At 52.8% G+C, this 121,896-nt stretch overlaps 1 protein-coding gene and 1 long non-coding RNA gene across 2 annotated transcripts; one reads left to right on the forward strand and one right to left on the reverse strand.

Moving 5' to 3' along the window:
* Positions 1-31,121: 31,121 nt before the first annotated feature.
* Positions 31,122-63,399, reverse strand: LOC138432735 (uncharacterized). The gene is made up of 3 exons (XR_011253964.1): positions 63,204-63,399; positions 33,782-34,499; positions 31,122-31,699 (listed from the first exon to the last, which is right to left on the reverse strand). It is a non-coding gene; the product is annotated as an uncharacterized lncRNA (long non-coding RNA).
* Positions 63,400-79,931: 16,532 nt separating this feature from the next.
* HS6ST1 (heparan sulfate 6-O-sulfotransferase 1) lies at positions 79,932-119,788 on the forward strand. The gene is made up of 2 exons (XM_069574236.1): positions 79,932-80,765; positions 116,528-119,788. Exons 1-2 carry the CDS (start codon positions 80,239-80,241, stop codon positions 117,234-117,236), a joined length of 1,236 nt encoding a protein of 411 aa, XP_069430337.1. The 5' UTR covers positions 79,932-80,238; the 3' UTR covers positions 117,237-119,788.
* Positions 119,789-121,896: the final 2,108 nt, after the last annotated feature.

Raw genomic sequence — 121,896 nt, forward strand, 5'->3', positions numbered from 1 at the left:
AGTAGGGAAGGATAAAGGGACTTGAAAGGAAGAAAGTTTGATACATTTCATTAAAAATAATAAAATGTTGATACAGTATGCTGAAATCTGTAGCACTAAATGTTACAAAAGAGTCAAATCAATAAAATAAGCTCCCACCTCTAGAAACTAGAAAAAAATTTAAAAACACAAAATTAATCCAAGCAAGCAAAAGGAAGGAAATACCAAAGGTAAGAGCAAAAGTCAACGAAATTGAAAACAATAATGCAAATCAATGAGACAAAAAGCCAGTTCTTTGAAAAGATCAGTAAAATTGACAAAGCTTTACCAAGGCTGACCAAAAACAAACAAACAAAAAAAAAAGCTGACCACTGTAAGGTATGTTACAGGAGCTATCACCACAGCAGCTAGAAACTTTAGCCACCAAAAGTGTAATAAAGGATTACAGTGGGCAACTCTCCACAGATAAATACACAATGTAGGTGACACGACGGAGAAGGCAATGGCACCGCACTCCAGTACTCTTGCCTGGAAAATCCCATGGAGGGAGGAGCCTGGTAGGCTGCCGTCCATGGGGTCGCTAAGAGTCGGACATGACTGAGTGGCTTCACTTTCACTTTCCACTTTCATGCATTGGAGAAGGAAATGGCAACCCACTCCAGTGTTCTTGCCTGGAGAATCCCAGGGACGGGGGAGCCTGGTGGGCTGCCGTCTGTGGGGTCGCAGAGTTGGACACGACTGAAGCAACTTAGCAGCAGCAGCTGCAGCAGGTGACATGAACCACTTCCTCAAAAAGGACAAAGTGCCACAACTCATTTAATATGAAATAGATCGTTTGAATAAATGTGTAATCCTCAAATAAATTTTTAAGTTAAAATTCCAAAAAATAGTAATCTCCAAGCTCAGATGGTCTCACTGAAGAATTCTACCAAACACTTAAAGAATTAACATCAATTCCACACAATCTCGTCTAGAAAACAGAAGAGGAAGAAATACTTCCCAATGAATTTTGAGACCAGTAGTAGCAAAATGAGACAAAAAGAGTACAAAGAAAACTATGGTCCAACATCTCACATGAACGTAGATACAAAATCCCTAACATAGTATTGATTAACGAAAACTGTAAATAAACACAGCAGAAAAGAATTATACACCATAATCGAGTGGGGTTTATTTCAGGTACGCAAGTGTGGTTCAGTATTTGAAAACCAAACAGTATCAATTCACCATATTAACAGACTAAAAAGGAAAAATCACATGATCACATATCAACTGATACAGAAAAGGTGCTTGTCAAAATCCAATACCATTTATGGTAAAAAAAAAACACTTTTAAAAAAACAGGAACAAGGGAATTTCCTCAACTTGAAAAAAATTGTCTACAAAAACCCTGTAGCTGACATTAGACTTATGATGAAAGGCTAAACATTTTCCCCCTGAGATTGGAACAAAGCAAGCACTTATCACTCCCATTCAACATCATACTGGAATTTCTAGCTAATGCAACAAAAGAAGGGAGGGGAGGAGGGGAGGAGAGGGAAGGGAAACAGGTTATTTTCTCTTTGATGTTGTGTGTGTGTGTGTGCCTGTGCGTGTGTGTGTGTGTGTGCACGCACCCTCATACACATATCATCTTGTATCCAGTGAACTTGCTGAACTCTATTAGCAGTTCTAACAGCTTGTAGATTCTTTTAGATTCTTCTATGTAGACAACCATAGTATCTGCAAATAATAAATATTGGTTTCTTCTTGTCTAAACCTTACATAAATGTTTTTAAAGTTTTATTGTACTGGCACAGTGATGAGTGAAGCAATTATAATAAGTGCTTTTGTTTTCTTTGTTATTGTTGTTGTTCAGTCACTAAGTCGTGTCTGACTCTTTGTCTTATACCTGACTTTAAATAAAGTATGCTAATCAGTATGACTGGAGAAGGGAATGGCACCCCACTCCAGTGCTCTTGCCTGGAAAGTCCCATGGATGGGGAGCCTGGTGGGCTGCAGTCCATGGGGTCACTAAGGGTCGGACACGACTGAGCGACTTCACTTTCACTTTTTGCTTTCATGCACTGGAGAAGGAAATGACAACCCACTCCAGTGTTCTTGCCTGGAGAATCCCAGGGACGGGGGAGCCTGGTGGGCTGCTGTCTATGGGGCTGCACAGAGTCGGACACGACTGAAGTGACTTAGCAGCAGCAATCAGTATGATGTTTGCCCTCGATTTATAAAGATAGACTTCATCAAGCTAAGAAAGTTACCTCCTATTTCTAGTATATAAAGAAGTGTTTTTCATTGATTTTTTAAAAATCCATCCATAGTGAAATTATAATTTCGCCTCCCTTTTCAATCTTTTAATGTGAATTATACTGATATACTTTCTAATATTAAATCAAACTTACTTTTCTGGGGGCAAATTGGTCATGATATGCTGCTGTTTTATTCAGTACTGGATTTGGATCCTAATATTCTGTTTATGATATTGATATCTATGTTCTTAACTGCCCTATAATTTTTTCCTATTCGTATTATCTTTGTTTGGTTTTTATATCAAGGTTGCACTAGCCTCATAAAATGAGCTGAGGACCATTTCTTCCATCCATTTGAATAGTTGGTATAATATTGGGGTTGTCTGTTCCTCAAAGAAGTAAGCTACTTTCAGGTGGCATAACAGTCTCGGCAGAAAATCCCAGGGAATATATAGAACCACTGCTGCTGCTGCGAAGTCGCCTCAGTCGTGTCCGACTCTGTGCGACCCCATAAACGGCAGCCCACCAGGCTCCCCCGTCCCTGGGATTCTCAGGCAAGAACACTGGAGTGGGTTGCCATTTCCTTCTCCAATGCAGGAAAGTGAAAAGTGAAAGTGAAGTCACTCAGTCATGTCCGACTCTTCACGACCCCATGGACTGCAGCCCACCAGGCTCCTCCGTTCATGGGAGTTTCCAGGCAAGAGCACTGGAGTGGGTCATCAGTGCCTTCTCCTAGTAGAACTCATAAGTGATTTCTGCAAGGTTGCAGGATAGAAGCTCAACCTACAAAAACCAACTACATTTCTAGATGCTAATAATGAACACATGGAAGTCAAAACTAAAAATACAATACTGTTTACAACTATGCAAAAAATGAAATACATGCCAAAGTATAAAACATGTACCTGGGGACTTCCTTGGTGGTCCAATGATTGGGAGTCCTCCTTTCAATGCAAGGGACATGGGTTCAACCCCTGATAAGGGTCTAGCATCCCACTCGCGGCTGGGTTACTAAGCCCGCATGCCACAACTACTGAAGCCTGCACTCTAGAGCTCAGGCAACGCAACGAATAGCCTGTGTCCACAATGAAAGATCCCATGTGCTGCAACTGGGACCCGATGCAGCCAAGTAAATAAATAAATATATATATATATTTAAATTGTAATTGACTGGCAGATGAAAACTATAAAATGCTGATGAAAGAAATCAAAATATAAAATGTTCCCCCATGGCCGGGGGGTGGTGATCAGACTGACCCTGAGGCCCAGAGCCACCCCAGGGGGAGCCTGGTGGGAGAAGATATCTGAGCCCAGTTCCCGGCAGACACACTTCATTACCATGTGGCCTAGGGGCCCCTCCTCCCTTCCTGGGAAGCAGCAACAAACCCCTGGCTTAGAGCACCACCACCACCCCCCCACCCCACCACCCCTGCACCAAGCATGCTGGAGGTGTTCATGGGCAGGCAGTGAGAACTTCCTGGAATGTGCTCCTGCATTCCTTATGTCCAACAGCATTTGTCAGGCACTGAGGCGCCCCCTCTGTCTGGTATTTTAATCCCATGGTTTTAAAGATGAGAATACGGAGGGCTGAGAGCACAGCCCACCAGCTTATCCCAGGGCTGGAGAAGGCAGAACTGGGAATGGATCCTGAGCCTCCCAAAGCCTATCCAGTGGCCTTGGCCTTGTGAAAAAGAGCAGGAAAGGAGGGATAGAGTCAGGACCCACCCACTCCTAGGGCCTGCAAAATGCCTCCAGCACTTTCCCCTCTACAAGAACTCTTACCAACTTCATCCTTTGTGGGGACCCATTTAAGAATATTCAAAAGATAAAAATATGCACTTTCCAACCAAAACCTTTAATGAAGTCACTGGCAGCATAAAAGGGTTCTCGGCTTTCAAAATTCTTTTTGTAACAAAGGTGTTCCTCTAATCCACTTAAACTTTGAACCAAAGTCCTGAATTCTTATTTCTTTGCCAAGCTCTCCAAAAGCTTATATGAACCAAGTTGTAGCTCCTACAAGGAGCTCTGCCCAGAGGCCCACCTCCTGAGGTCCTGGGGTGGAAGACTCCCAGGGGGATCAGAAGGCTGCACTGGTGCTGTGACAACTCATTGTTCAGTCACTAAGTTGTCTCCAACTCTTTGTGACCCCATGGACTGCAGCCCACCAGGCTTCCCTGTCCTTCAGTATCTCCCAGTGCTTGCTGAAATTCATGTGTATTGAGTTGATGATGCCATTCAATCATCTCATCCTCTGTTGCCCTCTTCTCCTCCTGCCTTCAATCTTTCCCAGCAGCAGGTTCTTTTCCAGTGAGTTAGCTCTTTGCATTAAGTGGCCAAAATACTGGAGCTTCAGCTTCAGCATCAGTTGAGTTGATTTCCAGGGTTGATTTCCTTCAGGATTGAATGGTTTGATGTCCTTATTGTCCAAGGCTCTCTCAAGAGTCTTCTCCAACACCACAATTCGAAAGCCTCAGTTCTTCAGTGCTCACCTTTCTTTATAGTCCAACTCTCACATCTATACATGACTACTGGAAAAATCATAGATTTAACTAGATGGACCTTTGTCAGCAAAATGACATCTCTGCTTTCCAATACACTGCCTAGGCTTGTCATAGCTTTCCTTCCAAGGAGCAAGCATCTTTTAATTTCATGGTTTCAGTCACCATCTGCACTAATTTTGGAGCCCAAAAACATAAAATCTGTCACTGTTTCCACTTTTTCCCCTTCTGTCTGCCATGAAGTGATGGGACCGGATGCCACGGTCTTAGTTTTTTGCATGTTGGATATCAAGTTGGCTTTACACGCTCCTCTTTCACCCTCATCAAAAGGCCCTTTAGTTGGGTTGGGTTTGACTGCCCAGGAAGTTCCAGTTTCTCTAGGGGTAGCAGCAATCCCAAAGAAGGGCAATGTCAAAGAAAGTTTAAACTACTGTACAATTGTGATCTTTAGTTCCTCTCAATTTCTGCCATTAGAGTGGTATTATGGTCATATCAAACACCCTCTTCCAACAACACAAGAGAAGACTCTACACATGGACATCACCAGATGGTCAACACCAAAATCAGATTGATTATATTCTTTGAAGCCAAAGATGGAGAAGCTCTATACAGTCAACAAAAATGAGACCAGGAGCTGACTGTGGCTCAGATCATGAACTCCCTATTGCCAAATTCAGACTCAAATTGAAGAAAGTAGGGAAAACCACTAGACCATTCAGGTATGACCTAAATCAAATCCCTTTTGATTATACAGTGGAACTGAGAAATAGATTTAAGGGCCTAGATCTGATAGATAGAGTGCCTGATGAACTATGGACTGAGGTTCATGACATTGTACAGAAGACAGGGATCAAGACCATCCCCATGGAAAAGAAATGCAAAAAAGCAAAATGGCTGTCTGGGGAGGCCTTACAAATAGCTGTGAAAAGAAGAGAAGTGAAAAGCCAAGGAGAAAAGGAAAGATACAAGCATCCGAATGCAGAGTTCCAAAGAATAGCAAGAAGAGATAAGAAAGCCTTCTTCAGCGATCAATGCAAAGAAATAGAGGAAAACAACAGAATGGGAAAGACTAGAGATCTCTTCAAGAAAATTAGAGATCCCAAGGGAATATTTCATGCAAAGATGGGCTCTATAAAGGACAGAGATGGTATGGACCTAACAGAAGCAGAAGATATTAAGAAGAGGTGGCAAGAATACACAGAAGAACTGTACAAAAAAGATCTTCACGACCCAGATAATCATGATGATGCGATCACTCACCTGGAGCCAGACATCCTGGAATGTGAAGTCAAGTGGGCCTTAGAAAGCATCACTATGAACAAAGCTAGTGGAGGTGATGGAATTCCAGTTGAGCTATTTCAAACCCTGAAAGATGATGCTGTGTAAGTGCTGCACTCAATATGCCAGCACATTTGGAAAACTCAGCAGTGGCCACAGGACTGGAAAAGGTCAGTTTTCATTCCAATCCCAAAGAAAGGCAATGCCAAAGAATGCTCAAACTACCACACAATTGCACTCATCTTACACGCTAGTAAAGTAATGCTCAAAATTCTCCAAGCCAGGCTTCAGCAATACATGAATCGTGAACTTCCAGATATTCAAGCTGGTTTTAGAAAAGGCAGAGGAACCAGAGATCAAATTGCCAACATCCACTGGATCATGGAAAAAGCAAGAGAGTTCCAGAAAAACATCTATTTCTGCTTTATTGACTATGCCAAAGTCTTTGACTGTGTGCATCACAATAAACTGTGGAAAATTCTGAAAGAGATGGGAATACCAGACCACCTGACCTGCCTCTTGAGAAATCTGTATGCAGGTCAGGAAGCAACAGTTAGAACTGGACATGGAAGAACAGACTGGTTCCAAATAGGAAAAGGAGTATGTCCAGGCTATATATTGTCACCCTGCTCATTTAACTTATATGCAGAGTACATCATGAGAAACGCTGGGCTGGAAGAAGCACAAGCTGGAATCAAGATTGCTGGGAGAAACATCAATAACCTCAGATATGCAGATGACACCACCCTTATGACAGAAAGTGAAGAGGAACTAAAAAGCTTCTTGATGAAAGTGAAAGATGAGAGTGAAAAAGTTGGCTTAAAGCTCACCATTCAGAAAATGAAGATCATGGCATCCGGTCCCATCCCTTCATGGGAAATAGATGGAGAAACAGTAGAAACAGTGTCAGACTTTATTTTGGGGGGGGGGGCTCCAAAATCACTGCAGATGGTGATTGCAGCCATGAAATTAAAAGACACTTACTCGTTGGAAGAAAAGTTATGACCAATCTAGATAGCATATTCAAAAGCAGAGACGTTACTTTGCCGACTAAGGTCCGTCTAGTCAAGGCTATGGTTTTTCCAGTGGTCATGTATGGATGTGAGAGTTGGACTGTGAAGAAGGCTGAGTGCCGAAGAATTGATGCTTTTGAACTGTGGTGCTGGAGAAGACTCTTGAGAGTCCAAGAGCACACAACAAAGTAGCAGTCTGGGACCGATGTCTGCCCCCATGCCGTGCTGGTCCCACCCCCACAGGCCAGCCTCTACCCGGCTCCTGAACACCCTGCCCTCAGAACCAGCTGCTTTCTTTCTGAGATGGCTACTGGTGGGCCAACATTTCAGTTCAGTTATAATAGGTAAGGAAGCCCTGACAGTACTTTGGCCACCTCATGCGAAGAGTTGACTCATTGGAAAAGACTCTGATGCTGGGAGGGACTGGGGGAAGGAGGAGAAGGGGATGACAGAGGATGAGATGGCTGGATGGCATCACTGACTTGATGGACGTGAGTCTGAGTGAACTCCAGGAGTTGGTGATGGACAGGGAGGCCTGGCATGCTGTGATTCATGGGGTCGCAAAGAGTTGGACACGACTGAGCGACTGAACTGAACTGAACTGAACTGATCTGCATATCTGAGGTTGTTGATATTTCTCCTGACAATCTGGATTTCAGCTTTGATTCATCCAACCTGGCATTTCATGTGTTGTACTCTAAGTAGAAGTTAAATGAACCGGGTGACAGTACACAGCCTTGACATACTCTTTTCCCAATTTTGAACCAGTCCATTGCCCCATGTACGGTTCTAACTGTTGCTTCTTGTGCGTTATACAGGTTTCTCAGGAGACAGGTAAGGTGATCTAGTATTCCTGTTTCCTAAAGAATTTTCCACAGTTGGTTGTGATCTACACAGTCAAAGGCTTTAGCATAGTCAATGAAATGGAAGCAAATGTTTCTCTGGAATTATCTTGCTTTCTTTATGATCCAAGAAATATTGGTAATTTGATTTGTTTCCTCTGCCTTTTCTAAATCCAGCTTGTATATCTGGAATTCCTGGGTTCACATACTGCTGAAACCTAGGCTGAAGCCTCGCTTGAAGGATTTTGAACATTATCTTGCTAGCATGTGAAATGAGCACAAGTGTACAGTGGTTTGAACATTCTTGGCATTACCTTTCTTTGGTATTGCTGTTACCCCAAGAGAAACACTCACTTCCTGGGTAGGTGAACCCAGCCCAGCTTCCTAAAGCCTCTTGCCTGCAGGCGACAATGTCAGCCACAGAGAGAACAAAAATTAAATCTAAACTACAATGGAAAAGAATAATTTTTTAAAAAAAGATTGTATACATAGGAAGAGCCATATGTATACCTATGGCTGATTCATATTGAAATTTGATAGGAAACAATAAAAGTCTGTAAAGCAATTATTCTTCAATTAAGAAATAAATAAAACAAAAATAGAATGTATATATATATAAAACAAAAAAACTATATATATATGTACATATGTACAACTGAATCACTTTGTTATACCTCAGAAATTAATGCTATATTGTAAATCAACTATTTTGTTATTGTTTTTGTTCAATCACTGAGTCATGATGGACTCTTTGCGATCCCATGGACTACAGCACCCCAGGCTTCCCTGTCCATCACCAATTCCCAGAGCTTTCTCAAACTCATGTCCGTCAAGTCAGTGATGCCATCCAACCATATCATTCTCTGTCATCCCCTTCTCCTTTTGCCTTCAATCTTTCCCAGAACCAGGGCCTTTCCAAAGAGTTGGCTCTTTGTATCGGGTGGCAAAAGCATTGGAGCTTCAGCTTCAGAACCAGTCCTTCCAATGAATATGCAGGGTTGATCTCCTTTAGGACTGACTGGTTTGATCTTCTTGCAGTCCAAGAGACTCTCAAGAGTCTTCTCCAGCATCACAATTCAAAAGCATCAGTTCTTCAGCCTTCAGTCTTCTTTATGGTCCAACTCTCACATCTATGCATTACTACGGGGAAAACCATAGCTTTGACTATATGGATCTTTACTTCAATTTAAAAAAATTAATTGTTTTAAAAAGCTAAACTAACTAAATGTTGTATTTCAGGCTCCCAAATTCTAGGCTGTAAAGGGCAAAGGAGAGATTCATTGACAAGGTCCAATCCTCTCTTCTGATTGTCTCATTAGAATGCTGACAGCTTATCAAAAAAGGCCCTCAGGTAATTTTCTTTTTTTTTTTTTTAACTTTTTTACTTTATATTGGAGTATAGCCGATCAACAATGTTGTGATGGTTTCAGATGGACAGTAAGGGAATTCGGTCATACATATACACATATCCATTGTCCCTCAAACTTCCCTCCCATCCAGGTTGTCACATATAAATCTCATTTCTAATTGCTTCTCTGGCATGAACTCTTCCTGGGGAGCCACTGCAGCTATCCTTTTCAGGTAAGCAATACCCAACAGGTATCCAGGAAATCGAGGTAGCAGGTATAGCAAAGACCAGATCAGAAAAATAGAGAGAGGCTGACACAGAAGGCTTCAAACACCAGCAAGAGAAGGCTTTGGGGTCTCAGAGGGAAATGGCAATCACCCTGTGGGAAGATTGGGGTGAACATCACACACTGCCAGGCCCAGAGGGAAAATATCAGGGATGTCTCTAGCTCCCAATTCACAGGGAGAGAAAGCCTCATGGTAGGGTGCTTGCCTTTTGTCTGAGTCCAGGTTTCAAGTCTGAGGCTCATTAAGATTGCACATCTCCTTGGGAAAGTAACCTTCTGTAAGGTCATGGAGGACACCAGAATGCTGCCCATCACCGTCTGTCCATGGTCACCTCCGGCACAAACAGCAGCAACATCCACAGATGCAGAAGGGCCAGGGAACCAGAGAGCCCTGCTGCCCTGGGAGGGGGGCCTTAGCAGCCCTCAACAAGCCTCTGCTGAGTGAGGCAAGAGCACCCCGGGGCACAGTCCCTGAGCTACCCAGAAAAAGGCCAGCACTACACACACAATTTCGTTTCCCCACAGACCTTTCTTACAGTTTTTTATTTTCTTTTCATAGTCTAGGAAAGAAAATATTATGCATTTTTTCTCATTAATTTGCACTTGTATCATTAAAAACAGGTTTTATAAGAATTTTTAGCATCCACAAAGCTCTGTTTTTAACCCCTTCTCGTACTCCTTTCTCAAGGAAGAGGCAAATGAATTTTTGCCAAGAATAAACTCCTCGATTTCATTTCAGTTCAACACTGAGTCTCAGGCTCACATACTCCCAACAAGGCTCTCAACAAGATTGAGAAAGGAAATTCCTCCCCAGCCTCAAAGCTTCAAATAATAGCCCAAGTTTGTAACCAGCAGGACTTTCACACACAGACACACGGAGACACAGAGCCAAACAAAACAGCAGAATAAAGCCTGGACAGACTTCTGCAAGCTTGGCGTCCAATCACATCCAGTATCCCCTCTCCCCAACAGAGCCATCCTTGGGAATCTAGATGGAGTTTTTCAGCTGAGGCACTTCACACCCTGGACAGCTGCAAGCCCTCCATGGGAGATGCAGTCTTGAGCAATACCCTGTGCATGGAAGATGCACAGTCAAGCCATCCTGCTCACTGGGACCTGAGCTCTCTGAGTCCTTTAAGAGGTGGCAGCAACATGGCGCCAGGCAGGCACCAAAGGAAGACTATGCATGTGTGGAGGAAGGAGAACTCTATCTGTGCCCAGACGAGAGGGCTTGGCCGCGCAGTGAATCACACACGGGGAGAGGCAGCACCAAAAGACAGATGAAGGGCAGGTGGAAGAAAGGAGGGCAATTTTGCTGGTGCAGTCGGGTGTCACAACTGCAGTGATTACTGAACTGAAATTGTCCCTGACAATTCAGGGACACTTAGTGTTACGAACTGAATGTTTGAGTCCCCCTAAAATTCACATGGTGAATCCCCAACCTCCAGTGTCTGGTATTTGGAGATGGGGCCTCGGTGAGGTAATTGGGGTTAGATGAGGTCATAGGGGCGGGACCCTCATAGCGGGATTAGTGCCCTTATGAGGAGAGACTCCGAGAGCTCACTTAGTCTCTCTCCAAGCACACCCAGACAAAGGGCCATTGTGAGCACAGAGTGAGAAGGCACTTAGCTGTCTGCAGGCCTGGAGGGGGGCCATCGCCACAACCCCACCATTGCTGGCACCCTGATCTCAAATTTCCAGCCTCCAGACTGTGAGAAAGTAAATCTCTGTTTCTTAAGCCACCCCAGTCTGTGGTATCTTGTTAAGGCAGCCCAAGCAGATAAGACATTTAGTCTGAGTTTTACTGCCTACAAGGGTGCCCCAAAGTCCTAGAGTTTGCAAGCAAGCTGCCAGAACACCCAAGAATGAAATCTACCAACTGTGTTGGGCAGAAGGCTGCCAAGTGGACAGGTGAGTTGCCATATGCTTGTTGTCCTGCCTTCATCACTGATTCAGTGAACATGTGTTCCCACTCCCCAGCTCAGCCTATCCGGAACCCAAGGCCACAGTACCTCCACTCAGCATCTCCCAGGAACCCCAGCCACTTGATCTCTTTTTAGAACGACAGACGGCTTCCCAGACTATACCTGGAGACTCCTTTAGAACATTCTCTGGATCCCCAACAGCACAAGGCCTGAGCCTAACCCCCAAAGGCTGATCCTGTAGCTCTGCATTTGGGGCAAAGTCCACAGAGGCTTCTGGTGAGGAACTGCTGAGGGGATGGAGGTTCTAAAGCCATTAGAACCACAAAGGCCTGACTTTAAGTCCCAGCCCTGACACTTAGGAGCCGTGAAATCTTAGGCAGATTATGCAAATTTCCTGAGCCTCAGTTTGAGCCTCACACCTGTGTTGCACTAGGAGAAAGGCAATCTTGGATTCACTCTTCTTGCTGGAAGTAATCCTTTACTAATTCTCCCAGAGAGGCACTGTGTACAATAGATTTCTTGAGTCCTTCTGTATTCAGAATATCCTTACTCTGCTTTCACACAAAATTGATATATATTAGCTGGGTAGAAAATCTTAGACTCAGCATTATTATTTTATTCCTGTTATTTTCGAAGGCTTTGGTCCATTTCTTATACAAATTTTGTTAATGAGAAGACTGATGTCATCTGGTTCTCATCCCTTTGTAGACAAAAAGTTTATTTTTTTTTCTTTGCTTTAATTTTGGTTTTGATTTTTTAGAAGCTCTTATTAATCTTTTCTGAAATTTTTATATTGGTGACCAGCTATGGAAATTTCTTAGCTGTCCCACAGTGCCTCCCCTTATTTCTCTCTATTCTTTCCCTCTGGAACATCTGTGTAGAGGAATGTTTGTATTTCAGAACATATTTTATGTGTCAACTTTTCTTTAATTTTTCCATCTCATTATCCCTTTGTGTTCTAGTCCAGTGCTTCTTAAACTGTAATAGCCAAACACATTGCCTAGAATCTTATTCAGTGCAGATTCTGATTCTGAGACCAGCTGCATCTCTAACAAGCTTCCAAGTGATGGTAATGCTGCCAGCCTGTGGACCACACTTTGAGCAGTAAGGTTCTAGCACATTCTAGAACTGCCTTATGACGCATACACACCGAGGAAACCAGAATTGAAAGAGACACGTGTACCCCAATGTTCATTCCAGCACTGTTTATAATAGCCAGGACATGGAAGCAACCTAGATGTCCATCAGCAGACGAATGGATAAGAAAGCTGTGGTACATATACACAATGGAGTATTACTCAGCCATTAAAAAGAATACATTTGAATCAGTTCTAATGAGGTGGATGAAACTGGAGCCTATTATACAGAGTGAAGTAAGCCAGAAAGAAAAACACCAATACAGTATACTAACACATATATATGGAATTTAGAAAGATGGCAATGATAATCCTATATGCAAGACAGCAAAAGAGACACAGATGTATAGAACAGTTTTCTGGACTCTGTGGGAGAGGGAGGGTGGGATGATTGGGGAGAATGGCATTGAAACATGTGTAATGTCATATATGAAACAAATCGCCAGTCCAGGTTCAATGCATGATACAGGATGCTCAGGGCTGGTGCACTGGGATGACCGAGAGGGATGGTATGGGGAGGGAGGTGGGAGGGGGCTTCAGGATGGGGAACACATGTATACCCGTGGCAGATTCATGTTGATGTATGGCAAAACCAATACAATATTGTAAAGTAATTAACCTCCAATTAAAATAAATAAATTTATATTTTTTAAAAAAAGAATTTTCCACAGTTTGTTGTGATCCACACAGTCAAAGGCTTTGGCATAGTCAATCAAGCAGAAGTAGATGTTTTTCTGGAACTCTCTTGCCTTTTCTATGATCCAGCGGATGTTGGCAATTTGATCTCTGGTTCCTCTGCCTTTTCTAAAACCAGCTTGAACATCTGGAATGTCTCGATCCACATACTGCTGAAGCTTGGCTTGGAGGATTCGAGCATCCCTTTACCCGCGTGTGAGATGAGTGTTCTGTGCTCCCAGTTCCCTGGAGGTCGCACTGACCCCTGTCCCCCTTCATGTGTACCTGTGATCACAAGCCCTCAGTCCTGACTGCACACTGGAACCACCAGCCCACAAACTCATGGATCCTACTCAATCTGGTCCTGTCTGCTTCCTCTTTGCACAGATTCCTCACAATTTCTTTTCCCCTGAGAGTTCTCATTCTTTTTTAACAGAGCTACACATTTAGTTAGTCTCCTTTCAAAATATCTTTTTCTATACTTTCTAGAAGGCAAAGCTCATGTCTAGTCCACCATTTTGAAACACAAGTTGGAAATTCTTTTCCCAGGGAGACTTAGCCCAAGGCAGACTAAATTTAGACATAAGATATATGTGAACATCCTATAAAATGCATAGGTGTTATCCCTAGTTGATCCCAAGTACTGTCATATGCATGGTACTGTATTAAATGCAAAATATTTCTCTTGTCCACGGTAGCATGTGGGCTGGAGGAAGTGGGTTTGGAAGATGAGGCTCTACGCTTGAGGCTTGTCCTCAGACAGGGTGTGGAGGACTGCCCTGGGCCATCCTATCCCTGCTCTCCACATGCCTGGGGGACAGGTATGATGTCTGATAGTCTGGTCCCAGCAAGATACCCACTGACCCTCACCCGGGCCTTCTGTGACCTAGATTCTTTGGAAATGAACTTCACCAGAATCCACCACCCTATCCAGGAGCAACTGAGGACAGAGCCTTGTTTCCTCTGCCCTTAGATACCCTGGGCCCAAGAGCATGACCTCAGTACATGTATGAGCGTGGGTGGGCACACCACACACACACACACACACGCACGCACGCGCGCGCGCAAATATACACACACATCAGTACTTCCCAGTATCAGTCAGTACAACCAAATAGCTGACATTTAACTAATTTTACTTCATCATCTTACACCCTAAAGGGTTTAAGTCAATTTACAAAGAGACATAAAATAATATGAAATCACATGCAGACAAAGTGGGAATAGATCAAAAGTGGGGGACACTGCTAGAGCTCGGAATGAGGCAGCCTGGCCGGGCGGCCCTGCAGATCCAGACCTTCCCATCAGGGAAAAAGGAGCCTCAAGGACCCCACTGCTCAATGGGACCATGACATCCAAACACGTGTCTGTTGTTTTTGTTATTGTTATTACATTTCGGCCGTATCATGAGGCATGTGGGATCTTTTTTCCCCAACAAGGGATCAAACCCATGCTTTCTGTGATGAAAGAGTGAAATCCTAACCGCTGGACCTCCAGGGAAGCCCACTGGTGCTGTTGCTGCTGTTTTTAGTAGATCAGGAAAAGGATGAGTGAGTAATCCTGGGAAGACACCTCAGAACATGGGGGAGCCACAGTGTGGGGACAGGTGTCAGGACGCCCGCCCACAGCCCCTTCTCCCAGGACTGCCCCTCCTGACAGCTGCATCTGCCTCTGCAATGGACACCCAGGCCCGCTGCTCCATCCCCTTCCCCCATGTCCTGAGCCCCAGTGAGGGGATTTCTCACCACAGGCTGAGTGGAGCCAAACCTCCCTGCTCAGAGCTGCAGGGACCTTCCTCTGCAACCGAAGCTGATCCAAGCCCCCTCTGTGGCCTCTCCTGGCTCCCAGATAGGCCCTCTTTGTACCCTTGGGGCTCCAGGGACTCCGACTTCCTTGCTTCATTTCCCACAAGGAGCTTCTCTTTCCTGCTGGCTGGCCCTCAGGATTTGCAAAGGCCTCCCCACATAGCCCTGCCCTGGCCAACCCAGTCATTGATGATGCCTGTCATCCAACATGCACTCAATCGATACCCACCCAAGGAGTTCGCTGTTTCCCAGAACCCAGCATAGCCCTAATACAGTAAACACTCGACAAGTTCAGCTGGATGCGCTAAAACACCTTCCACCCAAGGTGCTTCAGGCACTAAGGAGGGCACCCCTGGTTCTCTAAGGGAAGTGCACGGGGATGTGGGGAGCGTGACCCAAGCCTGCCTCCCATGGAGGCAGCCTGGAAGCCGGGCCGCAAGGGCTGCTGCACAAGTGTGGGAGGCATTCCCGGCAGAGAGAACAGGGAGGACAAAGACTGGAGGACACAGCCTGCTCATGGGCAGCTCCCACCTGCACCTGCTTGTTGCTGTCTTATCCTCATTTTACAGTGATGAAAGCCAGCAGTTTATTGGTGATGTTAAATATTCAGGAATCTTGTAAGCCTGTTGTTAAACCTTTGGTTGCTTGAAATCAGTCATGGTTGAATTCAGAAACTGCGAAAAGCTGCAAATTATACAGCAGACAGCTTCCCACCCCCAGCCCCACCCCATCATGCTGCGTCTTCCCCACGCTTTGGCTTTTCTGGGAGAATTAAACATTTGAGAAGAACAGCCCTGCGCAAAGGGTTGAAAGTAAAGATATGTTAGTCACTCAGTCGTGTCCGGCTCTCTGCAACCCCACAGACTGTAGCCTGCCAGGCTCCTCTGTCCATGGCATTCTCCAGGCAAGAATGTTGGAGTGGGTTGCCATTTCCTTCTCCAGGGGATCTTCCTGACCCAGGGATCAAACCTGGGTCTCCTGCATTGCAGGTAGATTCTTCACCATCTGAGCCATCAAGGAAGCCTGCCCAAATGGATGGTTCCTGAGTAAAATGAATAATGGTTTTGTTTCGGTCACTAAGGTTTGAAATGGGCTGTTAAGTAGCAAGATATGAAGAATTTTCCTCATCGGGAAATTGGGGAGAAATAATAGTACCTTCCTCATAAGGCTGCTGTGAGGGTCCGTGAGGTAAGGTAGGCCAGTGCCAAGCCCAGCAGCTGGCTCCTGGCAAGTGCTCAGCAAACATGAGTTCCCCCCCAACCCCTCCACCCCAGGACTCCCACGCACTGCCATCCCTGTGTTCCATCAGGCTTGACTGAAATAATGATTTTGTCCCAGGACATGATTCAGACTCTTCCACCCTGGTCTGATTAATAATAAACCCTTGTTTTTCAGAGACAGAAAGATCTCAGGGATCTCCACGTGGTTCAGCAGACCATCTGCCTCAGAATACAGATTCTCCTGCCCAGATCTCAGAATCAGAACCATAGAAGGGCCCAGGAATCTGGATTTTCCACAGGATTCCTGGGCAAGCCCATACGCATATGCACAGACACCCTGGGTGAGCACATACACACACATGCACAGACACACACACACAGACATACACACTTAAATACACACACACAAACATACACACACATAGACACACACACCTACATACACACACACACATAGAGACATACACACCTAAATACACACACACAGAGACACATACACAGCTACATATACACACAAACACACACATAGAGACATACACGCACACAGAAACATACACAGCTACATACACACACACACACATAGAGATATACACACCTAAATACACACACACACAGAGACATACACACACACACACAGAGACATACACACCTACATACACAGACAGACACACACACATAGAGACATACACACACACACAGAAACATACACAGCTACATACACACACACACATAGAGATATACACACCTAAATACACACACACAGAGAGACATACACACACAGAGAGAGAGACATACACACCTACATACACAGACACACACACATAGATACATACACACAAAGACACACACAGACACACACACATAGAGAGACACACACCTAAATACACACACACACAGAGATATACACACCTACAGACACACACAGACACACACACATAGAGACATACACACATACACACAGACATACAGAGCTACATACACACACAGCCACATACACACACAGACACACATACATACACACACACACATAGAGACATACACACCTAAATACACACACACAGACATACACAGCTATATACATACACAGACACACACATAGAGATATACACACCTAAATACACACACACACAGAGACATACACAGCTACATACACACAGAGACACACACAGACACACACACAAAGACACACACACATAGAGACATACATACCTAAATACACACACAGAGACACATATGCACACACACAGACATACAGAGCCACATACACAGACAGCTACATACACACAGAGACACACACATACATACACACAGAGACATACACACAGAGAGAGACATACACAGCTACATACACACAGAGACACACACAGACACACACACAAAGACACACACACATAGAGACATACACACCTAAATACACACACAGAGAGGCATATGCACACACAGACATACGCACACACACAGGCATACATGCCTACATACATACACAGACACACACACATAGAAACACACAAAAACATACACACACAGAGAGACATACACACACATAGAGACATATACACCTAAATACACACACATAGAGACATACACACACACACACAGAGACATACACACATACACGCACAAAGACATACACACAGAGAGACATACACACAGACACACACAGAGAGACATACACACACACAGAGACATACACACCTAAATACACACAGAGAGAAACATACACACACAGACATACACACCTAAACACATACAAACAGAGACATACACACACACACACACACAGACATAACTACATACACACACAGACACACACAGACAGGCACACAAAGACATACACACACAGAGATATACACACACACACACAGACATACACACACTGACTCGGACACACAATCTCCAGTCTACCCTTTCACCCAAAGCCAGGTGGGCTCAGCTGTGTCAGAATCCCACGGCACCAGAGCCACCTGCAATACAGCCAAATCCCAGACCAAAGAGTCCACCTAGAACAGGTCGGCGCGGTGATGGCCCAACGCTGAAGTCAGGCCAGCTTAAGTTCAAGACCAGCCTGTATGTCCTTAGGCTTCTTGGACCTCAGTCTCCTCAGTCTGTACACTGGGACGATCCTCTCAGGGTGCCCATCACAGGAGATGATGTACACACTTCCTGGCATGGAGAGAATGCCTGGCAGCTATCCGGAGCCCCTCCCCCTCTTGCAGGCCCCTGTGGGTTTTCAGTGGCCTTGCCACTATGACAGTCACTGTCACCCACTTTGACATGGAGCTGCTGGTAGTCACCTCTCTTCCTAGAGTGGTCCCCAGCCTGGGCCCATGTTAGGATCATCAGGGCTCCTAGAGGTTCCTAGAAAAATGCCAGCACCTAGGCCCACCCAGATCAAAAGAGTCAACATGTCTAAAGGAGTGTTTAAAAAACACCCAGGTGATTTTACTACACCCCTAGAGTGGCCCTAAGGTATGCACCTGTGGAGTACCAGTACCTATTTTATTCACCCTCAGGGCCTCTACACCTAGGCAAGAGCTTTGCACCATGTGTAAAAAGAGTTGAGATGAGGTCAGGGCAGAGCAGAGAGAGGCAGAATGGACCTTCTACCTCCCCTCTGTTGGGGGCACACCCTGGTTTCTCATGGATCAGGCACTGCTTAGAACTAGGCTTCCCAGGCCCTTTGATGTCCGTGTACCTACCCTCAGACCCCAGCAACTCCCACAGCAGAGGGATGCAGGCATGCCGGCTCAGACCCACACCATGGCCTAAAAAACATGACAGCAACATATTTTTGTGAAGTTGGGGAGTTCCCATCTTACTCCGTAGTTGATGGACGTGAGTCTGAATGAACTCTGGGAGTTGGTGATGGACAGGGAGGCCTGGCGTGCTGCGATTCATGGGGTCGCAAAGAGTCGGACATGTCTGAGCGACTGAACTGAACTGAACATCTTACTCCGCAGCTTTGGTTTCAGAGAAAAGAACAAGAACCACTGGTTGGAGAGATAGCTGATCCCCAAACACCTTTCTCTTTGCTCTGAGCATGGAACCAGATTCAAGTCTGCCTCTTGGCAGATAGCAAACCCTGGCAGGACCATGTGGGCAGCCCCAAAACACCCCTGTGCTGACCCTCCCAACTCTGTCCCCCCAAGACTCTGTGGAAGCTGCCGCGTGGGCACGCTGGCAGAGCACTGGTGGAGGCCCCAAGAGCCTCCCTCGGAGAGGAGCCGAGTGAAAGTGAAAGTGTTAGTCGCTCAGTCGTGTCCTACTTTCTCCAATCCCATGGGTGGTAGCCTGCCAGGCTCTTCTGTCCATGGGATTCTCCAGGCAAGAATACTCGAGTAGGTAGCCATTCCCTCCTTTGGGGCATCTTCCCACCCAGGGACCGAACCTGAGTCTCCTGCGCTGGAGGCAGATCCTTCACCATCTGAGCCAGGAGCCAACAGCTGATCTAATCGCTGTTTGGGACTCTCAGTGACTGAAAAATACCAGCCCCTGTATTAGGCCACTGTGATTTGGGATGTATCTTTACCATCATGTTTCCTTACTGTTGCTGCTCAGTCACTAAGTTGTGTCTGACTCTGCAACCCCATGGACTGCGGCAAGCCGAGGTTCCCAGTCCTTCACTCTCTCCTAGAGTTTGCTCAGACTCATGTTCATTGAATCAGAGATGCTATCCTTAACTACTCATCGACCCAAACACCGTTGTGAAGGGCAGGCAAGTCGAATTATACGGTCATGTCAACACTGGGAAGCTGGCAGCCACTACAATGGGAATCGTTCCTTGGGTGCTTATCTGCGTCTGTCCCCACGATCTATTGACTGGTGAAAGGAGCGAGGTGCAGCCCCTCGCACATGGCAGATGGGGAAGAAGAACATGTCGGATTACATAGGAACAGAACACTTCTGGAAGAGCGCAGAAGGTGGCAACAGTGATGCCTCAGACGGGAGGGGCTGCCAGTCAGGGCGAGAGGGAGACTTTCCATCTTCTGACTGTCACGCAATTGTTTTCACAACATCTGCTGCTGCTAAGTCACTTCAGTCATGTCTGACTCTGCGACCCCATAGACGGCAGCCCACCAGGCTCCCGCGTCCCTGGGATTCTCCAGGCAAGAACACTGGAGTGGGTTGCCATTTCCGTCTCCAATGCATGAAAGTGAAAAGTGAAAGTGAAGTCGCTCAGTCGTGTCCGACTCTTGGCGACCCCATGGACTGCAGCCTACCAGGCTCCTCCGTCCATGGGATTTTCCAGGCAAGAGTACTGGAGTGGCCTTCTCCATCTAAGTATTCCCTATTCAAAATAGAACAAACAAATTTTTAAAAACAATACTTTTAAACCAAAAAATGTAATATAAAATGTATAAGAAATATTTATCAACAGAATTTTTTCCAATAAGAAAATTTACCATATGAGAAAACTGTACAACATATTGTTCAGTAAAGCCAATCAAACATTTTAAAAATTAAAGGGCAACTGAAGAGAAGGCGTCCCCACATCTGGCCCTCCTGGCAGACATCTGGAAGAGCCTCTACCCAGACACTCCCCCACCAGCCCACCAGGACGCTGCACCTAGACCTCCACGTGTGATCAGCTACTCACAGAGCACACCTGTTACCCAGCTATGCCCACCTGTTTGTTCAACGCAAACCATCAGGGGCTCCATTAGTATAGCCAGAAGCCCTTTTGCTTGTAGAAAAAACATCGTAAGTTTCTGGAGCTAAAGGATAACCATAGGAAGGACTCGTATTAACCATGGCTTTTCATGTGCCAGGCCCTCTCGTAAGCTCTTCACATGTATTAAGTCCCGTAAACCCTGGTGGAGGAAACTGAGACACAGAAAGGTTTACCACGTACCCACAGCCAGTGTCAGGATGACCCAGCTCCAAACCCGGGTCCAGCCCCGGGCCCACACTGAAGGCGGCCTGTCACTGATGACACCACGATGGCCTCATGATGACATAGTTCACAGATGTGTACGTAAATGAAATACAGGCTGGACATGCCCTGGGAGCCCCTAAGAAGCTCCAGAATCTCACCATGGAGCACCCTGGTCAACAGCAGCCAGCTCTGTGTAAATCTCATCCCCACCTGTGAGTAGCTGTGCAGCCTTGGGCAGGTCCCTCAACCTCTCTGGACTTGGGTTTTCTCATCCACGAAATGGGGAGGATAATAGGGACCTGGTCAAATCATTGCGGGCACTAAGTCAGACAAGGCCACGCTTTAAATTAGACAGCTGGTGCTGCACACCACGGTGTTCATGAAGGAAGGGTTGTCTAGAGTGTCGCTTGCGTGCATGCATGCTAACTCACTTCAGTCGTGTCCAACTCTTTGGGACCCTATGGACTGTAGCTGCCCAGTTTCCTCTGTCCATGGGATTTTTCAGACAAGGACACTACAGTGGGTTGTCGTTTCCTCCTCCAGGGGATCTTCCTGACCCAGGGATAGAATCTGAGTCTCTTACATCTCATGTATTGGCAAGCGGGTATTTACCACTAGTGCCACCTGGGAAGCCTTACCTTAGAGGGTCCTTACCATTTTCAAACAAGATCTACCATCTGTGTGTAAGAGGTTTCACCCCCTACCCAGAGAGGCCTACACGCTCAGAGCCATGAGGAAGCTCAGCCTCTGCAGAATGGGACAGCAGCATCGTGAGAGCCCTAGGTACCAGGAAGGGGAAACGGACCGGGGGTGGGGGGCACACTGCCAGGACCCAGAGTATCACCAGAGGGAGGAGAGGGGGAGTCACACTTGTCCCTTGCTTTTTAATCCTCCTGTGAATCTCTTACCCGTTTTACAGCTAAGAAGCTGAACTGCTGCGCTCTCAAGGCCAGCGTGAGAAGCGCTGTGCAGGCAGGGGCTCGCCAGGCTGGCTGGGCTGTGGCCACATCCTCAGCATGAGGACGCCAGCTGTCACGACTCTGGAGCTCACAGAGCCCCCTCCCCAGGACGGCTGTGCCCCAGAGGCACGATGTCTCTCCTATGTGACCAAGTAGCTGGGAGCAGGGGAGTTTGCTGATGGCGCCCACGCTCCAGGGTCTACAGTTCACCAAGGTCCACAGTTCCACACAGCCTGTGCCAGCAGCAGTCGTGTGAGAAGGACCGGACTAGGACCTGCACACGTACACAAGAGCTCCCCAGTGGCTCCTGTTGGTGGGGAGGTGCAGAAGGGGAGGCTGGAGATGGGGCCCTGCAGCCACAGTGGAGAGCGCAAAGCCAGGGCGTGAGGCTGCACAGGGGACACACAGGGAGTGACCACCGTGTCCACCTCCAGCAAGGACTTTGCCTGAGAGGTGACAAGATGGGGCACTAAAACACCCAGAACTCCCGACAACAGAGGTTGGTCTGTGTGTTATGGTGCATCCCCAGGGGAAATACCACACAGCTTTAAAATACTTCAAGAATTCTAGTCATTTATTTTTTTTTAATGTTTATTTATTTGGCTGCACTGAGTCTCAGCTGCAGCATGGGGAATCTTCAGATGCAGTAATGTTCTGTTAGTCACTCACTGTGTCCAACTCTTCTGTGACACCATGGACTGGAGCCCTCCAGGCTCCTCTGTCCATGAGATTCCAGGCAGGAAGACTGGAGTGGGTTGCCATTTCCTATTCTGTACTTCGTTGCGGTGCGTAGGATCTAGTTCCCTGATCAGGGATCAAACCCAGGACCCCTATGTTGGGAGTGCAGAGTCTTAGCCACTAGACCACCAGGGACATCTCTAATGTATCTGAAGAATTTTAACACTAGTGCAGTGCTCCCCACTAAGCGTGCCCCTCCTCCACACTTCAAGCTCTACTTCACATGGCTACCGGATATTTGGGCACAAGGCCTGAGAATGTGGAGGAGGAGAGCAGAGAAGCTGCCTGAGCCCCCAGCGAGTCCTTCCGGCCAGATCGCCACCCTTCCCTGGGCCCCTGGGCTGTGAACTTCAGGGCACCTTCCACGGAGTTCCAGCAGGGATGAGAAGAGGAAGGCTCTCCGGGGCTCCACAGAGCCCTCAGTCCAGCCCCTGAAGTTGAGCCTCTACCCAGGATGTGCTGTGCAGGCTCCAATCCAGTCAGGGACAGTCCGCAGATCTCAGTGTCAAGGCTTTGAACCAAGCTGTGGGTCATGGTGGAGACAGCCAGGCCTTGTCCACCACCAAAGCCTTCAAAGGCTGGCGGGAAGTGTCCTCTGTTGATTCCAACCACATGGCCAATTAAGTTCTATTTAGCCTCTTGCAAAAATGTTTTCCTCTCTTGATTTAATAAAAGCTGGAGCAGTGCCATCCCTGGTAGACAGGCTGGGACCCAGCTCCGTGAAGGGAGAGTGAGCTCCCACAAACTAGGCCATGGATCCTCAGTCATCCCCTCCACAGACAGCATCTCTCCGAGGACTCTGAGGAAACTTACACCGAGCTCTCCCTCGGCACTGTGATTTCCTCCTCCTTTTTTCCTCTCTGACCTTCTCGGAGCATGTTGGCATGGACAGAAAGGAGCACAGAGATGAAAGGGAACAGCTGTCATGTCTCCTGAAGCCCAGGCTCAAAGAAAGGCCCTGCTAAGGCACAGTGGACGCCCCACCACCAGACTTCCCGCCTCCCTTTGGTCCCGGGAGCTCTCCCAGGGCCTGTGATGGCTACTCCCAGACTCCAAGGAGGTTTTTACTCAAAAGGCAAGTCTTCACTCCTCCCCACTAGGGAGCCTGTTCCCACCACTCCGCTACAAGAGACAGATCCCTGTCCACATTGTCGCTTGGCCCTCAGCAGCATTAAACCAAACAGACCCCTGCCTCCTTCTGGAAGCTCACAACTCTCCCGGCATCTGGAGAGCAGAGCTCCTCCCCAGAGCCAGCATGCCCAGACAGCTGCTGGGAGGAAGGGCTCGGAGCTGCCTCCCCACCAGACCCTGCTCCCAGCAGCAGAGAGCTGCCTCACCCAGAGGGTGAGATGAGGCCTCCTGCAGCCAGGTCACTGCCCACGCCCCCTCCTACACCCATCTCTGCCTGTGCTCCCCTGCCAGGGGGAGTCTGCTGGGTGCCCGCATCGCCTGGATGGTTTGGGTACGTGACCCATGACAGAGAAGGCCTGGGATGCAAGTGGCCAGGACCACGGAGGAACTAAGAGCGGGCTGTCCATGCAGGCTGACAGCAGGAGGGGCTGCCGCAGAATCAGGCTCCCTGGGAGCCGCAGATCAACAGGAGTCCACCCGACAGAGGCCGTGAGTCAGCACCCAGCATCAGAAGCCAGGAGTGCACATTGGTGCCACAAGATCCAAGCGGTGGCCCACAGCACCCAAAGCAGAGTTACGGAGACAGTTAAAGCGCACAGAGTTCCCAGGGGCCAGAGAGACAGGCCTAGAGACAGCTCAGTTTATACAATCAGAATAAGCCAGGGTTGGAAGATCAAAGGCTGAGGACAGAGGCTGTGCTAAGAAGCTCCAATCCCAGGTCTGATGTCAGGTCTAAACCAGCGTTAATCCAGAACCACTGCCTGGAGGAGAGCACACACCTCTGGGAGGAAGGCTCCTGAAGGCCACAGCAAGGACAGTCAGTGGTCTCCCTCTGTCCTTCCCCAGGGGACCTACAGACACTCATTGTGAACTGGGGAGATGAGAAGGCCAGGCCCTCTGGGACTGTTAGACATTGATTCTAGGAATGTGTCCCACTGCCCGAGTGGGCTGCATGGGACCAGCTATCAGCAGAGTCCCATCCCAGCACGGCTCACAGTGGGTCCACAGGGTCCCTGCACTGGCCTATTGGTCTTCACCACCAAGCGTTGAGGCCCCAGGATATACTCCACACCCTTGTCTTTCTCTCCAAACGCTCCCTGCTGCCAGCCAGGCCTCTCTATGTGATGATTCTCAAATACATCCGCAACCCAGGCCTCTCTCCAGACTCTCCACCCCACTGGGCCTCTCTGCACCTCCCAGAGGTAACGCACAAACCCTTCCTTCCTCCACCCAGGCCACACACACTGCCCACTCGTTCACCTCATCTCAGCCCCACCTGCCTGCCTTCATCAGGCTCTCCTGGCCAGGACAGACCCAGAGGCTCTCTACATCCACCCAGACCCCTCCCTCCACCCACCACAACCAAGGCCGTTGTCTTAAAGCACAGGCCAGACCTTATCTTTCCCTGGGCCCCCATCCTTATGGAATGAGATCCAAAGGCAGGGTATGGCTCTCAAAGTTCTGCCTGGCTTGCATCCTGCCTGGCTTCCCAGTCCAGAAAGTTATGAGTGCTAAATAAAGATTCTGTGAACTCTCCTTGCTAACGGCCAGTTCTCTTCCATGTCCCAGCCTGCCCTGGGCCTCTCTGCTTCCTCTGTTTCTAAGGAAAGCCATTAGGATATGGGTATTACTAGTCATCCCCTGAACTGTAAAAGACACACAAGGAAGGCAACATTCTAGTTCAAGAAAAGACTTTCTAATGGTCAATTTCAGGCAAAAAGACCAAGCCACGAGGGAGTCAAGTGCTGCTGAGCAAAGAATTGCTTCCATATTTCTTCCAGTGAGCACCAAATCAACATTCGGGAAGGAAAGAAAAACTTCTGCCTTACACTTTTCCGACACCCGGAGCATATTTCTAGCACCATGTTATTTAAAAGTATCTGACTGGGCTAGTGAGCAGCCCCAGCAGTGCTGAGGAGCTCACTGCTGGCTGTCCCCGCAGGCCTAACAGTAGGAGATGCTTTTGCAGAATCAGGCTCCCTGAGAGCAGTGGGAAAGCCAATGTTGCCTGTTTGCTTTCTTGCTCCCCTTCCTAACTGGGAGCTTGCTGCCAGCAGCTGACTGATTATTCCCTAAATCTTTAACCTCCAACCAGGCGCTAAGCAGGGGCTTACCCAGTGGCTCAAGTGGTAAAGAATCCACCTGCAGTGCAGGAGACACAGGAGACATGGGTTCAGTCCCTGGGCTGGGAAGATCCCCTGGAGGAAATGGCAACCCACTCCAGTATTCTTGCCTGGAGAATCCCATGGACAGAGGAGCCTGATGCACTATAGTCCATGAGGTCACAAAGAGTTGGTCACAACTACACACACACACGCATGCAGGCACTGAACAAGCACCCCAGAATTGGAAGAAGGGATAGAAATAGCAGGCAGAGTCCAGCGCCTCTGGGCCTCCTTCCCAGCCCCATATACACAGTGGAATCACTGGGCAAGGTTACCACAGCCCACCTCTGTCTTCCACGCCTGGGTCTGTGGGCTGGGAGCTCTGGGTGGCGGGCATGCCCAGGCCAGCCTGGCTCCTGTGCCAACACCAGCCCCGGTCCTGGCACCCAGAAAGTGCTGGTGAAACCTACTGGCTGGGCTCCTCCAAATGAGTAAGGAATTACTCCCTTTCCGGAGGCTTCATTTTGAAAATATATTTAGTAAGTTCTAAACAAAGCATACCAACCCACCCCGTTTTATTTGTTTAGTTAAATTAATTCTATGTTAATATTTCCATTAGCCATTTAATTTATTCTAAAACCTGGCAACTGCAAAGTAATAAAACCTCTCAAATATTGACAGACAGTAAAGTAAATGTCGCCCAGCTACAACCATCTGTTTTTCCTCCAAATTCCTCAAGATGGAGGGTGTGCTGCCATCGTTTATTTATGAGGTTTCCCAGCGCCCACGGCATCTGCTCTCAGCCCTCTCCCATCCCCTGAGCTAGGGCTGCTGAGGCGACACTCTGTAGCCGGTCACAGGGTGAGAGGCAAAGGAGGAAATGGTCTGGAGTGAAAATGAGAGAATCTGCTTAACAGAGAGAAATAGGCTGAGCCTGGCTCAAGTGTACAAGCCCACTGTTCCCCGCTCCCTGGCCCCACACCAGCAGTCCTCTGACGTCCTTGATGTGCTGAGCCCTGCTCCCCATCCCCCGCCCCACTCCCCCCAGCCCTCCTGCCTGGCTAGGCTTAAAGAGGAGGGGCAGTACCAGTGCACCGCTGGCCCTGGAGGTCTTCACAGAGGCAGGGTCCAGCTGGGCCCACAGCTCAGAGCCCTGACTCACCTTCCTCTCAAGGGTTTGCGTTAGCACTGGGGGTGCGGCTGGAACCCCAGCTCTGAGGGCTTCTCCCCATGAGACAGATAAAGCGCCACCAGAACTCAAGGCCTCGGGCAGGACAAAGACGTGCTCTGGCTTCAAACCTCCATCCCACCAAAGCTGTGGAGCCTAGCCCCTCCCCATCAGCTGAGTGAGAGATGGCCTTCCCTGTGGGTTCAAACTATGTCCGTCTGGCCAGTACAGGGGCCCAGGAGGCCAGGGCAAGGTTGCCCCACCTGCCAGACGCCCAGTGTCTCTGGGGAGGAAGCCTGTCACCTGAGCCACCGATACAGGTTAGACATTTCACCCCAGGCTGAGGGGCCAGAGAGGGAGGCCGTGCCACCCCTGGGCTCTTGCACACCCGACATGTGCTTAAATGTAGCTGGTGTGTACGAGGCTCACGTGCTTACAGTTCTTCCCACACCGCCACTCAGAGCCCAGGGAGCCCCAACCCTCCCCATGCCCGTGTCCGGATGTGTGGCCTCAGCCCCCTCAGTCCTCTGCCCACCTGCTCCTCCTGGCTCCCCTCCCCGCAGGCTCCAGCAGCGTGGTGACCCCTTAGCATCCTCCATTGAAGACCCAGCTGGAAAGGGGTGGGGGCACCATCTAGGAGCTCAGTCCTGAGAAGAGTCCAGAGGGACGGAAGTCCAGGCCGTTCCTTTGTCTAGCAAGCAGGCCTGTCAGCCCCACGACTTGCTCCAGGGATGCCAGACACCTCGAGGTACCCGGAGCCCCATGGGGACAGAGACCAGCAAGTGATGAGATGTGGCTCTGTGTCCCAGAGTCTGTGCTCAGGACAGCCTCATGAGAGGACAAGGGAGGAACCTGCAGGTTAGATGGCATCCAGGAGGAGAGGATGGTGTAAGGAAAGAGTCAGAGGCCACACGGCTCACCTGACTGGACAGAAGGTATGAGAAGGAGCAAACGTGGGAAGCCAAGAGCTGCAACAGGGAAGAAAGTACAGACATTAGCCTGAGGGCAGTGTGGAGCCGAGGCTGGCTTTAGCCTGGGGGAGGAACATGCTTCGGTTTGAATCTGAGACACATCCCTGTAGGGGACATGGAGAGTTGGAGGAACCCAGGCTAGGAGATGCGAAAGAGAGTGGGAAAGAGCAGACCGAGGAAGGGTCTGAAAGACTGTCTCCAAACAAAGGCCTGCCATGCACCTTCAGTCTGTGTGGCCCCACAAGACGGCCTCAAGCAGGCAGAGTTAGCCAGCCAGCGTCGTGCAGACTGGCAGGGGGGAAGGGAGCGCTCTGACTCAGCAGGGGACCCAGACAACACTGTCGGTGAGGACCTGGGTCTGACATCCTAGCCAGCCAGGGCAGGAACTGTTCACTGGGCAGCTACCGTGCGCAGGCACGTAGAGAGAGAACTACCATTCTGCCCACTGGCCAGAGCTCCCCCTCACACAGGAGTGGGAGCATGACACAACTCCAGCTCAGGGTGTGCAGCCAAAGAGAGCCATGGCGCCTTGAGGATACAGGGGGTGTGAGTGACTCAGAGGGGCAGAGAGGAGGGGGTGGGTCCTGATCCTTGCATCATCACCAAGCGGCTCTCCCAGCCCTGCCCCAGACAACAAGCATCCTGCCCAGATGCTGTCACCAGTTTCGAGACAGCCTTGCATGTGAGGAGTGCACAGGGGAGGGGAGACGCCCAGAGAGGTGGGGCCCGTGTAGGAGGACACACAGCTGGGGACGTCAGGGTCCAGCTGGGTGCACCCATCTGCGCCCCACTCTGCCCTGCAGCTCCACAAGCCTGCTCTGCCCAGGGCTCCCCTGCAACATGTGCAGCAAAAGTGTCCCCAGGCCTGTCGTACCCTCCCCTCCCCACACACTGCCTGCCAGAGAAAGGCCACCAAACAGCCCTTGGCAACAGTCCCCCCATTTTTTATCTACATGTTGGGGTCTTCAGTTATCTCGACAGGTTCTGCTGACGTCATCCCAGGAATTCACCTAGCCCAGTGCGGCCCATCACACTCACAGCTCAAAAGGAGAAAAGAAGTTGCATATTCACAGCCAAAAGAGGAGTTCATAAATTTCCCTCCGATTACCAGATGTGTGTAATTTATGGCCAAGGCAAGATGCGTCAAGCCCATGAGGAGCTGAGAGGCGGCTGCGAGGAGGCGCCACCTGGTGAGGAGGCGTCACCTGGTGAGGAGGCGGCCACGCAGCCACAGGCTCTGAAGGAGAGTGGGGGGCGGCCAGTGATGGGGACATGGGGCCAGGGGCAGAGTCAGGAGAGACGGGCAGGTCTGTGAACGTCACACACGCGCATCTGCACAGGTGGGGGCCTGGGGACATCGAGCAGCCCCCGGGCCCACCAAGTGAGGGACAGCGTCCAGCACAAGGAGCCCCTGGGATTCAGCAAGACCCTTCTTGCTGCAGCAGACACCTAAGGGCCCCAAGGCAGGGGTGTCACCAAGGCTGGACTGATGGCCAGGGCAGCTGCAGACACCTGGGTGACCAGCTCCCCCTCGTGCTGCACGGTAGGGCTCGCTGCCAGAGTCTGCAGGTCAGACTCCAGGAATCCACAGTCAGCCTTGGCACAGGAAGCTGGAGGAAAAGTCAAGCCAAAGGTCTGCAGGCATCTCAGGAAAGGGTCCTCCAGGACCCTGGCCCTCTGCCTCCCCATTTTCAGCTGAACACGCTGAGGTCTCAGCGGCTGTGACCTTCCCAAGGTCACACAAGTGGTAAGTGGTCAAGGTGAGTTCAAATCCATACCTGATTGTCTAACCCCCACACCCTCCACCAACTGCTCCTCCCTCCGCGGTGCCGATCAGGCAACGGTACTTGGCAACGTGTTGGTGTCACGGTCACACCTTGTATATTCTGTTGCACACACCAAATATTTTACTTTAAAAGATAATAAAGAAAAGGTCTGAGAGCCAGCAGAAAGCGGAGGGTTCCTCTCCATACACTTTTCACACATACAAGCAGACACACTCAGCCAGAGGTCTGAGAAGGAATCTCACCAGGGCAGGCTGTGAGCTTGCCCACGGCCCGTGGCCACCAGGGTTTGGGGAGTCCTTCCAGCACCTGCACTCAGATAGGCCTGGAGCTGGTGAGAAGTGGCCCCAGTCCCTGCCAGCAAGGACATTCGGGAGGAGGGAGAAGAAATGAGGACAGTGGTCTCGATCTAGAGCACCCACCCGGCAGCACGGCTGCTGGGCTGTCACCAGAGAAAGGCAGCAGGCAGCCAGTATCTGAGTGGGGAGAGGTTCTTCAGGGTCAGCCTGGAGGAGGTGGTCCCAGAGGTCGTGGAGGCCCAACTGGCCAGAGGCAGCTGCTGCTCTGAGCACAGGCAGGCTAGACCTGAAGGCAGAGAGGTAAGATTACATCATGAGGAGGCCGGAGGAGCCTTGAGTGACCAGACCCCAGTTCAAGACTGACCGTGGTATCTCGGGCAAGCTGCTCAACCCCTCCAAGACTGGCTCTCCCCATCCAGGTGGTGGAAATGAGAATCCCTATCCTGTAGAAACATTGGTGGGGGGAAGCCAGGTCCTGTGTTTGCACATGAGACTCAGATAATATCGCAGCTCTGGTTACTGAAGGCCTTCTCTGACGGCCTCCTGCATGCAGGCAGCATGACAGTTATTTCCATTTTACAGGTGAGAGAACTGAGGCTCAGAGAGGGAGGGCATCAGGCAAAGCCACAGGGCAGGAAAATGACAGGCCCACAAAGAGGGTCTCCTGGCTCCAAAGACAATGCTCTTTCCCTTATAGCAGCCCCTTCTTCAGCATAAGCCTATTCCTCAGATCTCCCCCTGCAGAGATAAAAGGTAGGGTCATTATTAATCTCCAAATTATCACTCCTTGAAATGCTAGGCAATTCTTCCACAACGGCAGCAGCACATACAGGAGGCCAGGGTGTGATGAAAAAGGGCGCTCATTCTTCTCAGACATGTACGGCAGGGGAGGGGGGGGGGTCCCTCGGGGGGTCCCTCCCTGCCCTGCCCCTTGACCTTCTCCACAGGGACGACTGCAAGAAGATAAATGTTTCATTATTCAGAGATGCTTCCCGCCAAGCAGATCCAGGGCAGGCTCTGGGCTCTGGCCACCCCTGACCTCCAGGGGACCTGTGACCCTAGATCCTCCACATTCCCCCCTCTCCAGATCAGGAATGTCACTGGTTCTGCAAGCGACGGCTTCAGATTCTCTGCAGGGGGACTTGAATCACCAGGGTCCCATGGCAGGGATGGCTGACACTCATGGAGTTCCCATCAATCTTCCCACAGACACTTCAGGCTCTGGCTGAGGAGGATTTACGGGCTGGGAGGGACACGGGACAATGCCATCCTGCCCAGGCCCCACCAGCAGCTTTTTCCCACGGTCAGCACTGCAGTCCCCGAGGAAAGGGCCAGAAAGGCCAGCACGGGCTCCTCAGGCTGGTGGGCTCACCAACCACTTCACTTGCTTTTTATTCTCTTCTGTATGTGTCCAAAGGCTCTGCCAAAAAAAAAAAAAAAAAGGTGCATTACCGTTCAAATCCAGTGAGGAGAGAAAACAATAAGGTTGTCTTGTTGTTTGGTTTTGTTTGTGAGTTGTTCTCAAGCGCTAAGACCGGACAGGCATCTCCTGCCAGCCTGCAGGGAACATGGACCCACGGCAGGGAGCCTCGATGTGTCTGAATTCCCAGGGAGCCCACATCAAAAGCCCCCTTCTCGTTAAGGGACAAATGCTGTGCTGAGAGCAGGCACAAACCTCCCCCAAAGAAGCCAAGCAGCGTTCTAATCACAGCCCTGAACGCAGGGCCCAGCCGGCTGCCCCATTCAGCCATCCTCCCACTGCCAACCCCCAACACCCAGAGCTGCACTCTCTTGCCATCTCCTCTGCCCCTCAAAGCTCCAGACAGTCTGGGCCTGGTCCCTGGGCTCTGGGCTAGGTGGATAGGCCAGCATCCACACCACTTCGCTCAAGAAAGTCTGGGTACTTAGGAGAGCCCTTGATGGCCTCAGAGGAGGCAAACCTTGCTGTGTCCACAACCACCAGTGTCCAAGCCCTCCTACCAATCAGCACAACCTTGGCAAGTTCCTGGCCTCAGTATCCCAGTCTCTAACTAATGTACCGAGAAAACCCCTCTCATAGAGAGGAATGAAGGAGAAAAGAGCTTAGGCAGCATCTGTCTCGTGGTCAGTGCCCATGCATTTGCTCTCAATATTCACATTTCATCCTGCCGCAAACCAGGATCAAGCCCCACCTGAGTCTTTGCTTGAAGCAGCTACCACGACGAGCATTTGCTGCTTCATTGCCACCTTAGATTCTGCCCACAATCTGGTGCAACAAGGCAAGAATCATCTTCGCCATGGGAAAGGTAAGAAACCTGACTGCATCCACCCACTCCGCCCCAGGTTATCGTTCACCAGAGCCTCTGCAGGGCCTCCCCCACTCCAAGAAGAGTACTAGCCCCTGCTCTGCCTTGAAAACCTCATTCTCTAACACAAGAGAAATACGTTGTTTTTAAGTCAGAGGCCACAGGCAGCTGGGTAATCAGAGCTACCTGAAGCACAGTGTTGAGGATTCCAAGGCTGCCTGTCAGTTCAGGTGGAAAGTGCTCTGCGGTGGGTTAGTGATGCGTCCTGGGCACACGAAGGGTCTCTAGCAGTGGGTCAGAAACAGGCGGTGGTTTACGATGGATCCGGAATCAGATCCCAGATCCTTACCTCAATGTAGTGATCACAGGCATGGCACCACCACAGTGTCTAGAAATTATCTGTAACACTTTCAATTCCTATTTTAATGAAAATGTTTCCATTTGCTATGGACTAAATTGGTTTCTCCCAAACTTCACATGTTGAAGTTTCATATGTATTTGACTGTGTTTGTGCATAGGGCTTATAAGGAGGTAATTTAGGTCAAATGAGGTCATTAGGATGGTGCCTTGGTCTGACAGGATTAGTGCCCTTATAAGAAGAGACATCCAAGAGCGCTTCCCTCTCTCCCTCTTCTTCTCCCTCGTTCCCTTCTTCTCCCCCCGTCTTCTGCTCTCTCCTGCTATGTGAGTACATAGTAAGAAGGCCACCATCTGCAGGCCGGGGAGACACACCTCCCAGAACCCCACTGTGCTGGCACCCTGAGCTCAGACTTTGCTACTCCAGAACTGTTAGAAAATAAACATCTGTCGTTTAAGACACCCAGTCTATGGTGTTTGATTAGCCCAAGCAGGGTACATGGGCATATATTACTGGGCAATCAGAACCAGGAATGGATGCCCTGTGTCCACAGCTCTGCTCCTCCTCCTCATTGTAACATCCTTGCAAATGTGAGCAGTCACTCCCTTTCTGGTAGCCAAGGGAAGTCCCAGCCTCCTACCACCCGATGCCTCTTCCTCCTGCCCATGCCCTTTCTCAGCAGGATGGACAACTTCATTCTTGAGAATCTATGAGGAGGTAAGAGATGCTCAGAGGCTTCAGAATAACCTCCAATTCATCTCTTCATTCTCAGAAAAGCCCTTGGGCTCCCAGACCCAGGCCCATCTCCCACCCCTCATGCCCAGTCCACAGAAGAGCCGTTAGTCCTGAAGGCACCCACCTCAGTCCCACCATGGGGGATGGAACTCCTGGTCTCCTGGGTGGGTGCAAAGATTAGGGGCACAGATGGGGGGCCCAGGCCTGCGTGAGTCCCTAGTGCGTCAACCATAGCCTATACAGTGCTGACTGTGAGCAGCAGCAGTCAACGAGGAGGGGTGACCAACACCAGCTCAGTGACTGCCGCTGTGCGCCTCTGGGTCCCTGTCCACTGCACCTCTCAGGGGCTCATTCCCGGTCTGGAGTGGGGCCAGAGGTGGTGGGCACAGAGGATATAAAAAGCACACGCGTAGGACAGATGGCTCTCCACAGTGTTAGCTGCTATTGTACTTGTCGTGTTGCTCCTGTACCAGCACTTTTCACATGTGGCCTCACCAAAGAGTCCTGTGATCCTGTCACCAAATGCGAAGTCTGTGAGCCCCGTGCACAGTAGGGCCAAGTAAACTGAAATGTGGGGGTTTGAAGCAAAGAAAGGGTCGTTGCAGGGCCAAGCAAGGAGTACAGGGGGCTTGTGCTCGATTCCCGATGGTTTCACGGAGAAGGTTTTAGAGGCAACATTTGGGGTGAGGGCTGCAGGGTATGTGACTTTTCTTCTGATCGGTTGGTGGTAAGATGATAGGGTGGTGCTTCCACGAATCTGTCACGGTAAATTGAGATTTCTGGCTGAAATCTGGGGTCTCGGCATACAGTTCCATCTTCCACCTGGTTAGGAGTCTTAGTTCCTGCAAAAGAACTCAAAGATATTGGTATGAATGTCTCTTGAGGGGGAACCAAGACTCTACTCCAAGGCTGCACTTGTGGTTTCTTGGCTGTTCCTCTTTCATTTCTGCATCCCCTCCTTTCCCCGATTAGCAACTCTTTGAACCTGACTATTGAGGAAGAACTAAAAAGCCTCTTAATGAAAGTGAAAGAGGAGAGTGAAAAAGTTAGCTTAAAGCTCAACATTCAGAAAACGAAGATCATGGCATCTGGTCCTATCACTTCATGGGAAATAGATGGGGAAACAGTGGAAACAGTGGCAGACTTTATTTTGGGGGGCTCCAAAATCACTGCAGATGGTGATTGCAGCCATGAAATTAAAAGACGCTTACTCCTTGGAAGGAAGCTTATGATCAACCTAGATAGCCTATTCAAAAGCAGAGACATTACTTTGCCAACAAAGGTCCATCTAGTCAAGGCTATGGTTTTTCCAGTGGTCATGTATGGGTGCGAAAGTTAGACTATAAAGAAGGCTGAGTGCTGAAGAATTGATGCTTTTGAACTGTGGTGTTGGAGAAGACTCTTGAGAGTCCCTTGGACTGCAAGGAGATCCAACCAGTCCATTCTGAAGGAGATCAGCCCTGGGATTTCTTTGGAAGGAATGATGCTGAAGCTGAAACTCCAGTACTTTGGCCACCTCATGTGAAGAGTTGACTCATTGGAAAAGACTCTGATGCTGGGAGGGATTGAGGGCAGGAGGAGAAGGGGACGACAGAGGATGAGATGGCTGGATGGCATCACCGACTCGATGGACGTGAGTCTGAGTGAACTGCGGGAGTTGGTGATGGACAGGGAGGCCTGGCGTGCTGCGATTCATGGGGTCACAAAGAGATGGATATGACTGAGCCGCTGAACTGAACTGAGCTGATTGGTACTCAGGAAAGGTCTAGGAGGTTGAAGCCTTTTTCCCACAAACAAGAAACAGGGTACATAGAAAGCATTTGTACCCAGGAGGGCCCCACACCATCGGCCTCAGTTTCAAACTCTGTGAAATGATATCATTAATCCAGGAAGTGAGGAAACGGGGGCTCCAGGAAGCCAAAGCCATCAGGCAATCCAAGAACCAAACATGAACCCCTATTTCCAGAGCCCAGTGGGCAGTGATCCCAGATGCTTACGGTGGGGGAGACAGAAGTGGAGCCCTGGCCACGGGACCCCCCTCCCTGTGCCCTGACAGTGAGTGTGTGCTACCCAGGGGCCCAGGGAAGGGAGCACAGCCAGCACCAAACAGGAGCAAAGGGGGGATGCAGTGACGACCAGGAGCAGGGAAGGTTACCTTGCAGGGGATCTGGGCACCTGGCTGAGGAGGGTGCTGGATTCCAGACCAGCCCTCACCACTCACCTGGATCCTCCAGGCAGTAGCACAGGGAAAGGAAAGAGAAGAGACAGGCTTGGTTATCAGGCTTTTTTCACGTTCTCCCCAACAAAGTTACCACATAGCCCTCCAACCAGAAACACAGCTGTTGGCTTCAAGACTAGACTCAGCCCACCCAGGGGCTCCTGCCCTCTTCTGTGAACACTGACCACCCACCTTCTAGGCCTTTCTGGAGAAGGGAGAGCCAGACCTCCCCAAGCAGCTGATGCCATGGTTCACAGATGATCAGCAGCTAACACCACGGTTCATGGATAAAGACAGCAGGGGAGTGGAAGAGCCCTGGCCTCCCACCCCAAGGGACATGCGGCCATCACTTCTATCTCCACACACCCTAGAGCTTCAGCTGCCCAGGTCTCTTCTCTCCCCAACGCCAACCTCAAGTCTCAGATCGTTGTCTGACCAGTCTGTGAACCATACATGAAGCACCATTTTGAACATAAAGTATAACATGTATATGCAAATTCTGAGAGTTCAAAGCAATTGCTCCTTTGAGGATTTTCTCATCCATTGTCTGCCTTTTCAACAGCCCTATAAGACGGTTTGGAGAAAGTACCATTCTATCCATTTTGCAGGTGGAAAAAGGAAGTCTCCATGTATGAGTCAGGGTTATTACAGCTGACTGCTATAATAACCAGAAAGTCTTGCTTAATACAAAAAAAAAAAAAAAAAACCACCTTATTTCTTATTCATTCAAACCTAGTGCAGATGCTCTTCTCTGTGGCCAGATCCAGCCATTTGGGGAGGGCACTGTCTTTGGGGGGGTCTTTGGGGTCCTCCCCAGGACTCCCTGCAAGCAGCCGGTCAATCCAGGAAAGTGTGGAGACCCACACAGGATGTGGTTCTTCAGGCCTGAAGGTTGGCATGCCCCTGGCTTCAGCCCAAGTGCTATTGACCAAACCATAGTCATATGACCCCAGCTTTACTGCCAGAGAGGCTGAAAGGTATAGTCCTAATGTGCCCAGGAAGAGGAACTGGGGCTGGGGCATCAAGCCAAGGTCCTGCCAGCCCCAGGTTAGATGCCTGGGCCCTCCTCCCCTCACCGCACCACCCATCCTCCCATAGGAGTTCCCCACACTTGTTCTCTCTGAGTCTACTTCTGGGACACAGGCTGAACCAAGACTGTTCAAACTGAACCCCCACATGTGGCTTCAGCTACAGGATTTGTGATCAATTAAAAACCAGAGAAGTATAAAGAGACAGGAAGACATTTCCATTCACCTAAGAGGAAATTGCAAGGAGGGAGATTAAAACCACATTTGAATTACAGAAAAAATAATTGGCAAAGTTCCTAGAATCCAAGTACATTCCTATAATGAGTAGAATTCGCCTCTCCTCCACTGCTAAGCTGTGAGCCTACAATTTCAGAAGACCCGACTTAATTACAGTCTAGTTGGATATTAAAGTTGCAGCTACTCAAGTTCATCAACAATTGCCTAATTACAAGGTCTCAGGAGGGGGGTCTATAATCAGTTTTTAAAAGAATATCTCCTACACGTAGCACCTTCCACAAGTGGCCCCTAGAATCTTTCCAAACGTGAGTTAACGTCCCTTTGGGACATTCCAGGCATGTGAACTTTGCCGTGTGTGCATGCCCCATCATGTCTGACTCTTTTGCAACCTCATGGACTGTTGCCCGCCAGGCTCTTCTGTCCATGGAATTTTCCAGGCAAGAATACTGGAGTGGTTGCCATTTCCTGTGAACTTTGGTGATGGACAAAATTTGGAGTCTCTGTCAGCAAGATAGGTGTGACTCAGATACGGAAGTATGCAGACACTGGTTCAAGGTCCAAACCACGGAAGGGAAGGTACAAAGTAAACATGTCAAGGGTAGAGAGGAGTTTGTCTTCCAGGTCTGGTGGGGAGGGAGTCAGGGGACCCAGAGGCCTATCTCAGTTCTGGCCAGCTTCCATTTCCAGAACACTGTGTTCATGCAAAGAAGGGCCTCAAAACGAGTCAGTGGTCAGCCCTCAGGTCAGGGGGTCTGCAGAGCAGAGGTAAGACAGCTGGATGCAGGGAAGAGGGCTGAGGAGGCCCCGGCCATGGCATCTCAGCACCAGCTGAGGTGCTGGGGGTTTGGAGGGAGGATTCAGCGATACAGGAGGAGGTGGAGATGCTGCCAGGCAGGGAGGAGTGGGGTGACATCCCCTCTGCCTCAGAAAGGAGGAGTCACTTGGACAGGGCACAGTAACAATTGGGAAAGGGACTCCCCAAGGAATGGAGAAGCATCCGCAAAGAGCCCCTGATTGCTCCAAGAACTGCAGGAGTTTCATGGTGACTGACACGCAGTGAGTGTTGGAGGCCGGGGAGAGGCTGGCACAGGGTTGGGAGTCAGGACCTCCTAGCCAAGCCTGGGGTCTGGGCTTCCCCTGACAGGGAGGAATTCCAGGAATGGCCTTCCTCCCACAGTGCCCCCACAGCAGGCAGCGCATCCTCTGGCCCATGAACAGGAGCTATAGCCCTGGCACCTCCTGCATCCTGTCTCACTCATGACTGCCTCTGACACAGTACCCAGGTCTGGCCGCCAAAACTCTCCAAAATCATCACCTCTACTGCACACCAGAAAATGTGCCTCCAGCTCTCACCAGCTGCTCCTCTGCTAAGGCAAAGTAGCTGCGGGGAAAATCTCAGCCACCTGCCTCAGCCAAGCAGTGAGTGGGGAGTCTTTTACCCTCCCCAAGACTGACTGTCCTCTCCCAACCTCCATGTACATCTGTACCTCCTTGCAGGCCCACCAAGACAACCCCACTTTCCTTCCAGGGACTTTCCCTGGGCAGGATTCTCCCTCAACCTTGCCTGATCCACACAGGATGCTCATCCGTCTGTCTCACTACCGGCCCTGGAGAAATGTGGGTTCGTTCCCAGCACTGCACAGCCAAGGGATGGTGCCCAGCAGATGTTGGGAGGATCATATGAACCAGGGAGTTGGTGGAGAGCCAGGAGCTTGGCAAAAACACCTCCTTCCTGATGCAGAAATCTTGTCACCAAAATATTGTTCTTCCTTCACTTTTCAAACAATTTTAAGCTGTTGTCAATCTGACCCATGGTTTATTTGGAGCCATGGGACAGGCATAATTTGTGTTATCTACTGCTGTGTAACAGATGACACAAAAACCAGTGTCTTAAATCAGAATACATTTCTTATCCCACAGTTTCTATGGGCCACAATCTGAACTTGCCTTAGCTTCTGATGAAGGGGTCTCTCATGTACCCACAGTCAGGCTCTCAGCTGGGGCTGCCATCTCATCTGAGGGCTTGACTGGGGGGCTCTGTTTTCAAGCTCTCTCACGCAGTTTTTTGACACACCCAGTCCCTTGCCACAGGGGCTTCTCCATGGAACTGCTTCATGACATGACAGCCCATATCCCTAGGATGAACGACCCAGCAGAGAGCAAGAGAAAGCACCCAAGATGAGCCTTTTGTAATCTGATCTCAGAAGTAACATCCCAGCACTTCTGCTGTGTCTTGTTCATTAGAAGTGAGTCGAGAAGACGTCCCCGGTGGTCCAGCAGTAAAGAATCCACCTGCTAAAGCAGGGGACATGGGTTCAGTCCCTGGTCCAGGAAGATTCCACATGGCACAGGGCAACTAAGCTCGTGCAACTATTGAAAATTGGCAAGCAGCAATGAAGACTCAGCACAGCCAAAAATAAGTAAATTAAGATTTTTTTGCAAACTTAAAGAAGTGAGCCAAAAAATTCAACCCACATCCAAGAGGAGATTCCACAAAGGCACAGATCCCAGGAGGAAGGAATCCATGGGGCCATCTGAGAGGCTGTCCACCACACTCTCATCCCTGCGGCAGGTCACAGCTTCCTACAGCAGCATCTCCCACCCCACGTGCTCTTCTAGACCTTGCTGTTCGCCTGCCATGAGGTGGAGTCAATGTCCTCTCTCCTGGCACCTGGGTGAAGCCTTGAGAATTTCAATCCATATCAAGTGGCAGAGGTGATAGCGTGTGACTTTTAAGGCTTCTACCCTGTTTTCTAGAAACACTCACTTTTGGAAACAAGCCGCCCTGCTTTAAAGAAGCCCAAGCAGCCTGTGGAGAGGCAGCAAGACCTCAGTTCCACAGTCCAAGCCAAGCTCCCAGCTCATAGCCAGCACCTACGTGCCATGTATGTATACCATCTTGGACAAGACCCCTCAGCTTGTGCCACGAGCACCCCAAATTGAAAATTTATGAAGAAGACAGATTATTGTTATTCTTAAACTACTTAATCTTCGGGTGACTTGTTGTCCAGTGATAGATAACCAATACAGTTCCCAAACGTCCCTTCCCAGTGGATGGGGTGAACCTGAGAGACCCCCAATCTACCACCCCCAGGCCAAAGCTGGCAGGAAGAACTCATGGACAAGGCCAGATAAGAGTGGCCATCTGGTATCCCACAGGTACCAGGCTGAGTCTAAGACAAGAGTATGGTGAGCCACCACCCAGAGTCTGGGAACCCCAGGACAAGTTGGGCAGGCTCACACAGGCAGAGTCTGGAGCCCAGTGGAGGGCCAGACAGCAGACCTGCCACTGTGCAGAACTCGGAACAGCTCCCTTGAAGATGTGTCCCTGGCCAGGAATGCAAGGTCGATTTCAGTCACAATCAGCCATTCCCAGATCCTCTGGTAGGGAGGGGGACGTCAGAGTTCCCACACAAGGGTGCTATCAGGAATGGCTGAGCTGGAGAGCAGCCTCATGAAGCTGGGGCTGGGCCAGGGAGACTCCACTCCCTGGCTGACCTGAGGGAGGAGAAGGAGGAGGGCTTGGGAGCAGCATTCAAGCCCAGGCACTAGCCTTGCCAGGCACAGAGGATGGAGATCATGGAATCCTGTAGGTCCCCAGCCCTCTTCATCCAAGTCTTCAGCCCCCACTTCCCCATAGGTGGTTGAGGAAGCCAAGATCAATTTCAGGGAAACTCTTGCACAAGACCCTTTTATATTTTTATTTTTTTAGGCCATGCCATGTAGCATGCGGGATGTTCATTCTCCAACCAGGAATCAAACCTGCACCCTCTACCTTGGGAGTGCAGAGACTTAACCACTGGACGGCCAGGGAAGTCCCTACAAGAGAATGCCTTCTGACGGAGTGCAGGTGCCTTCAGTCTTAACCCCCGTGTCTCAGTCATGCACACACCCTACAGAGACTTTGCAGATGAAAGTGGCACATCTTGCGAGAAAAAATGCATGTGTCTCAGTGGCTCAGTCATGTCCAACTCTTTGTGACCCCATGGACTGTAGCCCACCAGGCTCCTCTGTCCACGGGGATTCTCCAAGCAAGAATACTGGAGTGGGTTGCCATGCCCTCTCCCAGGGGATCTTCCCAGCCCAAGGATCAAAGCTGCCCCTCTCACATCTCCTGCATTGGCAGGCAGGTTCTCTACCCACTAAGCCACCTGGGGAGCCCAAGAAAAAGGCAGGATGTGGTAAAGTCAAGAGAAAAGCTGCTGTACTTACACAGCAAACTCTGGTAAAGAGGGATCAGCAGCGTGGACAGGGAAGCATCTGAAGAAAGAGAACCCCCTTCTCCAAAGCAATAAGTAGGGGCCCCAGACAATATCCAGCACCTAGCCAGCAAGATGCCCAAGGGAACTGGTGAGCTGGCAGTGTTTTCTTTCAAAAGTGACCCTTTCTGTGATCTTATCAGAGAGCCAGATATCCAGATATCAGTGACATCACACACACACACACATACACACATCATCTTTGTATAAGAGTAATCATAACCAAAATATAAGAATAAGATAAAATTGCACTTTTAAAAAATGTTTACATTAAATATCTCAGTGTGACGTCCCATGTAAACCTCTTTTTAAAACAATGGTATTTTGGTGCCTGAAACATGATAACATTTTCCATGGCCTTTTTCTAGTACCCCATGCCCTGGGGCCAGGTCCCGGGTGAACTAGCCTGCACCTGAGCAGAAGCTGCTGGATGGCCTGGGAAGGCCTGGCTGGGCAGGTTCCATTAGGCAACAGTGTGGAATGGCCACTCCCCCTTCCCCCGACCCTGGGGGTGGGACTAACCAGGAGCCGGAGCTAAGGCTTGCACAGCTCTCCACTTCCAGGCTGAGAGGGGCCTGGAAAGGAGCAGACATGCTTGGAATTCCAAAAATGTACCTCTGTCTCAGGCCTCTGCCTGCTCCCCAGGCCTCCTGGGACTCCAAGAGCAGGGAATGGGGCCTGGAAAATAAGCCCAATTACCAGTCCTCCCAGAGACAGGGTGGAATTCGTGCCCACCCCCCACCCCCACTGAGTTCAGGATTTCCCACGCTGACCCTCAAGCTGCCTGAGTGCCCAGTGGGCCACCTCCAAGGATGAGTGCTGGCCCTGCCACCCCTATAATGCAGTCTTCCGTGACCCCATCCACACAGAAATGTCCAGGAGGGGCCAAGGCGCAGACATAAGCGGGAAGGGGGGCACCCTAGTCACAGGCCTGCCCCTGACACCTGGCAAACTGTTTTCCCGCAAGACCTTCGAACTCAGCTCATGCAGAATGTCCTTCCTGACACTGGGGGCATTCTTAGAGGAGCCCACGTTGAAGAAAAGTTTGTGTCCCTGAGACCAGGTTGGACAACGTCCAGCAAGCAGGTGTGGGCTCACAACAGTAGAAGGGATGGCAGGCAGGTACAGCAGAGAGGACACAGCAGACGGGGGATAGCAGACGGGACACAGAAGACGGGACACAGCAGATGGGGGACAGCAGACGGGGGACAGCAGACAGGGGACAGTAGATGGGACAGAGCAGACGGGGGACAGCAGATGGGGGACCTCAGAGGGGAGACAGCAGACGGGGGACAGCAGATGGGATACAGCAGACGGGGGACAGCAGACGAGACACAGCAGACGGGGGACAGCAGATGGGATACAGCAGACGGGGGACAGCAGACGGGACACAGCAGACGGGGGACAGTAGATGGGACAGAGCAGACGGGGGACAGCAGATGGGGGACCTCAGAGGCGAGACAGCAGACGGGGGACAGTAGATGGGACAGAGCAGACGGGACACAGCAGATGGTGGACAGCAGACGGGACAGAGCAGACGGGACACAGCAGACGGGGGACAGCAGACGGGACACAGCAGACGGGACACAGCAGACGAGACACAGCAGACGGGACACAGCAGACGGGACACAGCAGACGGGGGACAGCAGACGGGACACAGCAGACGAGACACAGCAGACGGGACACAGCAGACGGGACACAGCAGACGGGGGACAGCAGACGGGACACAGCAGATGGGACACAGCAGACGGGACACAGCAGACGGGACACAGCAGACGGGACACAGCAGATGGGGGACAGCAGACGGGACACAGCAGACGGGACACAGCAGACGGGACACAGCAGACGGGACACAGCAGATGGGGGACAGCAGACAGGACACAGCAGACGGGACACAGCAGACGGGGGACAGCAGACGGGACACAGCAGACGGGACACAGCAGACGGGGGACAGCAGACGGGGGACAGCAGACGGGACACAGCAGACGGGGGACAGTAGATGGGACAGAGCAGATGGGGGACAGTAGATGGGACAGAGCAGACGGGGGACAGCAGATGAGGGACAGCAGATGGGGGACAGCAGACGGGGGACAGCAGAGGGAGGACAGCAGACGGGACACAGCAGACAGGACACAGCAGACGGGTGACAGCAGACAGGGGACAGCAGACGGGGGACAGCGGAGAGGAGATGGCTGATTGGACAACAGCCTTCTCTCTAGCACCCCCACCTGTACTAGAGACCCTCCTTACATTCTTTATCTGTGCTTGAACGTGTAGGTGGGTAAGTTCTTGCACTAAGCTGACCTATGAGTCTGATGTCAGTGGTTTTAGTACAGCTAGAATTCATTTCCCCTCCAATCACTACTTTCAGATATGTGTCAAACCTTCCTTTGGGCACATTCTAGTACCAAAAAATCCAATCTGAAAAAAAAAGTGTCTATGTATCTGGTCTCATTAAAACTCATCCTGCTAGCCATGCGCCCCTGACCCAGGCTGCTGGGAAGGTTAGAGCTGACGGAAAGGGCCTTCCTGGCACGGCGTCACCTCCCCTTCTGAGGAGGTACCCAGACAAGGTGCCTTGCTGGGATGTGTGGGTACTTCTCACGGGAGTGGTCCTACAGGCCCCTACCCACTTGTGCCCCAACTGTTCCTGCAGTCTCCCACACAGAGCCCAGCACTCCTGGCGGGAGTTCACAGCTGGGCTCAAAGCCACCGTGTCTGGTGGGGCACCGTGACTCACAAGATGCACAAACTCCAGGGGCTGGTCCTTCATCAGTCCTCTCCCTGTTCAGCAAAGCCCAGGCCAGAGCATGGTGTCAGCCTGCTCAGCCAAGGCCTGGAAGGCCCATCTTCCACATGCAGGGCCCTCTAAGTTCCAGGAAGGACCCTCTTTCTCTCCCAGGGCTCTCCTCTTGGGCAGCTCCAGTTCCTGTTATTGATGGCTATCTCGTCACTGTGTCCTCACATTGCTGAGTGGGATGGGAAGGGTGGTGTCGTCTTTCTCTTGCATCTTTTTATAAGGGCACTAATCCTGCTTGTGAGGGCTCCACCCTTATTCCCTAATCACCTCCCAACAACTCCATCTCCTAACAGCATCACACTGAAGGGTATGAATTTGGAGAAACACAAATATTCAATTCATAAAAGAGACATATTCATGATACTATAAAATTTATGATGCTCTCTAGGAACCCCTGGGCTAACCTTTCCAGGGGAGCTGAAATGTCAAATTATTTTCATAATAATACTGAGACATTATTTGCCTTTTTCACTGTCATTCTCTCACAAACACACCCAGGAGTTTTTCAGAGCCTGATGACATGTAAAACATCCCCACTCTGATACCTAGTGACATGTATATTGTGTATTTCTACGTTTTACAAATTCCCCAATTTTGAATTATGAGATGGTGAATGCAGGTAGATATAACTGCGTTGCTGATAAGTGGTAAACAACCAGGTATCCAAACAATAAAGCCCTGATATGTAGCATTTGCCATTTACATATTGTAAATATTCTCACCATGGCCCAAGCCACCAAAGTAATGTCATTGAACAGAGTTAGGAAAAGAAATTACAACCACCAGCCAGCTGGTCAGAGACAGCTCCATTACAGCACAGTCCTGGAAAAACACAATAAACAGGAGCTCTTTAGGGTCTTCAACAATTTTTAAGAGTGTAAAAGGATCCTGGGATCAAAAAGTTTGAGAACTACTGCTCTACATCACCCTGACCAAAAGATGTGCAAAGGACAGCCCTGGACACATTCAGAACACAGGAAATTGGGGAGCTGGTTCCCTGACATGCAAGCCTGCAAGGGGAGTGCCTGGTGGAGACTCAAGCAAGGGGGACTTCACTAGAGGGTCAGAGAAGGTGCAGCGGGAGGACTGAGGGGGAAGTGACCTCAGGTCTGGAAAGGCAGGAGGAGCAGGCCCTTGGCCAGGCGCTGGAGAGCCCAGCTGGAGAGCCTGAGCTCAATTGTCAGGGGGCCTGGTACCTCCAGAATCTGCTGTGCCCAGCCTGTTGGCCCAACCGCCCTGGTCTGCTCTGAGCCACTGTCCTCCACAGGACCCCTCAAATGGAGCAGCAGGAGGCTGGTACGTTGAAGAATGATTTCAACAGAGAAGACCTCTCTGGAAGGCAACAAACTAAGCCAGATAGGCTAGACATGAGCTTAGGCACTAACCCTGAGACCAACCAGGAGAAGTGAGAGCTGCCCGGCTGAAGCCCGGGCGCATGACCGCCCTGACCTGGTCAGCTCACCATGCTTTTACCCAGCTCCCCCACCAGCCCAGCTCTGCTCAAGGAACTAAGAACCCCAAGAAGAATAAGGCTGTCCTGCCCTCCCTGGTGGGGGACAGACAGGGAAAACTTGGGGGTGGAAGGACCACAGGATACAGACAGGATACAGGCCCAGGGGAGGCTTCAGCCAGTGCACTGATCAGTAAGGGTCGAAGGACCAGGTGCCAGGCCATGAAAGTGAAAGTGAAAGTCACTTAGTCATGTCCAACTCGCGACCCCATGGACTATACAGTCCATGGAATTCTCCAGGCCAGAATATTGGAGTGGGTAGGCTTTCCCTTCTCCAGGGGATCTTCCCAACCCAGGGATCAAACCCAGGTCTCCTGCATTACAGGTGGATTCTTTTACCAGCTGAGCCATAAGGGAAACCCAAGAATACTGGAGTGGGTAGCCATCCCTTCTCCAGGGGATCTTCCCGACCCAGGAATCGAACTGGGGTCTCCTGCACTGCAGGCAGATTCTTTACCAACTGAGCTATGAGGGAAGCCCCAGGACATGAAAGAGCCCTGCCTCCCAGTCCCAAGGCTGGTTCATACCCCAGGGCAATTTGAACCAGCCTTGGGACTGGGAGGCAGGGCCTTAGGGCCCCCAGAGCACAGAAAACACTGAGGGTGAAACCCTATGCAGGAAAGAATGGCCACAGAGCAAAAGTTCCTTTAGATCATCCGGCTAGAAACTCCAAACTGCCAGGGTTCCTGGGTCCCAAGGGGCCAGATGAACTGGTCCCTGTTTCATTCACATGCTCTGCCCAGAAAATTCCCCATCCCCCTTCTAGGATGGAAGATCCCCCACTCCAGACCCCTCTCCCCTGCCATCCTCTCCTCCCCCCAGCTTGGGTGCCCAGGTGAATGTCAGTAAATGCCCTTTCAGCCCAAGCCCTGTGAAGGTGGTTTGGTTTTAGTGACCTATAATTAAAAATCAGATTTTCATTTGCAGAAGCACAGTCAGCAGTGGGGAAATGAGGAATCAGATCATTGAACAGGAGGAATTAGCAGTGCTCAGGGCTAAGCATGGATGAACAAACAGCGCATGTTGGCCATAGCGTCACTACATCTTTGTCATCATTTCCCCACCTACTGACTTTAAAATGTGTCAAGTGCCTTTTTCACAAACCATCCCATTCAATTTTCCCAATCCCCACAAGATAAGCGGGACTCACCCCCCATTTGCTGTTGTTCAGTCGCTAAGTGGTGTCCCACTCTTTGTCACCCCATGGACTACAGCATGCCAGCCTCCCTGTCCTCCACTCTCTCATTTGCTCAAATTCATGTCCACTGAGTCAGTGATACTGTCTAACCATCTCACCCTCTGCTGCCCCCTTCTTTTGCCTTCAGTCTCTCCCAGCTTCAGATATATATAATAAATATATGTAAGTTTGAAAACAAAGTAAAAAAAATGTGCCCAAAGTCGCCAGCTGGTATCGTGGGGCCAGGATTCACCCCAGGCCTACCTGACCCCACAGCCCTCAGCCACCAAGATCTGCAGATCAAGATAACCTGTTAGCTTCAGACACACAACCAGAAACAACACTAATGCACCTTGAAAATGCTGAAGAAGGGGAAAATAGAATGGGATTTCCATTGCATTCCTTTCCATTTCCATCAAGTAAATACTTGATGTACATGCCAAACCATCGAGGCTGGCCTCATTCACAGTGAACCTTCCCCATCGTTGCCGAGCTGCAGGATGGCTCGGCTGTCAGAGGGATGGCCAGACCCCTGAATGGTGGAGGCAGAGGTGAGGGCCCACTGGGCAGCGCAGCAGAATGAACATAGCAGGACCTGCATCTTAGCTTGCCCGCAGCTCCAGGAGGTAACGTCTGTAACCTAGGCTGATCCCAACAGCACATTTCACCCACTGGGCCCCCGTGCTCAGTTCAGGTATGAGCAGGTGGCCCAAGTTCATCTGATTAGAAGGAGTAGCACATGGGCAGGAATTCTAAGACACGGGGCTAACTCTGGTTCTAGATCATGTAACTGTGCAGGAGTGGGGCCTGGAATTGAAACAGACATCTGCTACTGTGGCGGAAATCAGTCTGAGAGGAGACTAGCCATAGAATTGAGTACAGAGGAGAATCACAGAGAAATGAAGACAGAGGTCTTGAATTTTACTCATAGGAGACAATGGGGAAGGGACCCCTGGGTGCCCGCAAAAATATCCATTCCTTCCTCTATTTCTCTTAGAAACAGAAATGTGATTTTGTACAGCAATGTGCCCAAAAGAAAATTTACATTTCCCAGCCTCCCTTGCACCAGAGGAGACCATGTGACCAATTCTGTCCAATGGTACATTGGTAGAAGTTCTTGGACAGGGCTTCCAGAAAAGTTTCTTTCAAGAGGAAGCCCTTCCAATCAATAGTGTTCTGAAGGTTCTAGGCCAGGCAACTAAGCAAGAAAATGAAATGCAAGGTATCCAAATTGGAAAGGAAGAAGCAAAACTAGCTACTTAAAAATCACATGATTTTGTACATACCCTAAGGAATACACACTAAAACAAATGAACAAAAAAAGCTCTTTGAGCTAATTGAGGAAATTTGCAGGATACAAGGTAAATATACCTAAATTAGTTGTATTTCTATATACTAACAACAAATAACCCAAAAAGGAAAATAAGGAAACAATTCTATTGACAATAGCAGCAAAAATAAAATACTTAGGAATTAATTTAACAAAAATGTAAGAATTGTACACTGAGAATTACAAAACATTGTTGAAAAATTAGAGCTAGGCAAATAGAGAGATATTTGGCATTCATAGACTGGAAGACTTAATATCCCCAAATTGCGCTACAGAATTCAATACAATCCTTACCAAAATTCCAGCTATCTTTTTTCACAGAAATGGACAAGTTGATTCTAAAATTCATATGGAAATGCAAGGGACTTAGAATATCCAAAGCAATCCTGAAAAAAAGGACAAATTTGGGTAAACACAATTTCCAATTTCAAAACTTACCACAAAGCTACAGTAATCAGGACTGTATGGTATGGGCATAAGGCTCTATAGAGAGAGATAGATCAATATAACAGAATTGAGATTTCAGAAATAAACTCACACAAATATGATCAACGGAGTTTCAACAAGGTTGCCAAGACAGTTCCACAAATGGTGCTTGAACAACAGAATATCCACATGGAAAATGAATTAATATGGACCCTGGCACATATGCACGCTACGTTGCTTCAGCCATGTCCAACTCTTTGCCACCCTTTGGACTGTAGCCCACCAGTCTCTCCGGTCCATGGGATTCTCCAGGCAGGAATACTGGAGTAGGTTGCCACGCCCTCCTCCAGGAGATCTTCCCAACCCAGGGATCAAACCCATGGCTTCTGCACTGCAAGCAGATTCTTTACCGCTGAACCATTGGGAAGGTCCAATATGGACACTCACCTCACACAATATACAAACATTTACATGAAGTGGGTCAAAATCCTAAATGTTAGGGTTAAAATTATGAAAATCTTAGAAGTAAACAGGAGTAAATCTTCATGATCTTAGGCAAGATTTTCTTAGGTATGACACCCAAAGCATGTGACCAAGATTAGAAATAGCTTAATTGGATTTCATCAAAGTTAAAGCTTCTGTATATCAAAGAGCACTATCAAGAGTGTAAAAAGAAAACCCACAAAATAGGGAAAATATTTTAGTTCATATAACAGGCAAGAGTTTATATTCAGAACATTTTTTTAATGAATTTTAAAATTAGTAAATGATTTAAATAGATATTTATCTGAAGAAGATATACAAATGGCCAGTAAGTGTACATGACGATGCCCAGCATCACTAGGCAAACCCAAATCACCGTGAAATACCACTCCACGCCAACAAGGATGACTTCAATCAAACAGACAGAAAACAACAAGTATTGGTGAGGAGGTGATGAAATTGTAACCTGCATGAACTGCTGATGGAAACGTAAAATAGTTCAGCCACTCTAAAAAACAGTCTGACAGTTCCTCAAAAAGCTAAACACAGGGTCACCATTTGACCCAGAAATTCCACTCCGAGTATGCACATGTGAATAGAGAAATGAGAATTTGTCTACACAATCAGTTGTAGAAAAATGCTCACAGCAGCATTATTCATAATAGCTGAAAAGTGGAAATACCCCAAATGTCCACCAGCGATGGATGAATGAGCATAATGTGGCATATCTGCAGTGGAGTACTATTCAGCAATAAAAAGGAAGGAAGTACTGAGACACGCTATGACATGTATGAGCCTTGAAAATCTGATGCTAAGTGAATGAAGCCAGACACAGAAGTCCTCCCAGAAGGGGCAAATCCAAAGAAACAGAAGGTAAGTTCCTGCTTGCCAGGGTCTGGAGGAAGAAAGGAGTCAGAGAGGACTGACTGCTAATCAAGACAAGGTTTCTTTTGGGGGTAATGAAAATTTCTGCACTTAGCAGTGAGAATTGCACTTTTGTGAATATTCAAAAAACCTCTGAATTGTGTACTTTAAGATGGTGAATTTTATGGTATGTGAAATGCGTCTCAGTTTTTTTAAACAATCCTTATCATTTAAGCCAATTTGAGGTAGATTTTCTCTTTTTCTTGTGAACAAAAGTAAATGCCTCTTCTCTGATATTCAGTGGGGCTCCCCTGTCTGCTCTCTGTGTTGTTACCCTGCAGGGAGGGCAGTCTTCTTTCTCTTGGAACGTACCAGGGGATGAGGCCTGGCTGTGACCGCCTGGGCCACTGGAACCAGGGATGGCCTGAGAGAGCTGTCTCTAGGACCAGAGGTGCCCCCCAGCTCCTGAGAAGGGACAAAGTCTCAGGTGCCCCCCAGCTCCTGAGAAGGGACAAAGTCTCAGGTGCCCCCAACTCCCGAGAAGGGACAGAGTCTCGGGTGCCCCCAGCTCCCGAGAAGGGACAAAGTCTCAGGCTCTGGCCCGCGTACCCTGGGTTTTGCTAGCTCTCTTGAGGAGCAGAGGCCACAGAACAGCCTCCTCAGGTTGTCTCGTGAGCCACCACCCCTGCTTCTGCAGGCCCTTGGCCAGCCCACGCGGTCAGATGCCTGTATGGCACCACAGTGGCCTCCCCTGGGCCAGGGCAGCCTGCATGGCTTCCATGAACAGGACAGGGAGGTGACGGGAGTCATGACTGACAGTCACCTCAGCCCCTTCCATGCTCGCATCCTGAAGAAGGCCGGTTATTCTGCTAAGCACATGATATGAGGTGTCTGTGTGTGTGTGTGTGTGTGTGTGTGTTTACACGTGCTGAGAGGTCTCTCTGAGGCAGGTAGTAACTCTAGCTTTGGAGAGGTCCAGCCTAAATTCCCCACTGCTGCTGCTGCTGCTAAGTCGCTTCAGTCGTGTCCGACTCTGTATGACCCCATAAACGGCAGCCCACCAGGCTCCACCATCCCTGGGATTCTCCAGGCAAGAACACTGGAGTAAGTTGCCATTGCCTTCTCCAATGCATGAAAGTGAAAAGTGAAAATGAAGTCGCTCAGTCGGGTCCGACTTTTAGTGACCCCATGGACTGCAGCCTACCTGGCTCCAATCCCCCACAGCCATGCTCAATGATGGCAGGCTTTCAGGCCCCTGCCTAAAACCTGGGAACCTGCAGCCCGTCACCAGGGACACCCTGGGCAGCTTCCGTCACAGAAGATAAGTCATGTGGATTCAGATGAGAACAAGTGAGGCTCCCTGTCTCCTTGAGCTGATGTCCATTCCATTACCACAACACAGGTCAGCCACGCTGATGGGCGGCATGTCGGGACAGACCTCAAACCCTCTGCTCTCCAGCTTCAGTCAAAGGAGCATTATTGATGGAGGATTGCCCAGAGAACACACATTTCTTGGGCTCCTGGTGATCATATCCTTCAGAGAGCTGCAGGCCTGGCTGTTTGGTTTGGCCCATCAGCATTGTCTGCTAAGGGCTGTTAAGACAGGCCCAGGAGACTAGGATTCTGTTGTTATTATGCTGTTGATTTGTTGAGGGTTTTCAATCTTTATTAAAGTATGCATTCACACAAAAAAAGGCACAGAAAAAAAGTGTGCAGACAGTGAGGTAAACACCCATGTAACAACCACCCAGAGAAGGAAAGAATGCATTGCCAACTCCCCAGAAGTCTCTGAGGCCCTCGCCTCACCAAAGATAACTTCATTTAAGTGGAACTATACAATTTGTTGGAAGGACAGTTATGACCAACTTAGATAGCATATTCAAAAGCAGAGACATTACTTTGCCAACAAAGGTCCGTCTAGTCAAGGCTATGGTTTTTCCAGTGGTCATGTATGGATGTGAGAGTTGGACTGTGAAGAAAGCTGAGCACCAAAGAGCTGATGCTTTTGAACTGTGGTGTTGGAGAAAGACTCTTGAGGGTCCCTTGGACTGCAAGAAGGTCCAACCAGTCTATCCTAAAGGAGATCAGCCCTGGGTGTTCCTTGGAAGGACTGATGCTAAAGCTGAAACTCCAGTACTTTGGCCACCTCATGAGAAGAGTTGACTCATTGGAAAAGACCCTGATGCTGGGAGGGATTGGGGGCAGGAGGAGAAGGGGACGACAGAGGATGAGATGGCTGGATGACATCACTGACTCGATGGATGTGAGTCTGATTAAACTCCGGGAGTTGGTGATGGACAGGGAGGCCTGGCGTGCTGCGATTCATGGGGTCACAAAGAGTCGGACACGACTGAGTGACTGAATTGAACTGAACTGATACAATTCGTACTTTTATGTCAGGCTACTTTCACCCAAAGTTAAGCTTATGAGTTCTATTCATGTTACTGCATGCATCCATAATTCATGTTTTTTGATAGCTTAAGTATTCCACTGTGAGAATGAACTATGAATTGACTATTGGATCCTTTTCCCACTGGGGGCTCTTACAAAGAGTGCTGTCAGGAATGTTCTGGACATGCAGCCTGATGTGCATATATATATATATATACATTTTGTTGGGTATATTCCTATAAATGGAATTGCTAGGTCATTGAAAATGGTGGCCTTCAATTATGTGAAAATAATAGAAATAGAAATAATTCCAAAGTATTTTCCGAAATAGTTGCGCCCATTCACACTCCCATCAGCAGTGTGAGTTCCAGTTACTCCACGTTCTCACCAGGACTTGGTATTATCAGTCTTTTCAGTGTTAACTATTCTGGTGAGTGAAGGTGCTATATTAGTTAGCTACAGTCATATAACAAAGTACATTAAAACAGTGAGCATTTATGACCTCAAGGTTTCTCTGAGTCAGGGTGTCAGGAGTGGCTCATCTAGGTAGCTCTCGTTTAGAGTCTCTCAGGAGGCTGCAGTCAGAACATCAGCCAGGGCTGTGGTCATCAAAGGCTTGACTGGGCTGGAGGACCCGCATCTAAGACGTCCATTCGTGTCAGAGCAGGAGGACTTGGTTCCCCACCACCTTTACCTCAGTGCTGCCTGATGGTCCTCAGGACATGGCATCAGGCTTCCCCAGCAAGAGATCTGGGAGAGGGGGCCAGAGAGAGGCTACAGTGTCTTTCATGACGTGGTGTGGAAGGCAATATGCCATTACTTCGCCATATCCTATCATTAAAAGTGAGTCGCCATAATAGATAAGAATATGAACAACAATACACATGTGTATAACTGAATCCCTTGGCTGCGCCGCAGAAATGAAAACAACATTGTAAATCAACTATACTTCAATAAAATTTAAATAAATGAATTTTTTAATTAACTGCTATTGGCATATAATTGCTTTACAATATTGTGTTGTTAGTTTCTGCTATATAGCAAAGTGAATCAGCTGCACCTATACGTATATCCCTTTTTTTGGATTTCCTTCCCTTGTAGGCCACCACAGAGCACTGACTAGAGTCCCCTGTGCTGCACAGCAGGTTCTCATTAGTTATCTCTTTCATACACGTTGTTGTTGCTGTGCTGTGCTCAGCCGTGTCCAGCTGTTTGTGACCCCACGGACTGTAGCCTACCAGGCTCCTCTGTCCATGGGATTGTCCAGGCAAGAACAGGAGTGGGTTGAGCAAGAACCCAGGAACGGGTTGCCATTTCCCACTCCAGGGGATCTTCCAACCCAGGGATCAAACCCGTGTCTCCTGCACCGGCAGGTGGATTCTTTACCACCGAGCCATCTAGGTATCCATTTTAAACATAGTAATGTATTTCTTTTAAGTGAGTCACTTAGGTCCAGCCTACACTCAAGGGCAGAGGAATTAAGTTCTACCTATTGATAAGAGGAGTATTCAAGAATTTGCGGGCAGATTTTAAAACTACCAGAGGCATTTCATTGTGGTTTTAACCTGCATTTATCTGACTTAAAGAGGCTGAATACATTTTCATGTGCTTACTGGCCATAACGATTAACTCTTGTACAAAGAAACTATTCAAGTCCCTTTCCCAGTTTCCTATTATGGTGTTCATGTTTTCTTACTGATTTGTAAGAGTTCTTTGTATATGCTGGATATGAGCCCCGTTCAGCTATGTCCCACAATTGTATAAACTGTGTTTTAAGTCCACACAGTCCACACGTATATGACCCCTTACTGGTTCTGCTTCTCTGGCTGAGTCCTGACTGACACATCTGGATTATTTTGCCTTCCCCGTCAACATGTAAACCCACATAGAGTTGATTTTTGTATTTATGATACAAGATGGGAGTCAAGGATTTTTTTTGCTTGTTTGTTTGTTTTCCATTTAGACACTCAATGATCAGCACTGTTTATTTAAATAACCTTCCTCTCCTACTGCTTTCTAGCTTTGTCACAAATCAAGAATACATATACTCGCAGGTCTGTGTTTTCTAATCTGATCTGCTTTGACCAGCAAGAAATTCAGTTTCAAATTTGCTGCCCACTTTTAATAATGCATGAGACTTTATGACATGATTTCTGATACTAATTTACCACTGACTTCACCCTGTAATTCAGTCCTTATTTTCCTTCATGCTGGTGCAGTTAGATGCTTATTAAATCTTGGTTTCCTCCCTTTCCTCTGCTTAGGAAAACCAAGAGCCCAAGAACTGAGCTACAGGATGGCTGTTTTCATGAGGGACACAAAGGGTGAAAAGGGCCGTCAGCTGCGCTGACACTGATGGCAGACGGGCAGGTGTTGGAGCGAATGTCTGAGCGTGAAGAGACCTGGCCGAGAAGCCCAGCACGCAGACATAGGCATGTGGGCCCGGGCAGGGACAGCCCCCAGCCTACAGGGACAGAGCGGTCAAGAGGGTGGGCCACTACATTTGTAAATGCAATTTGTTAAAATTATAAACCTCCTGTGGAAACACTTCTGTGCCATTGATAACATTGCTCTTAAGAAAGTGGATAAGAGGATTTCCCCAGTTGCACAGTGGATAGGAGTTCATCCACTGACACAGGGGACACAGGTTCAATCCCTGGTCCAGGAAAATGCCACATGCCACAGAGCAACTGAGCCGCAGGGCAACAGCTACTGAGCGTGTGATCTACCGCCTGCGAGCAGCAACTACAAAGCGCACGAAACACAGCTGCCGAGCCCAGGCAACACAGCTGCTGAGGCCTGCACGCCTAGAGCCTGCGCTCTGCAGCAAAAGCCACTGCAGTGAGAAGCCCGGGCGGCACAACGAAGAGGAGCCCCCACTCTCAGCCTGCCCCCCATGCCCTCACCACAAGCGGAGAAAGTCTGCATGCAGCCACAAAGACTCAGTGTAAACAAAAATAAATAAATAACATTTTTAAAACAAAAATGGGTAAGAGCAACCCCCCACCTACCCCAGCATTGCTCCCCACCTTTCCTGTGCCCACGTGACCATGGGATCTTCCCCACACAGCATTCTCTCTTCTTCACAAAATGATATCACCAATGGCCTGTGGGCTCCCGCCTCCTTCTGGACCCACCACGGCAGCTGGGCTCACAGTGGGAGCTGCACACAGGCGTTTAGAAAACTAGGGACAAGCCTGTTTCAGTTCATCATGATTTCTCCACTCTGTGAACAAGGATGGAACTCCAAAAGTAATAAGGAGTCTCCACATTACGTCCTGACACACAGCAGGCTCCTCTATAAAAGCAACACAGAGGGCAGTGTGTGGACTGGCTGCCTTTTCTGCAAAAATTGGGAGAAACAAAAATGTACACAATGTTTGATTAAACATGCAAAGAACACCTCTGGGAGAAGACACAGAAATGTGTGATGTCAGTTCCGGTAGGGAGGGAGATGGTGTCGGAGGAACAAGGCCAGAGTGGCCCTTCACTGGAGCCTTCCACAGTGCCCGGCATTTCAGCTGATGAATACCCTGCTTGGTCACAGGCGAAACAATTGTCTTAAGAAAGAAGGGAAAGAAGGAATGAGGCACCTCAGGGTGCACCTCCCCCTGCTGAGTCAGGACTGTGGGGCCTAAGAAGTGGGCTTGCCCACCCTGGACGGAGGCTGTGTCCCACCAGCCCACCAGCCCCACCAGCCCCGGCTGCCATACCTGCCAGCTCCTCCCTTGCAGATGCTGCTCTGGCTGGAGCCCCCATCAGAGGCTGCAGAAGCCAGCCCTGCCAGGTTGCACAACCTCCCTGGTATTCCTCTGCCCTGCAGCTTCTGGCAAGATACCTCTTTTTCTTGGCACACTTTGTGAAAATGTGGTGGCCACAGGGCTGCATCTGCAGACAATGGCTTGGACACAGTTCGAATTGGGGAAAATCTCTCTTAATCCGTGCGCTTCCAATCCCCACTCCCTGACAAAGCCAAGCCGGGCACCAAGGGGCAGAGCAAGGAACAGGCTCTGGGGAAGGGCTCTGAGGCAACACCTGAGGCAGAGGTGGCAACTGGGAGTGAGCGCAGGTGCCCGGAGAACACAGCCCTGGAAGGCGGGTCAGGATGGGGAGTCCACGGGCATGCGTGAGAACAGACGGCCGAGTGAGTGTGAGTGCCAGTATGTGTACATCTGGGTACATGCACGTGTGCAGGCCAGGCCCAGTACACGTCAGAGAAGCCGAGTCTTGCAACAGGACACGCATCTGGGGGCCCTCCACTCGGGCTGAGGCAAGCGTGACATGATCCACCTGTGGAGTTCAACGCCTGCTTCACCACGTGCCTGCTGGGTCTCTGGAAAATTCTGCTAGTTCTTAACTCTAGTTCCTTTATCTGTAGTAAGGAGTGATGAGGACTCAAGAAATAACTTGTGTGAAGGGCCCCGCACAACTGATGGCCGCTGATGCAGGACGAGCAGTGCCTCTGTCCCCCGCCTCTTCACCAAGGCTGCCTCGGCTCGCCTGGACCCCGCCTCACATTCCACACCAGAAGGCCAGGGGGTCCAGGAGGCCAACCCTCCCAGCAGAACTGGCCTCAACACAGAGGCCAGAGGCAACCCAGATACACGGCATGTTCATGTTGAGATGTTCTTGGTGGAAAAGGAAAACAGAAAATGTCAAGAGGCAGCAATCTGGTGGCCACAGCCTGGCCTTGGGCCTTATTTTTAAGACTTTGACTCGAGAGCCCACTGATGGGCCTTTCTGGTCCTAAAAGCACACAGCCTTCCACCCAGGCCAGCCGAGGCCAGGGCTTGGAGTCCAGGGCCCAAGGCAGGGCCTGGTGTGGGGCAGGCAGAGACACCAAGGTGAGGGGTCAGCGGACTAAGTAATGCCTCCTGGATTTGCCCACACCTGCCAAGGATGACTGACCCCACAAAAGGCTCACTCTGTGAGAGGGGCCAAGGCTCCAGTTACTTCCTAAGATGCAGCAGGCTGGACAAATGGCTAGGACACCTGCCTCCTTCTGTATGTAAATACAGAAGCCAAGAGTCCAGCCTACGGGGCCCACACTGAGAGAAAACAAGTCTGGAAAGGACCCAAAGAGAAAGCAGACAAAAAGGAACAACAAGGGCTTGAGCCAGAGCCACAATTCCAGATGTGTCGCCAGTGTGCCAGCCTCCTCTGTCTGCCCTCCCGGCCACGCTCCTCCACCTACGGGACCGGCTTGGAGGGCGCCTTTCCCCTAGGCCCTCTGGCACCACTAGCAGACCAGGCAGAGAGAGGCCTGGCACTGATTCCAGCAGCCTTTTCCCTGCTGGACCACAGCAGACAAGGTCCAGTGATAAGTGCGTTACACCCAGACAGCTGATGGCCTGTGGGATTGCCCCAGGCAAGAAGGCACTGTGGGCTTTACCACCATCACCTCCACCACCACCACAATCATCACAACGACCACCACGTCCACCATCACAGCCACTAAAACTACCATCCCGACCATCACCTCCACCAACATCACAATCATCACATCGCCTCCACCATCACAGCCACTAAAGCTACCATCCCAGCCATCACCTCCACCACCACCACAATCATCACAACCACCACAACCTCCCCCACTGCATCCACCTCCACCACAACCTCCTCCACCACCACCACAATCGTCACATCCACCACCACCATCACCTCCCCCACAACCACCACTTCCACCTCCACAGCACCTCCACCATCACTTCCACCAGCACCAGCACCTCAACCACCATCACCACCTCCACCACCACCACCAGTACAATTACCACCACTGCCATCACCTCTACCACCACCATCCTTACAACTACCCCTAACAGAAGTCTTAGCTTGTGCCCCACTGCCGTTAACCATGACTTGCCTTCATCACTTACTCCAAGGAAGCTGGGAAAGAGTATGTCACCTGAGCCCAGTATGCCTTGGACCCTAACAACACTGATTTTCTCTTTAAGGAAAGATATAATGGGAGGATGTTGTTGAGTAGGCAACTGGCATGGTCCCACAGCCCTCAGCTCTGACTGCTAACCACACACACCATTTCTTCTTCTGGTGATTTAGGTGGAGGAAAGAAGCATGTGGGCCATATCAACATTTTAGGGGGAGTTTTTCAAGCTAGTTTCCTTACCCCCCCAACACCCAAGCTTCTACACTATCCCCCGAGGTGTGTCTCCAAGCCCTTGAATCACTGACATCCTGAATATGCAGGGCATCCCCCAGATGTCGCAGAGTTCTGATGAAGCCTAAAGGAGAAGGCTGTGGGCAGGGGACATTTAAAGACCTTGGGATTGGCATGAGCACACTGCTATATTTAAAATAGATAACCAACAGTAACGTACTATATAGCACAGGAAGCTCTGCTCAATATCCCGTAACAACCCAAATGGGAGAAGAATCTGAAAAAGAGTAGCGCTGGCGCAGTGGCTGCGTGGAGCTGGAGCAACTTTGAGGAGATATCCCATGTCCAAGGGCAGAGAAGCCCCAGCATGATGGTAGGAGGGATGAAATCACATTTAGAATCAAACCCAATATCCCCCAGAGATGCTCAGAGGGCTCAAATAAACCGTGTGTGCACCAGGACCCAGAGACCCCACAGAGACTGAGACAGGACTGTGTTTGAGCGTCTCCTGTGGAGGTGCGGGTGAGCGGTGGACTGCTGCGGGGGCAGGGGCTCTGGGTGCAGTAGACCTGGGTATGGCATAAGCCCTCTTGGAGAAAGTCGCTGTTAACCCCACAATAGAGTCACCAGAACTTACACAGCACTGGGGAAACAGACTCTTGGAGGGCACAAACAAAACCTTGTGCGCACCAGGACCCAGGAGAAAGGAGCAGTGACCCCACAAGAGACTGACCCAGACTTGCCCGTGAGTGTCCAGGAGTCTCCTGCAGAGGCGTGGGTCGGCAGTGGCCTGCTGCAGGGTTGGGGGCACTGAGCACAGAAGTGCGTGCATGGGACTTTTTGAAGGAGGTCTCTCTTTCATTATCTTCATGACCTCCACCATAGTTTGGCCTCAGGTCAAACAAGAGGGAGGGAACACAGCCCCACCCATCAACAGAAAATTGGATTAAAGATTTACTGAGCATGGCCCCACCCATCAGAACAAGACCCAGTTTCCCCCTCAGTCAGTCTCTCCCATGAGGAAGCTTCCATAAACCTCTTATCCTTCTCCCTCAGAGGGCAGACAGAATGAAAACTACAGTCATGGAAAACTAACCAATCTGATCCCACTCTTATCTAACTCAGTAAAACTATGAGGCACGGCATGTAGGGCCACCCAAGTCAGACGGGTCATGATGGAGAGCTCTGACAGAATGTGGTGCACTGGAGAAGGTAATAGCAAACCACTTCAGTATTCCTGCCTTGAGAACCCCATGAACAGTATGACAAGGCAAAAAGGTAGGACACTGAAAGATGAACTCCCCAGGTCAGTAGGTGCCCAACGTGCTACTGGAGATCAGTGGAGAAATAACTCCAGAAAGAATGAAGGGATGGAGCCAAAGCAAAAACAACACCCAGTTCTGGATGTGACTGCTGATGGAAGTAAAGTCCAATGCTGTGAAGAGCAATAGTGCATGGGAATCTGAAATGTTAGGTCCATGAATCAAGGTAAATTGGAAGTGGTCAAAAAGGAGATGTCAAGAGTGAACATTATCATTTTAGGAATCAGCAGACTAAAAGTGACCGGAATGGGTGAATTTAACTCAGATGACCATTATCTCTACTACTGTGGGCAGGAATCCCTCAGAAGATTGGAGGAGCCATCACAGTCAACAAGAGAGTCTGAAACGCAGTCAGTCAGTCAGTCAGTTCAGTCGCTCAGTCGTGTCCACCTCTTTGCGACCCCATGAATCGCAGCACACCAGGCCTCCCTGTCCATCACCAACTCCCGGAGTCCACCCAAACTCATGTCCATCGAGCCGGTGATGCCATCCAGCCATCTCATCCTCTGTCGTCCCCTTCTCCTCCTGCCCACAATCCCTCCCAGCATCAGGGTCTTTTCCAGTGAGTCAACTCTTATGAGGTGGTCAATGTATTAGAGTTTCAGCTTCAGCATCAGTCCTTCCAATGAACACCCAGGACTGATCTCCTTTAGGATGGACTGGTTGGGTCTCCTTGCAGTCCAAGGGACTCTTGGATGCAATCTTAAAAATGACAGAATGATCTCTGTTTGTTTCCAAGGCAAGCCATTCAATATCACAGTAATCCAAGTCTATGCCCCGACCAGTAATGCTGAAGAAGCTGAAGTTGAACGGTTCTATGAAGACCTACAAGACCTTCTAGAATGAACACCCAAGAAAGATGTCCTTTTCATTATAGGGGCATGGAATGCAAAAGTAGGAAGTTAAGAGATAGCTGGAGTCACAGAATTTGGCCTTGGAGTACAAAATGAAGAAGCGAAAAGACTAACAAGAGTTTTGTCAAGAGAACGCACTGGTCATAGCAAACACCATCTTCCAACAACACAAGAGAAGACTCTACACATGGACATCACCAGATGGTCAATAGCAAAATCAGATTTATTATATTCTTTGCAGCCAAAGATGGAGAAGCTCTATACAGTCAGCAGAAACAAGACTGGGAGCTCAGATCATGAACTCCTTATTGCAAAATTCAGACTTAAATTGAAAACATAGGGAAAACCACTAGACCATTCAGGTATGACCTAAATCAAATCCCTTAGGATCATACAGTGGAAATGACAAATAAACTGAAGGGATAGATCTGATAGATAGAGTGCCTGAAAATCTATGTACATGACATTGTACAGGAGGCAGGGATCAAGACCATCCCCAGGAAAAAGAAATGAAAAAAGGCAAAATGGTTGTCTGAGGATGCCTTATAAATAGCTGAAAAACAGAAGAGAAGCAAAAGGCAAAGAAGAAAAGGAAAGATATACTCATTTGAATTCAGAGTTCCAAAGAATAGCAAGGAGAGACAAGAAAGCTTTACTTAGTGATTAGTGCAAAGAAATAGAGGAAAACAATAGAGAGGGAAAGACTAGAGATCTCGTCAAGAAAATTAGAGATACTAAAGGGCAGATGACACCACCCCTATGGCAGAAAGTGAAGAGGAACTAAAAAGCCTCTTGATGAAAGTGAAAGAGGAGAGTGAAGAAGTTGGCTTAAAGCTCAACATTCAGAAAACGAAGATCATGGCATCCGGTCCCATCACTTCATGGGAAATAGATGGGGAAACAGTGGAAACAGTGGCAGACTTTATTTTGGGGGGCTCCAAAATCACTGCAGATGGTGACTTCAGCCATAAAATTAAAAGACGCTTACTCCTTGGAAGGAAAGTTATGACCAACCTAGATAGCATATTCAAAAGCAGAGACATTACTTTGCCAACTAAGGTCCATCTAGTCAAGGCTATGGTTTTTCCTGTGGTCATGTATGGATGTGAGAGTTGGACTGTGAAGAAAGCTGAGTGCCGAAGAATTGATGCTTTTGAACTGTGGTCTTGGAGAAGACTCTTGAGAGTCCCTTGGACTGCAAGGAGATCCAACCAGTCCATTCTGAAGGAGATCAACCCTGGGATTCCTTTGGAAGGGATGATGCTAAAGCTGAAACTCCAGTACTTTGGCCACCTCATGCGAAGAGTTGACTCATTGGAAAAAACTCTGATGCTGGGAGGGATTGGGGGCAGGAGGAGAAGGGGGCAACAGAGGATGAGATGGCTGGATGGCACCACTGACTCGATGGACGTGAATCTGAGTGAACTCCAGTAGTTGGTGATGGACAGGGAGGCCTGGCGTGCTGTGATTCATGGGGTCGCAAAGAGTTGGACACGACCGAGTGACTGAACTGAACTGAACTGAACTGAAAGGAACATTTCATGCAAAGATGGGCTCGATAAAGGACAGAGATGGTATGGACCTAACAGAAGCAGAAGATATTAAGAAGAGGTGGCAAGAATACACAGAAGAACTGTACAAAAAAGATCTTCACAACCCAGATAATCACGATGGTGTGATCATTCACCTAGAACCAGACATCCTGGAATGTGAAGTCAAGTGGGCCTTAGGAAGAATCACTATGAACAAAGCTCGTGGAAGTGATGGAATTCCAGTTGAGCTATTTCAAATCCTAAAAGATGATGCTGTGAAAGTGCTGCACTCAATATGCCAGCAAATTTGGAAAACTCAGCAGTGACCACAGGACTGGAAAAGGTCAGTTTTCATGCCAATCCCAAAGAAAGGCAATGCCAAAGAATGCTCAAACTACCACACAGTTGCACTCATCTCACACGCTAGTAAAGTAATGCTCAAAATTCTCCAAGCCAGGCTTCAGCACTATGTGAACCATGAACTTCCAGATATTCAAGCTGATTTTAGAAAAGGCAGAGGAACCAGAGATCAAATTGCCAACATCTGTTGGATCACTGAAAAAGCAAGAGAGTTCCAGAAAAAACATCTATTTCTGCTTTATTGACTATGCCAAAGCCTTTGACAGTGTGGATCACAACACACTGTGGAAAATTCTTGAAGCGATGGGCATACCAGGACACCTGACCTGCCTCCTGAGAAATATGTATGCAGGTCAAGAAGCAGCAGTTAGAACTGGACATGGTTCAAGTCGGGAAAGGAGTACATCAAGGCTGTTGATTGTCTCCGCTTATTTAACTTATATGCAGAGTACATCATGAGAAATGCTGGACTAGATGAAGCACAAGTTGGGATCAAGATTGCCAGGAGAAATATCAGTAGCCTCAGTTATGCAGATGACACCACCCCCTGTTGTACACCTGAAACTAACGCAATGTTACAAATCAACTGCAGTCCTGTGTGAAACAAAAAGTTAGAAGATTGAAAGTAAAGCCGCACCCTCTCGCAATTGGCCCCAGAGGCGAAGGTCCAGTTTTCCTGGCTATCCACAGGTCTTCCATAATCCCCACACACTTCATTTCCTCTGACTCTTACAGATACCCTTCTTCTCCCTGGGACACTTCCTTCCAGAAGACTCATGTGTAACAACAGAGGATGGGCAGAAAGTTTCTTGACTAATGATGGATTTAGGGACCTGCTAAAGAAATAAAAAGTGTTATTAAAAGTAAAACAGTGGGAGGTAATGTTTAACCAGCTCATAAAGGCACACTCCTCAATCATGTTCACAATCACCATGAAAGCATGAGCATATGTAATATTTATACAATTAGTAGGAAGGCAAACTTAATATAAAATTTCAGGTAAGAAGTCTACTGTTGGTCATTGGCTTACATAAGGAAGTTGTCCTTATTTGAAAACAATAAAATTTTATAAAAAGTGAATACTTCAGACTTGTCGAAAATTCCACCCGAATTGGCTCAAAGTCACAAGCTTTTGTTGATTCTGGGTTTGATATTAAAAACCACCAGGAGAAAGTTCCAGAAGCGGATGATCCATAAGCATCGTTGGTGGTAGGAGCACACTACCCTTTTGTCTAGGCTACAGTGCTTGGTGAAAGTTGACTCTAAAGCTTTCACACTGAATTTTTATGGAATTAAGTAATAAAACCATTGGGTCATTAAACAGCCGTTTGATTTTTTTTTTCTTTTACAAAGGACTGAACAAACTCTATCAAAGGCAGGACAGAGCAAATGAAGTTCAAGGAGAAAAATTCACTGGCTGAAAATGCTGAAAGTCTCTGTTAGAAAGAGATGTTACAACTTAGATATATTTGCATGCCACTAATGTTCCAGTTCCTTACAATTTCCATTTTTTAACATAAATTTTGTGGTATTCCAGTTGGTGATGTGTTGAATTTACTTCCAACAACTGAGACCAATTAACACAGCTATTCAAGGCCATGGCTACAAGTCTGTAATGCCTGGGGAACTCCCAGGGCTGGGGCATTTCTTCCAGAGTGGGTGGTGCCAGGGCTGGTGAGAAAGAACAGCAAGACCCCACTCGCTGGGGGTGAAACAAGAGGTGCAGAGGCAGCTCCCTGCTGATGGCAAGAGAGGGGCTCATGCTCCAGAGAGGGGCTGGTGGAGGGCGGTAGAGGTGGCAAGGAGAGAAGGACCAGATACAGGTGGAAATGCAGATGCTGGCCTCCCTGGCTTTGGCCCCAGGTGCCCAGGTAGTCATCAGAACCTGGAGGGGTGGGCAGCAGGCTCAGATGGTGAGGGTGGTGGACAGGGGTGGAGATCTGCTCCCCGACCTGACGGTGTACAGGAACCCAGAGAGTCCTGGAACAGCTTTGTTGGGTGACCTTGGCCAGGCACCCTGACTCCTTGAGCCTCAGTTTCTTTATTTCTAAAGCAATGCAGGAAGCATTCCTGACCACAGGGTGTTTGTGCTCAGACTTAGATCATCGCTGGCACACGTGGTAACTACATTGTTACTGTTTTCCCCATTTACAGAAGAGGTTAAGGGATGTCTCCCAGGCCACCCACCTGGCGAGGGGTAGACCAGCAGCCAGCCCTGCCTGCCAGCTGCTTCCCCATGGTGGAAGTGTAGGTGGGGGAACCCCATGAGCCCTGCTCCCAGGCTTGTCCACAGCAGGTGCGTAGAGGGCACACAGGCAGGGTGAGTGGGCAGGCTCGGTGGCCGCGGCCCCACAGTCCTGACATCCTGACCCCAGGCACTAGCCCAGGATGTGCCCTGTGAAGGCCTGAATCAAGGCCACTTCTCCACGATCCCTCTCTCCCCTCACCCCAACATCCTGTCCTCAACTGTACAAGCTCACGTCCTCACACAAAACCAACACCTTGCAACAGTACTGTGGTCAGACTCGCACAGGTGGGCCGGTCACCCAGGGCCTTGGTGGTCCCCTCTCTGAGCTGGACAACAGAAGGGCCGCCGCTGGGAGGATGGTGGAGGAGGTGCCCCTCAGGCTGCTAGGGACGGTGCCCGCCTGCGCAGGTGCTCAAGGACCCGTCTCACCACCTAAATAGTTCTCTTCTAGACAAGTGCCCCCAGGGTCCCCACCACTCAGCGGGTGGGCTTTCCATTCCATCAAACACCTCCAGCCAGTGAAACCAGACGTGGCTGGGGTGAATGGCCACAGCACCCTGACCAGCCCAGCACTGCCCACACCACCAGCAGTGGGATGGCACATGCCTGGATCTGGTGAGCTGGACCATGGAAAGCCCTTGCTTTACCAGCCTGATTTCAAACATGGTTGGCTAGGATTAAGAGTTTTCTTAGAAAGACATGAGGAGAGCGTGGGTGTGGCTACAGAGACGACCTGGTGGGATGCCCAGCGTGCCGCGTGGCCACACACCGCTGACAGCATTTCTTTGTCTGATCAGCGCTGACTGAGCATCTACTACACGCCAGGTGCTGCCCCACGGGGCCCGCCCTGCGAGCAGAGAGGCCGTGCCCGCTCACTCACCTCAAAACGTCAAGCTCGTCTCCGAACCATCCTATGTCACGTCCTCTGCAGAAGGTTATTGCGTGTGTTTTAAGAGAATCATGAACTTTTTCTCCTTGTATTCCTAGTATAAGTCCTATTTTGTCATGGTTCAATATTGCTGGATTTAATTTTCTCCTATTTATTGTTTTACACTTGTATTCAAAAGTGAGTTTCGTCTACAGTTATATGCACATGTGCATCTGTGTGTGTGTGTGTGTGAGCACACACATGTACACGTGGGTGCTGACCTTACCAAGTTTGACATCAAGGAAATTCTATGGGAACGATTTACCTAAAGTTTGGTGGATTTTAACTATAAAATTGCTTGCACCAGTGAGAAGCTGCAACAGAAAAAACCAGCATTCTATTTATAGCAGCAATACAAATTAAGTGTCTAAATTTCTCTCGGCCGTACTGTTCTTTTAATTGATATATCTTTTACATACAACCAAATGCACAGATACTCACCTTCGAGTTCAAGAATTCTGACAGTTTCAAATAGCCAAGTCAAGTTCCAGAATATTTCCATCACCCCAGAAAGCGTCCCCATGCTCTTTTACTGCCAATTTTTGACACACGCTTTGACAATCAATTACCATTCCGATTTCTGTCACTAGAAACTAGTTTTGCTTGCTATAGAAATTCATGTAAATGAAACATACCATATGCACTTTTTGTGTCTGGCCTCTTTCACACAGCGTATTTTTGATATTCAACCACAGAGATATGTATGTCAATAGTTCGTGTTATTGGTAAGCAGCATTCCAAAACTATATAACAAAATTGTTTAATTCATTCACCTATGAATGGAGTTTGGATATTTCCAGAGTTTGGTAATTTGAATAAAACTGTAAGGTACATTTATGTGCAAGGCTTTTTTAAGTCCCTAGGAGTGGAATTGCCGGGTCATAAGTGTTTATTTAGCTTCATAAGGAACTGCCATCCTATTTTACACGCCCATGTATAACGTATGAGAGTTTCAGTTACTCCACACTTGATATTCTCAGTTACTGCTATATACTGATCTAGAAGTTATAGCTAACCTAGTAGGTATACTGGTTGGAGAAGGAAATGGCAACCCGCTCCAGTGTCCTTGCCTGGAGAATCCCAGGGACGGGGGAGCCTGGTGGGCTGCCGTCTCTGGGGTCGCACAGAGTCGGACACGACTGAAGCGCCTCAGCAGCAGCAGCAGCAGGTATATAGTGGGAACTCTGCGTGGTTTTAATTTGCTTTTATTGGATGACTACTAATATTAAGCATCTCGTAAGTGCTTATTGGCCGCTTATATGTCTTCTTTCGTGAATTGTCTACAACTCTTTGCCCATTTTAGTTTGGATTGTCTGAATATTAATGGTTTTTAGGAATTCTTCAGCGCATATTATAAATATGAATCCTTTATCAGATATCCATATCATGCTAACGTTTTCCTCTTCTGTAGCTTGCCTGCTAATTTTTTCTTATAGAATCTTTAGATGCTCTTGATGATGTCCGGTTATTATTTTTTGATTTATGGTTCACGTTTTTTGTGCTAATCCGGTCAGTGTCTTTGTCTTCCTCAAAGTCTTAAACAGTCTCCTGTTTTCCTTCTAGAAGACTGATGGTTCTAAGTCCACATTTAGATGAAGTTTTGAATTATTTTCTGAGTGGCACTGTTTTATACAAATATCTGGTTTGTTTCAGCATCATATGTTTAATGTGTTCCTTTCCCCTTTGAATTAATTTAGCTCCTTGATAAAGAATTAACTGAAAGACAAAGGCCTTTGCCCCCTGTGTTCACTGCAGCCGAGATACGGAAACAGCCTAAATATCCGTCCACAGACGAATGGATAAAGAAAATGTGCTCCACATACAAAACAGAATGCTACTCAGCCTTCAAAGAGAAGGAAATCCTGTCACTTGTGACAAGATCTATGAACCTGGAGGACATTACGCTAGTGAAATAAGCCAGACACACAAACATGTTGTATGATCTCGCTTACATGCGGTGTATTCTTTTAAAAATCCAAACTCATAGTAACAGAAAGTGAAATAGTGAATACTAAGGTTTGGGGCATGGAGAAAAGGAGGAAATTTTTTTAAAAAAATCAATTGACCACATTACATAGGTATATTTCCCAGCTCTCTGTTCTGTTCCACGGATCCATTCATCTAGCCTTATGGCACCCTATACCCCCTCGATTACTGCAGCTGGAAGTTCTAAAACCAAGTATGCGCCTCTTTCCTATTACTCTTTTACAAGATACTTTGGCTCATCTATATCCTTTACTTTTTCATATAAAGTTTAAAATCAGCCTTCTCCAAAATGACTGCATGGAATTTTGTTTGGTATCGTGCTGAGCCCATAAACCAATTTGGAGAAAATCGGCATCTTCTTGATACTGTGAACTCTGATCCATGAACATGGTGTATCTCTCCATTACCTTGACCCTTATTTAACCTCTCTCAACAATGTTTGTGCAGTTTTCAGTATGACGGTCATGTTCATCTTTCATCAGATTTATTCACAGGTATTTTAATGTTGTTTTTGAACGTTTTTAATCTCACTTGTGTAGTTTTAGTATGCCTTCTTTATAAGATTGAAGACATTCTATTTGTAGGTAGCAGAGATTCTTTTATAATGAATATATGTTGAATTTTATCACATTTTTTCTGCATTTTTAAAAATAATGATACATTGTTTATCCTTTAGTCATTTAGGTTTCTTTATTCATCACTTTATGGTGGTGAGTTACATTGATTTATTTTGTAATTAATATTAAAGGGATAGAGTTCTTTATCCCTAACATAAACCCCACTTGATCATTATATGGTGCTCTTTCTAGTAATATTCTGCTAAGAATTTTTGCATATGTGTTTATGAGACATATTAGTCTAATTATAATTTTTGGTCAGGTTTCGGTATCAGGGTCAAGCTGGTCTTATAAAATGATTTGAGACACATTCCCTCCTCCTTTATTTTCTGCAAAGAGTTTTGTCAGATTGACAGTGCTTCCACAAATATTTGATAGAATTTCCTGAAGAAACCATTGGGCCTAGAGTTTTCTTTATAGGAAAATTTTTAATTATAAGTTTAATGTCTATGATAGACATAGGGTTATTTAGACTTTCTATTCTTGTGTGTTTCAGTAATTTGCAGTTTTCAAGGAATTTGTCAGTTTCATCTAAGTTGTTGAATTCCTAGCATAATGTTGTTCACAACATTCTCATTATCACTTCAATATTTGTATGATCTGGGGTGAAAAGGTTTTTTATTTTTGTTTTTGTGGTTTTTTTTTTCATTTCAGTATTTAATGCTGTTCAATGAATGGGTAACTTGCAAAAGGAAAAATATATATGACCGAAAAGAATGAAAACGGCTCATTGTAAATAGTACTTGAATAAATACCAATTAAAACAGTGAGATACCATTTATCACCTGTCAGCCTACTGCAGTTTGAAAATAACGAGTCCTGCATTTAATAAATATCTGTTCAGCATCTTCTACACGCACCATCTGTATGTACCCCTGGGAGCTGGAATTGAAGGGTGAACTGGCAATCTCTGCACTTAGGGCCAGGGATGGGCAAGACAAGGGGACAGGGAGGGAGGCCTGAAAGAACAGGAAAGGAGATGATGGGGGAGGGGTGGCTCTTTTACATGAGATGAATCAGGAAGGCACTTCTAATCAAACAGTATCTCGGGAGAGACCTGAAGACAGTGAGGGCTATTCGGATTTTCGAGGAAAAACTATTTCAAGAGGGATCTGCAAGTCAAGTCAGGGATGAGCCCCTGCTGGCAGGACGCGCTCGGAACACTTAGACTCTAACGGTAGGAAAGCCATCCTGTCTGGGACTGAAGTCGAGCAAACAATGATGAAGTCCTCAGAACTAGTTTTCTCACACACTGTTGGCAGAAAAATTCATGGGCAGAACTCTTTGGAGGACAACCTAAGGACCGTTATCAAAAGCCTTAAACTACACGTATCCTTTGACTTCAAAATTCAAAATTTCTGAATTTCTGAGGCAATAATCAGATGAATGCACCAAGATATACATAGAATAATGTTCATCACAATATTATTTACTGTTGAGAAAATAATATAAATATTTAGTATTTATATTATAAAATATAAAACAGGGTAGCCTACACTTTCAACATGTGTGGTTATTGAAATTGTGTCTATTCACACAACGAAATTCTACATTAAGAACAATGATATACTTGCATGCTTCTTGACAAGGAAAGACGTTCACAATATGTTTTTAAGGTAAAAAAGGAGATTATAGAATGATATGCATTTTATGATTACATTTTAGCTAAAATGTTTGTTCATATGCATTTGTGTACATAGAAAAAAGTCTGGAAATACAAATATCAACACACGAATGGTGGTGTCTGCTGAGTGGTGGGATTGTAGTGATTCTCTCTTTAATAAATAACATGCTTAATTTTCTTGCAATCACCATGTATTACTCATTAACCTAGAAGTAATGTTTCAAAATCAAATGAAACACCAAAATAACCAGGAAAAGTGTTTTGTTTTGTCTTTTTTTTTTAATGAGTTTCAGGAAATCCTGAGAAAAAAAAAAAGCAAGGTTCTTTTTGACCACTACAAAGAATTTACTTTTATTTTCACAAGTTTAATGATGACATGTCTTGACACAAATTACTTTGGATTTCTCTTATTTGGGGCTCACTCAGCTTCATGAGTCTGTATGTTTTTGTATTTTGACAAATAAGAGATGTTTCCATCATTATCTCTCCAAGTACTCTTAAGCTCACTGTACTTCTCCAGCGGGACTCCAACGATACATGATGTGAAGGCTGGATCTCTTGTCGTTCAGTGGGTCCCTGAGGCCTTCTGTTTGGGGTATTTTGTTTGTTCATTTTGGTCTATTTTCCCTCTTTTGCTCAGATTGGATGAATTCTATTGTTCTGTCCTCACATTCACTGATTTCCTAACCTCTGTCATCAAAGTATAGTACTGACCGAAACAAGTGGACTTTTAAAAAAATTTCTGTAATTGTACTTTTCAGGTATAGCTTTTAAAACTGATTTCTTTGCTGAGATTTTCTATTTTCTTCACTTGCTTCAAGAGAATTTGGTAATTGATTGTAATTGCTTGTTGAAGCATTCTTACGGTTACTGCTTTAAAATCCTTGCCAGACAAGTCCAACATCTGATCCTGAGTTGGCACTGATTTTTTTTTTTTATATTCAAGTTGTGATTTTCCTGATTCATTGTATGATGCCTGATTTTTATGATATTCTTGACATTTTCCTTATCATGTTTGGCGACTATATGATCCTATATTTCACCACAGCAGTCACCAATTTAGATTTAGCCTGGAGGTTCTGGCCTACCATTATGGCCTGGGTTTCCGATAAGAATCTACTTTTTAGAGACTGACAGGACTATTTCGGTCTGTTAAAACCCATGCTGCTGGGGCTCCCAATGGTTCCTGCTGATGCAAGACCGGCAGATGGGGTTCCCCCAGGGTGGGGTCCCTTGTGGAGGTGCAGCTCTCCCTTACTGTGGGCTGGTGGGGAGGACGGGAAAGAGTGCAGGCCCAGCAGGAAAGGAGAGCATCTCACCTGACCGCTCACTGTCAGGGACCTCCCCAGTGACTCTCCTCCTGGTGCTGACCGGCCCACCGCCAGTCTTCTGGGAGCAGGATGAGCCCATCCAGGCTCCTTATGTTCCCAGTCTTGGGGCAGGACATCCCAAGCCCAGGTCCCTTCCTCTGTCACAGGGGGTCTGTGTGCGGCCCTGCCCTGTGCTGCCCTCCAGTCCCGGGGTCTCACACTAGCTTACCCTCCCCTTCCACCTCCCAGAAGCCCCCTTAGGTGGTTTCCTATGCTTTTCCAGGGTTCGTAGCTGTACTTAGCAGGAAGCAGGAGGAAGAAACAGGTCCAGACCAGAAGTTGAAGCACTGCTTTTGATTTCTCCATCTGCTCCAATCTGCTTGACAGCCCTATGCCAGGGTTACAGCAGAGAACCCCTGATTTAGCCCCACCCGGTCATTCTAGTCTGATCCAATCATCGTTAAGTCTTTATTTTAATTTTTAGCTTTTGTTTTCGAAAAGTAGAAATTCACACGGAAGTAGAGAGCATGGTATAATGAACTTGCTCCTGCTCATCAGTTAGCAACATCTACAGATACCAGCCCACACCCATCATGTTTCATGGGCACTCCCTCTCCACAGAAGCATATTCCAGCATTTTAAAAGCACGTTCCATAAGTCATTCAAATTGTGTCTCTCATCATACTGTGACCCTCAAACCCTCCCTTTGGACAACCTGATCTCTACTTGCATGGCTCAAGTAAATTCTTTCAGAATTCTGAATTCATAGGAGTCGAGGAAGGCCCAGAGCAAGAGAGCACAGGAGATGCACAGGAAGCGGGCTGGCTGCTGGGGTGGATCTGGCCATCGTCCTGCAAGGGAAGGCTGGTGGGGCGCCCCGCATGCATGGGCATGGGCCTGGCTGCAGCCCCAGACCTGCCTGTCACCAAAAGAGCCTGGCCCCAGTTGGCCCAGGGGAAGCCACCCTGCTCTGGGATACTGCCAAGTTCTATATCCCTAGAAGGGGCACCAGAGGCCTCTGGGCCCCCTCTCAGCCACAAAGAAACCAAAGGCTCCTTAGGAGAACAAATTCTACCCTATTGGGGCCTGCCCCTGTTGGCACGGGCTGCCTTGCAGAACAGACTACCCTACCAAGCAGCTCCGAAGCGACTGGGCCCCTCACAGACACCTCAGCATTCACAAACACCTACTTTCATCTTGAAATGTTAAAGTTAAAAGATTTAGAACATCTGTGTCTCTCAGTGAAGTTTGCCTTTTAAGCCAACTTGTTTGTTGTTTAGTCACTAAGCCGTGTTCTACTCTTTTGAGATCCTAAGGATTATAGCCGGCCAGGCTGCTCTGTCCTGGGGATTTCCCGGGCAAGAATACTGGAGTGGGTTGCCATTTCCTTCTCCATCAAGCCAATTGGCCAGGTGCAAAGTCAGAAAGCCTCATTTTGGAGTTCTGAAGCTGAAGATTCCTCCTGCATGCCCAAACTGCCCAAGGCAAGAGGATGCCTCCAGCAAAGGAGAGAGATGTCAGGACCACAGGGTGCAAATGAGATGGGTGTGTTAACATATTCAAAACGTCTTATTCCCATGAGGACGTGATGGAGGCTGTGTGAGGGAAACAAGAGCCTGGAGGCCCACTCGGTGGAGTCCCAGGGAGGGAACACGGGAGTCCCAAACCTGCCAAGCCAGGGAGAGTTGGGCCAGCCCAGGGGGAGGGGAAGGCTGGACCCCAACCGAGAACCAAGTTCTTGAATTCTCCCAGGGCTGGCTGCCCAGAAGTGGGGAAGTGATAGGACCCTTAGCCACAGTTCTCACCAGGAAGGTAACATTGCAACCTTGGCCAGGTACTTACACTGGTTCCCATCCGTGATGGGACCCTCTCTGCCAGGGTACAATGGTGTGCATAGGGCAGCTGAGAGAACTGGATAAGATAATGTCCAGAGGAAGCCAGCACATGAGAGCAGCTGGTGGTCTGTATTCAACGGAGTGTTTACCTGGATCTTTAGCCCCTGATGTATGTTAGTTCCCTTATTCCTTACGACAATCCTATGAAGTCATCTAGGCTCAGAGAGGTTAAGAAACCTGCCCTGGGTCACACAGGTGGTTGGACAGAGCTGAGAAGTGAACATAGCACTCTGATTCCTAGAAGCCCCACTGTTTTTAAATGGCAGAGGTGGAGCCCTTCCTCCTTGGGATCCCAGCCCAGGAGGCCTCAAGGGACAAGCCTGAGGAGTGAAGGAGTGTCCCAAGCCTTGGTCACCCAAAAGCCAAAAGTCCCCAAGGAGACTCTTACCCAGCCCCAGGGCAGCCAGGGTCTGCAGGCGGCCCCCTTCCCCAGGCCTCCTCTTTTGACGGGCAGCCTCTCCCTGCCTTGCAGAGAAAGCCCTCCACTCCCTGCCTGCCTCCTCCTCTTGCTGGCCTTGCAGCCTTGGCCTGGCCTCCCCGAGTCTCACTTTCATCTGTAGAGATGGGGGCAACAGCCAGACTTGCCTGAAAAGTTGCTGTGTGCGCTGACAGATTCCATGAGAAGCTGCCTGAGAGGCTGGTCGGGCTGGTTCTGGGCACAGAAGCAGGCTGACCACCCGGGGCCAGCGGGTCTGTGCTGTGCTTGCCAGGCTCTGCTGCCTGCTTGAGCCAGAAGCAGGCCCCTCTCCTGACCACCCGCTGCATGCAGCCTCCGCCGGGCCTCGTCCACAGCCCAGGCCTCATCCAGGCGGATGTCCCACTTCATCCCACCCACAATGTCACCCCTGCCCCCTAGCAGCCACAGAGTTGAAGTTGATGCTGTGGCCAGGGAAAAGCACCCTCACCCCTCTTGTGGTGCCCAGAGGGGTGTCGCCTGCCTCCTACTAGCTGCTCAGAACCCCTCGGCCAGGGCCTGGTTAGGCCTGGGTCACAAAACACTCCTCTGTGGAGGAAGGGGTTAAAGAAGTGAAGAGAGAGAAATGAGTGGCAAGAACATTCCCATCTGGAGAGACAGGTGGTCACTGCAGAGCCGGGAGCAGGCACCGTGGCCAGTCAGGTCCCAGCCACTGGCTCGGGGGAACAGGGCAGCCATGCCTTCCAGGGTCCAGCCTCCAGGACAGGCCAGCCCCCTCCCCACCCGCCGCTGGGGCAGGCCGCCCACACTAGCAGCAGCCCAGGGGCCCTCGCTGCCACCCCACCCTCTCCGTAAAGCTGCCAGCATCCCCACTGCTGTGTCCCCACCCCGGCTCAAGGCCCCCCTGACGGCCCTGGGCCTGTCACGGAGAGAAGCTGCCACTAGAAAAATCAACCAAATGTCACACCAACTTGAATCTATCAGGAGGGTGAATCTTAAATAACTGCCTAAAGTAACAAAAGAATCTGTTTTTAAAAAAAGAGAGACAGAGACAGGAGGAGCAGGCCATTATCCGGCAGGAAGGACAGCTGAGGCAAAGTGGGAAACACACCCCCACAGGGCTCCCAGAGAAGTTGGTGAGGGGCACACGCTAAGTGAGAGGTGACCAGCTGAGCTGGTGACAGAGAGCCGCAAGCTGGTTACAAGCCTCGCATGGAGTGGAGGGTGCTGACCACACACCCCCCCAGCTTTGTGAGGCATCGCAGCCCTGGACACACCCTCCCTCACCCCCGCCCCATGCCCCGGCCCCCAGCCATGGTCCTGGGGGCTCACCCCCATCTGTTCCATGTTGCCCTCAAAAGGGCCATTGTCCCCCCAGGGGATATTCACTGCCCTTCCAGGCGGCTCCCCCGACACCAGCTAGGCCAGGGCCCCTTCTGGGAAGAAAAAAATCATATGAATCTGGAATGAGGTCCCATTTGGAGCTGGACACACAGACACTTCTCACGTCACCCTTCCTTTGCCCTGGAATTTCCAAAGGTGTGTCCCTTTATGAGAAGTTTCCACATAGAAGAAACGGGACAATGCCCTCAGGATAATGTGATGCCCATCCACGCCTCCCCAAGCTGGCTGGACCTGGCCCTGTCGACAACCTGAGGCAGGCAGACAAAGGGCCCACCAGGGAGGAGGGTGGGCCTCACAGCTGTCCTGTGGGCCAGCTGGGGAGGGAGACTCAGAAATGGATCTTAGGCCAGGTGGGTCCCTGCCTTTCCCCACCCCCCCCCCATCAGTCCCCTCTACACAGCAGGGACCAGGCAGAGGAGCAGGCCAAGCTCCCAGGCAGGAGCTGTCAGCAGCCCTGACCCCCGCAGGAGCTGCAGAAGAGTCACTCACACCCATCTCCCCCTGGGCCACAGCTAGTTCACAAACTTCAGCTTTCAGGGGCACGGAGAGGATGCAGACTAATTCATTTTCATCTCAGAACGGCATTTACAGAGTCCTGCTTGTCAGGCTCTGCTCTGCCCTCCAGACACTGGCCACTGAGCACTCAGGACACGCAAAGAGAGAGTGCGGCTCTCGGGCGCCCCTCCCCCAGATCGGACAGGCCCCAAAGCTTCCAAAGTTCAGGCAGAGGTGGGGACTGCCCTTCAACCCATAACCCTGGGTTGGGATAAAAGGAAGGGGGTACTGCGCAGAGCCTGCAGTGCCAGCCAGCCCTGGACAAGGGGACAGCCCTGAGGTGTAAGGGGCAGGTGAGAAGGCTCCTGGAGGAGGACACCTTAGACCGGCAGGAAGGACTCCTCAGACCAGGGGAGAGGGTAGATGGGGCCAAGACTGGAGGCACAGATGGAGCAAGCAGAGTGGGGACCCCTGCAGAGAGACGCCTTCGTAGAGGCGAGGTTAAACCAGAGTGCCCGTGAGACGCCCAACTCAGCCCCTGGCGCCCCCACCCACCCAGAGCCACTGGGGTCAAGACAGGCGTCTCCTGTCCCCCGAGGCGGGGTCAACCGCAGCTACGCCGATTCCACCGCGATCCAGGGTCGGCTCTAAAAGTTTGTCCCCAGACAAACCCCGCTTTCTCTCCGCCCCTCCGTGGGAAGCGGGGCCAACCCCGGAGAAGGGTCTGAGGACACAGGCTGGTTGCCTTCCTCCACCCGCCTCAGAAACAACAATAGGCGACCGGCCGACAGAGGAGGGAATCAAGTGTGGAAAATCCCCCTGTCCCGCAATGTCAATGCTGAGCACGGCCGGCAGGCGGGCGCGCGGCCGCGACGCTGCCCCCACGCGCCCTTCGGTGGAACTACAAGCCCGGGAGAGAGGGGAGCCGTAGATTGATCTCCTGGTTCTCAGACTCTGAGGACGCACGCCAGCGAGGGAGGGAAAGCTTGCGTTTGGATTCTTAAGGCTATTTTAGGCTCAAAGGAAATTACATTTTATTCCTAAAGCCTGAATCGTCTCACTTCTTGCACTTTCCCAAAGCAAACATACAGTGACTTGTTTTTATTTGATCATCACATTCTACCATTAGCCATGTTCTTTCCCCTTTCTTCTACATTAAGCCAGAAATTATACATTAAAGACTTTATGAAGTGAATATTCAGAGGACAAAGAAAGTCACAGACGGGAGGGCGGCGACTACTTTTCCCTGAACTCTGAAAATACTCAAGGCTGGGCGCTGCCTCCAGCAAACTTATTAGCCCTCCTTATACTCATACCCGATCTTAGAACTATGGGGAATCTTGGCTACCAAGCTGATCAAGTGGGGAAACAAAGGAAACAGTGGCTGAGGAGGATGCTCCTGAGCGCCAGGCACCTGGCGATGCTGCAACCTCACACAAAACGCACACTGCCCCTTGGTGTGCGTGTCTCTGCCAGCTTGTCAGGGGATGACGGGGATGATGAGGCTTAGGCTGGGGAGAGGGAAAGTCTGGATTCCATCCCTTCCCGAAGGTCCACTGAGTCACTGAAGCAACTTGACTCCATCCACGGCTCCTCTGACTCAACTCTGAGATGGAGAAACTCCCCGACAGCCGTGGGCTCTCATAATGTGTGTGCAGCACTTAAAGGGGAAAACAGTAAAATCCTATGGCCATCTAGGAAGACTTTCTTCCCCCTGAAGAGAATTTCTACGAAGAAAGGGCTTCTAAGCTAAATATGGGGTTCCCTATGACCATCCCGGCAGAAACAAAGCTGGATTAAACAGCTTCCCTATTGTTGTTTAATCACTAAGTCATGTCTGACTCTTTGTAACTCCATGTACTGTAGCCCACCAGGCTCCTCTGGTCCATGGGATTTCCCAGGCAAGAATACTGGAGTGGGCTGCCATTTCCTTCTCTAGAGGATCTTCCTGACCCAGGGATCAAACTCCTGTCTCCGGCTTAGCAGGCAGAGTCTTTACCACTGAGCCGCCAGGGAGGCCTCCAGCTTCCCTGGGGGAGCTGCTAATCCATGGGTCAGGCAGCTCTGGGCAGGGCAACCACCCACTGGGGACCCTGTACTGGGACTCTCTACCCTCTCTGGGCCTCAGTTTCTCCACTGGAACAATCAGATTGTCACAAGATGAGGCCACAGGCCAAGCACAGATGGTTTGGTGGCCTTTCGGTAACAGTCCAGGTTGCTTGTGAACATTCTGGACCGTATTCCCATGTGGCAGCAGAGATCACCATGAGGAGCTGAGAAGTGGTCCTTCCAGACCTCTCTCTGAGCCCCACTCCAGCCTTGGCCCCTGATCTCAGGAGCTGAGTGGAGTGTAGGGGTGAGTAAGGGCCAGACAGGCCAGGATCAGAATCCCAGCTCTGCTGACTTCACAAGAAAGGAGCTCAGCCAGGCCTGAGGGACACTTGGGATCTCCACAGGGGCCCTAGACACCCAGGGCTGATGGAGCGGGGTGCCTGAGGGGGAGGCTTTTGCTCAGGTTTTGTACACCCTGCTCTCGTGGGTCAGGAAGAAAGACCACCGGCCACCCATGAGATCTTGGCCAACATCTTCACCTCTCGGACCTCAGCTTTCTTTTCTGTAAAATGTGTGTCAAGGTCTTCTCTACAGACTTGCTGATGGGATCAGAAACGACACAGCTACAGTAACTGGTACCCAGTGGTTCTGGATAAAGAGCAGCCTTAATCACTATTCACCACATGAGAGAGTGTTGGCGTCTGGGTAAGGACACCGCTGGGCGGACCCAGGTCAGCGCTGCCCTCCAAGTCTGGACTGCCACCTCCCGGGTCCTGCAGGAAGGCTCCTCAGGCTTCAGGCCAAAACGGGGTCACGAGACTGGAGACAGGCAGGCGGCCCCAGGTTCACCGCTGCGCCGGCCTCCACTCCTGGCAAGAACGGATCCTCACTGGAGAAGGCTGACCAGGCCACCCACAGGGCTCCGGGACCAGATAGTTTGAAAGTAGCTACAGAGGGGGCAGGGATTTTGAGGCCCTGGGTCACACTCCGGCCACCCCTCCACACTCCCAGTGGGCCCTAGGTCACCCTGTATTGTATTCAGAGTGCTGCAGCAGAGCAGATGTGCCTTCAGCCCTTCTGAAAATAGCACACTCCCCTCTTAGTTGGATTTGGGGGTGTCAGTGGTTGGTTTTCCAGTTCTCTGGGTTTGCTTCCAGAAGGGATTTCTGGTGTGATTTTATATATTACTATTTTCAACAGTTTCGTTGCAATATGATTGACACAATAAATCCTCACAAAGCCTCTTCAGGACCCACATCACAGAAACCAGGGAAGGCCCTGGCAGAGGTGTATGCGGACATTTGAACCCAGGCCTGACAGCTGGAATCGTTCTGAGACCACTGGACCTGAGTCCAAACACTAGCGCCCACCCTCAGCGAGGCAGGGCAGAGACTCTCAACAGGTCATTTCGCAATCTGGCGCACTTCCTGTTCCATGAAGACGCCAGAGCGTCTGAGCCCAGTCAGGACCAGGCTGTGTGGTTCCGGGGAAAGCGCAGGGTGTGCGGCTCAGGGCCCAAGCTGGAAGGCGTGGGGGCAGGCTGGGCTAACCAGGAGAGAGGCCCGCGGGGGCGGTGGGCCACCACCACGGACAGGAAAGGCCCAGCAGCCAGACCCTCTGACCCATGTGCCAAAGCCAGAAGTTGAAATGTTTTTGTGGGCGCTCACAACTTTAAATATTGGCTCCACTTTTTATAACTTTCTCATTGAGATCATAATTAAACTAGGAGGAAAAAATGCACGTTGGCTAAACAGCGAAAGACTGCACAAGGCTGCCCGAAGTCTTCCGCGGACACTTCAGCATCGCTCCGCGAGGGGCTCCGGGTCAAGGTCCCAAAGCCGGGGTGCCGGGATAGAGGAGGAAGGTCGACGGCCGCCGTGGACCCCAGGCTCCCCGCCCCCAACCTTCCCTTTTCCTTCCGCGACCCGCGCCCTGCCCCACCGCCCCCAGATCCCACCAAGTCCATCCAGCCCCCGACCCCTCGCGTTTGGAACTTCAAAGCGGCCGGCTGGCAAAGTCAAGGCGTTCCCTCCCGAGAAGCGGGCAGGGGGACTCAGTCCCCACACGAACCCGTCGCCGCGAGCCCCCGCCCCCCACGCAGCCCAGAAGGGCCACCTGCGCCCCGCTACACGTTTCTCCAGTCGCTCCCCACGCCTCTGCGGACATCAGCCAGTTCCCGGTTCTCGCTACCCGCCTCGGATGGGCCTCGCTGAGGCCAGAGACCGGCGTCCGAGCGCCGGGTCGGACCCGCCTGCAGCCCCGGATCCCTGGGGGCGGGGCCGAGGATCCACTCGGGCGGCGACGGCAAGAGGCGCGGCGGGGGCGGGCCGGGGGCGGGCCTGGGCGGGGCGGCGGCGGACTGCGGAGACGCGGCGGCGCGCGGGGCGGCGCAGAGCGTTCTGGCCGAGGCGCGGAGCGGAGCCGAGTGGCCGGCGTGGGGCCGCAGGGGGCGCGAGCCGGGGCAGGGCCGGAGCCGAGCCGGAGCCCAGCGGGGTCGGGCCGGAGGGCGGGGGCCGGGCGGAGAGCAGCCATGGCGCCGCGAAGGGCCGGGGCGCGCGCCGCTGCGGGCGGCCTGGGCGCCGAGTAGCCGGGCCGGGCCGGAGCGCGGGCGGCGGCGGCGGCGGCAGAGCAGCTGCGCCCGCGCCCCCCGCCCTCCAGGCCCCGCGCCCCGCGCCCGGGCCGCTGGCGATGGTGACACATGCGGCGGCGGCGCGCCGGCGGCAGGACCATGGTTGAGCGCGCCAGCAAGTTCTTGCTGGTGGTGGTGGGCTCGGCGTGCTTCATGCTCATTCTCTACCAGTACGCGGGCCCGGGCTTGAGCCTGGGCGCGCCCGGCGGCCGCGCGCCGCCCGACGACCTGGATCTCTTCCCCACGCCCGACCCGCACTACGAGAAGAAGTACTACTTCCCGGTGCGCGAGCTGGAGCGCTCGCTGCACTTCGACATGAAGGGCGACGACGTGATCGTCTTCCTGCACATCCAGAAAACGGGCGGCACCACCTTTGGCCGCCACCTCGTGCAGAACGTGCGCCTGGAGGTGCCCTGCGACTGCCGGCCGGGCCAGAAAAAGTGCACCTGCTACCGGCCCAACCGCCGCGAGACCTGGCTTTTCTCCCGTTTCTCCACGGGCTGGAGCTGCGGGCTGCACGCCGACTGGACCGAGCTCACGAACTGCGTGCCCGGCGTGCTGGACCGCCGCGACCCCGCCGCGCTGCGCACGCCCAGGTGAGCGTCCACCGACGGGCCGGGACGGCGGGGTGCCGGCTCGCGGCCGCTCCCCGGGGCCCGCCCCTCGCTCCCTGCCCTGCACGCCTGCCCTCCCGGGGCTGCCACTCGCCGCAGCCCTCTGGACCGCCTCCTTACCTCTGGGCGCCCGAGCCCGCAGTCCGTCTGCCGCGGCCCGCTGTGCTCCCCGCGCTCGCATGCCCCCTCTCCCCGCGTGCTCGGCACCTCTTTACTTTTCCCCACCACCCGCCGGGCCGCGCGGCGTCTGGGCTTCCCGGGGTCACCGCCCCCTGCCCGCGGGCTGTCCCCTGTCAGGCCTCAGCTCTGCGTCCAGGCTGGCCTGTGTCGTCGGGCGGGATTGCGGGTTTCTGTGCGCGTGTAGCCCACCTGGCTTCCCCGCGCGGCTGTCGCGCCCAAATCGAAAGTGAGAGAAGTGAGGGGCCTCTCCCCTGCACCTGCGGGCCACCCGCCCCACCCCCGGCCCGCCAGCCTGCCTGGAGAGGGCTGGGGAGGAGCTGCCGAGCCCAGGTGTGCAGGTAGAACAAAGGCCCGATTGTCACCTGGGGCTGGAGGCGGGGAAGAAGCGGTGCTGCCCGCCCCGCCCCTGCGAGCTGGGCCCTGACTAGGGGCAAACTCGCTCTGAAAGAGGAGCAGAAGCAGGCCAAGGGCAGGCTGAGGGGAGCTGAGCTGGCTGGAGGCACCTGGGCACCCAGACACCTCCCCTGAGAGATTGGGGACACAGGGCTGACCTGTCGCAGGGACAGCTTTCATGGGAAGGACTTTTTAGCTGGAAACACCCTCCCTCCCCACGGTGCAGGGTTTCCAAGGGTTAAAGTTGGGTCTCTTTTTCTCTGGTTTGTGTTCATGCCCTGTGGGGCCGTCTCCCTAGGACGTTTAGAGCGGGAAGGGCCAGAAGGGAGGTCCTCTTGCCTGCCTTTTGTTTATGTCCCATGTTTGCCTTAAGATTGAGGTCGTGCGAGGGCTGGGCTTCGGGCGCTGTGTGACCTGGGTAGCTGTTTGTTAGCACTCCTGGGTTGAAAGTGCAAGGTCTTGGGTGTGTTTGGAAGATGAAGGTCTGGTATCTGGCCAGCTCTGGATTCCCTGCCCGACTCAGTCCCTCTCCTGTAGCGTTTCCTAGGCTGTCAGAGTTGAGGGGAAGAGAAGGGATCTTGCCGCTTTCCCTTGGCTGTCCCCACACTAGTAGCAGCTCTCAGCTTGAGAAGTGTCCTGCTGGGTCATGTAAGGCTACGTGAATTACCGGTCAGCCTGTCTGGGGTCTTGAAAGCACTGATGGCTGCCCAGCACTTGGTCTGATGTGTACAGGTGCGCTTTCCCGGCCTTGTACCACCTCCTTGCCCCCCGCTGCTGCCCAGGGTCCAGCCGCTCTGTGCTAGATTGAGCTGAGCACAGGGGCTTGCAGCTACCTGCCCATCCATCCTGTTCGCCAGAACCGTAGGCCCCCAGAACTGGACACTGAGCAGCCCAAATAGTCCTGGGTAGGCACCTCTCACCCTGGAGAAGGGAATGGCTACTCACTCCAGTATTCTTGCCTGGACAGTTCCATGGACAGAAGAGCCTGGTAGGCTGTATTCCATGAGGTCCCAAGGAGTCGGACATGACTGAGCGATTAACACACACACACAGGCACCTCTCTGCCTGTAGCAGTCAGGAGTGGGAGTCAGAAGAGTCCCATCTGCCAGAGGGAATTAGCTAGAGAGAGCCCTGGAGGGGAGAGTGTGCCGGCCTCCCTCTGGGCACTGTCGAGAGGCTTGAGTCGAGCTTGCCCAGCAGATATATCCCTCGGCCCTAGTTGGCCACCAGGACGCTTTCCTACAGCCCCATCTTCTGAGGCTGATTTTCTCTTTGGCTCATCAGGGTGAAAGGCCCCTGGTCTCTCTTCTCCAGAGCCTGTCCACCAGAGCAACAGGCCGAGCCACCCCACAGACAGGAGTGGGGGGAGTGGGGCAGCCAGCTAGAGTCTCCAGGTGCTGCAGGAGGGAGGGATGCCTGGCGCCCCCTCCTCCAGGTGGACTCGAGGAGCAGGAATGGAAGACTCCGTGCGCGGTTGGCCTGCTGCCTGCCACACTGGGAAGTTGCTGAGCTCAGCAGCTTCCGGCTGGCCGTGGAGGAGGGGTTTCCAGGGTCCTGGCGCGGCCCGCCCTCTGCTGTCTGCTCTGGGAGTGGGCTGTGCCTCCAGGCAGGTGACGGAGCCTTGCCGGCAATCTTTGTCACTCTCTCCCACCACTCCCTTCAGTTCCGGTCCAGGTGCTAGGTAGATGGCTTTCTTAACAAGCTTCCTGGAGAAGCCAGGGAAATCTCTGCTTTGTGTGTTTACAAGCCTCTGTGTTCCCCGAGTCTGGGGCTGGGCCAGAGAGCTCGGGGGTCAAGGTGCAGCTCCCTCATCTGCCCAGGGACCCAGCACCCAGAAGGGCAGTGGCAGTGCCCAACCTCCAAGGAGTGCCTGGTGTTGAGCGGTGCCTGGTTTCAGGAGTCTCAGATGTCACCCTGTGCTTGGAATGACCACCTGACTGCTGAACTGAGGAGTGACCGGGCACTTTGGGGTCTGGCCCTGGGCAAGCGCCCTTCTTTCCTCCTCTCTAGCCCCAAGAGCCAAGCACTGTGCACCGGGCCGAGGGCGGAGGGGTCAGGGGCGGGGTGGAGGGTGGCCAGATGTCTCATCGCTGTGAGGTGTGCTTCTAGGAGCTCTCCCCCAGCCTCTCCCAGTTCCTGGTGCCAGTGTCTGCGGTGTTTGGGGCTTGTGGTGCAGGGAAGTGAGGGTTTTCACGGCTCCCGTGCCTCATTGCCGCACGTCATCGGCCTGGGTGCCTCTGAGCTGGGCATGCGTCGAGGTGACAAATGGAGATGGATGGGTTTCCAGCGCTTTGCTGGAATATGGTGTGGCACTTGCAGCATCTGTGAGTGCTTCCTGACTTGGCAGAGAGGCACAGGTGTGGGAACAAGCATTGGCAGCTCCCTCTTTGGTCTTGTGTCCACGGTGGGAACTGCCACACCTGCTGGCGCCTGCCAGGAATGTTTGTGAGGCCCCCAGGGAGGGCTGGCCTCAGAGGTGTGGCTGTCTATGGCAGCAGGCTGGTGGCGAAGCGCTGCCGAGGCCCACGCTGGTTAGAGCGTCTCGGCACCCCTTGCTCCCCTGTCACCTTGTAGGGTCAGGAGGGCGCTCCTAAGGGCCAGAGTGACCCCAGAGGAGATGGAAGAGGAGCCGTGGTCAGGATCTCACCTGAGTTGCCCTGGACGTGTCCCTAAAGTTGGGCAGGTTTCATTTGGAGCCAGAGGGCACTGGGGACCCGAGTGTGGCTTCTGGGCCACCTTCATGGGGTCTCTGCAGTAGGGACCGCCCCCCCCCCCCCCCTCCGCCCTGGAGTCCCCGGTTGAGCTCCCACCACCCTCCCCGGCAGAAGCTGTGCTTCCGGGCAGGAAGGAGGCATCTCCGTGTCACTGCTGCAGCCTCGTTCTGGCCACTCACACTGCCTCCACCGTCCCAGAGGCCTCTCTGGGTTCAGAGACCTGCTGGTGCTGGCAGCTGGCTCTGTGCGGCCCTCTGCCCAGCACACCCCCCTCCCTGCCACTGTCCTGTGGCTCTGCCTCCCCCCCAGCCTCCGTTCTGCTGCCCCTTCCTCCAAGAAGCCTTCCCTGGCTGCGCCGTTGTTTCCTTAGGTGCCCTGGGCCGCTCTCCATCTGCCATCCTGGCATGTCCATGGCATTTGAGCACCGGCCAGAGGCCAGATCGGTGCTGCCCAATCTGACAAGAAGAAAGTTCACCGCCTGGTCCTGCAGGCACTCCGGGGGCTGCACTCAGCCTGCCCCTCCCCGAAGTGTCCTCTGGCGAGTCAGGTTCAAGGAGTCAGCCTCGAGTGCACTGCGGTTCCCGGGGAACCTCGATGGCCCCACACAGGCTAGCTTGGAGCATTGCCGTGGCACCCGACAGTTTGCAGCTTGCCTTCACATAGCCTTAGTGCAGTCAAAAGACGACGTCTGCGTTTGCCTGCAGGGGAGCAGAAGGCACCCGAGCACGCGGCAGGGACTGGCCCCCGGGGGAGTCGCCCAGACAGGTCTGGGGTTGACACAAAAGGAATCTAAGGTCAAGACATTCAGAGCTAGATTTTCCTCGGGAAAAGAAACCTCTTCTTTTTAAGCAAATGTGTAAGACAAACTTTTAAATGACTTCCTGGCAGTCATTTTAAGTAGTGCCCGGCCCGCGAAGCCATTGGGCTCAGCAGCTCCTATTGCCACTGAAGCACCGTAGAGCGTGTAGGACCAGGGTTTTCTGTTCTCCCAGCTGCTTCCCCTGAGCAGTGCAGAGTGGGCTGGACACAGGGTGGGGGGCTTATTTGCCCCCCCCAGCTCAGAGAACCTTCCCAGTGGGCACGGTCCTGGGGCCCAGGCACTGGTGAAGCCCCTGGTCTTTGTGGAGTCAGGGTCTCTTTCTCAGCGGCAGGACTGAGAAGTTTGCTGTCGCCCTTGGAGAGTGGCGGGCTGTCGGTTGGGGCCTGGTCTCATCATCCTTAGCTTCCCTGGGGGCTCAGACAGTAAAGAGTCTGCCTGCAATGCAGGAGACCAGGGTTCGATCCCTGTGTCAGGAAGATCCCCTGGATAAGGAAATGGCAACCCACTCCAGTATTCTTGCCTGGGAAACCCCACATTCTCTCATTTTTTTGTTCTTTTTATACAGTAATGATTATGGTAGACAATCAGGAGGAAAGTGAAAAAAGGAAAATGACTATTGTCTATGCATGTGCGTGTGCTGTCCTGTCCGACTCTGCGACCCCATGGACTACAGCCTGCCGGGCTCCTCTGCCCGTGTAATATTCCAGGCAAGAATACTGGAGTGAGTTGCCATTCACTTCAGGGGATCTTTCCAACCCAGGGATTATAGCTGCGGTCTCCTGCTTATCAGGCCGATTCTTTACCACTGAGCCACCTGGAAAGCCCATTCTCTATGCATACCTATTGTTTTCATTATAATTAAAACCGTAGTGTGAATTGTCTGTAGACAATATCCCGTGCCGTTACAATCTTAGTGACTTACCGGCTGCCGGTGACTCACCTCTGGGTGCACCGTGGTTGGCTCTCTGGTGCTGAGTGCGCAGATTTCCCATCTCTGGCTCCCTAAGTAATGCTGCAGTGGACACCCCTGTCCATAAAATAAAATATCTCGCATAGCCCTGATTTCCTTTGGAATTTCCTAGGAGTGGAATTTCTGAGTTGAACGGTGTGAATGTTTAAATGCTCTCAACGTATTTGTTAAATTACTTCTCAGAAAGGCTATATCTTGTAGCCACGAATGGTATTTGAGTGCCCATCTCGTTGATATTAAATACGTTCTGGGTTTAAAGAGTTGACTTTCTTAAATGACTAAACTGTGCCTAGTTTTTATTGAGAAGTCCTGCCTGACAAGTGTACCCTTGAGGGTGGTGCATCACTGTGGAGGTGGAGGGTGTGGACACCCCAAATGCCAGTCTGTATGGTCACAGATGTCTGCATTTCACCCCTGCCCAGAGCAAGGGTGCAGCTGTCTGCCACGTAGGGCTAAAGGGGAGGGTGATGGGCCATAAGGGCCCAAGTCTGGGAAGCCAGGGTCAGCAGATGGATGGGTATAGACGAGACGTTGGCTCTTGTCCCCTGAGTGCTCAGTGGGTATTTGGAACGGGGCGGGGGGGTCATCTTGTTTAGCTCCCCCACTCCCACAAAGCAAGTGCATAATGGTTGCCCCTATATTCCCTCGCAAGGAAGTCGAGACCCAGAAGAGTTAGGGAGCTGGCGTCCCAATGTCTGTCTGTTCTGAGGCCTGTGTGCCCTGCGCACCGCCCCCCGCCGTGGTGCCCCGACCCGGAAAGGCTGACTGCGGTGAGAATCACTGCCCGCTGTCGGGCATCCCACCCAGGCAGAAGGTGTGGGCTCCCCAAACCCTGGGCGGACACAGGCAGTTTACAGTGCAGATCTGGGCTGTCCGTTTATCGGAGGACGTCTGGCAGCCTTGACTTGTGTAGCAGCAAGGAGGGAATCAGGCCACATGCTCCTGTCTCTGGCAGGCAGCTAAGACCAGGCGCAGCGCAGGGGCTCGCAGCCCAGTGAAGCCAGTGCCCCACCACCTGTCCTGGGGACCAGGTCCTCCCCGCGCGGTCCTGGGCCTGCAGCCGCAGGAAGGGTCTGCTGGAAGGGCTGTGGCATTCAGGCCAGGACCTCATTGAGCGGGCCTGTGGGGCAGACAGGACGGGAAGGGGCTGTGGGCCCTCCAGACAGCGGTCTCCCTGGCGGGGGTTTACAGCGAGATCCATCTCGCGGCCACCCACTCTCCTCTTTGGGGGCCTGTCCTTTGGCCTCACTGGCCTGCGCTCACAGGCAGAAGGCACGTTTGCAGGGTTTCCGTCTCTCAAGACTCTTAGTCCTGAGTGTTCCAGAGTTCAGTTCACTCTTTCTCTTGCTGTTACATTTTTGCTGTCAGTTTGATTTCTCTTATTTTTTTGGTTTGGGTGGGGCGGGGTGTTGGTATTTGGACCTTTTTTTCTGCATAACAGAAAAAATTACTCCTGATCACAAAAATAGGAATGTGAGTCGTGACAACAGGAGGTGTGACCTGCAGTGTCTGAGGGGTTGAGAGGAGGCACCTCTGCACGGGGCTTTGCAGAAGGGCCACTAGGAGAACAGACCAAAGCAGTGCTCTAGAACCAAGGTTACTTGCATTGTCTGAGACCCACAGAAGCAGTCCCAGAAGCAGGTGGTAAGGAAAGAGGGCACTGGGGACAGGGAGGCGGTGTGCGTGGAGAAGGGCCCTGTCACGTCTGGCTACGGGATATGCGGCCTGAACTCTCTGTCCCTCCCTGGTGAAGTGTCCCCTTCCTGGTGTGGCACTGTCCCAAGTCCCCAGCTTACAGGGCCTGTTATTTTGGAAAGGTGTTGTGTGAACATACCCCCACCGCTGCTCCCGGACTGCCCCTCCCCACCCACCCAGGTGGGTATCATGGGAGAATCTCAGGGTCAGCAGGTGGGCCCAGGAAGGACGCATTCAGCCCCTGAGGACCACAGACACCCTGTCCCAGCCTCCGTATCGACCCGGGGCCTGTTTTCCTTGATGGGGACGCAGAAACTATCCCGACCCGGGGCCTGTTTTCCTTGATGGGGACGCAGAAACTATCCCGAGCAGCCCTGTGCTCCCACCACCATCAACAGCCCTCAGCCAGGCTCCCAGCTGGCTCTGGGTGCTGGGAGCCTTGCTAAGGCCATGCAGCTCCCCAGCTGGCCAGCGGCCTTTCCTGTAGCACTGCCCATGTGCATCTCTCTCAAGGCTTCCCCGGGACAGCTGGACCATTTGGAGGCTCTGTCCCCACCCAGGCTGTTGGCCTGTTCAGTCACTCAGCCAGCTACCCAGGGTCCGGAACCTTGGCTCACCAGGGCTACCTGCAGGGACTGACACACCCCGAGTTCTGCAAGGCCGCCCTCTCTGTGTGCCCCGAGGCTCAGGCTCCAGGGCCTGAGGTATGTGGGGACTCAGCCCTCGGGTTCCTTTCAGGAAGCTCAGCCCATAGCTCTGGGCCCCAGCAGCCCAGACTGGGACCCAGAGGAGGAGAGAGGATCCCCTGGATCCTCTCTAACCTTGTGCCTGGAGCTGGTGGGTCTTGTGGGCACAGAGAAACAACCATCTGAGGCTCAGTTTCCCCATCTCTAAAATAGGGATGGGAAGCTTATCATTTGAGTCTGTAGAGGAACCAGTAGCCTGTCGCCCATGGCCCCTGGGCCCTCCAGCCCTAGACTGTGTGTGTCCTGTTGAAGCCACAGCCACTGGTAACCCCACAGAATTCTTCAGCCCAGGGATGCATGCAAGCCTCAGTGCCCGGGAGCAAGGTCCAGGCCCTCAGTTGTGCAGGGGGCTGTCAGAGGCTTCCCGCTGCACGAATGTGGAAGGAGGGTGGGCCTGGGGCCCTGTGGGAGCATCCGGCTGTCTGTGAGAGTCCCCTGTGAGCAGCGCAGAAGCCTCTTTTAAGTGGAGAACTTTAAAAGGCCCCAAGGGGCCTGGGGCGGGGGATCACAGCAAATCAGTAATTGTCTGGAAATGTGTTAATTGTAACTAAAAAAATAAAAACTCTGGAGTTACCGGTTTATAAAGGTGTAGAGTTGAAGCGGGTCAGTGGTGTGGGAGATGCACATTGCCTGTTGGTCACAGGCAGGAGCTGGGCCCCGGGCCTCTCTGCAAGCCATGCCTCTCCACAGAAGTCTGTGCTGGCCCCAGCGCGCCAGGTGGACACGACCTGAGTCAGACCAGTCTGGGCTCCAGGTCTGGCCCCACTCCCCACCTGGATCCTCATGCGGCTCTGAGCATCATTTTCTTGACCCGCCTAGTGGAGGACTCAGTGGAGTGTGCTGTTCCCCAGCAGGCTGTCAACTCCATCAGCTTATCTCTGCCCTCCAGGACAAGGAAGGACACAGGTCATCCCTGAGCTGCCCACCAGTGGGGGAGCGGGAGCAGCCGGAGGCCAGGCCCTGCCTCCACCAGGGAACTCCAGCTCCATACCAGGGGTGGCAGCAGAGCCAGGCTGGGGGCCCAGGCTTGGAGCCACAGCAGCTAGGTTGAATTCCCAGTTCTGTCACCTGCCAACTCTGACTTCTGTGCCTTGATTTTCCCATCTGTAACATGGGTCTGCCGACAGTGCCTGCCTCATAGGTAAGGACTTGGAACTGTGCCCATTGCTGGGGGCTCTGTTATATTTTACAAGAGGCTATAGCATATCCCTTCTCTCTGGGGACAGGAAAGAGCCCTTCAGAAGCGGCTGAGAACTTGGCTCCTGTCCCCATCGGGGACAGCTTAGGGGCCAGCTGCTAAAGTCTGGGCAGTTGTCTGGGCTGTCCACAGGCATCAGTGGCCTTCTAACAGGATGACCTAGGCGTGCTCTGCTTCTGCCATAGGGGTCTCCTGCCTACCCAGGCTGTGGCACTGGGCACCTCCCTGCCTGTGCCCGCTTAACAAAAAGGTTTGTTCGTTCCCTGGATCGCCACAGAGCCCCCACCTGTCTGTAATGATGGCCTGTGGGGACAGTGCAGGTTAGGCCTGGTGTCTGGTCTGTGTTGGCAGCAACTTTCCTGCCTGCCCCCCTGAAACCCCTAGAGACCCAGCCAGGAAGAGCTCAGTGGAGAGTGCAGGCAGAGGCAGAAAGGCCAGCTGGGCCCCCAGGTCTTGCTCCTCTCCCCGTTGGCCCGCAGGAGCCCAGGGGTTCGGTGGTCCGTCCCCCTCCCTGGCCCCCGTCTGCTCTGGGCGCGGTCGTTGACAGGAGCGGAGCGACGGGCTTGTGCGTTCCCCTGGCGACCGCCGCGTGCAGTGCTGTGCCCCGCCGCTGCCTTCCGCCGCTCTGCGGCCGGCGTCCCGTGTCGTACCTGCGCCCCTCCCACATGTTCACTCAGTGTGGACACGGCCCTGTGGCGAGCGCTCGGCACCGCGGGCTGTTACACACCCTGGAGCCTGTGTCAGGCTGTGCTCGGCCTGCCCCTCCTCCCTTCGCGCAGCCTTGCTGGGGCGGCTTGTCTGTGCGGCCCCATGACGGCGTGTGTGGTGCGTCGACTCCCGGCTTTGTCTAGACACATCCTCTTCCTTGTGCTTTGCTCCAAGAGGAGATGGGGGCCGCGTTTCGCAGGCCAGGTGACAGTGACCAGACTTGCCCACCCTCCGTGTCCCCAGGAGTGAGGCAAGGGAAGGCGGCCCATCCTCGGCGCTGCTGGACGTGGCCAGCGCTCCCCAGACGGGCTCCGCGGACACACCACCCCACTCCCTACCCCAGCCGTGCCAGAGGCCCGCACCATTTGGCTTGTGAGGAGTTGCCAAACCGGTGAGATGGTCCACTGTGTTCTCAGCACACACTTCTTCTCCCGTGACAGGCGAGATGGGCATCCCCTTGTGTGGTTCCTGGCCGCAGAGGTTCCCTCCAGCCGCTCACCTACTCACGTCTCTGGGCTGTATCTCCCCAGGAGGTGGCTCGTCCCCTTTGTGTGTCCTGGTACGAAGTCCTGTGTGTGCTCTGCTTGCCGGGGCTCTCCTCCTGACCAGCCTGTGGGCCTGGCCGTTGGTTTACTGGTGCCTGGACCCGGAGGGGCCCAATGGACCAGACGTGTCCTTGTCCTCGTGCCGACGGCCCCAAGTTCCCCTGCCGGGGAGGGAGGAGCATGTTCCTGCCGACCTCGGAACTCCTCCAGGACCCCTTTGTGGCGGGGAGCCAGCCAGAGGCCTGGAAGGGTGAGTGGGCAGACAGGTGCCCGGCTGACCAGCCGTCCCCTCTGCAGCAGGGAGGCCCCAGACCCTCATCTGAGTCTGTCCTCAGCAGCACCCAGAGCAGCAGCTGTACAAGCCCAGAAAGCCAAACAGGCGGTCTTCCTGCCGTATCTCACACCCATCAGCTCTGCTTTGTGAGGGCCCGGTGAGAACTGGCTAGAAGAAGGATCCTGCCGCCAGAACCAGAGCTGGAGCCCAGTGCTCTGAGGCTGTGGCACCTCCCGCCCCTCCTGATGGAACTGGGCAGGGCTTTCCCAGAGGCCTTACTCCAGCACCCCCCAGCCTGCGATACCTCCAGCTGGGTCCCCCATCTGCAGCAGCCGCACCCCAGGACCTAACCCCAGCATGAACCTCTATGACAGAGCTTCCCACATCCTCCTGTAAAGGCACCTGGGGCAGGGCAGCCTTGGCATGCAACCCCCAACTTGGCCACCGCCTGGACCACCTCCCACACCGTTCATCTAAGAGTTAGCTCCAGCCACCACAGAGCTCTTAGGCCCCGCGAACAAGCACAGCAGGCATTTGCGGCCCGTGGGCAGTGGGCGAGCATCTCCCCTCGGAGTTATGCGCTTGAAAGGCTCACATGTAAATATTTACCTTCCTGGAGCGTTGGTGTCCTTGGAAAACGAGGGCCTGTGCACATGGAGGCTTTGTGTTTGCATCACTGCTGCAGGAGGTGGGGTCGGCTGGCTCACTGTCTCAAAGCAGTGAGAGTTTCCTCCAAGCCCTTGGTGAAGTAGGATCCTCGGGGATCCTACTCAGCGGGAGGAAGTCCTCCAGCCCGACCATGGTTGGGGAGGCAGGGGCTGGGGAAAGCCCAGTTCCCTGTGTGCCCCGCTTATTCAGGGTGCTGTGCTCGTGCTGGGAGCAGGCAGAGCAGGTGTCCTCGCCCAGAGGGCACAGTCCGGGGACAGAGAGTGGCTGTGATGACAGGCAGCCTGGGCGCCAGGCCTGCCTCCCTCCCGCCTCACCGTTAGGGCCCTCCCCTTGCAGATGAGGAAACCAAGGCACCAAGAGCCTAAATGACTCATCGCCCACGGTCACACATCACAGGGCTGGGACTCATGCTTGGCCTGTGGCCCCAGGGTTTCCTCTTAACCTCTCCCCAGTGGCAGGGAGAGGGGAGGGTCCCCCGAGAGGGGAGAGCCAGGCATCACCCAGGCCTATAGGGCTCAAACTCACCACATTGCCTGCCTGTCATGGAGGGAGACGTGGCTGCTTTGAGGGTGGGCTTTCTCAGCAGCCCAAGATGCTACAGGGTCCTGGGGGAGTCCTCTGGTGACTTTTGAGCCCCCTCCTCTGGCCCAGCCGGGCGAGTAGCCACCCTCTGGAAGCAGCTGAGCCGTGAAGTCTGATGTGTTGCTCCCCAAAGGTTGCAGGCAGGTGGAACCAGGGCAAGCAGAACACATGGGCTCCAGGGGTTTGGAGGTTTCTGATGTCACCTGTGAGGAGGGGCCCTGCCAGGCAAGTACACAGCGTGGGCGCACAGTTCCCGCCTGCCTGGGCACCGCAGCCTCGCCTATGCAGCCTCCCAGCCTTGCCACTCTGAGTCCTCTTCCCCCAGTTGCTATAGCCCCCCAGCCTTTGTCCCAAAGGAGAGACCACAGGTTGGGCACAGGTTCCACCCCCCATTAGCAAGCAGGTCGGCAGCGAGGCAGGTCCAGGCAGCGTGTTCCACTCAGACAAGCCCAGACAGAAGGCTGCTCATTGGCCCGCAGTCTGAACCCTGCAGAAATTCAAGGCCTCCTGCTTTCAGACCATCCCTCAGGAAGCCCAGGCCTGTAAGGAGAGGTCTGTCCTTTGCTTTCCTGGAAGCCTGGCTGGCAGAGTGCCCAGCGGAGAATACTGTTTTTATCAAGTCAAATGCGGTCACATTTCAGACAAGTGGGTCAGAGACAGGCAACGGGATGGTGGGGGGTGGGAGGGCTGCCCCAGAGCCGAAGTGGACCCCCAATCACTGGATCAAAAGGGGGCCCAGTGGGCATCAGACAGGACTTGCCACAGGGCACGGGCTGCACCCCACATGGCAGGGCCAAGGCGGTGTGCCAGCCTCTGTCACCCTCCCCCCGCCAGAGCCCTGCTGTCTTTGGCCAGAGGCAGCCTGAGGTGGTGCCAGGCATGGAGGGGCAGTCGCAGAGCTGCTGGGCGGGGAGGGGGGCTGACAGCCCAGCCCCCACCGTGGGCCAGAGGGGGCGGCAGGCAGGGGTGGGCCTCCTGCAGAGCGGCCGGTGCAGCCAGTGCAACACGAGCAGAGCGTTTGCAGAGGAACTGCCCTTCAGAGGGTCGGTGTTAGCACAGAGCCCAGGGGACAGCCTGCGCTGCGTGTGGCACTCGGTCGCTCTCCCCGCCCCGTCCACCCCAGCTCTGACCCCTGACCCCAGAGTCAGCTGGCACAGGAGTCTGAGATTTGCGGGCCCCCGGCTGTCGCCTCGACCACCTGGGGCTCTGTGCATGGACCTCTTTGAGTCCTTAAATTCGTTTAGGAAGTTTTGACTGAACGCTCACTCCATGCAGTCTCCAGAAGGGTGCCGGTGTGGAATCCTGGCCCCCAGCCGTCCCTGCCAGGGCTGCCCAGCTGTGTCTGACGGGCATCCAGAAGTAGGAGGCCCCAGGCTTCACGGCATCCAGCACCACCGTCGGATAGTGCTCGCAGCCCCCTCGAGTTCCCGGGCAGCACAAGGGCCTTGGCCCCTCAGGTGGTGACTGCCAGCCCGCACTCTGGTTTTCTCCAAGTGACACCCAGTCAGGGTCCCTGCACACGCACACCCTGCACCCCCAGTGGCTCTGCTGGACTCTGGGCACTTGGCCCTGGCCTGCAGGGACCCACGGGCACTGCCCCAGGTAGACCGTGAGATGCCTCTGCAGTTCTCCTGTTACCAGTGGGGAAGCGGAGGCACAGAACAGTCAGGGAGCTGCCGAGGGCCCCCAGGCTCAGACCCAGTGTCCAGATAGGTGTGATCCCATCTTTCCCATCCATGCCCATGGCTGCAGCCCCTTAGCAGCTGTCACTCAGCAGGGGCCGTGCTCAGATGGCCTGCCGGGCCTGCCCAGGTAGCAGCGAGCAAGAAAGAGGCCATCACAGGGAGGCAGCCGGCGTCCTGGTGGCATCTGAGGGTGCCTGGAGCCAGTCCACTCTGTCCCACATACAGCAAAAGGGAAGCTCAGGGTTGTGGATAATTTTGTGTTGGTTTTTTTAATATTTGCTTTCCATTTTTCTCCCTAAAACAGCAATACATATCATAGCTCAGGAATTGCCTGGGAGTCGTGGGGCCCGGACAGGGCCTCCTCCTCACGCTGCCTCTCTGGGGAGGCCTCAGCACTCTGGCCACACTGCGTGCTGCAAGGGGCCAGGCGAGAGTCTTTTCTGACTGACTGGGAATCGACTTTACCCAGGGAGAGGATGGTGGGCACATGGACGGGCTGGCACTCTGCCCCGCCTCCACCCTCAGGCCCAGCTGGGACCTCGGTGGGTCTGGCTGGGGAGACGCAGGGAGCTGAATCCCGAGGGCACTCAGCACCAAAGTTCCCACAGGTGCTGCAGGACGCTGGGGGGCCAGGCTCTCGTTGGCAGGGCCACAGCCTTGGGCCTGCACACTGGTGTTCCTGAGGTCAGAGCCAGCACCTCCCCCTACATCCTGTGCACACACCCGGCAGCTCCTGGGCTGATCCTTCTGGGTCTGCACCCAGCTCCCAGCCCCATGCCTGCCCTGCACACTTCCAGGGTAAGCCCTGACAGGCGCAGCTGTGGGGAGCATGGCATGCCCTGCTCTAGTTCAGAAGCCCTTTTTGTGATGTCTGCTCCAACTCATGGAGCAGCGACCTCGGGCTGGGGCCGGAATTCCTCAAGGACACGCGCCCCTCCCCAGGGAGAGGGCAGGGTAAGGGGCTGGGAGCCTCCCAGGACTGACCACAGGCTGTGCAGGGCGCCCGAACACTCAGGTAGTCACACAGCCGCACACGCGCCTGGCCGCAGCTTGTGCTGCAGGGCCAGTGGTGACTCAGAAACACCCTGGAACAAGAATTCCTCTTTCCTTCCAAGTGGTTGGCACTTTGAGACATTTTCTCCCATTTGATTCCTTCCCGCTAGCCATGTTTAAGAGCTGAGTGGTTTTTCCACTCCGTGGCTGGGCCACCCCTTCGTCCCTGCCACCTCAGAACAGGCCGGGACATTAAGGAAATAGTGTGTTCATGGAAAATTCGCTCTTGTCGTAAAAGTAGGGCCTAGCCCTCAGCCCCCTGCCCCCAGAGACCTGGGCCTGGGCTCTGCAGGAGGCCCTCTAGGGGTGAAAGGCCAGACTCCTCAACAGCTGGGCCCCGGAGCTGCCTGCCTCTCTCCTGCCTCCCAGGAGTAGGGCCCCTGGCTGACGGCATCTGTCCTGGTTTCAGGCAAGTGTGACTGGGGTGAGGGGCCTGTGAATTAGCTGTGAGAAATCAGGGTCACAGTTTACTCGAAGGGGCCCTAGAGTCCATTTGCCAGGCAGAGCCGGGCAGCCCCCGCCTGGCTGGGGCCTGATATCCCTCGCTGCCCTGGCCTGGTTCATGATGAAATGGAAATGTGGTCGCTGCGTGTGGAGGGCATGAAGAGGCCAGCAGGACTGCTGGCCCCAAGGTGGGGTGTGCAGCCCCCTGCAACAGCCCCCCAGCCTCTGCCTGGCAGATGGACAGTGTTTGCAGAGCCGGAGGTCGGGAATAGGCCATGGGCTTCTCTCCACCATAGCCCCCTGCCTGTTGGCCTCTGTCCCACGACAGTCGGGGTTCCTCAAGTCAGGCCCAGGCCACCGGAACTCTTCTGTGGGTCCCAGCTCTTGGTTGAGGACCTGAGCATGGAGTAGGTCGTGACCTCAGAGGCACCCTAGCTCAAGGGCTCTGTGTTCTCACCAGGTGCACTCTCGGGGAAATGTGATGAGTCTGTGCCACAGCTTCTCCATCTGTCCATCGGGGCCAGGGCTGCTCTTCGGTACCCCTGAGGGCAGGAGGCATGGCCTGCTGGGGTACCTGGCACCCAGGGGGGGTCCCAGAGGAGCGGGCACTGCCCACCATCCCCTCTGTCCACCCCTGTGTCATAGGTTTGAGACCAGGGGACCCTGAAAGGGCTACCAGTTGTCTCCCTGCCGCCCTGGGCTGAGCTTGAGGTCTGTGCCGCGTTGGCTTTGAGAGTGCTGGGCCGCCCAGCAGGGCAGAGGCCTGGAGCCCCAGTTAGTTAGTTTGTCAGGAGGGTGGGACAGCAGAGCCCCACCTCACAGGCAGTCGGGGTTAGGGACCCCATCGTTGGCGTGGTGTGCAGAGGGTGGCTGTGTGCCCCTGTCCCCACCAGACGAGGCAGGTGCTTGCTGCCCCCTAACTCTGTTCAGCCAAAGAGCAGAAGCGGGATTCTCAGCAAGGTCACGCTCTGGGCTCATCTTGGTGCTGTGCACCCCCCGCCAGGAGAGCTGAGGATGTGCCCCGTCAACCGTGGTTGGGGGCAGATTTAGACGGGGCGAGTTCCACTTGTCACCTCGTCGCTGAGGCTTTCTGGAGTGGCTGTACAGAGAGCAGACACTCCACTGGAGGAGAGGGGTGGGGGGGCGGGTGTGTGTGTGTGTGTGTGTGTGTGTGTGTGTGGTGATATACACGTCACATAAAATTTACCATTTTAACAGTTGTTAAGTGTGGACTCAGCGGCATTAAGTGCAGTGACACTCTTGTACAGCCATCAGCACCCCCATTCGCCTCCAGAACTTGCCTGGCTCCCCCAGCTGAAGCTCCACCCATTAAGCAGACTCCCCGCTCCCGTCCACCAGCCCTGACGGCCCCCCTTCTGCTCTCTGTTTCTGTGAACTTGACTCCTCAAGGGTCTTCATGTAAGTGGAATCGGATGGCATCTGTCCTTTTGTGACTGGCTTATTTTGCTGAAGATGATGTCCTCGAGGTCCATCCATGTGTGGCAGGTGACAGAATTTCTCTCGTTTTTTCAGGTTGACCAGCACACCATTGCGTGTGTATACCATGCTTTGCTTTTCCACTTACTGTTTGATGGACACTTGGCTTACTTCCACCTCTTGTTCCTGGGAATGGTTGCAGAAGTATCTGTCCGCATCTCTGCTTTCCGTTGTTTCGGTGGAACTACTGGGCCGCAGGATAACTATGCGTCTAATATTTTTCGGGAACCGCCATCCTGCCTCACTTTCCCATCAAGAATGCACATACGTAAAGGTTCAGTTTCTCACATTCTTGCCAACATGTCTTCTGCTGCTGCTTGGTGACTGGCTGGTCGTGACCTAGGGCAGGACAGTCTAGAATGTGGTCCAGAATGATGGCACGGGAGTTGCTTACGGCCTCAGGAGGAGTCTGGCAAAGCCAAGTTCAAACTCCATGTGCCTGGAAGTTGGGGAAGGCCAGAGGGTGGGGGGGACAGTGCTGTGTGGAGTTGGGGGCAGGTGTTTAGTGGAGGGTCTGGGTAGGTGCAGAGAGGAGGGGGTACGTCCCCCCACGCTGGCTCCAGCTCTGAGCTGACGACTGGCAGCTGTGTGGTGTGCTTGGCCCTGTGGTGATCTCCGTGTGGACCCACGGCGGGGCCAGGCGCACACCCTGGGAATCCCAGCCTGGCTACTCTGCTTCTGCCGGGCTCAGCGTGGCCGTCTGGTCGTCTAAGGACAGCTGGAAGACTAAGCAGGCCCCGTCCTGGCCAGGGACCCCTGCCCTGTGTGGCAGGCAGGCCCCAGCCCATGCCGGGCCGCGGCTGTGTCTCTGCTCCAGTGGGTGGCCTGCACTCTCCCAGTGACCTGTGTCTTTGCTCCGGTGGGTGGCCTGCACTCTCCCTGTGACCTGCGGTCGCACACACGTGGGCTTCTTGAGTCAGGCCACCCCAGTGTCCTCTCTGCCCGTCTGTCCCTTGGACGCCATGCTGGGCAGGCTCGAGGGTGCTGGGGACCCTGGGCTCACGCAGCGTCACTGCATCGGGCTGTCCGTGGCTCGGGGGCCTCAGGCCACCGCGCTGTCGCTGCCCCTCTCCTGGGCGCAGGGCTCAGAATACTTACGGCGCCGCTCCCGCAGGCTTGTTGCCTTCACATTCCTGCTTCCTGATCCCCACCAGGACTCACGCCCCATCAGGGCAGCGCAGTGGCCTTTGCCTCGGAGGCTGTCACTCGGCAGCCGAGGCCCTGGGTGCACAGAGGCGGGATGGCAGCGCCCTGGAGGCCTGGAGGCCGCAGCCCTTTGGCTAACCGTCCAGACACAGTTCGGGCCATGGTTCTCTCCTTCCTCATGAGACGTTTCCAAAGTGCGCATACCCACTTCCCAGTCCTCCTGGGGCCTGGCAAGCTTGCCGGGCAGTGCAGCCCCCTAATGGGTCCCCAGCCCTCCCTGCAGAGCCCCTGTGGGGTCCACTGTCATGTACAGAAGGCGGGGGTACCAGAGCCCGTGCAGGGGCCGTGGTCCTGCCCTTCAGGACGCACTCAGACCCCATCTTGCAGCGCCCTCGTCTGGGTCCCATGGGTGCCGTCCACCCCCAGGCCCACCCTGCTTCTCCACGCAGGCTACACACAGCCTGACATGTGCTCTTGGCCAGCAGGGAGTCCACCCCCAGGGCCTGGGGGCCCATGGTTTTCCTGCTGCTGACGCTCTTCAGCCTCCAGGACCCTTCCTCTCTAGGAGTCGGAGAGCGTGGTTTCTGGGAAGTCTGGGATCCACTGTCCTAACCGCCTCCTCTGTGCACAGAAGCTACCTGATGGGTGAACGATGGTGGCCGAGCCCACCCCAGCTCACTGCTCTTGCTCGGGGCCTCAGGGAGTGAGCGTCAGGCTCCCTGATCACTTTCATCTCCAGCCTCGGAGCCTGAGTTATTCTCCGAATCCTTGCTCTGCCCAGGCCCCGTGCTGGCCCTGGGGACTAGGGCAGATGGGCCAGGCTAGTGGGAGACAGGCCAGGAGAAGGAAAAAACCACCCCATGGCTGAGAGGTGGGCGAGGGCAGGGAGGGTCTGAGGGGAAAGAAGGGGAGAAGGAGGGTCCCTGGAACAGGACTGGGGAGCAGCGCTTCTTGGCACGGAGGTGCACGTGCAGCTGGGGGCTGGGTGCCTGGTTCACACGGGGTCCCTGCTGCACACAGAGGGCTTGCCTCCTGGGGCAGAAGGAGCAGCCTGGAGGGTTACTGAGCAGGGGAGCAGTTCAGCCAGGGCCTCTGAGACAGAAAACCAGGCCGCACATGCACAGCTAGGAACCTGCAGCCACACAGAGGACCCCAGACTTGGGCCTGGTTGTCCCCAGGCTCATCTAGGGTAGTCTCCAGGGACTGTTTGGGGCAGGAGTGGGGTCAGAGCTGGGAAGGAGAAGCAGGTAGTGTCACAGTGGGTGAAGAGCACGGGGCCAGAGAGGAAGGAGGCGAGTCTGCACTCAGATCCCTGAGGGAGCCCCCTCCCCAGGGCCCTGGCACAAAGAAGCCAGCCATCAGCCATGCTCGTTGCGGCAGGCGTGTGGGACCTGCCCTCCATCTGTCAGCCCAGCTCCGAGGGTATTGATGGGCTGAGTGGGCTCCGACGGCACAGGGACCCCGGTCCTTAAAAAGACCTGTGTCCTTTGGAAGGGCTGGGAAGACCTGGGCTGGGATGGGCCTAGGTCAGCAGCAATGGGGGTGGCTCCCCATAGCCCCGCCTCAAGCGCCCAGCAGGCCAGGCCCACACGGAGCCCAACAGGCAGGCCTTGGCCATGGGCTTTGCCCGCCCTGAACCTTGGGGAGACAGACATGACCAGAGGGGAACACTGGGACGACCATGCGTGTCTGGGGGAAGCAGATAAGGTGGCCTGCCCTCCGGAGGGGGTGGATAACCGTGTGCTGCAGCCCCTTGGACTTGTCTAGAGAGGCCCTGAAGGGGTGGGCGCCCCGCCGTCGGGGCCCCCAGTGCCCTGATCTCTAGGCCTGAGCTGTGACCTCTCCCTCCTCACATCCGTCGTGCTAGCCGCACCCTGCCTCTGAGCCAGGAGGGGGCCCCAGGTCCTGCCTGCTGCCACAGTGGGGCGGTGGGCAGCCTGTCAGTGCTGGGACGTGTCCTCTACCGCGGAAGTGGAGCACCGGTGACCAGAGGCGTTGGCGGGCCAGGCAGAGCCCTGACCACAGCCCCGCTGCCAGGCTGCCTCCCTCGCACACTCTTTATTGGGATCTGTGTCTGGCATTGTCCCACATGAGTCAAGCTGTCCTTTGCAGATGGAGCCTGTGGGCTGACTGTACCCCACCCACCACTGCCCCCCACCCCACCCCCATGCCCAGTGAGTCACACGCCATGCCCTGACCCACAGCCCTGGGAGATCCCTGAACCCGGGGCCCTGCTCGCTTACTCAGACGCTGCTCCCTGTGTTGCAGGACAGCCTGGGCCTTTGCCTAGTGCCCACAGCCCGGAGGGACCCATGTTCTGCTACTGCCCGTTCACGTTGGCATCATACCAAGGGGTTTCTGGGCAGACTGGCAGTGCCCCCACCAGGGATAGGGTGCTAGATCAGGTGCTGGCATCCGCCCTGTCCTGCCCCATCGCCAGACCTAGAGAGCCCTGCTGGTGGGCGGTTTGGCCTGGCTTCTCCTCGGAAGCAGGCCCCTGAGCTTCTAGACACCGAACACTCTTTGCCTTTAGTACAAGGCTCCAACCCTGGGTGGTTCTGTATCCAGGCTCGTGTGGGCCTGGGCCCAGCGCTTCCTCGTCAGCACGTGGTGTGGGTGTCCCCGCCTCAGTTGCTGGGCCTGAGTGTGTGGTTGTAGGGGAGCCATAATCCCTCCAGGCTCGGCCTCTAGGGCAGGACAGACGTGAGTGACTGGGGACAGCCCTTCTGAGGCCTCACCCCTCTCACCTGAGCTCGTCCTTGTGCGGGGGGAGGACCTGGGGCCTGCTCGGCCCAGCCTGCCGGCTTCCTGCCCGGCTCTTCCTGTGCGGCTCTTTCCCCCAAGTGCTGCCCAGGGCAGCCTCCCTTAGCTGATTCCCTCCACCCCAGAGAGACAGGGCTCCTCTGCTAGGGCATGCAGGGGCCTTCTGGGTCAGAGCCTCTCCCTGCCGCCACCCTGGGATCAAGGAGCTTGGCGGGGGTTCGCCTGGGCAGGTCGAGGGGAGTGATCCAGGTGACCCTGGGCGATGATGAAGTTAGATGGAGGGAAGGGAGCGCTGAGAACTGTCCCCTAGGAGGCACAGTTCTACTTGGGCAGGACGGCATCTGTGGGCCCCTCAGCCAAACCAGATGGAGTGCAGGCAGGCCCCAGGGCCAGAGCCTTTTGAGCTTAGGGCAGAGCAGCTGGGACTCATCCTCGCAGGGGCTGTCCCCTCCAGTCGGTCCATGTGCCTCCTGTGCTTCCTGAGTACACCCATCCCTCCCGCAAATGGAGAAAGGGCCGGCCGATTGAGGCAGTGAGGGCCGGCGCCAGGAAGCAGGAAATGGGCTTGGAGAGGCCTGGCCCCACATCCTGCTGCCGTAGGGGCACTCCTGGGCCACTTGCTCCAGATGACACAGCAGTCTCTGGAGACCCCAGGTCATACAGCCAGGGGCTCCGGGCCAGAAGCCAGCCCACTGAGCTCACTCGGAAGCGGGCGCTCAGGCAGCTGACGCATCTGCTGAGCTCACCTGGGGCAGGGGCCCTCCTTGCCCAAGGTCCAGGCCCCAGGAGGCTCAGCACTGGGAGCATGCAGAGCTGCCCCAAGTCTCCAGAACCCTCAGCCCTCCAAGAGCAACCCAGACCCTACCTGTGGGTCAATCCAGGTCCCAGCAGAGAGAATTGGACGTGCAAAGCAGCCCCCTCCCCGAGCCGGGTTCTGAGGGTGAAGCCTGCACACAGGTGCTCAGCAGAGACACGGTAGACAGACTCCTTCCTGTCATTTCATCATTAGACTGGAGAGATGCAGCGAGGAGAGGAGGGGCCTCTTTGCCCCATTTCTTGTCGTAGAGAAAATGCATCGGACTCTTTCCCCACTGGGACCATGTTTATTCTAGGTTCTTTTGGATACTTTCTCAGGTTATAGGAATTCTCTTCTAATCATGAATAATAATTTAACCTCCAGTACTCTTGCCTGGAAAATCCCATGGGCAGAGGAGCCTGGTAGGCTGCAGTCCATGGGGTTGTGAAGAGTCGGACACGACTGAGCGACTTCACTTTCACTTTTCACTTTCATGCATTGGAGAAGGAAATGGCAGCCCACTCCAGTGTTCTTGCCTGGAGAATCCCAGGGACGCGGGAGCCTGGTGGGCTGCCTCCTATGGGGTCGCACAGAGTTGGACACGACTGAAGCAACTTAGCAGCAGCAGCAACATAATTTTACGTAACTTCTTACATATCTGTTGATGTCTGTAATCTGCTGGTGTGAAAATCCATGTGTGGATTTTCTCATGTTAAATCATCCTTACATACCTGGGATTACCTGATTTAGTCATAGTGTCGTATTTTATATGCTCTACTGGATTTGATTTGACAAGATTTTTGTTTACAGTTTTTTTTTACATCTATATTGAGAATGAAAAGAGTTTCCATTTTCCTTTCTTCTCCTGTGTATGTTTGATTTTGATATTGGGGTTGTGTTGGCCTCATAGAATGAGCTGGGGGTGGAAGTGTGCATTTCCTTACTATTATCTGTGAGAGTTTGCATAAAGTTGAGTAATCTGCTTGTAAAATTTGGTAGAAATTTTCTGTGTAGGAATTGTCCCTTCACTTTTTATTTTGAGAAATGTCAGACCTACAAAGTAGTAAAATAGTAGTGAAACTTTAAACCTTTCCCCTAGAAAGACACTGCTGTTAGTGTCTGGCATTTCGGCCCACGTGTGGATGTGTGTACTGCCCCTGCTCTCTTGTGTGTGCGTCTGTGTGTGCCTGTGCTGGGTCTGTGTGTATCCATGCACTTGTGTGCATGTCTGCATGTACGTGTGTCTACATGTGTGTGTGTGTGTCTGTGCTTGGTTTTGTTCTGTTGCGTTTTGGCAGAACTGTGTGAAACTAGGCTGCAAACATTCCTCGGGACTCGAAAACCTGTAGGAAGATTTTTAACTACTGCTTTGATTTTTTTTTTTAAGCTTATGGGGCTGCTTGTGAGTTTTCTATTTCTGACTGACGGCTTCTCTCTCTCTCTCACACACGTTCTCCTGGCGCCCCTACCCACGGATGGCAAGAGCAGGTGAGTTCATTCTGGCTGTTTCCTCTCCTGTGGCCCTCCTCTCCTGCCTTCTGGCCAGGTGGGGGTCCTTGGGACGGCGTGGAGTCTGTGTTGCACGGTGAGGAAATGGGTACAGAGATGTTCCTCGGGTTGCCTATCAGGGCCACATAGCAGTTAAGGGGTTGAGCTCCCGGCAGGCAGGGACCCCTTTTCCTGGTGCATCCTGCCCCAGCTCCTGGAGACCCTGCATCTGGGGTCAGTGGCAGACACACACACCAGTTATCGCTCTCATGACTGAGGGACTTTGGTTGAGGACCCCCTGAGCCTCAGGTTGCCTGTCTGACAGTGGTGCCCACCCTGGAGGTCATGGGAATAAAGCAAGTGAGTGCCAGGTGGGGCCCGGCCACAGAAGCCCTTGGAGGGGCTCCTGAGGTGGCCCAGGGGGTCCCTGTTCTGTAAAGGACCAGGGACCAAGGTTCATTGCTGAGGTGGCCACCCTCCCAGCTACCGGGTGGTCGCCCCCCCTGGGAGCACACAGACCACACCGCAGGGGAAAACAGGACGCTGAGTCAGTGTGGGCATCACGTGGATTCTGTCTGGAGCACGTGCCGCTTAGCCTCTGAGCTTCTGTATCAGGGAAGAGCAGTTCCTATCCAAAGAGACTGTCAGTCCTGCTCCACCCTGTGCCTCTGTGCTCCTGTGGGAGAACGTGTGTGCACAGAGCAGGGGCCACAGGCCAGCCCCTCGTCTCTGCTCAAAGCCCTCGTGCAGCCACAAGGGAGGGGACCAGGGGGATTCATCTGGGAAGAGGGGTATCGTGGAGCCTGGAGCCAGCTGCCAGCTGTGGGGTCAGAAGGCTGAGCCTGGAGGGAGTATCGGGCTGCCCCCAGTGGTCCCCCGATGAGTGCTGGCGCTGCTGGCCCCCAGATAAGCAGTAACTGCTGGTCTCAGGGCTTTGGAGACGTTTGCACAGCCGCCGGGAAGGCCCAGATCTTCCTAGGCCTCTGACTTCACACCTCTAGTGAGAGAATCAGATTAGATCAGGCGCACAAAGGGCCTTTAATCTTTCTGTTTGTTTGCTCTGTAATACATGCTTGGTTATATAAAACAGGGAAAATAACAAAACATTGGAAGCAGAAGAAAAAGTTGCCTGGAGCTCCAGCCTGGGGCCAGGCCCCCTCCACACTTGGCGTGTGTTGTGTCTCTGCCCTGCCTTTCCTCTGTGCCCAGTTTGTGTGCTGTCCAGAGCTGGCGTCAGGTCGTAACAGACTCTGATGCGGCGCCTTTGCTCATCATGCGTATGTTAAGTGGGCCCCTGTGCCATTGCAGGGTCCCCGGGAAGGCTGTCCCGCTTGGCATGGGGTCATCAGATGTAGGTTTCAAGCTCCCTGAGCTCTCTTTGGGCCCTGAACTGTTTGTGACCTGGCAGAGCCGGTGTCCGCTGAGCTGGGCCCTACTGCGTGCGCCTTCTGTGCTGCTCTTGGCTGCTGTGGGGTTTGTTCCTGGCACAGAGGCACAGAGGCTGGTGTGGTTGGCAGATCATGGGAGCAGGTGGAGCCGGGCATGCGTGCTGCACGCCCTGGCAGGGCCCGACACTGCCAGGGAGAGTGTCCCCAGGGAGTGTGCCCCCAGGCCACACTCTGCATCCTTCACGCCGCCCTCTTCAGGCCGCAGCGGGTCTGCAGGTAGCGTTTCAGAGGACACGGGAGGACCAGCAGAGGCCGAGGAGCGCAGAAAGTGGCCCCGAGACTCAAGCTGACGGCAGGAGGCGAAGGCTCTGCAGCAGGCCTTAGGCCCCATCACTGGGCACACAGCCCCTCCTGGGGAAGGAGCAGGCTGGCCACCTGCACTTCACCCTGAGGTGGGCACATACGGTGTTCAGGTGGGAGTGAATAGAAGCCAGAAAGTGCCAGGGGGCAGGCGTGTGTGAACGGCAGCCCCGTGGGGCCCTGCCGGTGCCAGGCTGGTCACCTCCTGAGCAGCACCTCCCTGGCCAGAGCCCTGCTCAGGAGCCGCGGATGGAAGCCTGGTGGAGTTGGAGGGCAGGGGAGGCTCCCTACTCCCTTTGGATGGCCCCGGATGGAGCACCGCTTCTGATGATCTGCTGACCGATCCAGGCCTGGGACTGACCCTCACCGTGGGGGCTTTGGGGACAGCAGACAAGCTCCCAAAAAGCCGTCAGTCAGTCAGTCAGTTCTTTGCTTGGTAGAGAGGACATCCCTGGAGAGACCTGTGCTTGGGCAGGTGGAGTGTAACCCCAGGCTTGGCCACAACTGGGAGGGCAGGACCGATGGACCCTCTGGTGACCTCAGGCAGGTCAGCCACAGCCTCTCCAATCAGCTGCCTGGAGTGGGGGTCAGGGCTGGGCATCGACGCTGGGTCCCTCAGTGTCAGGGTTGGCAGGACGTGCATCCACAGCGGGAGGCCTGCTGTGGGTCTGTGCAGCCCTGCCCCACACAGCAGGGTCTGTTCCTGCTTGCCTCTGCAGGCAGCCTCACCTGCAGAGCACCCAAGCCCCCAGCGCTGGCCGTGTTGCCTGAGAGGTTCTTGAAGGGTGATCGCCCTGACCAAGACTCGAGAGCGACTGGCACCACAGGCTAGAAGCAGAAGGGCAGACTGAGCCGGGGGCCTGACTGGAGGCGGGCCGCTCGCAGCACCCAGCTCTCGCTGTGGGTCTCTCCTCCCCCCTGCATGTGCCCAGGGCTGTGCCCCCCCACAGTGTGTGTTGGCCTGGGGGTTAAGTCACACACACCCCTGCCCCATGAGTGTCCTGAGGGGGCCTTGTGAGGGTCCAGTGGGATCATGAAGGTCAGGGGGCGTGGGAGAAAAGGGCCAGGCTTCGTGGGGATCCCTCTTCCTGGTCACTTGCCTCGGGGGAGTCAGGGCTGCAGGCCCGGGAGCGCACTCAGGAGTGTTCCCTGCCTTCAGGGCCACCTTGCTGTCCCCGCGCGGTCAGCAATTCTTGGATCCTCTGTGCCACAGAGCTGGGGGCTGAGATAGCCTGCTCTGCTTCCCCGAAACTGTGCTAACCTTGTGTATAAACCGAGGGAAGATGTTCACATGCCTGTGAAACTCTGGATGTCGTCAGGGAAGGAGGAAGGGACTACTGGGATATTTCCTCCACCTCAGCTAGGAAGACTTGTTTTTCTTCATACGTGTTTTTCAGCAACTTGGGATTTTGAAATAAGGACGAAAATTTCCTTTTTTCTCAGTGATAACAAAGTCCTTGCCTTGTTGAAACCACAGCCTCCTTTCCGCTCCCCGCCGCCCGTGCACTTGGTGAGCCGCTCTGCGCTCTTGGTGTGCCCATCCCGACCTGGCTGGACCTCTCCTCTCTACCCTCTGTGGTCTGGGGGCTCGTGAGGAGTGCTGCCTCCCACCCCTCATGCTCCTGCCTGTCCTTCAGATCCCAGGTCAGGTGCCACCCGCTGGCGGCCCAGCTGACCCTGCCCTGGCATCAGGCACCTGACCACTTGGTGGGTGTTCATCCGGGCGTCTCACAGGCACAGGTCCAGCCCTTCCAATGCTGCCTGAGGGCGGGGCTGCCTTGGTCCTGCAGGTGCTTCTGTGACAGAGGAGAAGAGCAGTCCTACCCGAGGGAGCCGTGGGCTCCTGCAGAGGGCGCCGCTCCCAGACACAGACGGATGCGGTCTCAGAGCTCACACACCCATACCTGCCTGGGCTGCGAGGTCCGTTACATATAGCCTTTCGCCAGATCCTTGAAGGGACCTGGGAGGTGCTGGACACAGTCACAGGCTCAGAGGGGCCGGTGACCCTCCCCAGGCCACATGGGTGGAGGTGGGGGTCTGCCCGAGTCTGATGCCTCGGATCGCAGCGCCAGGACACAGAGCCGCCGTTGCTCACCCTCCTGTCTCTTGCACACACAGCCTCCTTGCCGGGACAGCTGTTTGGGCGCCGGCAGTGCCTGTGTCTGTGCTGGCCCAGGGAGTGAGTTGGAGCTCTTAGCTCCCAGCACCGCCCCTCTGAGCCAGCACTGGGCGTCATTGACGGCCTGGGTGCCCACAGGGGTAGGAAGACAATGTATGAGCCTCCAGGCGGAGGCGTGAGGCACAGGGTGCCTGAGGAGGGCCTTCTGCTCCTGTGGACTTGCGGGACGGCCCCATCCCTGGTCCCGCAGCCTGGAGGCCAACAGCCCCCCTCCCCTGTTCCCCTTTCAGGCAGCCCCACACAGCCTGTCAGCCCCCTCCCAACAGCCTGAACATACCAGCCCTGGCCGGTAGGGGGCGCACTGCGCGCCAGGGCCATACTGGCCCGCCCCCGCAAGTCGTCCCATCCCTTGAGACGCAGAACCCTAGAGGCTCTGGAAGCCAGATGCTCAGAGAGGCCTGCGTCTAGAGCTGTGGACTCACGTGTCGCCGGCCACACTTAGGCCTCCAGCCAGGCCCGCCTCCTTCAAGCGGAAGCTCCTGGGGGCTTCTCCCTGGAGTAGGGAGCGAGGGCCTAGGGGCAGAGCCGCTGAAGCACTGAGGTGAGGGCTCAGGCTGCCTGGCTCTCAGCCCTACCCCTCCTGCCTTAGCAGGGGCACGCGACCCTCGTGAGAGTCAAGCCCTGCCCCCGCCCAGGCTCTGCACCTGCATCAGGGTCACTAGCCAGCAAGAGGCAGGGCTGAAGCAGGCTGTGACCAGAGTAAACCTGTCTGGAGGCCTCCCCAGCTCCCGTGGCGAGGCACCCAAGGCCAGGGCCTCGGCTCTTCCCCATCCGGGACAGCTGTCAGGAGGATGGCCCCGCTGCTGGGGAAAGGGGTTGCGCTCAGCACTGCTAGTTCATCGTCTCTGTGGGCCTGGATGTGTTTTACCTTTATGCAGACCATTCTGACTCTTCATTAACTCACTCTTCTTTAAAGAAAATGGATCATAAATTGCGCCCATGGTTTAGTTTAAAATGCCACCACTGCTGACTGTTGTTTGGCAAGTGGTCAGCAGGTGGCCAGGACCAGCCACGCCAGGTTATATGATTGTGTGCCTTCTAGGAGAGAGTAGCTCAACAGGTGAACAGTTCTCACCAGGCGGTGACAGGGTTCAGGGGCTGGAGAAGTGCCACCAGCCAGCTCTGTGGCTGGGTCTTCTATTTAACCTTCCTGGACCTCAGTTTCTGCATCTGCAAAATGGGAATATTTCCTTCCTAAAGAGTGTCTGGGAGTGTCCAGAATGACCAGGGTAAAGCATTGAGAGTTCACTTAAGTAATGCAAGTTGTTATTGGACTTCTGACACTCGGACCTGGCTGGCCTCACCTCTGATCATGCCCGGGTTCTCATGCATTGGTCCTAGAGTAGATGGATAAGGTTCAGAGACCAAGGTAGGGTGGCAGTTTTTTTTTTGTTTTTTTTTTTGTTTGTTTGTTTGTTTTGTCTTTGAAAAGGAGCCCAGTGTAGGCAGGCCAGGCAGGTGGTGCAGCCACAGGAAACACCAGGAACCCAGGCTTTTTCTCTTGCCCAACCATCCCCAGAAAGCAATGTTCTGCCTCATGGCTCAAGGCGGCTGCTGGCACTCTGCAGTCACATCCACATTCCAGCCAGCAGGAGCCAAACAATGGGGAGGTGTCTCTTAAGGACATCCTGATGGCCAGGCTGAGTCACACAGCCACACCTGGCTACAAGACACTTCGTGAGCGTCTTCCTCCTCAGGGATTTCCATGTTGTTTCCAAAGCCTGTGGAGTCATCTGCAGGCCCACGTGAGCACCACTCCCTATAGCTGGACTTTCCCCATTGTCTGTAAGAATTCAGCTCACTGGGTGAACCGAGGAGGGCTTCCCCACTTTGCTGGAGGTAGGTGGGGCAGGGAGCAGAGTTGTGAGACCGGCTGGGCACCAGCCTGCAGGAGGCCACGTGCCTCCAGGTGTCCCTGCTGCTGGAGAAGGAAGACTGGTGGGCTCCCATGCCCAGGTGGCCTTGGGCCATCATTTACCTCCCCACCCATCCAGCTAGGATGACCAGTGAAGGGCCAGGCCTGTCTCAGAGCTTCCATTCTGGTTCTGCCATAGATGGTATCAGCTTTAGGTTCTGTCTGCCCTGGGCATCCAGGGCATAGGGGCTCTGGGAGGAGGGCGGGAACTGGCCTGCCTGCCTGCACACAGCACCCAGCCACTGATGCTGTGGGGCCACTCTCCCACCCCAGGTATTTTGGGAAGCAGAGTCAGTGAACTGACTAAAATAACAGCTGTGAGTTCACAGCTGCTGTGCAGACACGTGGGCCAGGAAGGACGGCCTTGGGCCAGCCTTTCCTGCATATGGAAGGGGGCTCCCCACCTGTGCTGCCAGCCCAGCAGTTAGGACGGGGGCATGCTCTGGTGCAGGGAGGTGAGTGCTAGTCCGAGCCAGTTTAGGCTGGCCGTTCACCCATCAGCTGGTTCACTCTAGTGCTCCTGGGAATGGTCCAGTGCCCAATCCTTGCCGCTCTGATCAGAGTGGGGCCCACCGCTTCTCCCACCAGACTCCACTCGCTTGAGCCCGTGCTGCCTGCTCAGTCGTGGTGAGGAGAGGGAGGTGACATGCCCCCAGGGAGCTATGCCCTTGGCCCCTTCCCGTGACAGGAAGGGGAGGGGGCAGCCAGCCCCGCACCTCAGCTGCTTCCACCTGGCCATGGAAATCAGAGCTAGGTCAGGCTTGGGCTTTTTTTAAGGCACCAAACCCCTCGTGAGTTCTGCACTGCATTGTTTTATGGCATGAATGCACTCCTTGGAGCTGGCTGGACCCACATGCGGCATTTTCCAAAGCCAGGGGACCGCAGGAAGGGGTACTGCCAGGCGCAAGCCCTGGGGAGCGCCTGGCCTGAGGTCAGCAGTGCTGACTGCCAGCCGGAGCTCAGCTCGGTGAGCTAATTAACTCAGGTGGTTCATGCCATGATCCCCTGAAGGTTGTCGTTTTCTTGCTGGGAGCTCCCCCAAGCAGGCCCCGTGGCAAATTCTCCCCTGGATCCTCCCTCTGAAGTTCTAGAGACTTCTCAGAGTGTGGTTTAAAAACAACTAACCGTCTGGATCCTGGCTTCACGGTGTGGCCTTTGTCCTCATGAAGAGACTTCTGGGCCCTGAAAGACCACAGTCTGCAGCTGGGTGCCCCTCAGAGTTTCCCTCGCTGCTCTGGAGCCCCAAAGCCCGTCCTGGGGGGGGAAAGTGGCAGTGAAGCCATTCCCCCTATACGTTAATTTTTTTTTTCACTGACTGTGTATCTGGAAGTAATACGCAGTGTTGTTTTGTTTTTTTTTTAAGGGGGGGGGGTGGTGTTATCATTCTAATCCTAAATAACAGTGTCCTCACGTGCAATTAGGGAGCTACAGCTCTGTTAGTACAGGTAGAAAAATCCACCTTTGTTTCAGGGTCTGAGTTTGTTTCTGTGAGTTAGACCTTGTTCACAAACGCCTGCCCGCAGAGCCCACCACCCAGGAGGGGAGAGGGCGGCTGGCATCCTGTCACAGAGCACACAGGAGCACAGACCTTGCAAAGCTGGCCCTTTTTGATGGCCTCTTTGCACCCCAAGCAACAGAGATGTTTTATAACCTTTATTACTTGTTTCAGTTACTTAAGTAATGTGTGCTCACTGCGGGCAATGCCAAAGTATAAAAAAGAAAATTTTTAAATCACCTATTTGGGCATATGAGTGTTCACTTTTCTTTGAGTTTGAAGTTTTTCATTATAAAATGTTAGAGAAGATCCATAGTCTCACCATCCTGAGAGCCTCTTTGCAGTGCCTTCCCATCCTGGGTGGGGGTCACGGGTCACAGGTGTCACCACACAGGTGGGCACAGGCCCTGCTCCATGCCAGCAGCCTTGTGCCTTGTGCCCTTGGCTGCGGGACTGTCTGCCATGTGAGTCTGCCCTCAACGTATGCATCCATATCTCCCATGCTGCCAACATGTCACCAACATGCAACAACCTCACCATTACTCAGCCTTTCTCTTTAGGGCAGATTACCTTCTAGAAGTGTAATTACTCATCCAGCCACAGAATTGTGTACCCACATCGGCTCTGGGCTCCCAGAAGGAGGGTCAGGAGTGGGGTTTGGGTCAAACCCACACTTGGGCAGACGAGAGAAAGTAAAGCCCCTTCACTGCAGGTATGACCTGTGGAAGGGGAGGGGCTGTTTCTGCTTCAGAACACAGGTGCTGGCTCTGGTTTCCTCCTCATTGATAAAGTGCAAGGGACACAAAGCCAACCTCCCAACTGGGACGTGGGCTCCAGCTTGCCTGATGCCCGCTGCAGGTGCAGGAGGGGGCAGGCTTATGAGGACAGACTGAAAAAGGTCTACTCCCTGACCCCAGCCCTGCAGCTGGGTCGGCTCCCCAGCGCCTGCCATTCAGCCACTTCGAAGCTGTCACCTTCCAAAGAAGGATCACAAAGCTGCATCTTGCAGAATTTTCCCAGAGCCCATCACTCAGGCTTTGTTGTTGTTGAACCGAGCAGCAAGAGATGTCTTAGTCCCCCCACCAAGAATTGAACCCACGCCCTCTGCAGTGGAAGCAGAGTCTTAACCAGCAGACCTCTAGGGTGGTCCCAGAACTCAGACTCTTAAAACTGTAGAGCTAGCCCGTCCTTGTTAGCGGTGTTTGCACCCAAGAAAACACACTGCTTGTCCACTAGGACGTCTGTGACTGTGGGATGCACTGAACCAGGGCACACAAAAATGTCAGCACAGCCAGGGTTGCAGAAAGCATTAAACAGAGCGTAATTAAACGCAAGGAAGCATGACACGAGGTGCGTGTTCGGGCTGTCGGCTGCTTGCAGCCCATGCAGGCTAGAATTATTTCACAGCCTGAAGTTTCTCTGAAGTCCCATGTTCTGTCTTTGAAGTCCATGTGAATTTTGCACGCTATGCCATTTCCCATCTGAGCTTGTTTTCCTGTAAATGAACAAGACCCTTCTCTGTCTGGCCCTGCCTGCGCCTCAAGCCTGTACTGCCCCCTTCTCAAGTCACGAAAGGCCACGTCCCCACCGTCTCTGAGAAGTCCTCCTGACCTCCCCCTTGGTGAGCTGCACCATTCATCAGTTCCTCCCATGCTTGTTGGTTCTGCCCCTCCCAGCCCAGAGCACTCTGAGAGCCCTGCCCCCTCTGAGCCTGAAAGGGGGAAAGTGTCTGGGTTTGGGCTGTGCCTGGCTTGTGGTGGGCATGGCGGTCGGGGCTGTCTTTGGGGCCCTGGCGACGCTGCTGGTTCATGCCCTTTGCCGCGCATTGATGGAGTGCCTTGGGGCCTGAGTGCCAGGGCAGGGCCACGGGCTTCCACCGCCTCCTCTTCCTCACTTCCCCACCCAGCTGCAGTGGATCCTCCCACTGTGGATCCTCCCAGTTCCCAGGAGACCAGCCCCGGCCCACTGAGTTCCATGGGCAGCTTCAGTGTTGGAGGCAGAGAGGCTGAGCGTGAGGCCCTGTCCCTTTGCTCCAGGGAGTGGAGTGCACTGTTTGCTGGCCCTGTCTGCACCCCAAAGCTCTCTTCGACAGGAAGCCAGCCAGCAGCCAGACCCTCAGCTCCAGAGGAGCTGTGGTTCTTCCCCGAGTCAGGAACAGCTGGCTGATCCTGTAGTTAGTTCACAAGCCTCAGGGCAGCCCCGACTGACCCAGAATGCTGGCCACCCTCACGGTCCCCAGAGGTGGTGCCCTGAGGGGTCCTCCCCTCCCTGTGGCGCCTCTGCCTGTTCCCTTTAGCAGGTGTGGCTGAGTGGGTGAGGGAGGAGCCACAGACTCCTGGAGTTGGCTGGCACAGGAGTGGAGGGGAACCAGCACGCTGACAAAGCCCTCTAGGGCCTTCGCAGGTTGCCCTGGAGAACTTTGGTTTTAAAGCCAATTTCCTTATCATAAAGTGTTTGGGACACACAAAAGAAATATGTCCCAAACATACGATGCCTGAATGTATGTAAGGAATAAAGTATAAAGATAAGCCCCTCGCTGCCTGTCTTAAGCCCGAGGACGTGAGCAGTGCCGTGGGAGCCACCGTGCCCACCTCCCCCCAGCAGACCAAAGCTGACCTCTGGCTTGAGCTTTCCTGTGTCTCACATCATCTCATCTTGTTAATATTTTAGCATCACCTTTTCCTGTGCCCCTAAACAGTATTTTTCTTGGTTTTACCTTTAGAAGCTTGATAAACCACAGGGCTTCTCTGGTGGCTCAGACGGTAGTACTCTTCTGTGTTTTCTTGATTTGCCTTTTTTCCTGCGACATCTTACTCATCGCATTGACCTGCGCTGCTGTGAGTAGCTGCAGTTTGTTCCTTCTGTCACTGAGCCGTGCTCTGTCGGAAGAATGCACCCCGTTTGTGGATGCATGCCTCTGCGGGGGATGTCTGGGGCCGTCAGCAGCAGTGTGCTGTGGTGGTCTTGTCCACGTCTCCCAGAGCTCACGGACAAGGGTTGCCCAGCCTGTGTGCCTAGGAGGGGACTCGAGGGTCATGGGGTGGTTGTGTGTGCTGTCAGCCTTCCTGTGAAGTCACTCCATGTCCGCTGTCCCCAGTAAACATCCCAGAAGCAGTGGTTGAAAGTTGTCATTGCCCCACTTCTGATGTGCCATTCCAGCAGGTACCCCACTGTGGTTGAGGGTGCTGTTTCCTCGATGCCTAATGAAGGGGAGCATCTCTCCATATGTCTTTATAGCCAGTTTCCTCATTGTTTTACTTTTAATGGTTTTAGTTATAAGAATTCACACACATGCTTAAAGACAAATAGCTCCAGGAGGTTTATGATAAAAACCAACAGGTCTGCTTTTCCTTTCCACCTTCCCCAAAGGACCTCTTGCAGCTCTCTTCACTAGTCTCCTGTCAGACTCCCCTTGTGGTAAAGAGGTTAGAAATCCACCTGCCGATGCAGGGGACACAGGTTTGATTCCCCGTCTGGGAAGATTGCACATGCCGCAGGGTAGCTGAGCCCATTCGCCACAGGTGCCAGCCCACGCGCCCAGAGCCTGTGCTCGGCAGCGAGAGAAGCGACTGCAGCGAGAAGCGTGCACACTGCCGTGCGAGAGGAGCCCCACCCCTTCAACCACAGAAAACCTGAGCACAGCAGCGAAGACCAAGTGCAACCGAAAATAAATGAGTAGACAGAGAATGGCCTGCACGTTTTTACTCTCATGCTTCTAAATAATGTTTAGTGCGGTTTCTTTTTTTTAATATTTATTTGTTTAGCTGCTCTTGGTCACAGGGCCTTCCATGTTCATTGCGGCACGCAGGATGTTCAGTTGCAGCATGCAGGATCTTTGTCGCAGCATGTAAAATCTTTAGTTGTGGCACGTGGGATCTAGTTCCCTGACCAGAGATCAAACCCAGGCCTCCCGCATTGGGAGTTCGGCGTCTTCGCCACTGGACCGCCCAGGAAGTCCTGTAATGCTGTTTCTTGATTGGTTACTTTAGACATTATCGGTGCGCTTTCTGTTCTGGTGAATGAGGTAGGTTCTTACGCCTTATCCTTCTCCATACCCCCACCCATCCTCCAAGGAGAGTTAAAGCTCAAGTTTTTATTAAATTAGTAACCACCGTTTACATCCTAATATCTCAAAAACCAGTGTTTTTCTTCTGAGTCCAGTTGTACACTTAGTTTTCTTTTTTATGTAACTTTTCATTTTTCCTGGATGTAATGATTGCCCTACTTTTTACCTAGTTTGTCTTCCATCTTCATAGACTTGGTTTTGTCCGAATGATCTCAAAGACCTGCCCTGTATCTACCATACCATGTGTTTTTTTCCACAAGTGCTCTGTGGTGTGAGGCGATCTGTCCGTGCCCCTGTTTCTAGAACCCCGTCCCTCTACTCCTGACAGGCCGAGCAGGACGCCCAGGGGATATCTAGGATCTCCCTGGGTTCCAGCTCCTGTCTCCTACACTTTTTTTTTAATTTACTAAATGAACTACTCATTCCAGTGTCTTCTTAGAGCAGGAGTCACAGAAAATACATTTCCCAAGCCTTCATTGGTGTGACAATGGCTTGGCTAGACCTGAGATTTGGTCATTTCCTGCCAGCATTTTGAAGCCATTGTTCCGTTGACTCAGCATCTGGTGGTCCACAGAGAAACTGAGTGCCATTCTGACAGCCAGTCCTCTCTACGTATTCTGGTTTTCTGAACACGTGCTTCATGGGTCGTCTCTGTGATCCTGGGTCTGGTCTCCACATTCATTCGCAAGGCAGTGGGTGAGCCATTTCTCTCGAGATGGATTGAGTGCTCTACTTCTCGCTGGTCCTCTCGTCACCTCCTCCACTGTGTCCTTTCTCCCCTCCTCTGAACTCTTACAGGCTAGCGCTTGGACGGCCTGGATGGGCAGATCCTGCTGGCGGGTGAGAGGCAGGATGCCCCGTTTGTGAGGGACCCCAGATGTGAGTGCAAGAGGACCTTCTCTCTGGGCAGAGACTCCACAGTTTCCTCCAGTGTGGGGCTGGGGCAGGGCCGGCTTAGCCTGGGCACTCAGCGGCAGGGGCTGGCCTCCCATGAACGTGTGGCCTGCCCAGTTCCTCGTGTCTCTGAGCCATGAGCACCTCCAGAAAACACACATCCAGTCTCATCCTGGGCAGGCAGCTGCCTGGATGTAGGGGGTGGGTCATCTGGGGGTCTTCTGCCCTCTGCTCACTTTGATCAGTGCCCTCGCTCCCCCTTTCCGAAGATGGTGAGCCAGCACATAAATAGCTGACGTGTCTGCTGATAGGTATAATGGGCAAAGGAGGGCAGAGATGGGAGTGGGGGCTCAGGACAGCAGGTGGCCAGGCACGGGCCTGTGGCACAGATGCCCCTTCCTTCCAGTTTGGGCAGATGGCATCTTGAAGGACGTGGGGGTTGCAACAGTTGCTGGGAGATGATACAAATGATAAGTTATGGCTCACCCAGTGGGTCCTGAGCTGGGTGATCTCCTGGTAACCCTCCCCCACTGGACCGCTGCAGGAGCCAAATGGAGTGGGCACAATGGGAGCCCCTGACCTAGGGGGTCTGTGAGTGACTTCTGAGTGGCCCTCCGTGTGGCGCCAAGCCTGCCCCCATGAACAGCTCCTTTAAACTGCTGGATCCACATGGCTTTGGGACCACGCTCCACCCCCTGGGGGGCAGAGTCAGGTTGTCCCTAGCAAGGCATGATGCCTGGGGCTCAGGAGAAGGTCCTAGAGAGGACCCTGGACCAAGGTTCAAGAGGGCACCAGGGCTGGGCTCTACAAGACGCTGCGGTGGTCACACTCTGCATCAGAGGTGGTGGTCCATAATCTTTCCAGGTCATGCCACATTTCACACCTGGGTTTCTCATCTGGCCGTGGCCCTTAGAGAAGTGAGATGTGGGGGCCGGCACTCCCTGGAGGTCCTACGGTATAGACGCCGAGCAGTCAGACTCAGGGCTGCAGCCTGCCCCCTCCTTCACCCCCAGACGGTGTCTGTGTTCCCAGCGCCTGCCGGGCACCCCAGCCTCACCTCCCCGTCCCCGTCTCGTTGCAGGAAGTTCTACTACATCACCTTGCTGCGTGACCCTGTGTCGCGCTACCTGAGCGAGTGGCGGCACGTGCAGCGGGGGGCCACGTGGAAGACGTCGCTGCACATGTGCGACGGGCGCACGCCCACGCCCGAGGAGCTGCCGCCCTGCTACGAGGGCACGGACTGGTCGGGCTGCACGCTGCAGGAGTTCATGGACTGCCCCTACAACCTGGCCAACAACCGCCAAGTGCGCATGCTGGCCGACCTGAGCCTGGTGGGCTGCTACAACCTGTCTTTCATCCCCGAGGGCAAGCGGGCCCAGCTGCTGCTGGACAGCGCCAAGAAGAACCTGCGGGGCATGGCCTTCTTCGGCCTGACCGAGTTCCAGCGCAAGACGCAGTACCTGTTCGAGCGGACGTTCAACCTCAAGTTCATCCGGCCCTTCATGCAGTACAACAGCACGCGGGCGGGCGGCGTGGAGGTGGGCGAGGACACCATCCGGCGCATCGAGGAGCTCAACGACCTGGACATGCAGCTGTACGACTATGCGCGGGACCTCTTCCAGCAGCGCTACCAGTACAAGCGGCAGCTGGAGCGCCGGCAGCAGCGCCTCCGCAGCCGCGAGGAGCGCCTGCTGCACCGGGCCAAGGAGGCGCCGCCGCGGGGGGACGCCGAGGAGCCCGGCCGCGTGCCCACGGAGGACTACATGAGCCACATCCTGGAGAAGTGGTAGTGGCGGCTGGCGGGCGCAGCGGGGCTGGGCAGGCTGGCCGGCGCGCACGGCCCCCGGAACGCGGGGAGGAGGACCGCATCCGCTAGCCGGAGGGCAGAGGCGCCCTGAGCGGCGCGGGGTAAGCCAGGCGGGCGGGTTCTTCCCGCTCTGCCAGGCTGGGGTCGGCGAAATCAGCGTGGGAAGTGTGTGGAAGGACACCCCACCTGGCCTGCAGGGCTGGGAGCGAGCGGGGACCCACTCTCCTGACCCCCACCTCATGGTGACAAAAGCCACACGTTTGAAGACTAGAAAAGGCCCGTGTGGTGGTGGAAGGCGGCCCTGCTAGGTCAGGTGTGTGGCATGCCCGCCAGGCACACGGCCGCCTCCCCCAGCCTCAGGCCACCCAGCAGCCCCTCAGCCTCCAGGGAAACCCTTGCCTGAGGGCCTTCAAGGGACACAGGCAGCCCTCTGAAGTGGCCTCAGGAATGGAGCTCTCAGCTCACCCGTCTTCAAGGTCAGGGCCCACCTCGTGTAAAGCCAAGACATTTCTAGTCTAGCCCCTGGGCAGCCCACTCCCCTCTCTAGCCCAAGGTCAAAACCCAGTGTGGCCTCATGCTTTAGGTGAGGAGATCAAAGCACATCTCCTGGGGTCCCCCACCCCACTGTCCACAGTCCCTAGACTGAGGGGAGCTGCGGGGAGATAGCCCCACACTGCAGTGCCCCCTCGCACGGGCAGAGGGCATCCCAGGAGTAGGAAGGCCGTGGCTGAGGACGGTGCTGCCTGTGACTGAGCAGACCACCCAGCCTGCAGCTCAGACAGGAAGCGGGTAGAAATCCGGAGATCCACCTAACCCCGGTCTCCCTCCTGACCCTCTGGGCTTTGTTAGTGGACTGCCCCTGGCTCCAAGCCCACCACTTGGACATTTATTTGAGGTTACACCCTGCAACCCTGTGTGTAAATTTCAGTCAGAGCTCCATTGGCTAGAACACTGCAAGCAGTGGCCGTGCCCACAAGCACTAGCTTGGGGCCGTGGTGGCTCAGCACAGCCAGGATAGGGTACATAGTTCTTCCAGATTCTCAGCCAAGAGCTGGAAGAAACAGTTCTGGGTGGCTTCCTTGTGCCCGGATACACAAACCCCCATCCCAGCCTCTCCCCGCATTTTCCTGCGCCCTTGCCCACACCAGCTGGTCAGGCCCGTCCCCACGGCCCTGCCGATTGGAGAAGCCATGTTCAGTCCGTTGCAAATGCTTGCCCCATTCCCATCCCTCCAATACTCGAGGGGGCCAGGCCAGCGTCACCTCTGGATGTACCCCTGTCCATGTAAGACATGAGGTCTGGGGAGCTGAGTGTGAGCCCCATACCTGAGGTGGACAGGCTCCTCTTCTGTCCAATAGAGGACTCATACGGGACTCTAGGAGGTGAGGGCCACGGGCCACCGCAGCCTCCTGGGCAGATCCCCTGGGGTTCTCCACCCCAGGCTCCCCTAGCCGCCCTACTGTGGAGTGAGAGAGTGGGAGCGGGGACCCTTCCAGAGCACCGGGAAAGTTAGGGTGTTGTCAAATGAGGTGGCTACCCAGGAGGCAGAATCGTTACCGCTTGTCTGGCACAGGGGCTTCCTATGCCACTGGCCACTTCGTCCTGCAGTTCAAGGGCAGAGCAGTCAGCAGCCCCCCAGAGTGGACACATCATGCTGAGGAGGTGAGCGCCAGGTGACTCAGTGGCTCTTCTGAAGGGATGTGAGGTCAGCGTGGGGATCTGCTGATACTTACATGCGGTGGGCCTACTCCAGGTTCACAAGCGCCCTGAGGCTCACACAAGCCTGCGCAGTGGCCTCCCACTAGGAGGAGAGCTCAGCCCTGTTCTGCCTGAGCCCCTGGCACCCAGCCAGTAACCTGGCTGCATCAACCCTCCTCAAGGCGGGCTCCTGAGTGTGAGGGCCTGAGTGCAGGATCTGTTTGTACATAATGGAACGTTGTAGCTTATGGCCTGTTGTCGCAAGTCATACGGTCTCCTCGGCTTCCCCGCTGCATCCAGGAGGTGGTCCCGGCTCCGGCCAACACCTTGATGGGTGCCAGTGAGGGTCCCAGCTGGCATCACCCTCAGCTGCTGGGGTCTCCCGTCCATCGCTGCCTGCTCAGGACACCCGCTCTGAGGCGAAGGCTTCTCATGCCTGCAGCATCTCCTCCGACGCCATGGGCTGGGGCTTCAGGAAAGGGTGGCCCCTGGCCTCTTCCCAGGGCCGAGGAACAGAGGCAAGCATGCAGTGCGCGGACAGCTGCCCCATGCCAGCCTGCAGCACCCTTTCTCGGAGGAGGACTCAGGGACAGCAGTACTGTCCAAGCAGTGAGTCTGTGAACTCTTTTGGGAACTGGAAGTCTTTAACTTGAACCCAGGAGCGTTTAAAGCTTTATTTATTTATAGCTTCTTATTAAAAAAAAAAAAGTGTTGAGAAGAAGCCTTTTGGTGACTCATACAAAACAATGAGTTGATGGAAACGCAAGTCATAATCATCTAACTGTTTTTGTCTAGGTCAAGATGAATGTTAGCAGATGAAATAAACCCTGAAAAGGAGCACGGTATGTGTGGTCTGTGGTCACATAGCCGCGCACGTGGCGTGGTGCCCGTCCCAGTTTGATTTTTGAAATGTGTCTGTGAGCCAGGAATCACAGGAGCAGACGGGCTTCCCTCGGGGGCAGGAGGCCCAGTAAGAGGAGTTAACACACTGCGTCACGACGCCTCGCTTTGTGAAAGTAAGAGAGGTGACTGTCATCACCGCAAAGAATAACTTGGGGAATTCCCTGGGGTCCAGTGGTTAGGACTCAACACTCTCACTGCCAAGGGCTCAGAGTTGTTCTCTGGTTGGAGAACTAAGATTCCACAAGCCTCGCAACATGGCCAAAAAAAGCTCATTAATTATAGGACTTGAAAAGCTGCTGCTGCTAAGTCGCTTCAGTCATGTCCAATTCTGCGACGGCAGCCCCCCAGGCTCCTCTGCCCCTGGGATTCTCCAGGCAAGAATACTGGGGTGGGTTGCCATTTCCTTCTCCATTGAAAAGATGAGCCCAGCTTAAAGGAAGGCCCGCACCGTGCGTTTATTTCCCCGTGTGTTTATTTCTCAGTACCTATTTCCCCTCAACTTTTAATTTTAAAAGATTGCAAGTGACAGATTGAAAAAGTGGTTCATGGACATCATGAAGCCTTGCCCGAGATTCGCCTGGGTTAACACTGTGTCATGTCTTATTACCCTGCGCTCCCACTCACCTTCTGTGTGACAGGCATCACAGGGACGTTTTTTCAAAACATTAGAAAATAAAATTTAACGTTATAACATACACTTTAACATTATAAAATACCCCCAGAATATTTCTAAATTCTTCAGTATGTACCTCCTAAAAATGACATTCTTCCACACATACACAGACATCATATTCCTAAAATTGAACATACAGTAATATTAGCTGATATGCCGGCCACATCCAGATTTTCTGATTATCCCCACGCTGTGTCCAGAATGTTTGTGTGATCCTTATGGTGCTGTCTGTCTTGCCTCTCCTGTGTCCTTAAACTGGGCAGAGTCCCACCCAGCCCTCTTCTGCATCTGTCTCAGCCTTGACGTTTTAACATAGGCCAGTTGTCTCTTCCAAGGTCTGAGCGTGTTTTCTCACGATCAGATTGAGTGAAAGGTTTGGGGCATCACTGCTGCACAGATGTGGTGACTCCCTGGCTGCCAGCATGGGTAAATGTTAGTTCTCAATCCCACAGGATGGGGAGGAAGGCCCTTGCTGCATCTCTGGGTCCCAATGTGCTCACAGGCCCCACTGGCTTTTTCTCCGTGGACATGGATCCGTTGGGTTTAGATGTGGGGCTGGCTGTTGCCGGAGGGCGTAGGGCCAGGAAACCAGCCCCTGCACTTTCCCCCGCAGGCGTAACCACATGCAGACTCTAGAAGGGCTGTGTCCTGACCCCTGGCCAGGACCCCCCTCCCTCCCCTTTCCCCAGTCTGTATCTGGGTACTCCTGCCTTGTGCGTGCAGGAGAAAGGCCGGTGGCCCAGGCTTCCTCCCCACCCCTGCCGGCAGCGAGGAGAACAAGACAGTCACAGCTGAGACCACGGAGGTGCCAGTGGGCACAGGTGGCCACCTCCTGGCCCCCCGAGCTCCCTCTCCTACATGGGAGAGGCAGAGAGGGGAGCAGACACAGCTGTGCCTTAAGACCCAAATACAGCGTGTGCTCTCAGCCACCTGAGCCTGCGAGGAAGTGTCCTCTTGGAGCAAAGCACAGAGTGTTGGGGAGGGGCAGAGCCTGCCGCCCCCCGCCCACCCATAGGAAGCCCAGAGTGGATGGCCTGTGTAGCCCCAGCTTCAGCCCACCCGGATACCTCCCTCAGCAAACCCAAGGGGCTCCTCCCACTGCGGCAGCTCCAGCAGCCCCGCAGGGCCAGAGTGTGAAAAGACAGAGGCCGGATCAGTCCTAAAGACACCTCCCCACAGAGGTATCTTCACTTTCTGTTTGAAGGTGAAGGCCACGCCCAGGTCTTCCTGCACTGGCTGCAGCCTGCAAGTCCCTCCACCTCTCTGGTCCCCCAACCCTCCCCTCTGACCTTGCTCCTCCTCAGTCTCACCCCCCGACATTCTCCCCTTCCCTCACCCCCACAGCCCACTGCCCCCCAGCCCAGCCTCC

The sequence above is a fragment of the Ovis canadensis genome, chromosome 2, assembly GCF_042477335.2.
Source record: "Ovis canadensis isolate MfBH-ARS-UI-01 breed Bighorn chromosome 2, ARS-UI_OviCan_v2, whole genome shotgun sequence".
NCBI lineage: Eukaryota > Metazoa > Chordata > Mammalia > Artiodactyla > Bovidae > Ovis > Ovis canadensis.

What these genes read in the sequence shown, in the direction of transcription:
- HS6ST1 (XM_069574236.1), top strand. Translation starts at nt 80,239, where the DNA reads ATGCGGCGGCGGCGCGCCGGCGGCAGGACCATGGTTGAGCGCGCCAGC. An exon ending in GCCGCGCTGCGCACGCCCAG is followed by an intron (nt 80,766 to 116,527) that starts GTGAGCGTCCAC and finishes GTCTCGTTGCAG; the next exon opens with GAAGTTCTACTACATCACCT.